The following is a 144,179-nucleotide window of genomic DNA, read 5'->3' on the forward strand; positions in this document are numbered from 1 at the left end:
AGTTTGGTATTATGAAGAGTTAGATATTGCTTCACTTTATGGAGCTGTAAATAGGAATGTTACTCTTGCCAGCCTTTTCTAAATTGAATATGACAGCTTTGATTTTTTCTATGAAATATAATACATCAAGTTGAACAGCTGGATAAGCTAGAGCTTTAACCACTTAAAAGGTTCTGTGAAATATTAAATCAGAAATTTATTTACCATATAAGAAGCAATATGTTTTACAGTTGCAGTCAAAAAACCTCAAAGCTTGAATAGATCTCATTTGTTAAAGTAATTATATACTTGTGCATGTAGGATTCTGTGTTTATGTGTAAACACATTTATAATATATGCAAGGGAGGATTGCATATATACACATGTGCTTGTATATACCATCTCTCACGTACGTGTGCGCAGAAATCACTGCAGATACTTGGGTTTGGTGGGGTTTTATTAAACCTCAGTGGGAATTCAAGATGCCTGTGAACTTCCTGACTCAACAAATCTTCCTAGATTTTATCCTATGTGAAATCAGAATGGAATGGAATGGAAGTTAAAGTCTGTTATGAACAGCATTGTCCAGATACCTTTTTAAGGAGATTTACAGGTACAGGTCATCAACATATTGTGTTGTTAGCACCTTAATTCAGAGGCAATTCTTATAATTTAATCACAACATGAGGCCAGCAGCATGGTTGCCTTTTCCTGGCTGCTTACCAGGCAGGCTGCATGTGCTGGTGCCTGGCTTTGTTCCTCCCCAGGGAAAGGACTTCAGACTTCTCCTTGATGAGTTTTTAGGGGCTCCTGCCTTGGCAGGGTATGACCATGGGTTGACACAGAGAGCAGCACCAAGCCGTGACTCCAGGCAGGGGGAGGGAATTAGTCACTACCATAGCGAGGCTGCACTGGGCAGCACAGGCTGGTAGGGGAGCAGAGAACCAGGATGTGGGGGCAGAGGTTGGCACTGAAGAGCTCATGAGTAGCCTGGGGTGGTGAGCTGTGGGGCACAACCTAGACCTGGAGACCACCCTGCTGGAAATATCTGCCCTGGGATCAGAAATGGACCTAGAGAAGGCCTGCACTAGCCTTCAGGTGGAACAGAAAAATGGTCTGTAACAACCTAGCACCTAGAGAAGGACCCCTTTGCAAACATCCCCACTTACCCATCAAGAAAAGTAAAAAACTGTGATGACAGCAATGCTACGTGCCCTGTTCATAACACTGAGACTTTTCCTGTAGTTTTCATGCATTTATTTCATTTGAGTAGCTTGATCTGGAGGGCTGGGAGCCCTTGAGGGCTGGTGCCTTCCCCATCTGATTGCTCAGTCGTAGTTTGGTCAGCCCCCAAGACACCCTCCAAGGCGACCAATGCAGTGTCAGCCTCTAGCTAGCTAGAGAGGTGTGGGGGCTATTTGTCCTTCTCTGGCCCACAGAAGAGCTTTCTCTGCCCTATCTGGAAGTGGGGGCCTAAGAACAGCCTACCCTACTTCCTTCTGAGTCTCTTTGTGCTCTGCAGGGATGGCAATCACAGCGAAGGGTGTGTTTCTGGTTATCTGCAGTTAATTTAGACCCCCGCTGGCAGTGGAGGAGTTGCTGGGGAGCTCACTAGCACTGGGCTTTGCAGCACTGCTGAAGGAGGTTGGGATGGAAGTGAGACCTCCTTGGAAGGTAGAGGGACAGGGACACATGCAGGCTGCTCCCTTGGCCCAGGTGGCACAGGTGCCCTGCCAGCCCAGCAGACAGCAGCTTCTGGTGCACCACTGCACAGCTATGAGTGGATGTTCCTGCACAAATATCACCATGGCAAAGCTCTTCAGCTCATGATGGACACAGGACTGCAGGATCTAGAGGAGTGTTGGGTGGCTCTGGAAGTTGTTCATCCAGTTCAGGGCCTGGAGGTTGCCCAAAAGATGCCTGGGCACCCTTTCTGAAGCCCACTATTACGGGGCTTCTTTTCCTCTTCTCTCCAATATAAAATTTGTCAGCTTAGAGAAAAATACTCCAAGTGTAACTGTGGTCTTATGCAGCATATAGGGCTTGTGCCCCAAGGACAAGAACATACTGCCTAGGTCTCCAAGCTTGCAAAGCTCCTCTGAAACTTTAAGAAAACTTAATTCCTTTTCATTCCTTCAGGCCTGGCAGGACCTGCTCTCTCAGCTGTGAAGGCATCACATGGTACTTGAGCTATGTGGAGCAGTGGCAGCTATTCATCTTCCTACTGAACAGTGTTCAACACATGGTACCCAACAAGCTCAGCTTGCCATGGGAAACAAACATAGGTCACTTAAAGAGTCTACTTTTGGCTTTTATTTTTATTGGGGGAGGGGAGGACACATTAAGAAAAAAGAAGAAACTAAAGATCTAGACATCTTCTTCTCCGACAAGACATAGTGGCAGAGGTATTGTAGGAGGCAATTATTCTATGGTTCTACCTATAACAGTCATTTAAAAGGTATCTACAGGGAAATTAAAGTCTGTAGTCTTCTAGTTTCATTTTTCCTGAAAAATCTCACTGGTGGTGGAAAATCTTATATACAAATAGAATCTTTCACTGAACATCTGCACTCTCTAGGTGCACATAGGATGAGCTTCATACTCATCTCATAAATATTTACATGACGTATAAAAATATTTCTAGATTCACTCTCAATTCCAGTAGCGTCTTAGAATACTTTCTGCAAAACATCTTAACCCATATAGTGCCCTGTAGCCTAGTGGCTAGAGATGGGAATTCTTGACAACTATTAAAAATAAAGATAAAAGATAATTTCTAGCTTTGCCTCTCATCAGAAGAGCATAAAGAGTTTTATCCAGAATTTTTCTCTGAAGACATTTTGAGAGTCATGAGTCTCACTTAAGGAATGCTCAAACTCCTATATGATACTATAGTTTAATCAGTGGAGAATCTGACCAATTATAATATGGGAATTGTTAGGGTCAGGGTGGGAGGGAAGAACAGAAATGAAATAATACTCCTTTAAGTTGTTAAAAAGTACTGCTAACTGATACAGCTCCTAATGTGCCTGTAGGAAGCTGACCAACTTCCTCGGCTTCAGAGCTGTAGAGTCAGTTTGTGGGCCCTGAAAATATAACACCGTGTTTTTCAGTGCTAGGACGTTCGTAAGTCTTGGTCCTCATAGACAACAGTTTTGTCCCTGGAACTGCTGTCAAGAAACTGGATAAAACAAATTCTATCAAAGCTGTTTATTGCAAATCAAATGCTTGTATTTAAAAAATAAATTATCTTTGTGTTATTACTTTTAAAGTGAATTAACAGCATTAGAGCAGCAACTGGTGAGGGAAAGCCTATGGAAGTTAAGGCTATCTTCAAATCTTCAAAAGACATCAGAATGTGGAATATATAGCTATCAGACACCTTGCTTTGTACAACTGTAGCATTGCTGGACACAATCTGGTTATTGTTTATTCCCTATGTTATTTTTTTTAATTGCTAGAGTTCAAAACAGATAAACTAAAAATTAAAAATGTTTATTTACTTGTATTTTTTCTTTAATTCATAGCAATCACACAAAAAGTAAAATCACGTAAACAAAGGCATTGATTTCAACATCCACAAAGTATCTATTAACACCTCATAAAAAGGGTGAAAAGATTAAGAATAGCCAGTCCTATAATTATTAAACATAGCAATCACACTGTTTTATCTATTTATTAGAAGACATATTCCAGATGGAATATGTCAAAATAAATGAAACACTGGTTAATAAACATACATCAACCCGCCATTCTAATCTAGATTTTTCATAATCCTTCACATAATAATATTGAGATACTGGGGTGCACTTTCATTTTTACAACCTGTCAATTCCATCTTAAGGCTTTTTTGCTTCTGCTGTGAATATCATCCACAACTTCAGTTCAGTACCATCTGCTATACACCTTAGGACTCCCAAACAACAGCCTTTCCCTTCAAAACAGCAATCATTTGGAGTCATAAAATCCCCTACTGTGTTGGTATAATTTGGGAGGCATCACACAATCACAAATTTCATTTAATGTTTCTCCATCAACTATTTTGCTTACTTTTTCTTCATTTTTATTAGCATTTTGAGCATGCTAGATAGAATTGGTCTCTTTTTTCCTGCTGACTTGAAAGTGATAAAACATGCAGGAGAGACAGCATGTTAAATTTTCTGTGCTGTGATACTCTCTTGCTCAGATGTTTATGAAGAATTGTCACCTTTCTGGAAACCTTTGTCATCAGTTCTCCAGTTCTTAAAGACAAGAAAAGAGATAAGGGCAAATTCCAATGCTGAAGTGGCAACTGGTTTGAAGACAACTGAGGGAAGGCAAAGATGGTATTTTTTAAATTTTTTGTAATGTCCTTTGAAACAATATTTCAAGTGTTTCAAATACTCGATCTGTCCGAAAGGAAATTATCCATTTTAGATATTTCCCTTTAGTTTGAAGAAAGCCTTTAACAACCCTGTAGAATCTTCTAAACTGGAAAAATAAAACATAATTGTATTTTCAAAATGCTTCCAGCAGCATATGATGGCTCTGTGCTGAGGCGGTACTGAACCTTGTGGAGCCAGTCTCAGAAGCTGAGATGTGTGTGTTGTATGGGTACATAACTTGGACCTAAAGTGAACTTGCACCAGAAACATCTAGCAGCTCTTGCACAGACCTTCATATGATAAGCAGAGTAAACTAGCCTGTAAAGTTAATCCAGACTGTGAAAGGACTGATTCTAGAATCCAAGCTAGCTTCACTAGTTTTTTCCAGTTTTTCTACAGTCTGCACTGCAATCCATCCATGCACAGACTAAGTGCTTGGGAGCTTTGCTTAGTTTTTATTAGTACTCAAAGCATATCCTGGCTTTGTAACTGTGTGCATACTGAGTTTTTCCTGTTTCACAGTTCAGCATCACAGAGCACAAGTACTCACCACACTAGACAGCACTGCTGCATAATTAGGAGTGTTGCCATCACAGGACACTTCAAATATCCCTCATACCCATAACATCTAATTTTCTTTAGTTTGCTTATTTATGCAGGAAATTATTAAAGCAAAAATTAAATGAAAATTGACTCCAGCTATGCTAAAAATATTTGTTTATCAAACGTTTAGTCAGTTCCTGACTGAAAATACACATTACTTTCTGTGTATTGCAAAAACAAAAGGGCATAACAAGATTATGAATTACGGCATTGTTTGAGGAGATATGAACAGCTAAGCTGATCTTGTCTACTTGAAAATAGCCAGAACTGTGTTTATGGTCCAGGAAACTTACTTAACAAAAATCCAAGAGTAATCAAGAATGTTTGACTACAACATACATAAAATTATGATAGCACAATGTACATCAGGCTGAGATTTTTTGTTAGCTATCACAGAGGAATGCAGTTTGACTGAAAAAAATATTAAGTGAAATTCCAGGAATCACTGAACTCTTACTGAAACTTACAATAAGGTCCAACAGCTACTATGAAATGAGAAATAAAATTATCTCTGTTTGAAATGACTGCTCTAGATTTCCACAGCTGTCATGGTGCAGAAACAACAAGGATATTCTTCTTTATTTATTCTTCTCTATTTGTCTCTATTAATATCCTTTTTTTTTTCTGGTTGGCTGGTTGGTTGGTTGGTAGTTTCATTGATGTGTTGACTGGTTGATTTGTTGTTACACAAGTTTGCTATAACACAGAATTAAGAGTTTTGTATTTAATCATGAACTATGCCATTTCACATACAGGTTCACATACATAGGCCTGTACAAGGATTCTACACTTACAGGATCACAGAATAGTCTGAGTTGGAAAGAACTTTAAAGATAATTTCATTCTAACTTCCCTGCCATGGGCAGGGACATCTTCCACTAGACCGAGTTGCTCAAAGCTCCATCCAGCCTGGCCTTGAACACTTCCAGGAATGGGGTAGCCACAACTTTGACAGAAGTGCTGAAAAACTAAACAAGTGTTTAGATACCATGATTTTTCAAAGCCAGTTTCCCTTCAGCTTCAGGACTCAACAGTTCACCATTTAATCTGAGGATTTTTGAGAAAGCAAGTTACTACCACATGCTTTTGAAATTAGTTGCAGCCTGGTCCTCTTGGGCAATTTCAGAGTCATCTGTGGCCCTTAACACAACTTGCTCTTTATCTTTCACTTCTGGTTACAAGGCATTAATGTATCCTATGCTGCTTCTTTTCATGTTCTTTCTTTTCATGTCAGGAGTTAATTTTTTTTTTCTGAGACTAAATACTTCTTGTGTAACCTTCTGATATTCCTATTAAATGAACACACAGCAGGAGATAGTAGAGAAATAAAAAACTATATGTTAGAATCAACAGCAAAAAAAATTCTCCTTGATAACTGCAGTCAAAAGCATTCAGAATACAAGCTGGGAAGGCAGTTATACAGAAGATATTTTGCTCTTCTTTGTGAAAAAAATTAACTTTGTTAAGTCTCTGTGTTACACTATCTTATATTGAATTATTTCATAACCCATTCAGATTTCTCTGATTCAGCAGAAACCTTATAAAAATGCATCTTACTTTCAGCCACAGTGCCAGAAACATCAGATACTTCAGCTCCATGACTTTGTAACTATATTTACATCATAATTTTTTTGTACATGTATTAGACCTCCTAAGTAGGGCATAAACAGGGACTATATGACGTGTCACTTTAAAGAAATAGACAAATGTATTACCTATATATCTTCCCTGGAAGATAAAAGTTTCTCATACTCAGCATCTGAAGGCTGGTGTTTAAAGGAAACATATTAAAGTCAATTTTTATTTACCTGACTTTGAATATGAGTTAATCTTTTAATCACTATAAATTGAAACACTGTGTTTTAGGTGGTGGCTCTCTCTGGCATCAGAATTCACAAGCACACTTGCATGAATGAAAAACAAGTACAAAGAGAATCCTGTGCACAATAAGACGAGTCATCATACTAAAATAAATATATGATAAAGTCCCAGTGTCATCATCACATTGATGGGGCACATAGGAGCTGGTGACAAGCAATAAAGAAAATTGTATAGAGGAGTTTGAAGAGCAGGTAGAAAACAACAAAAAAACACCAACCCAAACCAAAACAGAACAATATAGCTTAACTTGTGATTATATTAATGCTCAAAAACACAAATTTCCTTTTGAAATTGCTTTTTTACCAATTTATAAATATGGAAATCTTTGCTAAAAAGAGGGCCTACAGAGTAAGTAATTCATATTATGGATGAATTCCACTGAAAAAGTGATAATTAAAGCAGGAAACATTTCTTTTGTGTCAGCTTCAGAATAAATGTAAATGTTCTCTTGCATGTCTTTGGTTAGCCTTTTGAAGGCAGAAAAAGTAGGGGGAAAAAATCATCTTACTAATTGCAAACAAGTCTCTCTCTTTTTGCTCAATTAAAATTTAAACTAAGTGGAATAATTGTACATATGGCATGCATAACAACAGCAATAACATCCTCTCCAATTCACTGCAATGGAAGTCTCCTCATGTTAATGGTATATAATGTCACCAAATTAAAAAAATTGAATTAAATATAAAAAAGCCTTATACAATGAAAAAAATTAGTATCTGACAGGACCCCAGGAAATACATTTACAACTGTAAGATGGCCAAAGGTTTAGCAAAGGATGGCATTCATCACATAGACCTGTTTCCTGGTGCCAGCAATAGACTTCTCCCAACAGAAGGGGTGCAAGATGTTATTGCAACACCAGATTTTTAAGCTTCATAAACCCAAGACCCAAATACAGTAGGAAAGAACTACAAATTTTGGGTCACATCAGATTGAATTGAATGTCATGATCTCTGTGATTAAAAGACAAATTATTCAAAAGGTCTGTTAATGAGACCCTGACTTTTTTGTGATTGTTGCTGACTGGCTAGCAAAAATTCTGTAATTCTGTCACAGATTAATATAATATTTTTGATTATTTAGAATATGAGTATCAAAAATTTCAGTCTATTTTGCACACATAGGCAGTCCACTTCTCAACAAAAAGACCTCAGTTTCTTGTCAATTAGAATGCTGTGATACTACAAAATTTATGAACATCATGATTGGCTATCTTATTCCTAAGTCTCTTTAGCTGAATACTGTGTCATATGTCATTAGGCCTGAATATTACAATATTTTCTTTCTTGATGCCCATTCTCATTAATTTCTTTAAGCTGTAGGTAATACAGTTTCTAGAAACAGCAGATAATCTTTATCTTTTAAACAAGGTTTTTACAGATTTAGAACTTACCCAATTGCATTTTTTAACAGAAAAAACTAAGACACTGCCCACTCTAAAAGAAAAAATTGCATTAAATTATCATAAATTGTTTTTAATTGGTATTAGAAGGGCAACAAAACTTTAAGCAAATTTAAGCATACTTTGATGGATTGGGGAAAAGAATAAACCATTCATATGACCCATTTAAGTCATATTTTTCCAGGAGTTTTAACATTATGAAACACATTTCTTATCACATCAAAACTGAAGATTTCACCTTCCATAAAAAGATTTCATTACAACTCATAGACAGCTAACATCCAGCCTACAGATTGTTGGTTTCACAGACTTCTTTTTCTTATTGATAATTTAAGTCTAATTCTATATATATAAAAACTGTTGCCCTAACATGACTTGAAACTGATTTCCTTTTATTCTAATTACTTTCATTTTTTTGGTTTGGTTTAAGATTTTTTATTTGAGACTTTTGATATACAAACCAGCTGCATTTGTCAAATGCACATCATGAGCCTCTAGATCGGAGGGCTGAAGGAGGGAGAAGGGAAAGCAAGGGCTTATAGAGAAGGACACACTAATTCAATACCCAATCAGTCTTCATTGATTAGGTTACTGTCAAGTTTTTATTTCTTCTACCTCTTCCAAAATAGTGATTTCTTCTTGAAGATAAGTTGCATTTAATTTTCTGAGGCAAAGCAAGACATAATAGGCATGGAAACAAAAACTTATGTCCATTAGAGGAATGACAGTCCAATGTCTACAGCAAGTTAACATAAAAATATCTGATAGACACTTCATGGTTATTCAGAAATAGAAATCTAATAATTATGCAAATCAAACCTTTCTGAGTCAGAGTGCGGGGATTTACATAATTGAGAAATAAACTTACAATTATGGGTCAGTGATGGCACAGCATCAAGGTACTCGAGAGGAAATATCTCAATGTCACTGTATTTAAACCAAAAATATAGAGTAGTTGAAGGGCAATAGATGTAGCATATTAAGCCTGAGTCTACAGAAATATGAACCTATGAAAAATCTCATTCTATGCACCAGAGTAAAGTACAAATTCTCAGCTGCTAAAAGCCTACACAGCTTCACTGACTGAAATGGAACTACATCAATTTCAATAGCTACAAAGGGAGCACTGGTAGAATATGTCAGTATGCTATGCAATCAAGATAAAGACATGGAACCAAGATAAAAGTTCTTAGAGAACTACAGCCTTTCCAACCCCCATCTCCCCCCTCCCATTTCCTCACCAGAATGAATGTTGTTTGGAATCAGGATTATCCCTAATGTTATGAAGACCTGATCAATTCCCTACCAGTACTGAAGGTGCAAGTGGAGCAGCAGTCTCACAAGCTCTCTGCTTACACTACACACCAGCACCCACAGACTTAGGGTCATATGCTTGGGCAAAACCTTTTTGCCCAAAGATGAGATTAAATAATTTTTTTCTGATTAAATATTCCTCCAGTTACAACAGGTAAGTGCCTGGTCAATTTAGTTTGATTTTAAATTTCACAAACACATGAAAAGAAAGTTCGAAAGTTAAATACTATTTTTACCTTTTTTAAATTTCATTAAGAGGAAGTAGAAAAATTTTAAAAAATGCCTGCAAGAGGAAAAATAAAGACCCTTGTCCCAACATTATTAAAAAAACTAAAGACTTTGAGAGGCCTCACAACAGAGTATGCGCTAATTTCAAGATAACTACTAAAATATTATATCATTTTCTATGTATCTCTTCAGACCCTGAGAGTTTGGACCTCTATTCCTGTTTGTGATTTTCAGATTTTTCTTTTCTTCAAGCAAAAACTTCACTACGATTTTTCAGCTCAGTTATCCTACTTTCTTAATTATTTAGCTTCCTGCCAAACATTGTTTCCACCTCTCTTTTTTTGCTCATGCTGAAATCAATGGCATCAATCCCTGGAGTGTCAGTCAAGAGAAGGGAATTAATGAAGTCACATAAACTTCTCAGATGTTACAGACATTTCTTAAACCATGTAGCAAAAAGAGAGAAAAGTGTGCTAGTCTTAAGATAGAAACCAGATTACAAACATACACATATAGTCTGTATCTGTTCTCTGTGACAGGGAGCTGGAACAGGAAAAGATTTCCCTGAGTGAAAGATGACTATTAACCCTTGGTGACACCTCATACATTATATCACAGAAGGTGTAAGGATTCCCAGTTTGAGGAAAATAGCTTTGCCCTTACCTTTAGCATTTGTTACTTTTCTATTGAAATTTCTTCCATATTGTCGTGGTTTTAAACCAATAACTAAGAAAATTACTTTTTTCTTGCTGTGAGATATGGATTAGAACAAGAGCAAAACAGGCATAAAACTTAAAAGGGAAAAAGAAAGAAAGTTTATTGACAAACTACAATAAGAACACCAGAATAAACTTCCAGAAAAACCTTTTCATCCCCTGTCTACCCACTATTCCCTTGTTCACATGACAAAAGAGACAAAACCTTTGGAACTTCGATGGTTAAAACAGTCCCAATTCTTGCTACAGTCTTTTCACCAGTCTTTATAGAGAAACAGAAGTTTCTTCCTGTTAATTTATGGAGTTTCTCACAAGAAAAACTATTTTTCTTATAGTTTTCCATTGCTCTAATGTTAGCTGCCCAGAGCTGCTGTTATTAGAGCCCACTCCTCCCATTTTCACATCACTCTCAAGTGTGTATGGGCCATGAGTCTAGGGATGGGATTTTTAAGGATAAGTTATTCAAAGGCAAAAAGTCTTCTTCATCTGTTTCCGTGAGCTTCACCAGAAAACAGTTTTCTCATTGCCTCTCAAGGCTTCAAATCTTCCAGCACTTCACTGTACCATAATTACTCTACTTTTTACTCAAAATTTACACTTTGAACACTCTATTCCTCCCTATATACTGTCATGAATTAAAGGAGCGTTTTCAAGACCTTATTGTCCATTTCCATAGTTTTAACAGAAAGATATTTCAGCTTAATTAAAGCATCTTCTTAATTCTCTACCTTTTCTGAAGCTCCTTTTCTTTCCAGTCACTGGTAGTTTATAAAGTCTCTTTTCATGTTGATCACTCTCTTTTCTCTGTCTGGATAAAAAGATTAATCCGCAAGTCTCATCTGGGAAATGAAAGAGTTAAAATCTTGCCCAGGCTGTTGTAGGTAGTTCTGTGGCCTCGGCCGGTGCAGGAGCTGGAGCCGTCTGCGATGGAAAGTTCCTCGTGGCTGCTCTGGAGAGTGCAGTCGCCGCGCCCAGCCCGCTGCAGGCCCAGAGCCCCTCTCCTTCTTCACTCAGCAGTCTCCAGTGAATCCAGCCACAGCAAAAGACCTGCAGCCGAGCCAGAGATCGGCTCGGCCCGGCCCGGCCGGAGCCCGGAGAAAACCCCCTCCACAGGGCCCGCATCCCCCGGCCGGGAGACGCTGGGCCCAGCCCAGTCCCCACCCGGCCACATGGCCTGGGCAGGGAACGGGAGGCCTGGGGCTCTGCCGCCCTTCCCAGCCAGGAAACAAAGAGAACCAAGAGAGCTCTGGTTTTACACTTTAAGGTAGGGTTCACAAGTTGATCCCACTTTTCAATGGCCTAAACTGCTGTCAATTCTCAGCAATGACCGATAATTGGTCAGGAGAAAAGACGCCAGGCAGATCCCAGCAACTTAAACTTTCTTAAAGGTAAAGTAACTCCATGACACATATGCTTAGCCAAAAGAGGCTTGTCCTTTAATTCATCTGCTTGCTTGATTGTTTCTTTGTTTTGCAAAAATCTAAATAAACCCACAGGATGATTTCTGTTTAGGTAGCTGAAATATATCTAAAGGCAACTGAAATAAAATTATCGCATTGTGAGAAATGAACTTGTAAAAATTCGTAGAAATCTAAATAAATGTATATAACAATAATGATATAAAATATAAAGTACAGTATGACACACAAGCCCTTCCCAGATCTAGCCACGAATTCCCACTCAAAGGATAACGATCCTAGCCGGCGCCCATCAACGAAAAAGAATAGACAGGACACGGCTCATCAAGCTGACAGGACAAAAACTCATCAAGCTGACAGGGACAGGCTCGGTGCCCATCAACGGGAAAGAATAGACAGGACACGAAACATCAAGCCAACAAGGAGAAGCTCCGACGAGATACTCATCACCGGACCTGAACACCCCGCCTTGCAGGCTACCGTTGGGGGAAGCCATCAGGTAAACAAAAGGAAAAATCCAGCCGAGATATCCATCGGCTCCAACCCGGATCCAACCATCCCATCCAGATGGCCTGAACCACAATGAAATCAAGAACCACCCAGAACTTCTTTACATATGAGGAGACTCTGTCCGGACGTCCATTTGACTCTATTCTCCAACGCCAGGAAATCAATTCATACGACAATCAAGGACTGTTGATGAATGGTGCCTGCCTGGAATTTGGCCTGAAGGCTAAAAATCCCTATAAAAACCCCGGACAGTCTACCCTCCTTCGTGGATTTGGGAACACCTATACCTTTGGGTATAGACCCCTGTCCACCCAGCGCTGCGCTGTTTGTTTTATTGTGGTTTTTCCTCATTGTTTATTTTTTATAGAAATTGTTTTATAATAAATTGTTTTTATTTAACCCAAATCTGCCTTTGCATTTATAACAACATCAATAATGAATGTACTGTCAGGTTCATGTTGGGTGTTTTGCTGTGTGCAGTCTGTTTCCTACCTGTTGGGTTACAAGAAATTTTCTCAAAAATCTGTGTTTTCCTCTGTCCAGTTTCACTTTCAATTGCTATTTTATAAGCAGTTAGAAAAACACAACACAAAAGCATCACAGAAACAACACTTGTTTAAAAAATTCATCTGTTTAAAAAAAGTGCGTGTTCTTGTTTGTCAACATGAAACATATACATCATAATTATAAATTACTGGTTATAATAAAATTCTGTTATATCAAAATACTTCTGTAAGGCAGACTCAGAAAATATAACAAATATTAAATAAAGGAATGACTCAAAATGCCACATTAAGACAGAGAATGTGTACTATACAATGTATGAGTCAGACTTTATATCAGCACTGATTTTGAAAGGAAAGTATTTTATCTTTTTAAATTGAAACAGTTTGGGTTGTTCTTTTTTAAATAAACAGAAGTATTTAAATAGAAGAAAGGTATTTTAATGCCTGTGGTATCCAGTGACTTCCCACTGGCCTTATACAAGTGTTTTCTACCTCATATTTATACTACACAATCTTACTAAGTTAAATGTTTCTGCAGTAAATTTAGCAGAAGCTACTATTTATTTTAGCAGAAGCTATAAATCAAATCAATTTCCACCCTTATCTGAAAGCTCATATAAACATGGACACTTGTTTTCCTTTCATTCAAGATGGTTTGACAACAAAATATAATCTGAACCAAGTCAAAAAAATCCTTCTTCTCCTTAGCTGCACAATTTATATGCAGTGACCCTGCAAACCTGCAATTCATATATTCATAAAATCATGGATTTGTTAAGGTTAAGGTTGGAAATGGTCTCTTAGATCATTAAGTTCAACTGTTTACCTAACCCCTTTGTGGTCATCACTAAACCATGTCCCCATCTACTAGACCCACATGCCTTTTGAACACTTCCAAGGACAGTGATTCCACCAGTACCCTGGACATTCTGTTCCAATGTTTGAACACCATTTCAGTGAAGAAAGTTTTCCTAATAGACTTCCTAAACTTCTTCTGGTGCAATTTGGAGCTGCTGCTTCTTCTCATTGTGTCACTTACTACTTGGGAGAAGAGGTGAACCCGCACCTAGTTAAAACCTCTTTTCAGGTAGCTGTAGAAAGCAGTAAGGTCTTCCTTGACCCTTCTTTTTTCCAGGCTCAATAATCACAGCTTCTTCAACTGCTCCTCATGATGCCAGGTGAAGAATTGCTTGCCCCAAGTGGGCTAACACAATGATAACTTTACAAAATCATTAGGCTATGGAACTACACAATCAGAAATTACAATAAACATTAACCAAGGAGAGGAGTAAGAAACTATACTTCATTGATCTAAGGAGTCAAAAAATAATGAGCTAGACCAGATATGTTAACTTCTCTCCTAATTAGGAAAAATAACATCAGTTCATCACATGGTCAAACACAACTGTAAAGTGACTGACCACCAGAGATCACCAACAACACCCTCAAGAAAGAGGAACCTGTGTGCTGATGGAAGGGAATATATATTAATGGCTTTTGGGAAATTATTGTCACATATGTTTCTTCTGGGAAAACCTATGAATATGTATGTAAAATATAGTATGCAAAAAGGAGCTTTTTCCATACTCAGCATGTAAAACAGGTGGAGCTATCCCCCGTGTATCTGGTGACACAATGAAGAACGTCCTGCTCCCAAATACAAAAATTATAATCTTAAGGAGTTTGCTTTTTTGCTGGTTTTTGGCAACACACACAGACTTTGTGATCCCTATCCCTCTCCAGCTTCAATGACCTTCTCCAAACTTGTGCCAGCACTTCAAAATCTTTCTTGTAGTGAGAGGTCAAAAACTGAATACAGGATTCAAGGTACACCAGTGCTGAGTACAGGGAGAGGATTCCTTCCTAATCGTGCTTGACACGCTATTTCTGATATTCACACTAACAGTGACAAACGTAAAAACCTGGCTTAGCTTCTACACTAATTAAGAGCTGTAAATATTTTTCTTATCTTGCTTTTCATATTGCTGTAGATTTTTTACACCTCCTTAATAAGTACATGGCATCAGCTGCAGTACCAGGCTTCTGGGCAAAAGGGAAAACCTCTACAGCTCCAGCAGTAGTAACAATCAAGACCTTGACAGTAACATATGGCAAAGACAGTGAAAGTACTGGAAATTAATACGGTAAATACAATAAAAGGGATTTTAAATTACATCTTGTACATTTTTTAATTAAAAGGGCAAGGTAATTTTTTACTTCCTGTCTAAATTTTTAAAGACAAACAAGATGTGTGGTTGAGGTTTACTGTGCTTAAACAAACATTAATCAAACAGGTGGCGTTATAAGGTGAATTAGAAGCCCACATTTCAGTAACAAATTTCCATTTCGTTTTTGGTGACAACTCCCAGCAAAATAATGATACTGATCTTAACAAAGCAGTTGATTCTCTTGTTCCAAAATGCATTTCCATAACAAACTTATTAATTTCTAAGAAGTGGAAAGGTTTACCATATGTGCTTTTTTTTTTCTGTTCAAAAGGAAAAAAAAATCTAATATTCAACTGACTAATCAAATTCACTCTGAAATGTAAAGATTTCATAAAATTAATGTTTCTGAGTGATATTTGTATTTATCATTGTACTGGATTTGGCCAGGATGAAATTTACTTTCTACACAGCATTCTTTGCATGCTATGCTCTGCATTCATGGCTAGAACAATGCTGGTAGCACACTTGTGTTTTGTTCATGGCTGATCATGTCATGCTTGCAAAAGCATTTCTCTCTTCACTGTTCTTTGAGCAGACTGAGAGTGGAGGGCACATAGCCGAAAGAGCTGACCAGATCTGGCCAATGCATTATCTCTTACATATGACATTTTGCTGAGCAATGAAAGTTCAGGGAGAGGAGGAGGGAGGGATCTTTGTGGTTCTGGTATTTGTCTTCCCAAACAACCTTTATGCTTTTTCCCTTCTTCCCAGGGAGCAACATCTTCTGGGAATGGCAAACACTTTTCATTTTCCTTTCCATGCAGCTTTAACTTTTCTTATTAAAATCCCATTACCTCTATCTATGAGTATTCACACCTTCTTTCTATTTTGCCCTCAGAGCTAGGTGGATGTTTTTGGGGCAAACCTCTACGCTCACTCCATGACTTTACAAGATTTTTTTGCACTCTCCATTCACTTTAATATTTCCTCTCTCCTGTTTACCTTCTCTTATTAATGTGGAAATCTTGACTTTTTTTCCTTCCTTCCCCTTTGTATTTCACTGTGGAAAGGAGTGTTTGAACATTTTAAAAATACAAGGATAATTCAATGAGACAAATGAAACAACTATACATGTCTCTGATGACACACAAAATTAAGATTCCTCAACAGAATTATAAGACACTTCATTTTCATAGAACCATAGAACATGCTGAGTTGCAAGGGACCCATCAGAATCATTGAATACAAGCCCTGGCCCTGCACAGGATACCACAAGAGTCACACCATGTGTCTAAGAGCATTATACAAATGCTTCTTGAGCTCTGTCAGGCTTAGTGCTGTGACCACTTCTCTGGGGGAGCTTGTCCCAGTGCTCAAATACCTTGTGGGTGATAAAAACATTTAAGAATATCCATATAGATATCCCTTCACAATCTTATAAACAAGCACAAGGACATAACTTTGAACCTAATTCCAAATTTCCAAAAATATAATCTGATTTTAAGGTGGAATAATTCATGATGGCAACGTAGTAAACATGAAGAATATTTTAAGAGACATTGCAGAAGAATCCCATGGGCTTTTACATAAAAATTTTCTTGATGCAAGAAGACCTCCTTCACAATGAAGCACATTTGCTTTTCTTCATTGCAAGTCAAAGAAGTACTTGTGGAAAACAAAAATCAGAATATGAAGACCCTTGAAAGCTCTGTGAAGTAAGAAATTGGTTAAAATATGAACCATGTGACTTCCTCTTGATAATTTCTAATATGATGAGAAGAATCAAGATTTTTCAGTAAGCAACATGATGAAAAATCACCAGTGTGGGCATACACAGAAAACCAGCACATTTTTTTGTACATGCTTGAGTATCTGACAAAACTCTAGTGTTTCTCCACACAGCAGTGCTGAAACACATACATAGTTCAGCATGTTTCATGCCACTCTATTCACCAACACAAAACAAAAAAAAAAAAGCAAGAACAAAATAAAAATTTTTAAAAAGGGGTTGGTGTCTGTTACTCAAAACCCTAAGACAGAGTAGACATCCTAGAATCAAAGCAAATACCGTGGATGGATCTTACAGAGTAGATGAGAATTGCTTAAGAATGAACAATGTTGCTTACAGTATGCATTAGAGAATTATGTATAAGGACAGGGAAAGAAAATCTATTTAAGGGCAACCTTGGCACAGAATAAAACAAATAATGACAAAACAAAAATGAAAAGGGAGAAGGCAATTTCTAATTGTCAGAATACAAGGCTTGCCAACAACACTCAAGAGCACTGATAATGTGAAATTGGGAAAAGGGAAAGGAAGTTATGACATTTCCCATCCTGCTTGACAAGGAAAACATGCATTTATACATTTTAAAAAAGTTATATATATCAGAAGGCAGGTTGATGGAGCAATTTTTGAGATAAGACTTAGGAGTCTTCCCACATGAACAACAAATATAATTTCAAAAATTATGCTTAGAGGTTAGCATAGGACAATTTTGTAATATAAAACTATAAACCTGGACAATTTTAAAATTATAATGGGTGGCCAACCTATTCAACATTCAGTTAAGAGCAGGCAATCAAGTCAAGAAATGCAGTGAAGAATGTGGTGAATCATTTACTTCATCAGCACATTCTCTAAATAACTTGTAAGTCTGATATGACATCCTAGAGGACTTTTTGTTAAGTAAAAAAATCACTTGGTATGTGGAATTAACACCTATGCTGGTTTATAAAAACAATGAAAATAAAAATACTTCCAATAGCCAGTGAAAGAAGAAAACAGCACCTGCTGACTTCAGATAAATTGAGTGCTTGTCCTGCTACTGTCTATCCATCTATATCAATCTAAATTCTATGGTTGCTTTCTTTTTATATCTTCAGAACTTTTCACCAAATATATTAGTAATATCAAATTATAAGTTCTTTTATGAAAAAGAACTACATTTTCAACAAAGAAATGACAAGAAAATAGTAGTTTTCTAAAACAGCTAAAAATGCATAAAATAGATATGGTCTAAAATGCATGGTTGAAACAAAGAAAATATTAATGTAACTTTTTTATTTGTTTAGAAAAACAATAAAATAACCTTGTGAAATTTATGCATCCATTACATAAGTCAGGCTCTATCTTATATGACATTAAAGCTGTGGTAAAAATCACACAGTACCCCTCTCTCTTTTTCCTACCAATTCTGCAGATCTCTCCATGTAATTGGTGTGGAAGGGAGAGAGTAGGGTATTGCTCACATTTCTGAAAACAAATCTCAGCTTTCAAGTTGAATCAGCAAGCTTCAGAAACCTCACAGAAGAAAAGTTACTATGAATGATGCTTCCAGTATTCAAATGAAAGTTGGATTCAGTGAGACAGAGTGAGACACTCTACAGAAGAAAACACAGAGGATGCCCATTTGTGGGACAGCGGGGTCTGTAATATAATATGGCTAGAAATCAGCCATAGAGTACTTACATTATTAGTTACAGCCACTACAACCCTGAGCAGTACCACAAGATATTTACAGTTTATGAATGTGAAGACATTACCCCACAGGAATGGAGGAGACAGCTGCAGGAAATGTGCAAGCTGGACACAAAGTGAAACATTTGTGGAGCTCCAGAACTAGTCAAAAAGTTTCAAAGATATTCTGGAAGTAGAGGAAAGACCTATAGTGCACCTGACAGTCTTTTCCACAGTGCTGGAAGTTTCATCTGAATACCTTAAACTTATTTATTATGCCAAATAATCCCTTTCAATGAGTTTCATTGCTACAGTGTACTCACTGCTGTAGTCTTCTCCCTTCAACAGTTCTACTCAAACACCTGATTAAAAAGAAAAATTACATGAAGATATAATTCATTCTATTTCCTTTAACTAAACTGATCTGGACAGACACTAAAATGCAGGCAAGTGTCTAGCCTAAGGCTTGGTACTGCAAAAGAAATTAATGTATATGAGTGTATGTAATTTCTGAAAATTTCCGCTATGGCATCAAAAGTCAAAGCAGATCATGGGAAGACTTTTCCTTTGGCAAAATGCCACTGCTTTCTAAGGCATGATTTATATGGAATCAATCACTCCTATGCCAGATAGCTTCGCTTCTAATAAACCTTTCTATATCTAATGTATGGCTTTATATTAAAGTGTTAGATATTACAGAAATCTTCAGTAGCACTAAAACTGGGGAGCAAAATCTTTGTATTCTATAGTATACTTATGAAACATGATTCCTAATAATTTGATCAAAGTCTCTCTAAAGTGGTTGCGAAATGGGAATAACAGAAATGTGTAATGCATATTTTTGTGCCTCTAGGCCATAACACCAATCCCAAGGATAAGGCAAACTGCGATACATGTAGCATTTGTGCTGGACAGCCGCTTTCAGCAGCTGTATGACAATCCTGGGCATACATCTTTACTCCAGCCAGGCAAGGAAAGGACATGAAATGCCAATGAACCAAGGTGCTCTCCCCAGCTTGCCCTACTATCAGTGCATTTTGCAGAGCCACAATAAACAGGGTTAAATTAGAGAAATTAAGATTACTGGATGGGTGGGAGCTGTGCTTTGTGAATGTGGGAATTGTGTGGGCAGAGTTAGCCAGATTCCACCAGGTTTAGGATAAGATCAAAGTATAGAGTAAGAGTGGGGAGAAGTGGCTAGAAGCTGCTACATGTCTCCCATATTCGACAGTATCTGTCAGCTCCACCTACTCAAACCTCTCCTTTGTTCATACCACTTGTGGTGCCAAAAATATGTCACATTAAGAATCTCAACCAGACCAGAAAGCAAATCTCCCCTGCACTTAGCTGCCATTTCCTCAGCACTCTGCTGTCAGACAGAAGACATATGAGTAGGTAGCTTGCTTGTCATCACAAAAATCACCCAGATACACCACTTGTGTCACTATCTGCCCTTACAGACTGCCTCTGTGGTCCCCGCAATGTCCCCTACAAACTAGGAGCAGTTTGCATCTGGCTGAGGTGGAAATGGTCTTGCATTTACTTTTAGACTCCTTACTCTGCATCTATATGTGTGGCATGGCTACAACAGTAAATTTCCTACTCACATTACAAAAGACAGAACAATACTAAGACACGGCAATTTCTACCAACAGGTGTAATTGCTATGCTTTCTATGTACAAGTACAGCCTCTCTAAAATGAAAATTTCTTTCCCAAAAACAGAGGACCATAGAGATTCAGAAAAAATTACCTTCCTGCTTCCCACAGCATGGTACTTCTTAATATATAGATTTTTTTGAAAGAGAGCTGGCTAATTTCTATCTTGACACAAATGAGGAACAGCTAAATCTTCTGGGCTAAAAATCTTTCTGAAACTTCAGAAAGCCAAGCTTATACAAGTTTGGTGGCATACTTTTTTTAGAGACCACTGGTAAATTATAAGTTAATAAAAGTCTTTCAGGCTGAACATTGAGCTATGAGCACTAGAGCAGCATATGGTCTTTTTTACATGAAAGAGACAGTCTCTGACTGTGAAATGCTACACTTTGTTTATCATCCCTCTCAAAACCAACAAAAGTCCTACAGCCTCTACTGTCCCTGCATTACAGAATTTCTGCTAGCTAGCCAGTCCTTGTTTTTTGCTAACAGATGCTGGTATTTTACCTGCAGCAATAGAAAGATAAAGCAAAATTCTAATTAGCTGTCTGTACATTGCTTTTTGCCACAGTTGTTGCTGTATCTGGACACAGGCTTTCAGAATGCTCCTTTTGGTCAGAATGAAGATGAAAATAGGTTCTTAAATACAAATGTATTTTAAAGCTGTGTAATACATAAGTAACAAAATATTAAGGGTGAAATGTAGGATGAGATATGATGAAAAGATAAAACAAGGAAAAATCATACCTGATAAAGGTGTTTGATAAGAAGTAACCTTGACTGTAATAGTGAACACAATTTCAAAATATGCAGTACTAATCTAGCCTTCATTAATCTGTTGATTTTGTTCTGTTATTGTTTGGTTTCATTTCCATTAAAACTACCTCTTTTGCAGTTCAGATAAAAATTGTGCTCACATTTCAAAAGACCTACATAAGAGATGAATCTGGAGAGAATCAGTTTCTAAATAACAATTTGACATGATAGCCAGCGCAATTGTAGGAAGGAAGAAGTGCATAATCCACACACAAATTCCAGTACCTTTGAAATTAAAAAGCTTCTTGAGGTGTTTTAGTACAGTATGAAAACCCTCCAGAACTGGAAGAACAGACCTGGGTATATATTGCAACATTAGCAGAGAGTGAATAGAAGTCACAATACATTTTGAAATTCCTGGCTGAAGATGTACATTTCTGGTACTTTCTAAAACTTCTCTCTCATATACCAGGCAACTATTCTCTCTCTAATATTTACAGCCACTGAAAACAACAGACCAAAACACAAGTGAAAACTTTGAAGCTTCAGATCCATGCAGCAATATTAATTAACGGCTTTCCAAAACTCTCAAGTCTACAATCATGCCTCTTAGACAATAGAAGACTACTCATTTAGTTCAGAAACACCTAGAGAAATCAGTTTTTAATGTTTTTGTTCTTTGCCTTTCCTAAAGCCTCAAGAATTTCTTTCCATTCACATAATTTATCCTGAAAATACCTTATATGCCTCCCAGAAATTTATAAAATTAAATAGGAGAAAAATGCCAAAAAAACTGTAAGGCCTTAAAAAATCTGAATCTTGCACTTTGGATTGCATTCAACCATATTTCAAAGTGCATATACATCAGTGTTTCCTTCCAATCAGCTGACCTTTGATGCTGTACAAAAAAATTAAAGCCTTAAATTTATTTTTTAAAAATGTTGAGAATACAATAATATTCACCAGTTTTCCCTTTAAATAATTTATGTGGCTTGGTTAAATTAAAAATTCCAATGGAAAAGTTGTCCAGAAAAGTTTATCATCCTTCAAAATAAGTATTGGAATGATCAGTGAATTCTCAGTCAGTGGTTAGTGTGCCTTGGGTTTTCTTTGTTTCCCATATTTTTATATCTATATAGTTTTCAAATAAAAGATAGAAATAGATCATAAAGAATTCATTGGGAGCTTTTGAGGAAGGAAATTGAAACCATCAGCCAGATATAAAAGCTCTTGAAATTAGTAACCACCCAGAGCACGAGGAACAGACTACAATTCCCAGAAGATAGCATGTAAAATGTAATACTTAAGTATCACGAACGTGGCTGACATTTTGTTTTGCAGAGTTCATTCCTATTCCAGTATTACAGAGGTGCCACTTACAAATGTTATTCTGATAGTTCACAGTGGCACTTCCCATGTGTATCTGCTACATTGATTTTAAATAAATCAGAAAATATCAGGAGCCAGCAACTGGATAACTACAGTGGATAACCTACAACTTCTTCACAAGCTGGTTGCTAATGAGGCAAGGCTGTACTTTGGTGAACATGTATTCCAGAGGAAATGCTTTACTAAACTCTTTTGTGATAGTAGAAACAGTCAAACAGAGAATATATCAGAATTAAAACACACAAAAAACTTAATCCACAAGAGTTCCCTGAGGGGGCTGAAAGCAACATGAAAAACTAATTAGGTTAACATAACACTACAAAAAGAAATTACTGACCAACTCTGACCAAGATACCTTACTGATGACTTCAGCAATTTCATCTGAAACTCTTCTCATCTCCACTTGGTATTGTAAATGCAAAACTATTTTACTTATTGACCTGAGCATCTCAGAGCTATTCATATTTCTGATTTGATTTTAAACACAGAAAATAAGCTGGTTTTCCTTCACTTTTACTTTTTTCAGCATAAAAGCAAAAACACCTCTAACAAAACTGTAGCATCAATCCAATTGTTTACTTAGTGAAAAAGTGTCTACCTTTACTGTAAAGCCTTGTAGTACTAAAGACAAAAATTGGAATACTATAAAACACAGGACATTTGCTGTGCCATTTCCACAAATCTAGGTTAATAGCAAATGAGATGTAGTCCCAAGATCATACTTTTAACAGGAAATCCTACTAACAGGCTGTACAGATCTTAAGGACAATTCTTCCTGTACCTGGGGAGGAACAACCTAAAGTGTCAGCACAGACCGGGGTTGCAGACAGACAGAGCAGCTCTGCAGAGAAGGGGCTCTTGGTGGATCACAAGTTGTCCATAAGCCATCAGTGCCCTTGTGCCCAAGAAGGTCAAGGGTATCCTGGGTTACATTAGGAAAAGCATGGCCAGAAGGTTGAGGGTAGTGATGCTGTCCCTCTTCTTGGCCCTGGTGAGGCTGTGTCTGGCGTGCTGTGTCCGGTTCTGGGCTCATTGGTAAAAGAGAGACAAGGAGCTACTGGAGACGGTCCAGAAGAAGGTCACAAAGATGATTTGGGATCTGTAGCACCTCTCTTATGAGGAGAGATTGCAGGAGCTGGGCCTGTTTAGTCTGGAGAAAAGAAAACTTAGAGGGGATCTTATTAACACATATAAATATCTCAAAGGTGGGTGTCAGTAGAAGGGTGTCAGACTCTTTTCAGTGGTGCCCAGCAAAAGGATGAGGATCCATGGCCATAAATTAAATACACAAGTTCCACATCAACATGAGGAAGAACTTCTTTACATTGAGAGTGGCAGAGCACAGGAAGAGGCTGCACAGGGAGGTGATGGAGTCTCCCTCTCAGAAGATATTTTAAATCCACCTGGATGTGTTCCTGTGTCACCTGCTCTAGGTGACCATTGGTTTGGAAGTGGGATTGGACTGGGTGAACCCCACAAGTCCCTTCCAACCCGAATAATTCTGTGATTCTCTCCCTATAGCAGGCAGGGATATGCAACAGAGAAAATTTTCCACAAGTGTGCAAAACAGCATTATTGCAGACATCTGCAGAATTTCTTTACAATATTCACTTCTATTAATACAAACATCCGAAGCACAGTACAGCGATACTCATTCCATGAGTCAGTGAAGCAGTTCTAGAGCTGTACAGAACAAATTCCTCTGTTTACTGAAGTTGCTTGCAATATCCACAAATGTTGATGAATGTCAGGCAGTGTTCACCCATGACTTAAGATATTATTTCATTTTTCTCTCTTCTGAACATTATTGCATTATAGAAATATTCAGTCAGGTTTTATATTACTGATCTCAAAGTTGACAACACAGCAGATAGCACTCTTCAATAAATCTGCTGTAATCAACCTGCACATCAGGCCATGCATTTCTATAGTGCTGCAACATTACAGTTGGAATTGGCCACATGAAGTAAAACTGTTTTCAGGACACCCATCCTATCCCTGGATCACAGAGCAGTGGAAGATGCATGGGATCTCTAGTCGTCACCTTGTCTAACACCCCATGCTCAGGAGTGGTCATCTAGAACAGATAGTCCTGGACTATATCCAGAAAGTTTTTTTGGCTTTGGTTTTCATTCTTTGGTTTGGGTTGGGTTTTTTTATTCTCGAAGAATGAAGACAACCACCTCCCTGGAAACCTGTGCCAGTGCTCAATAACAGTCAGGGTAAAAATGTGTTTCCTGATTTTCATTAAATACCTTCTGTGTTTCCATTGATGCCCAGCCTGCCTTGTCCTGTCACTGGACCCCGTTGAGGACCACCTAATTCCATATTCTTTGCACCCTCCCTTCAGGTACTTATATTCATTGATAAGGTCCCTCTGAGATTTCTCTTCCAGGTGGAACAGTCTCAACTCTCTCAGCCTCTCCTTGCAGGAGAGACAGTCCAGTCCCTTAATCATTTTCATGGCACTTCACTGGACTTTTTCCAGCATGTCAATACATCACCTGTGGTGGGAAGCCCAGACTGGACACAGATGTGACCTTACCAATGCTGAGGAGATGTGAGTGATCACTTCCATCAGCCTGTTGGCAGGACTCATCTTTACGTAGCCCAGCATACAATTAGCCCTTGCCTTCTTGCAGCACATTGGTGACTCATGTACAACCTGGTGTCTTCCAGGACCCACAGAGCAGTTTTTGCAAAGTTATTTTCCAGCCCCCAGCATGCATTGATGCCTGGTGTTATTCATCCTCAAGTTCAGAGTTTTACACTTCTCACTGAACTTCTTAAGCTTCCTGTCAGCCGATTTCTAGAGGTTTCTCCAGGATAAGAGCACAACCCCTGAGTGGCAGCACAGCCTTCTAATAAATCAATTACTCCTGCCAGTTTTATGTCATCAGCACACTTGCTGAAGGCCCACTGTGCCCCATCATCATGATGATAATTAGTTATTAATTAATTACTAATGAAGATATTAAACAGGCTCAGACTCGGTATTGTCCTCGGGGATCACCAATTGATATTAGACTTTGAGCAATTGACCACCTCACTCTGGACCTGGCCACCCTTCCACTAGGCCAGGCATTTCAATGTGGAAGCTGGTCAGGCATAAACTCCCCCTGATGAAGCCATACAAACAGCTTCCATGATGTTTTTGTCAGGGTGCCTAGAAATAGTTTCCAGGGAGTAATATGGGCCTCTTTAAAATGTAAAAATTAAAGCCATATTTAATTTTTTTTTTAATAAAGGCTTAATCTCCTTGAGTTGCCTGGCTGTATCAGGTGTTGCCAGTAGTGGCTCCTGAAGTTGCCTGTGACAACTGAACTCACCTTCCCTGAATACCCTCAGCGTAAACAGGTGACCTGCCCTATTTCTCTGGGGCCAGGGCAGCACTGCAAGCTCAGAATCAACTTATTTTCAAATATTTATCTTGACAGAAAGTTGTACCACAGGTGACAGATCTTTACAGTTTTGAAATCAGCAAACACAGAATAAGAATGAAACACTGAGTAACATTTTATCAACTTAGCGCCCTACAGTATAACAAATTGGTTTTTGAAAATGTATTATTTTATGTCATTACATAATACACAGGCTTAAAGGCTGACTGTGCTTCAAATTGACTGAACCTATGTAACAAATTAAAAAGAAAATGCAATGTTGTATATGTAAATTTGAACTCAAATTTTGCTCTTTTATAGACTAAAACTGATTTTCAGTTCTCTAAGCTGATATTCTTCTTTACAGATCTATTCACCAGGATTTGACAGCAAATTTAATTACTTTATAAATGTCACTGTTGATTTTAGGAAAAGGCTGGAAGCATTAATGAATAATATAAACTCTGAACGTGGCCAAGGCAATATGCTTAAGATGCAATTGCATTCTAGATATAAAAAGCATCTTTACTGAGATTTTGCTGAACCTTGAGTAGTTATGTTGCAGCTGGCAACAAGAAAACAGAAAGTTCCAGGGAGCAGTAAGAGACAGTAATGATCCTTTCATATTAATGACAGTCAGCAGATAATGAAAACACGATGCAAATCGCCTATTTACACTCAGCAATACCATAGATGTTAATGGACCAGTGAAGTGAAGAAGAGAGCAAGCTGTAGTAGAGAATGTAGTCACAGCTGGAGTCAGCCCAAGTAGCAGATTCAGCTATTGAAAAGAGAGGAGACTCTTCTTGAACTGCATTTGAAGAGTATAGTAGTTACTCTAGAAGTACAGAACCAGAGTTATGCTGAGTTACAGTTCTATTTATTAGGACCAGTTCAAATGAGGTCTCAAAATCAGGGCAAAAACCCTTATTTTCCAACCTACCCCCATCCATTATGAAGCAGGAGCTAATCTGTGCAGAAAGAGTGACGCCATAAAAGCATGAACATTGTTAGTAATTGCTGACTTCTCAATGAGAGTTGCTGAAGTACCCATTTGCCATCTGGACCTCTCTAGAGAGGTTTTCTGCCTACTGGGTCTCACATTCACAAAGTCACAAAGAGGCTGCCACACCTGGTAAAACCAGAGGACTATCATGCACTCCTACTCTTACACACAGGGTTGAATTAGGCTGCAACAAGAAGTTTTCCAAGTATCAAAAGCGGCTTCACATCCTTCAGAAAGATGTTGAAGGGATCAGAACCATGGGTAGTGTCCTTCTCTATACCCCTAGCTGGAGACTGGGGACCCAGAGAGAAGATAAATGGATCAAGAGAATGGTTGGCTGCACAGCTGGTGCCTTGCTCAGTGTTTTGGCTTCTATGATCTAGGATGCACACCTGAGGAAGAGCTGACAGTCAATGGGGCTCACCTGACGGTGTGAGGTGAGCATGTTCTAGGAAGGAAACAGGCTGGACTTCTTGGCAGAGCTTTAAACCATACTCAGCAAGGAAAAGGGATATATTTCCAAGTGTCAAAGAGGAACAAGGAAACAACAGCACTTCCAGGATACAGTAAAGACATACCTGTAAATTCTCACTAAGGAATTAGGGAAGGATCCTCCCAGAAAGGGAAGAGATCTCCAGCCAAGAAGGGGCTATTTGTATGTAGGTCAGAATATAAATTCCAAGGAGAGTGTATTCCCGTCTCTGGTAGATGAGAAGGGATATCTGGTATCAACAAATATGGTATCAATGGGAGAAGGAGGGAATACTCAAAAAGCTCTTTGAAATACCCAAAAAGCTCTTCAATCACCCACCACCAGACATCCCATGTCTCTCAAGTCCCTGAACATCTAGGTGGGATGGAGGAGTGAGTTCCCTCCCACTGTCAATGAAAAGCAGGCTTGAGATCACTTGATGAAACTGAATAACCACAAGTTTACAGGACCTGTTGACATGCATCCAGGGTCCTGAGTGCTGATGCTGTTGGCAAGCACTTCTCCGTCCTATTTGAAGAGTCATAGTGATCAGGTGAAGTCTCTAATACTTGGAAGAAACGAACTATCACTCGTATTTTTAAGGGGAGAAGACACAGAGAACTGCAGACTCTCCTCTGTGCCTGGGAAGATTATGCAGTGGATCCCCGGAGAAAATATTTTAAGGCACATGAAGATCAAGGAAGTGATCCAAGGCAGCCAGCACAGGGACTGCCCTTATCAGAGAGGGGTTGAATGAGCTGAGCTGACCCTGCAAACTCCACACCCTCTCCCTCAAACCCAGCTAAAGATGATAACTCTTCTGCTCTGGCCCCAGCTGAACCAAGGCCCCACAGTAATGTGGGTGGTATGGAATTAAACAGCCCTAGAAACTACACCCTTGTTTTTCTATAACTACAACATTAAGGGCAAATTTTGCCTGCCCAAACTGGTGGCCTTGTGTGATGGAGTGACTGCAGTGGTCAACAAGCAAAGACTAATGTCATCTATCTTGACTTCTGTATGGCCTCTGACACTGTTCTACACAACATCCTTGTCTCCAAAATTAAGACCAGCTGTCTTTGAATTGAACATGGATTTGAAGGGTAAGGAATTGGCTGGACAGACATACCCAGTGAACTGAAGTCAATGTCCAGGTGGAGCTGATGACAAGTCATGTTCCTCAGGGCTCTGTGTTGGGACAAGTGCTCCTCAGTATCTATCTCAATCACACAGACAATGAGGTCAAGTTCTCCCTCAGCAAGTTTGCAGATGAAATAAAGCTGATCAACAAAGCTGTTGACACACCTGAAGAATGAGTTACCATTCAGGCGAACCTGGACAATCTTGACAAGTGTGCCCAGGAGAACCTCATGAGATTCAACTGGACCAAGTGCAAGGTGATGCACTTGGGTCAGAGCAATCTCAGACATGAGCACAGATGGAGAAGTCATTGAGAGCAATCCTGATGAGGGCTCGGGAGTTGCTGAGAATGAAATGCTGGACATGACTAAATAGCATGAACTCACGGCCTAGAAAAATGAACCGTGTCCTGAGCTGAATCAAAAGCAACATGTCCAACAGCTTGAAGGGGGTGATTTTCTCACTCTGTCCTGTCCTTGTGAGACCCCACATGGAGTGCTGCATCCAGCTCTGGGGTCTTCAGTGCAACAAAGATGTGGACCTGCTGGGAGGGCCGTTAACAACAGGACTTAAAAAAGGAGAGGTATTTTTTAAGTAATCTGACAGTTTTAGGTCAAATGGGGAACAATTTTAAAATTTATATTAGAATTAAATTAAACATTAGAAGAAATTATTTACTTAGAGTGTGATGAGTCACTGGAACCTAGAAATTGTGAATGCACATCCCCAAAAGTGTTTGGTGCCAGGTTGGATAGGGCTTTGAGCAACCAGGTCAAATGGAAGCTGTCCCTACCCATGGCAGGGGGAGGTGAAGCTAGGTGATTTACAAGGTCTTTTCCAACCCAAGAATTCTATGAGTCTATGAAATCTTCCACAAACCAGGAACTGGAGCCTACATCATCAGGAAAAGGCCATTCCATTTTTCATTTTGCTTGGTGCTTCCTTTGCAGAAAGTAACTACAGTAAATCAGTTCTGATGTTTCAGAAATGCTCAAGGCAGGGGGAAGAATATATTGTACAGTGTTAACTGTAAGTTAAACCAATATCTGATACTAGACTATGTTATTCCTAGACATCCATTAATTAAATATGAGGTTCTTTGCTATCCTTACAAGTTTGTCTTCTTGGCTTATAATATGCTATCCTAGAAACAAGGCCACAATACAGAACAAGGAAAAGGAACAAAATTAAATGTGGTTTTCTGATTTACTTTTGCACATTGAGTCCATGAGTATTCCAGAAAACATATTTCAATTCCTCCCAGTCTTGCTGCTTTGAAATAGCAGCCAGCTGTAAAGCAGAACAAAGTATTGAGTTTTAGGAGGTGTAGTATTTGACAGCCATAGAAAATGCAGCGTGGAAGAAAAAACACATTATTTTCCTTAAGGTATCTAAGTACCTGACATCAGAAGCCTGTAAATAACATAAATTTCCATTGTACACAAAATTGCTATCATTCATAAAATTAGTCAGTTTCAGAAATTGAAATAGTATTAAACATGCTAATATCAAAATTCTCTTTGGTAGTGTTGTTTTCCAGTAAAAGATAATTTAAATTATAATTGCTAGTAAAACAGATGAAGTAGAAAAGCAATACAATTAGATCTAATTCAAAATTGTGATATGTATGGGTTTTTTTCTACAGTATTAGAGGACTCTAATAAAGTTATATTTAACATCATATGATAGATATGTAAAGGACATAGGAGTATAACTTCTTGTAAAGGACATAGAAGTATGACTCAAATGGAATTATGCTGAAGTTAGGTATTTCAGTACCAGCTGGCAGCTGGCATTACACACTGCATGTCTTAGGTGTAATGGAGACCACTGTACACCGTCTTCCCCTTAAACAAAGGTACTTAACAAGTTCTGTTAACAGCAGTGACAAATTCTTATCTATGGATAACATATGAGGAAGTAATATTCTACAAGAGCTAGGAATAAAATTCTCAGCCCTGTGGAGGACTTGGGGATACTAATGAACGTAAAATAGACCGTAGTTATGAGGCCTTGCAGCCCAGGAAACCAGCCCTATTCTGCAACAAAAGGAGCAAGGCCAGCAGGTCGAGGGAACCTCTACTCTCCTGTGACTCTGCCTGAAGTACTGCATCATTCTTAGCACAAGAAAGATAAAGCCCTGTTAGAATAGATCTAGGGGAGGGCCACAAAAAATCACTGAAACACCTCTTCTTTGAGGATAGAGCTGAAGCTCTTCTCCTTTGAGGAAAGGGTGAGAGACATGAAGTTGTTCAGACTGGAAAAAAGAAGTCTTATTGCAGCTATTCGATACAAATAGGCTTATGAGAATGTTGGAGAAATAAATTTTTAACAGGATTTTTAGTGACAGGACAAAGGGAAAGTTTCAGTAAGAAGCTGAAATATGGTAGATTTAGTTTTAGATTGGATCTAAGGAAGAAATTCTTTACAAGATTGGTGAGTCACTGGGTGTTGTGGGTGCCCCATCATGGGAAATATTCACAGTCAGCTTGGACTGAGCTTTGAAAAACCTGATGTAATGAAAGATGCCCCTGTCTTATGAGAGAGGGGTCAGGACTGATTATCTTCAAATGTCCCTTACAATTGAAATCAATCCATGACTCCATGAAAATTGGATTGACAGATGTCTGAAGTCAAATTAGAGGACACTATTTGGACGCCTGTGTACTAGAAACCTTGCATTTTCCATGAGTCAAATTTTACAGATTTTTTTTAGGAAAGTGTTAACCTGAACTAAAAGATTGCTGGTGATTGAGAATTTGTGTTTTGTAAGTCATCCCCTGGTTACTTTTACAGGAAAACAGACCTTTTATTTCTAATTCAGATATGAAAATTCAAGTTTTAGTCTTCTGCCTTATGTTTGCTTGCTGCATTAAAAAATTCTGCTTCTAGACAGTGATCTCAATTTATAAATATTGACAAGCAAATGGACTTGTGAACAATGCTGTTCAATGAACTTAAAAATGTATGGGCTTTATTTATGCAAAATTTTTGTTTCTGTCCCACTCTTATCTGTGAACAGCAAAAAACTTTTGAGTAAGATTAGCAGCAATCCTAAGGATTTATACAACTTCTCTATTCACTTACTTTCTGTTTATATGTACAATACTGATGATAGTAGAATTTGCACTGTCACTTTTGCTAATTGTGTTTGTATCTCTAGAATTTTGTAGTTACAACACCTTTCTATAAACTCAATCTTTGTGATTTCCATTCCTATAACTTTCACTGGATAATAATAAACTATGACAGAATTCTAGAAACAGAATTTCAAGCAATATCAGAACAGATGTCTTATAGAAGTTTATTACATCAATATCAATACTTAATCAACTAAATTTATAATTTCAATAAAAGAAAGTTTGGTAGGATGGTGTCACATAGCCTACTTTTCTAAGCCCACTTTGACACCATTTGATCCTGTTTCAATTTCTTCATAACAATAAAAAAATTGTCTTCTATTTTTCTGCTTCAGACCAATGTCAAGTTTTCTTGTTTTTTAAACTTCCCCCTGGATCAGAACTTGCTTAAAATCTGCATTAACACCTAGAGACCAACTTGAGTGAGTTTTATTTTGATAGTACTATAACTGCAGAAGACTGTAAGTGGAATAAATAACACACCTACTCTCTATTTTTTTTATTTTTTTTATTTTAAAAGATTGAGAGGGAAAGGGAAAGGGAAAGGGAAAGGGAAAGGGAAAGGGAAAGGGAAAGGGAAAGGGAAAGGGAAAGGGAAAGGGAAAGGGAAAGGGAAAGGGAAAGGGAAAGGGAAAGGGAAAGGGAAAGGGAAAGGGAAAGGGAAAGGGAAAGGGAAAGGGAAAGGGAAAGGGAAAGGGAAAGGGAAAGGGAAAGGGAAAGGGAAAGGGAAAGGGAAAGGGAAAGGGAAAGGGAAAGGGAAAGGGAAAGGGAAAGGGAAAGGGAAAGGGAAAGGGAAAGGGAAAGGGAAAGGGAAAGGGAAAGGGAAAGATCTTAAGTTCTTTTTCCATACGGAAGCCTGAGAAACATACCCTTCATTGCTTTGCTTTTTTAATATGACTACTTAAGTGACATTCATGCACAAAAATGAAAATAGCTCACCCATAACAAAAACCAAAGGTGCAAATATTGTCTCACCTAACTGCACCCATAAGTTTAGGACCATTTAAATTCTATAATCTGAGTCTCAATTCTCAAAGTCTCAAGTCTTTTTAGATTAAAAATATTGCTTTATTAGACAAAAAAGTACATGTGAAACTAGATTTCTGCGACTCTACTCTATATACACCTAAATAACGACATATAAACAGATTATTAAATAGCAATCAAAATAATGTTTTACCAGCAAACTCATTCTTACACAGCTTGGAAAATTCCAACAAATTTCCACAAAATCCTGTGATCTAAAACCATTAATATAAGACCTGTGTCATCATTTTGCCAATAGTATTAGCTGACGCCAGTTAGTGCTTTAAAATCTTACTTAGTACACTACTATACTATAGGACTGCTTAGCACAGAAATTTCAATCACATTGGTTCTTGAATTTACAAACAGGTAAAGGCTTGAAATATGCTTGAAAATAAAAAGGAGAAGTGCTACAGTTTCTATATGTAAAGTTGTTGAAACTTATCTAAACTGAAATTTCCAAGAACAATATTCTTGCAGAACAGAATGCAAATGTGAACTATGGGTGTGTTCTCATTTGAATATTGTAAATACCTATGTGTGTATTTGGTCTTAAGAAAACAACAAATTACATTCATTTTTTTAAATAAATCTATCCCCTTTTATAAAATCAAATATCTTCTTAAGATCATGGTTTCTGTTTCACTTCAACTACAATGTTTTCATTCTTCAGCTATGCCTGTGTACACTTAATTGCAGTGAATATTTACTTTCAGCACATCTACATGCAAATTAGTGGCTGCTGCTGTGAACTTGAAAATAAGCATGTTGACCTAAAATGTGAAACAGCATCTTATGAAGGTTCTACTGCTCCTTTTTTTATCTGTATTTACTTGAAAAGACTACAGAAACAAATAAATAATTCTATATGATTTTGATGTCATTCTGGCCATCTATATTTTCATGTGTTTGCTATTCATGTAGATAAAAACAGTTATTCAGCTATTCAGTAGAAACCTAGGGATTTTTAATCTTCAGAGCTGGAGACTGAGCATTACTTTTGTAGTGTAGGAAGGAGTAGACTCTGAAAAAGAGAAAAAAGAAATAAATCTCAGACTTTAGCTATTTAATCCAGCACAAATAAATGGAACCCTTAGCTAGAAACAGCTGGGTTTGGTCTTGTTTCAAAGCTAGTCTACAAATGATCTCTGTGCTATCTTTCAGAAATTCTGCTGCTTTATATTTTATAGAAGATATTCCTTCTACAGTCTGTTTTTCAAAAGAAGGTATTGGCATTATCTATAGCACAAAAGTTCAGAAGCAGGAATACAAAAGTTATTCATGATCCAAACTCTTCATAAAAAGCAGGGAAGTTCTGTTTAGGGATGAATAAAACTATCCCTGAGCTGCCTTTGCCCTCAAAGAGCATAAAGCTGGCCTATTCTCAAGAGGGTCAAATGCAGGTTTCAGGCAGCCTGACAGACTTCCACATTTTCTAAGACTGTAGATACAACTCCATCACTACATATTTTATTATTGCCTCTAAAGACGGATCATGACCTTAGTTTTTCCTCCATTGCTTTCTTATCTCCATTTTAACCACTGTTGTTACCATTACCAGAATCCAGCACTTTTATAGTAGACTTCAGTTTGGAAATAGACAGAATGAATATTCATATGCACAGATTTTAGTTGTTAACAAACAGAAGTCCAGCATGAGAACAAGAAAAGTATTATGAAGCCACGCCCTGTGGTCTTTCTTTCTATTTCTCTTTTAACAGGTTTCTAGGACCACTGTATAGACCACTTAAATGCAAGGAATGAAAATCTACTGCAAGATTCATTCCACAGAAAATCTTTTCTACACACAAACAATTAAAGGAAGTTAAAATGAGCTTATGGTGTATTCTCTCTCACAGGAAACTTTCCCTTTTTCCTAAAATAAATTTATTAAAGAACACTCAAGAGAACAAGGATTTCTCAATAATGGTGAATATAAAACAGAATAGCAATTTGAAGTAATATGTATAGTTTCAGGTGCTATGTAATAAAGATAAAAGCAGGTATTTTTCTATAATTGTACAGTGGTTAAATAGTTAGTATCTTGAAGTAGATAATATTGTCAAAGAATATTCTACCAATACAATGAGGCTTTCATATATACACTGTGATTCTTTCTGAGGAGGAGAAGCACCTCTTCAGGAATTCAAAATCACCAATACTAATCCCTAGAGAAGTAAGTAAATATAGAGATTGAGAATATTTTTATGTTTACCATCAATTAAGGTTAAGGCATATACAAACACAATTTTGTATACATATGTTCAATATCAAAGGTCTTAATTAGGGTCCAAACTTTTAACAAAGCAGATTTGGCCTTTTATTATTAGTCTTATTAAAAGACATAAAAGACAACTAGAGGTTAAGAGTATACTGCTTGTTCTCCTAACAATGAATGTTCCCAATGTATGTCTGCATTTACAGCCAAGACAGCAGGGAGCTTACTACAAATTTACACATACCCCTTTCCCTTAGGTCTTCAATGTATGTTTTCATAAACTCTTTCTCAACTTGCTCACGTTCACGTTCATTTTCTATTATTTCTTCAGTGTCTTCACATACAATCGTTTCTACCGGACTGTCCTTGAGACTTACAAATCTAGAGAGAGGTTAACACAGATATATATGTACAGGCAGCTGAACATCACTGGCCTTTGTAAATGACATTTTAGAAATTTCATTTCTAAATTGAATTAGAATTCAATTTGGTAGCATATTGCTACCAAAACCAGAAGAAATGTGAAGAACATTAGCTTAATTTAGCATTATGGAATAGTTAGGATACATCTATTATTAATACAGATTTCAAATGGAACTTTCTCTATAATCCACTTTCCATATGAAAATTATCTGGTTTTTTCTTTTTTCCATCTATCTACATAAATAGTTCTTTACAATAACAGGTACAGTTCTTTATTACAGAACTTCTGACCAACTGCACTGTAATTTCCCCATCTGTTAATGGGCAATATGAACTTCATTCTAACAACATTGCCTAGCAATCTGGAATTTTGCCAGAATCATTTAACTGAAAATATGTACCTCCATTTTTTGGTTATTACATTACTTGTCTTTTACGATACATGGCAGGGCATGCATTACTTTGTAATTGCAAACTGTGTAAAGCTATACTTTACAGGTGAAAAACTAGGTGGTTGCATAAACAGCTTAAATAACTGGCAAACAAGGGTATAGCATTCTGAAAATCTCAGATTTTCACTCCAAGAAGGAAAAAAAAAAATTAAAAGTTGTTAGTGTCAAAACAACAAATGTTCAAACTAATCATAAGGAGTTCTAAAAATCTGATGAACTGCTGTGAGTTTGTGATCAGCTGCCTTGTTTGGCCCAGGTACCAACCACGCACCTCTCTCTGCCCCTCTCCTCAATTAGACAAGGGAGAATAGCAGATGAAAAAATTGTAGATAAGCTTAATGAGAAAAGTAATACCTATGTGTAGAAGAAAAGCAAAGCAAAAAAATTGCTCTCTACTTCTCAACAGGTAATATCTAGCCACTTCCTGGGGAACAGAGACTCAGTATATGTAGTTGGTTTCTTTGGAAGACAAAAACTCCAATAACACATGATCCACCACCCCTCGCCTTTCTTTTAGCTTTATATGCTGAGTATGACACCCTAGGGTATTAAATATCCCTCTGGTCAATTGGGGTCAGCTGCTCTGGCTGTGTCCCCTCCCAACCCCTAGCTCACCCTCAGCACCTACTCAGGTGCTTTCTTAGGAGAGGGTTGGAGAGACAGCCTTGATGCTGTGCCACCACTGCCCAGCAATTGCTAAAAACACTTTCTAGCTACTAGTGCAAGGAATAGCTCTAAGAGAGGAAAGGTAATTCCAGCCACAGCTAACTCCACTCCAAGCCAGACTCGGTACAGAGCCTGAAATGGTTCCATAATCAAGAACATGAACATTGCCTGCAGAAATGCAGTATCTCTGTAATTGCAGACTAAAATGTCTTTTAGTCTTATTCTGCATGCAGCAGTAAGGTGATATTTCACAGCAAAGAGCTACTAAACCCTTGTGACCTTACTTAATGTTTCACTAGCCATATCTTCCTCTTCCACCAAGATGCTTTTGTCAGCACTGAGCTTATCAGCAGCTAGATCCCAGGCTACTGGTCCCACTGTGAAGCATGGCTTTGCAACTCTAGAGTTAGAGCTACTATGACCCAGTCTAGCCAGAATAGCAGTTTAGACATACATATGCTCAATGGGGGTAACTGGTAGATGAAAATCACGGATCTGCAGATCCTCTGTAATTTCCAATTTAGTGCCTCCTTTACCATTCTGATATAAATTGGGTCAGAATTTGTAGAAACTGGTGCTGGTGAAAGCATTTCTCCTAGGTGTATCTTACCTTATCTTTTTAAGAATATTTTCCTTTCTCTTTCACTTTTACTTACTTTAAACCTGTGGTTGACTCACATATGGCCGTGGGTATCTCAACCAGGTCATCACCACTGACAACTAACAAACTGAGCTTTGGCATATTGACAAGAGCTCGTGGAAGATAAGTCAACTTGTTTTTCTGTAGGAGAAGTGTCTGCAATTCATCTAACCTGTAAAGATGTCAAAGATAGAGATGATGTAAAATATTTATTTCAAACAGGAACATCTATCCAAGATAGTAACACTGACTTAATCTTGTGTATAATGGGAGCAATATAATGCAACATCTTTGTTCTCTTAAAAAGTCACTCAAACCCTACTTTCACAAAATTTTATCAACTTTAATGGAAATCTCCAGTACTCGTTCAGCATTATTAATAGCATGCCTCTGACAAGCAATCAGAAGCATGCCCAAGATAAAAGGTTACAAAATTTACTGTGCTTTCATATAGAAAATGTTGACAGAACATGATATAAAGCCTCACCATGTGCGTCCTGCAACTAAATAAAAATACTGGCCACCAGCTCACACCTTTTACCCATATCCTGGTTTCTATGAATTAGGTGTATCTGTGGTAGGCAGTACATCTCCATCTATTGTTTTTCACTAGTAATTAATACTGTGGGGAGCAGGAGAAAGACCAGCTCCTTGTCAAAAGGCTCTTGCAAGCTGTCCCAATGAAATCAATTTAATGGCAGTGGTTTGTGGAGGAACTTTTGTGTTATTTCCCCTGGCTTTTCCTAATGCAATAGAAATTTGTGTCTGTGCCTTTATTCTTTGTATTAGGCAGAAGACAAAAAGCATAGCAAATTGACGAAACAAATTTGTCTTATTTGACTGGAAGGGCCCATTCCTAAAGCACTGTTGGCAGGCTATGCTTATCAGGCCCATGTGGTTTGTTTGAATTCAGGTAAAAATACTAAGTAAGGCTTCAGTTTACTGTCAACTCATCTTTATTAATCACAGACTATTGTAATGGTATTACAGACAAGGATTATTCACTGAGCTTCTTTGACACCATGGGCATTGAAGTCACATGTCTGAATGAGAGTATCAGTTTACTGATGTGGGGGTTATCCTGACATATTTTAGTCTTCGGAATGCACATGAGCCCAAAGTCAAACAAAGAAAACCTTATTTTTTGGAGTCCGAATATGATATTCTAGCATCAAATCTGGCAACTCAGTAAAAAATGGAGAAGATGAATTGTAGAAAGGGAATAATTTGACACTAAGGGAATTTAGGTTCCAGGGTAAAAAAGGTTGTTTAAGTAGAGAGGGTATCCTTGCCTAAAAGGAAAATATCCTCTTAGAAACTCTTTGAAGTTAGCTGAATCTCTGGTCATATCCCTTGGGAAAAAATGGCAAATTTATTTTGTTTGTTGTGAATTATTAACACACGTTAAGACCAGTGCTGCTGTCAGAATAATCTGTGATTACACATTTCAGAAAAGTCTTTTTGCCCAACAAAAAAGGCCTAACTTGTAAAAGTTAGGAGTGAATGAGTTTTCTGTGAAGTTTTCTCTGACGCAAGGATTTCTATTCCCAGATAAATAAATAATCCTGAATATTTTTTTAATAAACTTTAGTTAATATGTTTGAATTTTTTTCAGTAAAGGCTAGCTAAAGTTTCATAAACCAAGTCACCACACTGCTCTAGAGTGAATAAATAAGCTCAGGGATAAAAAAAGTGCTTTCTCAGGCTAAAAAATCCCATTAAAAGAATCAGCATTATTTTTTTAAAAACTGGTTCAAAGTGGTTATCTAAATTGGGAGAGTGAGTATGTGTGCACACATTCAGAGTTGAAGAGGAGGACTGTCATTGGGGTTTTTGAATCTTACCAATATTCTTCTTCTTTACTAACAAAGTTTATCAAGCTTTTTGAGTAACTAAAATATGCTTTAGTTCACCTTCTTCTTCTCCCCATCTACCCTCCAGAGAGTTACTGCTGCCAATTTCTTGTGGTGAGTCCCCTTTGCTGGAACTGGGGCAGAGTATATCTGGTGAACTTCCCAAAAAAACAACGTCTAGATATAATCACAAATTATTATGAAAGCAGCAGAAAATATATTTTGTTAACTGACTGCCATCAATGAGCTAGTAAAAGTAGTTTTTGTTCTCAGATCCAGTCCATTAATAATAACAGAAATGTTTGCATGCAAAAATACCTGATACATTTGCAAATGTGGCTTTCCATCAACAGTGTCCCTTGGAAGCTTGTTACTTTCTAAATTCACTTAAGAGTTCCTATACATCTCATTGAATTAAAGCATAAACTACCTGTCTATGTCTTCTGGGAGATCTTTCAGGCTGTTGCTGCTAATATCCAACCACTGCAAATTAGACATCCGGAGTACACAAATTGGAATAGAATGGAACTTGTTCGCTGACACATCCAAAAACGTGAGTTGTTTCAGGTTACTTAGCTAGAAAGAAGTGGTGCTTTATTTCAGTTACTTTTTGCAAATAAAAGAAGACATTTCATTCATCAACAATTTTTATTCCTCTAAAAGCACTTAGAAAGATAAGAATTCTTTTTTTTTACTCAACTATCTTGCCAACCTTGTCTCTTAGTCATCATTTTATAAAAAATGTAATTCAGAAGTACCTACCTCCCAAATTGTTCATCACTCTTCTAACATGATCAGGGGATTGAATGAAATTTTTGTTCTTTAAAACCCTACAGATTTAGATGACAAGTCTGGAACCAGAAAATTACTTGGTCCTGAGGTAACAAAAGACAATTTTTATAACTAATAGATACCAGGTTACCATTCTCAAAATCAGAGATTAGATAACCCCTATCAAAATTACAAAGATTCCCTTCACTATAACCTTGCTCTGCACTGAGAGTGTAATACTAGGACATGATTAGAAAATGAAGCTATCAATTTAAGCCAACAGATAATTTGGTCCAATAATTTTCAAATATCTTTAAAAACACATCTTCCATACTGCAAACTTAATATATAATAAGGAACATTAGAAATTTGTATTGGAATAATTTTCAAAGGAATTCTATTTTAAAGCAATAAATACTAAATGCAATGAAAATTAAATACATATGTAAAATACACCTGTTAAAGAAATTAATGAGTTGAATAGGGCTCTCTGTGTAGTGAATCAGTTATGCATTCTACCAGTGTTCATAAACGCATGCGTCTAGCTAAAGTGAACGTCAAAGGAGTATAAATGTTAACCAAAAAAATATTTTAGAATTGAAATTGTATTTCTGAGATTCTAATCATCAGTCACCATCACAATCAAACTCTACAGATCATGATACAGAAAAAAGTAGCAAAAAATTTCCTTGGCCTTTGCCTGAAGGTACCTCAGAATACAGAAAAAAACCTCAAACTAAACACATTTTCCACTTCCAAGGAAAGCAGAACACATGTGAAGGATAGAATATGAAAAAAATATAAAATAATAAAAAACATTCTAAAAATTATCCTTGAGAATTATTTTTAATTATTAAGAATTATGACCTGGTTTTTTTATTTTTTTATATTATATTTTTTATTATTTTTATATTATTTATATTTTTATATTATCTAACCAAGCTCCTTGTAATTGCAAGGCTTTCATCTTAACTTGACCCTTGCTATTTAAAATTCTCACATTCACAGCATGATGCTGTGACAGAGCTAGTTTCTTTAGAGGCCTTTTGACAGTGGTTTTTGGTAGGGTTTTGTTTTGTTTTGTTTTGTGGGATTTTTGTTGTTGTTGTTGTACTTCTTTTTTGGGCTGTAGGTTTCTTGTTTGATTTGAGGTTTTGTGGATTTTATTTGCTTGCTGTTTCTTTTTTTCTAGTTATAGCCTCATAAGCTTCAAAATCTTATCCTCTTGAGAAATATTTTCAGGGAGATTCACTGGAGCTATCCTATTACAAACGACTACACAATGAAGTTTCTCTTTCAAAAACATGATAGAGGTTCAGAGTTCTTGAAGTCAGAGGTATAATTTCAAAATCTCCCCCCACACTATCTTAAAACAGTCCTGGTGAGTCATCACCATGGATATGTCTCACTACACATTCAGAGCAGGCAAACACATTTTATTGTGATACATTTTACTTTCCAACCATTTTGTCATTTTGGGGACTGACTACAAGCAATGAACACTCAGTCATATTCTGTAAATTCAGATACTGAATCTTTTTTCCAGAAAAACAGAATCCCTCTTTGAACAAGGAAAGCACAGAGACTCTTCCAGATTGTAGCACCAAGACAGTATAGAAAATAATTGGCAGCATCTTTATACTGCAATAACTTTGTCGTTTCAAATTATCATCACAATTTCAAATCCCAGACAAATATTTAAAGTTTGTCTAAACTCAGAATAACTTGCTAAAACTGCTGATACATGTATTTCAACAAACTATCCTCCCAAAAATTTTGCAAGTGCAGAATTAAAATAATATCCCACAGGCTTCAATTCCACCCAAAATGCTCTCAAACCATCCCCAAAGAAAAGCCACAACCTCTAAATACAGAGTAACAGATATATGTTAAAATATACTCTCTTTACTGTTCACTCAGGTTCCTAAACACTTTGCTTTTGCACACAGTCACGCTGAAAAACTTGGTAACATTAAGGTTAGATGGCAAATTTATACTTTTTCAACTTTTCTTCCCTGAAAGTCCTTTATTGAATTAAACATTGCAAACAATCTTAATATTGTAGTATTACCTCTTTAAGAAATTTAGCTGTTTCTTCCATTTTTCATATATGTTTCTCCCATTTTTCACAAAGTTAACAAGTATAATGGTATATAGATTTTTTTTAATACTTTAAAACTTGGTTAGATTAAAATAAACATTTTCAAGAGGTTTTATTCACATAAAAATTTGCAAACAAAACATAAGGCCATCTACACTATCAATACAAATTTTGGTTCAGCATGCCGCAGAATATTTGGAGCCATGGTTATATTGCATATGCTGCAAGCCCTCAGTACTTTAACAAAGCTGCCCATTTTCTAGAGTATGTTGAAATCTAATGGAATTTTTAATTCAATATCTTCATGATAAATTACCAACAAATGCCTATGACAGATGATGCATTGGAAATTATGGCAGCTGTGTATTATATTTTCTAAAGAAAACACTCTGTATTTTATTTCTTCTTAAAGGACTGATGGATTTTTGCACCTTTTACAACATTTCATTTTCAAACAAGCATGACTCCCATATAATTTTTAAGTTATTCATTTTTGCTTGATGTTGTTTTTTACTATTTTCCTCTATGATGCAACTTTGAATCAGTCACTATATAGGCTTTATATAAATTCCATTAAAAAAAAATAACCATATCTAGTAGTCTAGCTACCTGGACAGACTTACTGTGGTACTTATGTTTAATCATTCTTGTCATTTTTCTTCAAAAAACTGCACCATTTAATTTATATTCATAATTTTGTTCATAGAATTAATCTAGATAAGATAATATTGTAGAGGTCCACGGCCTCTTTTTCTCTCTGACAGTTAAACTTTCAGTTGAAAGAAAAGAGCAACATGTCCAGGGCTAAACTATTATTTGATTAACGAATGTAGTTTTATTTTTCTTCTTCTCTTTTGTTGTGAAAATGATTTGCCCATGAGGTTGCTTGCTTATTTACCATGAGTTGCCTACTACTTACATCAAAACATTAAAAGGTGCAACATTGTTTTAAAACACCATATTTTTCAGTGACATGTAAGTAATAGAAACTGCAAGCCATCAAACTCAATACATGGTAAAACATGTGAAGGATTAACCGAAAAATGTCTATCCATGCATTACAAATGCACCTTTGCCCAGAAATTTCAGAATTGAAGTCAAAGAAAATTTGTACCACTTCAATGGTATAGGCTATCATATATATTGTTTCCTGTAGATTGACACTCATTATTAACCTGCTGAACACAGTAGTATATATATGAAAAAGAAACACCCTAGGAACAAACTGCATAATTGTCCACTTAAATATCATGACTTCAACTGCCTATAATTTCTTTCACTGAGCTGTAAGTGTAACCTTTTCTATAATCTCATTGACATTCATGGATAAAAGCACCAACTGCAGAAACTTAGTAGGAGAATCATTAGAGGCAGATGATACCTTTCATGAAGATATGGTTGGGTATTTATAGCCCAGCCCACCATCAGACTGCTAAACTGGACTTGATAAAGCAAATATATTCAACAGTCAATACAATGGTTTAAAAACAGAGTACTTATTTAATGTGTTTTGTGACAAAACCCTCAGAAGCCCAAAATACATGAAATCAAACAGCACTTAATTTGGTTGTATCTTGTACAATCCCTTAAAGAGCACAGTTATCTGTCTCAAACACTTTTAAGACTGCTGTTAAGGGGAAGGACTTTACCATGAGATGAGATGAGATAAGGACAGAACAGGATGTGCACTAACTCCAGGCCTGGTGGAGGTGAGACCTGGGTAGTACATCCTGGACAATGCATCCAGAAAAAAATTCACACTGTTGTAAACTGTGTAAAGAAGCAGCTGCTCATATGCTTATCACCAGTCGAACAAAGCTCACCCCAAGCTATGATATGGATAGCATCCATAATCACTGAAGCCCCTCTGAAGAGGTCTCTGTGGATACCTGGAGCTTGGACAGTAAATTAAGCCACCACATCTGGAGATAAGATAAAGGTGGTGCTATTGTCTGAGTGTTATCCCATGGGGAAAGTTAACAAAGCTTTGGGAGAAGAATCTATCACTGATAATGACCACAAAGAATGAAGAATTTATGGTCCTCAAGGGAAGACAACTCAGCATCCGTGCTGAAAGCATCTCCATCTTGGTGAAAAGCAATTCCTGCAGGGGAAAATCATGAGCACCAACTCACAGCCTACCCACCTAAGAAACCTACCAACTCAAAAGAGAAAAACTATGGATGTGGGCTTACTATAATTAGAAGTGAGGTAATCACATGAGCAATAGATTAAAAGAACAATGTAGCCCATGAGCATGAATTCCTGAGTTTGCTAGAATGTATAATTAGTGAGGAGTTTTGAAAGACCTTAGGAACTCCACCACCAATAAACCCAGGGACATTAAGGACCAACAGGTTTCTGCTGGATTCATGGGTGGCAAATATCTTCCACTTCATATCTCTCTTTCTCCCCTCTGCCTTTTCTATTTCTTAATTTCTACTTCATATTGATTGTTAAATAAAATCTGAGTTGTTGACTTGAGCATATGGTGTTGTTTGCACCTAAATTAGGGCAGAGGCATTTCTCACTGATTGGATCGTGGTAAGCTATACCCAAGAAAAGTAAGTGCCACTCACTGTGATGGCACCATTCTGATTTTGCAATGCTAAAATCCTAATGTTTTGTAGAGTTAATCCACCAACAGACGCTGTTATCCTTATGCCAAACTATTTACTTGGAAGTTTAATATTGTCCCCTTTCACAGTTCATTATTTCATCATCCAAACAACTAAGTTTAGTGTTTAACAGAGTAAATATAGTCATGATGATCTATGATCATGATGCATTAGAAGTTCATAGAAAGGGACTTTATTTATTATTAAAGCAGGTTTTTTGTGTGCACAAATCTTTAATTATCTCTACAAAAAAATGAGGAAATCAGTTTTATTCAATATTCAAAAAATACATGCAATACATGCAACACATGCAATGTTCACAAAAGTATCAGGTATTGATCAATCAATCAGATGATTGAAGAATCACATAGCAATAAGGGCAGGACTTTTGTCATACAGTTAAAATCCCTGAGAATGGAGATTGTGTGTTTAAATCTAAACATAGGAGTTGTTCCAAACCAATAGAAGAGTCACATGTATGAAATTAAGTACCCAATTAATGATTTCATGGGCTAAAGCCAAAACAAGTCTTCTTTGTCAAAAAATAAATTTATGTTGATTACTTACATTAAATTTTCACAAGCTTTGATGCTGCAGCTACACACAGTCTGCATATATTATTGAGCTTCGCCATCATGAAATCATCTCATATTCAAATTTCCAAAACTCATAAATTAAGGGCACAAATTAGAAGGGAAAACTAGGCTCTACCAAAAGTCAATTAAAGATTTTTCATTAACTTAAATAGGTCCAGTAGCTCACTTTGGGAGTGTATTCTTCATATGTTTCAATTAAAATCATTAGAAGAGGAAGAACAGCAATATCAGTAGCATATGGACATTAACTGACCTATCCAGCATGTTTGGAGACAAAGTGTTTTTAAACCTTTCAAAAGACTCTTTAAAGTTATATTCTGTTCCTTCACCAAGAGATGATCAATACTGCTTACTCTCATAGCAAAATAGAGACAAACCCAAAAATATTTTTTCATTTCTGCTTCAAGGTGCATAGCAATTGAAGAAATACTGTTCAGATGGTGCCATCTTAATTATGATTTAATCACGCACAACGATTCTGGTTTGCCATGACAACACAATGCACCCTGTGCAGTTACCCTCCTGATTCAAAAAACCGAGTATGCTCATTTGAGCTCATTCTGAAACCCAGAATAAATCAGTATTTTTCAAAATGGGGTGGAAAATGGAAAAAAGATCCAAAAGATGTGGAAATTTTATTCTGTAGCAACTTTAAAAATACATTATCAACAAAGATGACAGTTCAAATAAACAATTGCAATACATTGGCTATTTTGCTTTGCATTGATAAAATAGGCAAAGGAAAAAAGTTATCAAGGATGTTTGAAGAGGTAGTATCAGCAGAAGAGAACCAAGTAATACTGCAATATTGACAGATGCAAAATACTTAAATAGGAGAATTGTGGGAGAATATCACAGAAATAAAACTAAGAATGTGGTTCTGTAGTTCTAATTTGTTACAATCACCCCATTTTGATGACTGATGCTGAAATTATTTCACCTTATATATACTGGGGCCGGGCAACAGAAACAATCTGCATTCTACACCAGGTTGAGCAGAGATAGCCTGATAAGCTTGAATAAAGGCTCTCACAAAATGTCAGCCAGAAATCACCTTGCTAATATATTAAGTGGAAGACAAAATGTTATGGCAAAAAAGACACTTCTGCCTCAGCAGCAGAGATCAGATTTGCAATTTGTGAGCCACCACTATGATACCAAGAATAAGCATCTCTATGGTTTTTCTGGTTTGCAAACATAAATGGTGGAAATTCCTTTTGTCGTGGCACAGAATAACTTCACCAAAATGCACAAGATTCTTGCCATTTGTGGCGCTGAGAACTACAAGCAGTTGTTAATAATTGTCTGCTAGCAGGAGAACCCTGCAACTTGGATCTGGATTTGTCTTTTCATGAAGCAGAGGTTTCATAAAGAATATCCCCAGATTTGTGAAATTCACAATGCAGATAAGACTACTTTGCACACTGTGACATATCTGGTCTGGAATTAGACCATATGTAGTCCAGCATACTTTTGTAAAATATCCATTATAAAAATTATTTTTCTTTTAACTCCACAGACTATATATGTATGACACTGATAGTACACAAACCTACAACTGAAGACACTGTCAAAAGTTTAAAACAACAGGTCACTGCTTTGTGGCTTGACAGGACTACAGAAAATTTTCTCTCTTCTTTCTTCCTTTCTTATAGTGTTGCTAGACACACATGGGGTTTTTATATACTTTCTTTCAGGTAGTGACAAACCTAACAGGAAATATTTTGATTATATATCTTCCCAAAGGATTCTGTTCTCCCTGTTTTATAACAATATTTCAAGGAAGTTTTATGTCTTGCTTTGACACAAACATGCAAAAATAAATTGAAAATAAAGGTAATATTAGTAAAATAATCAGATATGCAAGAGGTCGTTTCCTGACTTGGTCAAGAAAAGTAAGGAATGGCACATATGTTGTACAGTGTACAGTTGTTGTACAGTGTTGTGCAGTGAGCAGTTTTTGGTACAAATAGATATCTAAAACTTGTTATCTAGAATAGATACCAAGAACTTGTTGGTGATATTAAGAGCATGAGGCTCTTGTGAATTCTTACAGTTCTTAGTACTTCATTTTGCTCTACTCCATCCAGTCATCCAGTGACCAAATAACCTTAGGGCATCTATTGAATTATGTTGTTCTTATTTGGTGTCTGATAAATATAAAAATTAATGCTTAATCATATACACACTTTAGAAGGCTTGCAATGGAGCTGGACTTTCAAGATGAATTTTAGAGGTAGAATTCCTCTAATGTAAAATATACTGAGATGTGACACAGGTTCTGGAGAGCAGCCCTCTAGTAGTACCACACAGTCATATATCTTTGGTAGGGATGATAACATAGCAAGCCTACAAACATCATCTGATTTTTACTGGAAAGTCTGGAAATTATCTTTTTCTTGGATTTTTGGTTTGGTTGTTTGATTGATTGATTTTTTTTCCCATTATACTCTAATGAAACATTTGCTAAAATGGTCTTTGAAAAAAAAAAAACAACACCTGCCTGCATAGAATATATCTGGCCAGGTCTTCAGGGTAGCCAAGAGGCTCTTGTATTTCTGGGAAGCTGCTAGGTCTAAATTATATCAAGACCTCTTCCATTGGCTCAGAGTACCTCAGGAAGATATAGGCATCTGCATGCAGCTGAAGGCTTGTTCCATAAGCTCCTTGGATTGCTAAATATTGTCCTGTGTCTCTTAAACAAAAAGGAAAAAGTGGCTAACAAAATCAGTCATCTTGCCTGTCCCAGCATAGCTGTTTGGAAGATAAATTGTGTAGAATCAGGTTTCATGGTATTGAAACAGTATAATCTCAAATACATTTTACACTTTTATTGCTATGCCTTATATCAATATAAGTAGCTTACAAACAAATGTTTTACTACTCAATTCCCTTCAGATTGCATCCACGATACTTGTCTTTGTTTAGTTACATATTGCTGCTAGAAGCATATATAGCCCCGGTAATTTTTTAATAATAAAACAAAAAATCTTTGATGTATTTGTGCATATCATATGCAATATCAGATGTTTTCTGTGACCTAATTAAATAATAAATATTAATATTAGTATTTATATTTAAATATATTTAGTATTTAAATATAAATACTATATTAATGTTATTAAAATGTTAAATACCTATATAATATTAAAAGCATATAAAAACATGAATATAGCAAAAGAAAGTATGACTGCTGAACAAATAAATAGGAGTAACATTTATTATTAACAGCATACATCTGAAGCTGTCATGATTTTCACAACTGCAAATAAAACCTAATACTGAGAAGTAGAAGCTAATGCAAGAGCATTTCTTAAACTGACTGAAACCTGGGAAAGGATGGAAAAATGAAAAAAGTAACTGTGAAAGTCTTGTGCTCACTATGCATTAGTGTTCAAAAAAGCAAATAAATAGTTGGATATATATATATAAATATATAATGTGATATACAATAATTAATCCCAAATTACTTCCCACTAAGTAAAACACTACATACAAAACACCATAATTTCCAATTTTTCTCTAGGCAAATTGTAGTAATAGATGGGATTTGGATATTAACAATAGATAACAGAATGGAAATACCTTATTTAATTTAAATTTTTGGTTTGCAGCAGTTTTGAAAGACCTAAATCAAGATTAGGAAAAACTGTAAAGGTTAGAACAATTGAGCAAGAAATTGATAATTCATTACATATTTTTCCTTCACAAGAACAACATAACCAAAAAGCATTGCACTTCTCCATAAAATGAAACCTCTACACAATTAGATTCTTGAATTTGTAAAAACAATTTTTTTGGTAACTTTGCAGAATTCTGAGGAAGCTGACATTTACATAAATAATGACAACCCCTATTTCTATGTCACAGTCCAAAGAAGCAGTTCAAGTTTTTTCAGCCTCAGAATATAGCACAAACATCTCACCAGTGTTCTTGTAGAATAATGCTGCTTATTAATTTCTAATTATTGCTGAGATTTCAAATGTCAAAACATCTAAAAGTTTAAATTTTTAAGCAGATCTGCAATTTAGGGTTTATTACTTTACTGATATCACCATTACCAGAGCACAAGAAACTGCAAAATCTCTGTGATGCAATGCTCTAAAAAACACATGGTAAGAGTTCTCTATTGTGCTGTTTCAATACCTTTAATAGTCACTAAAAGCAAATGGGAAAAAGTGAACAGAAACACAGTGGCAGGAAGTCACTTACCAAGGTGAAAAAGTACATCAGAGGAAGTATAAACAGGTTTCCTGATTTCTAGTCTTGACATGCTGAGAACCACTCCAGGTATGAAATATAACAAGTATATCAAGACCTTAATTATGGCAATGAAATTGATTGATATTTAAGATGATCAATATTTTTAGAACCTCCTAATTTCTTCCCTTTTTTCAAAAAATGTAGTCCAACATTATACAGTTCTGAAGCATCACATTAGGTCCTCTAATCTCAGTAACTTTTTTGTTGCCTCTAAACACTATTTCAAAGACCATTTTATTTCTGAGAATGAAAAATATTTCAGCTATATTAAGGACAGTTTAAAGTAGCCTGGCCTCTCCTTAAACCACCTCTGAAAGGACTATATTCAAAGAGAAACCGTAAGTGCAGAAAAGAACTGTAAATCATGAAATGGTGAAGCCCATGTGTGATTAAAACACTTGTAGCCCCTCTGCTACCACTGTGACACCCTTCAGACATCACTTCCAACTGATCAAATCTGTGTTTCAAGATGAAATGAAATACCAGTCCCAAGACTACATGGCAGCCAGCATATGACATGACTGAAGCTAGGAGTCAGCAACAATCTGTGGTGCATACACTCGCCAGTCATGCAGCCATGTAATTGTGCATTGTGTAACCATACACAGTCAGGGGAAGTTCTGTCACATAATCATACACATTCTTCACACCAGCTCTACACACAGGCAAGCACTGGTCACATATACCCAACATCCACACTGCATGTGTAAAAATGGTATCTCAAAATTTGGGTCACAGAATTCTGCAGAGATTATCAGCATCACCTCGGATTAGTCCAGAAAGAAACAGTTTGATGTGGCTACAGTAATGCAGGTGATGGGGAATCTAATAAAAAACATGTCAATTAAAAATAGACCAGAAGGAAAAAAAAAAAAAAAAAAAAAGTTCATTTTGCAAAGTAAAAGATAGGAGAAGTCTGGAAATATTATTCTTACAAAGCTGTGGTTTAACCTTTACATGATCTCTATAACATGTGCTTTTATTATCCATAGAATTACACATCTCCTTCTAAATTCCATCAGTAGAAAATGGCTCTATGACAAGTCAAAATAGTGAATTAGATGCACAGTCTAAACAGCAAGTGAAGACATGCCTCCATTTTTTGTATTTGTTCTGAGCTTTTTAGCCATTCATTTCTCAACCTAAACTCATCCTGCTTTGTACTGCAGTTTAGAATAACAGAAGTCCAGGCCTGTGAGTTTGAGTCTCATCAAAAAGTAAAGCTGGATCCACTGGGACACAGCCTTCTTTGAATTTCCTCACAAATTTGACATCTCTTCCACTTCACACTGGGTACAATTCTATGCTCTTTTGTCCAGGACTAGTAAGGCAGAGATCTTACCTGAGTTCTACATGAGATGAAAAAATCCTGGGATGGTGTCTACTTTCAACTGATCAGGCTAATCTCTGTCTTTATATCTTTCCCACCAATCAATGATGATGAATGAAAATGTCAGCCTTACCAAGTGTTTTTTACAGCTGTGAAGAGTTGATCAATCATGTAAACACTATAATTAGTTAACAACTGAGATAGAAATATAGTCAGTAATAAATTAAACACATTAATTTCAATTATACTCTCTAACTTTATTCTTCTTAAGGAATAAATAATACCACTCATTATCTGCACTTTATGAAAAAATAAATAGGATGCTTTTCTATCCCTTCAGCTAAAACTCTGTTTTGATTGTCATCAATCCCTGTGTGTTGGCACCAGAGACATTTTTTTGCAAGACAAAACATGCAAGCCTGATAGTGCTATGTATTTGTTCTGCTCTCTGCTTCTATTCAGTAGCTATATAAAATCTGCCTCAGATTATCTCACAGATGAATGGAGGTTATATTATTAGAATTTTGAAAGCCTATTTTGCTTTCAAAGAGATCTGGAACTGTTTTGAGAGAAAGCAGAGTTGGAACAGTACCAAATACTCTTTCCTGGTGCTGAATTCTTTTACAGTTATATTCATGGTTTTTGTAATAATATAGCCATGCTTTAATGTTCACATTATGCCCCTTTGGTCATTGTTAAGTCTTCCCTTATGCTGTAAAATTACTTGTCTGTCATTCCCTATTACAAAAACATTTTAGATTGTGAAAGGTGATATTACTTTTACTGAACTAATGTGAAAGGTAAAGGAAAGGTCATTGGCACCACAGCATGGAAGTAAGCATGGGTCAGATCTCCAGTGAAGTGGACTGTTATTATTAGCTGCTGACTTACTCTGATAGTGAAGTGGTTTTAAAATGGTGCTATATTAATTAGAAGGCCTTGGAAGCACAGTGTCAAGAGTGGGATCAACTGACACGTTTTCCCATGCCTAGCTGCATAATCCTATTTCCTAACATAGATCCATGTCCTTCTTTAGCCCCTCAACTATTAAAAAACTTATGAGAACTCCTGCAGTAGTAAGGCCTCTGAGAATCTCTTCTGACACCTAACACCTTTGCACCTGCTTTTTTGGGTTTCACACTCCTCCTGCTAATGTTTGATATTGCATCTTATACCAGTTCCATGACACAGCTGTTGTTTTACGTGGATTGACACTTCGACCAACTGCATTGAAAAGCAGCTGTTATGAGCTTTAAGCAAATTCAAAGAGAATATAAGCCCTGAGCAAAGAAGAACAAGATGAAATCCTGTCTAATGGAGATGCAACCCAAGACAAGCAACTGGAAAACCACTTCTGAGACTGAAAAATGTATGTACAGAAATATTGGCCCAATTACAGTCAATTGGACTCTCCCTAGTGATTTAAAATGAAAAATTTACCAGAAGTTGGCTTCCAATACCAATACCAAGTTGCAGCACCCCTATCTCTTTGTGGTCCTGAAAAACCGTCACAAATAAAATTCCATTTTTAACAAATACGATACATGGCTCCTTTGCAACCTACAAAAAATCTTACAGAAGTAAAGATTTAATGGATTCTTTTTAGTCCTATTTAAAAAGACAGAAAGGACCTACAGGTGAGTTCTTCCAGTGCCTTACTGGACAGTGGAACCCCTGGGAAGATAGTGTCCTGTACATTTGATTGAATTTTTAATTTATAACTGTCACACATATTAAAAAAAAAAAAACCAAAAAAAAAAAAAAAAAAACCAAAAAAACAAATAGCAATGAAATAAGACAGGTTTGGAAGCATACAGATTTGAAGAATAATGTGCAAGTAAAACAAGCTATTATTTTACATTTCTATAGAGATGTCTGGTCTCCCACCTATCAGGTAACGGCTTTGAGATGTGTCTGATCACAAAGACAAGAAGTTACATGAAAATGCCCAGTAGGGACTTACTTGAAGCCTACACACACACACACACACACACACACACACATATATATATGCCTAGAGTTTGTGCCTCTTTTCCTCCTGCTAAATGTGTGGCTTTCATGAAGAGGACTGGACAGACAAAGAAAAAGAGGATGAAAGAGACTGGAAATTTTCCAGTTGTTGAACTTAAGTTTTAAAATATTAATTGAAATCATATTAATGTATAAAAAATTACTTTTGTCTATTCTGGATACTGTTGTGTTTGAAAACCATAGATGACTAATTTTAATGCCTAATAAATCCCAGATCATGTCAGGGGGTTTTTTTAGGGTCACACCTGTTAGTGTTATTAAACTATTTAAGAGACAACTATTCATATTTTCAGGTAAGCAAAGCAGAGAAATAGGACCAGTTATAACTCCTGTGGCCATAGAAAGCCTTTCCAGGGGGGATGTATTCCTGGAGCTGTAGGTCATCAGTGCAAGTAAGCTAATTCGTGACATAAAGGTTAGAAGATGTTTGGGCTGCAGTTATTCCTTCTTATAGTTTATTTATCTTGAGTTTATATTCCTTGTCAGGGATTCATAGTCCTGAGGGATATGAGTCAGTCAAAGAATAAAGTCAGGACCCTGAGCTTTAGGAAAGCAAATTTCCAGCTCTTCAAGGGTTTAGTCAATAGCAATCCCTTGGGAAACTTATGTCAGGGACAAGGGTGAAAAACAGAGCTGGCAGATATTTAAGGATGCCTTCCATAATGCATAAGATCTTTCTATCCTCAGGTGTGAATGACCAGACATGGATGAGGATGGACTGGAATGGCTAAGCAGGGAACCCTGGTCAAACTAAAGAGAAAGAAGGAAAAACATAGCGGAAGTATGGACAGGTAACCTGAGAAGACTATAGGAACACTGTTTGTACAGGGATGGGGTGAGCAAGGCCAAGGTGAAGATACAAGTATATCTCTGAGTCCTTGTAGACCTCCATGGGCTGCAGGGGCATAACTGCTTCCCTGTGTTCTGCATCAGAGGCTGCAAGCAGAACCTCAGCTCTGGTGCTTGGATCACATCCTCCCCTTCCTTCTGCACTGACCTTGGTACCCACAGAACTGTTCCTCTTACGTGTTCTCACCCCACTCTTCTCTGGTTGAAACTACATCTGCACAATTACTTTTATTTCATTCTAAAGTATAATAGAAGCATTGCCATGATTTCTAAGTGGCCCAGCCTTGGCACTGTCTCTCCCAGACTTGGAGAAAGCTTCTAGCAGCTTCTGATAGCAGCCACTCCTGTAGCACCCATACTACCAATACCTGGCCACACAACCCCAATACAGTATGCTAAGGCATACAGAAGATTGGGAGGTGATTCGGGACAGCCAGCAGATCTTCACCAAGGAAATGTTCTGCCTGCTCAGCCTAGTGGCCTTCCACAGTGGAATGACTCCATTAACAGATAAGAGTTACACAAGTCATCTGTATGGATTTCTGTAAAGCCTTTGACATGGTTCCCCACAACATACTTCTCACTGAGGTGGAGAGACAGGGATTTGATGGCTGGAGTGTTCAGTGAATGAGGAATTGGCTGGGTGGTATCATCCCCAGCATACTGGTCAATGTCTCAGTATCTGGATGGAAGTTTGTGAGAAGTGGTGTGCCCTAGGGGTCTGTATCGGAACACTGCTATTCAATTTCTTCATCAATGGTGTAAGCAGTGGGATCAAATGGACCCTCAACAAATTTAGATGACATGGAGTGGTGCAGTTGACCTGTTTGAGTGATGTGTATGATGTGATGTGGCGATGTGATCGTGATGTGATGTGACGTGATGTCATCCAGAGGGATGCAATGTCATCTAGAGCGATCTGGACTAACTTGGGTAATGGGTACATGAGCATCATGAGATTTAATGAGACAAAGTGCAAGATACTGCACCTGTGTCAGAGCAAACCCCCGTATTAGCACAGGCTGGGGATAAACAGATGGAGAACAGCCCTGTGAGAAGGCCCTGGGGGTGCTGGTGGGTGAGAGGCTGGACATGACCCAGCCATGGGCACTCCCAGCCCAGAGAGCCAAACATGTCCTGGGCTGCATCCAGAGCAGTGTGGGCAGCAGGGGAGGGAGGGGATTCTGCCCCTCTGCTCTGTTCTGGTGAGAGCCCACCTGGAACCCTGCATCCAGCTCTGGGGTCCCAGCACAGGAAGGACATGGAACTGTGGGAGGGAGTCCAAAATAAAACAACATAAATTATCAGAGTAATGGGAAGCCTGCTCTGTGAGGACAGGCTGAGAGAACTGAGGTTGTTTAACCTGGAAAAGAGAAAGTTTCGGGGGAGACCTCACTGTGCCCTTTCAGTTCTTAAAGTGGGCTTCCAATAAAGATGGAGGCAGTTTTTAGCAGGGACTATTGTGATAGAACAAGGGGCAATGTTTTTAAGCTGGAACACTGTACAGGTTCCCCAGAGAGGTGGTAGGTATCCTGGAAACATTCTAAGTCAGATTGGATGGGGCCTTGAGAAATATGTTCCAGTTAAAGATGTTTCTGCCCATGGCAGGGGGTTGCACTAGATGATCTTTGCGAATCCTTTCCAACCCAAACTATTCTACAGTTCTATGATTTTGAAAGGTCTTCATGTCTGTGCTTGCTTATATTAGGACTTAGCTGAAACTGTGCATCAGAAATACAAAACAAGATTTAATTTGATCTTTTGATGACACAGTGTATTAAAGCAGCCATGAAGCATAGCCTTTTAATTTCTCTGAATTTCAAAGTTCAGTTTATACAGGATTGACATAAAAATGTAGGCATTCATAGATATGCACTCTGCTTGACAAATTATTCATATGCTTTAACAGTCTCTAATTCCTTCACTTTGCGCTACCCAGATGATACAGAAAACATTCTGATCACTTACTGGGACTACTCAGATGTAGCATTGAACACTGTTAGAGGCAGAATAACTTTGAAAAAAAATTTTTAATTTGTTTTCTGTATCAGAACATCTACTGCAAGCATTTCTGTCTTGTTCCTGGTACTGTGGAATGATTTGCCTGTCCTGTGGCTGACAGCATGTGCCGTACCAGATGGTACAGATGGAGGAAATTAGAACTTCTTCATACTCCCTCTCTTCTCATTGAAGTTCCTTTGGGTCACATAGATACTGTTGGCTACCGCAACATTATTGGCCAAAAAAAAGGAAATCCACAACAAAGCTGTCTCTTTGAAATATCATGCACAAGAAACTCTAATTGCTAATCTAATCTAATTGATCCAGTAAATAACTGTAGAAACTAATACTTTCTGAAGAAAGCATACCTGAAAATCAGGCCAGAGCAGTTTTTCTACAAACTTTTATCAGAAAATATAGTATTTATAGTACAGGTTTTTTTCCAGGAAGAAGAAATTTATTGCATAACCTGTATGATGATGACAGTGAGAGGAACTCTATCCAACAGTTAAAATACAAATACCAACATCATACTAATTCTTAAATTCATATGCAAAATTTACAAGAAATTTGGAAATAAATCCATCCATCTCCTTCTCCTTGTAGCTATTAATATATAGCATCCAGTATAATCACACTAAGGTAAGAGAGGGACTGGATAAGGTACAGGACATGCCTCTCCTGATCATCTTGACTAGAAGAACAAAGTCCTCTCCACCTAAGAATCTTATGAGATATGTGTTGTATCAGGGAGGATTACAAGCCTACTTACTAAGCTTCATAGTGTACCTTCCTCTGCTAAACTTGGCTACTGAGGTCTAGAAGTATCTGTTACAGGCTGACTACATAAACCTAATGTCATTAGGTTGACTTTTCTTATATGTACATTTATATATTATTTTAATTTATATTTTCACTCACGTCCAGAGGAAGACATTATTAATTTGCAAGTGTGGCTAATATAGATTTGAACTCCACTGCAGATCCATAAATTTTCTCTGCCAAATTTTAGTTCCAATTGATACTAATGAAATATTGATCTTAACTGTAACTTTTTAATATCTGAAAATGTGAGACATCCAACAATATAGCAAATTTTAAAAAACTGAAAACTAGACATTGAAACAGATTGCTCTTCTTTGGACACAATATGGAATGGTATGAACTCCTAAACCTTGAGAAAGTAAAAGATGAGAGCACAAATCATCTATTTTTTTTCATGTAGCATCAGATTGCCTCATTTTAAGATTTAGTGAGATGACTTACAGAGTGCAGAAAGGGGCCTTTACAAACAGAGAAAGAGCTTTCTCCTAAAAATTAACATTGCAAAAATTAACATAGCAATGTGCTCTCCTCCTGATGCTATGGCACAAGGCACATCCCTCAAGGAATGGTTCCAAAGCACACCCAAACAGAAATACTTAAAAAGTCCAGGCACTTGGACATACATGAATAGGTGATACAGCTACTTTCATGAGGTGTATTTAGACAGGAATAATGATATGGTTTTGGATGGGGTGTCTCTCTGGCCATTACTCTATGTAAAAAAAAAAACCAAGGCAAAATTAGACTTTAATAATTTTTACTGGGCTTCAGTTGGCCTCTATTACTTTTGACTAAGTTTTACACTGAAGAATACTAATTCTGTTCTTGCACACTCCTTTAATCTTCCCAGAAGAAACTTTTAAGGATTTCAAAGTCAAATAAAAATTTAACTTCATAACAGAGGATAAACAGGAAACATTTTTACCAACACTCTACATTACTTTTTCTATTGTCAAGTTTCCTCTTTCTTCCTAATGTGGTAAAGGGATGCCATTCTCCTACCAAAACAGAGCTTGCATATATTTGCTTGCTTCTAATCTCCAGTTCCCAGTACTGGTTCCACATGAGAGACACAACCCATCCTTATGACAATTTCACTGGATTAATGGATGTTAGCAGCAATTGTATTAGACAGTAAACATTATCATCTAACTTATGGTCATAAATACTTGTATTATTTGTCCATGACAAGGTGCTGGGAGTGTGGGGAGTTCAGGGGAAGACACACTGCAGGAAAACACCAGAGGCTGCCCCAAATGGATACCAAAAATTCCAGATGGCTGCAATGGACTGAGAACAGGAAGCAGCAAAGCTCCTCAGCAATGTGTGGGGTGCCATTCTAAAAACTGATTTAAGAAAGAGGAAAATAATCCATCAGAGAAAGGGGGAAAATAAAAAGAGTGAAAAAGAACAGAGGGAATATAAAATGAAAGCAGAAGGAGGCAGAGGTGCTGCATGGTGGAGTAGATCTCCACACAACAGCTCATGGAAGACTCATGCTGCTGCAGATGGATATACCTGAAAAAAGTTCAGCCCATGGGTACCCCACATGAGGAGAGAACAAAAATGTGAGGATGAAGGAGAAGCAGCTATATACTCCTGTGTACTGGCTGTAACTTCCCTTGACACCCCACATTACTCAGGGATAGAAGAGGTATCTGAAACTAAGTTGACCTTGGGAGAGAGGGGAGGATTTTGTTTTAGTGTTTTGTTTCTTATTAATGAAATATATATTGACAAATATTATCTGCCCAAAGTACAATCTGTTTTGCCTACAAAAGTAAATAAGAAACAATCTCCCTGTCTTTTATCTTGAACCATGAGATTTCTCAAACTGTTTTCTCCCAATGTCATGCTGAGGAGGAGGGGCAAAATGATCAGACAGGTAGGCATTTGGCTATTATCCAAAGCTAGCCCAGCACTGTCTTTCTGCTTTCCCTTTTTAGATTATTTAGACTAATTCAATATTTTAATTCATTAAATAGCTACCTGCTAATCTCCATAACTACTTGTCTGACAGTCAACATTAGACACCTATTATGTTAGCAAGGATACTGATGCAATTGTTCTGAATAACGAGGCCTAGCGAGTTTGACAAAGGCCAAACACTTTGCAGCATTTCACATCATTCAACAAAAGTGTTCTTTAAATTATATGTTCCGCTTCCAAAGTTGCCCTTGAAATGTTGATTCTGAGAAACTGAGTTTATAACCTAAATCAGAAGAGCTTGTGTAGCTTACTTCAGATCACTACAAATATAAATTGAGTTTCAGCCTCCAGAAAAACTCAATAGATAATGCCAATATTTTTTCTTCTTGACCTTTTGTACCATACTAACATGATGTTGCTTGCAGTTTTTACTGTTATTTGCACAACTCCAATTTTTTTCCATAGGTTTTAAGTGAACCATTAGGCCATAACCTATACTCAGTTTTGTGGCTTTCAATCTCATTGAATAGGAGACTTTTGGAAGAAAACAGTATTTTTGAGCTCTCCAAAAGAAACACCAGTCTCTCAGGCTCAGCCCTGGAAAGACTTCCATGCACGGGCATGTTTATATGCAAACACTTCCCATAACGCATAAACATGGGTAAATCTTTGCACTACAAGACCTCGCAAGCAACTGGGAAAATACTCAGTAATTTTAAAATAGCAGTGACTGGGGGTAAATTTACCATCCAGAGGTTTGAAGATACTCATTATTCTAAAATAATTTTATTTAATTCCCTTGCCTATTCAAGACATATGATTTTCTGATTCCATTATGATTCCTTTATACTGGTTAAGTTCTGTCTGTTTCATTCCCTAGTTTTGCTATCCAAAGAAGAAGAGGCAGAAGAAAGGAGACCTGCAATGCTTATTTTGTTGCCATTTCTGTTGCCATTTCTTTTTCGTGTCTGTTTATAGTGGAAAGGTTCACTCTTTGTTTCTGTTTCATTCACACAATTTTTTTAGCAATTCTTTTCAGATAAACTACTTTACTATGAAAAGTCAGCATGGAAAATTAATTACTATTTTACTTTCCTCAGACGAGAACATAAGCAGGGCTAAATCAGATCTCACATAAGTTTAATCCACTCCAACACTGCCTGTGAATTACCAGTAACAGATGTTTAGAGAAAAAGTAGAAATCAGTAAAGAAAAGTCTGACACTTTTCCCTAAAGGTCCGTCTACTTATGTCCCAGAAATCAGGATATTAAGAACCTGAGAAATACAGATGACAACTAAAATTGTGGTTAGGCACCAGCCAATGATTTTATTTCTCCTTGACAATAAGTCTCAGAGCAGCTGTGGCAGAGAGCAGTTATGCAGCCAACAGAAAAAAAAACATAATGCTGGTGCATGCCTGGGAGTCCTTTTCTCAGTCTATTATATATTCATGCCATTCCTCACATGTAATATCCTTTTCAGAAAGATATTTGTGCTCATAGCAAAGTGCAGTGCTGTTTATAGAACTCTCTATACAGTTTTTAAAGGAAAGCAGACACTGGGAACAAAGTGTGTATGTGAATGTGACTATCAAGATGCACTTCATTTTTACTTAAAACAGCTACTTGCAGCCTTCTGCTTATTATCACAGCCAAATCCCCTTTAGAATCCTGTCCTCCATGTATCAGCATATATATAAGCAAAATTTAGTCAATTTTAAAATTTGAAAACCAAAACAAAGTACCTTGGCCCTATTTAAATGCTTCTAAGACATTTTCAGTGATACTACTACTAAAACATTATTGTTAAAAACTGCAAGGAATGTGATTTAATCTGTCAAGAAAAGATTTGAACACTGTGATAAAATACCTTTTAAGCCAAATAAAAAAGATGGAAACAAACATAGATTGTTATCTTACTTCAAATGGGAGTTCTGTTATTTCCATATTTCCAGACAAATCCAGTTTTTCTAGATTTTCACAATCACCCAGTTCTGGAGGAACTGACTTCAAATTATTGAAACTCACATTGAGCACTTTGAGGTTTTTTAAGTGGCCTGTGAGGGTAAGATAATTGAAATCAGTGTACTTTAAAAAAAAAAAAAAGAAAAAGAAAAAAATAAAAAAAGAGAGAGAAAGCAAAAATAAAAGGATAAAAGGTATACTCAGTTAAGCAAAGAAAAAGCTCCTTATTGTGATGATGAGTAAGATTAGTAAATATTTTCTGCAATTATCACTAACATTTTGAGGGGCAATAATATCCCTTAAGCAGCAATGTTTTTGGAGAGAGTTTGAAAGGAGACAGCAAAGACTTCCAAATATTTTGTTTCTTCCAGTGGTGAGACACCTCTTGATCTCAGCTGAAACTAAAGTAATTGGCTTTTGGCTTGTCCACTGCAGAACATTTGCCTGCCAACTGAAACACATCTTAGAAACTTTTATACAACCTTCATTGGGAACCATCATTCATACTGAACTCAGGACATCACGAATTCTGTCTTTAGTATCCTTCATTGCACACTTTTGGTTGTAAAATGGATATGTGCATATGTTTCATTATTTTCTTTATTGTGATTTATCATATCCACTGGCTTAATTTAAACGCCCTTATAATATTCTATGCTACATTTAGTAACAAAGATTTTTGTGTCTTCAGATTATAACATTACATAATTGTCAGCAAAAGGAGGGTTAGGAACATAATTTAAATACAAGATGCTGAAAAAAAATGCAAGTTATTCTGTGATATAATCAAACTGGAAGAAATTTGAAATATGAAATAGCTGATGTGTTAGCAAAGGAATCATTAAATACATAAGATGAGAACATTATATGGAAAGCCCGGTTGTTGTATTACATAAATGGTCACAGAATTGTAGAATAACAAATGGTTTCATTTGGAAGGAACCTTTGAAAATCATCTAGTTCAAAGCCCTGTCCAACCTGACTGAATACTTCCCATGATGAGTCATGCACAGTTTCTCCAGGCATACTCTTCCAATGTCACATCACCTGCATCATAAAAAATTTCTTACATATAATCTACACCTATTCTTGGTCCATTTAAAGCCATTGTCCCTTGTCCTGTCAGTACAGGTACTGGTAAAAAGTCTCACCCTACCTTTCTCATAAGTCAGTTTTATATGTTGAAAGGTGACAATAAGGTGCCAACAGAACCTTCTCTTCTCCAGTCCAAACACTCCCAGCTGTCTCAGCTTTCCTTCATGGAAGTGTTCCAGACCTCTGACAATCTTCACAGCCCTTCACTGATGCCATTCCAGCAGGCTATGTCTTTCTCGTACTGAAAGTCCGGGACAGGATGAAGTACTCCAGGTGGAGTCTCACAGTGACACCCTCACTTCAATATATTTGTCACACTTCTTTTGCTGCAACTCAAGATACTATTGGCTTTCTGGGCTTCAAATGCACACTGCCAGCTCATACCCAGTTCTCATTCACCAGTACTCTCAAGTACTTCTCTGTGGGGTTATTCTCAATCCATTCACCCCCAGTCTACACTGATATTAGAAATTGACCCAGCACGTGTTCAAGATCTTGTACTTTCCCTTGTTGACTTCCATGGAGTTCAAATGAACCCACCTCTCAAGCCTGCCAAGGTGTTCCTGGATGGCATCACTTCCTGTAAGAACATCAACTGTTGTGATAGATTGGCATTTAATATATATATATATATATATTATATATACTCAGCTTGTTATCATCTCCAATATTCCCCTCCACTCATTTCTTTTCCTGTAGTATTCCCTTCTACCCAGTGAAAAAATACAGCATTCAGAAGGAAATGCAGAGGTAAGAAACACAAATGCAATTCAGCATCTGGAAACTGGGAGAGAACAGTATCATCAACCACAAGCACCCAAAGTGGACTAGGTATTTCTAAAGTAAGACAAGACATAGAGCAACCAAAAACTTATATTAATCAGAGTCCCAGGTCTGGACAGGAGAGGGCTAATTTTTCCAGTAGCTGATAACGGGCATGGCCAGGACACAGAGATTATTCTATACCACCTCACATCATTGTCAGGAGTGAGAGAAAGATACTTTCTTCCAGGAAGAAGGAGTTCTGGTTTGGTCAAGTAACTATCATGGAGGGAACCATCTGATTTATTAATTTTCTACTACCAGGGTCTTTTTCTGTGTGAATCGCATCTTTTCTTGTAGCTTTTGTCATTAGCATTGTGGTTGTTACTGTACATTTTATTAACTCATTGCTGTTCCTGTTAAGTTTTTCTTCTGTCAGTGTGTCATCTTTGCCTTCTGTTCCTCCTATTCTCCTCTCCAGAGTGCTGCAGGGAGAGGAGAAGGGGAATGTCAGGGAGAAAGATGGAGTAGTGCATGGTTTGAAGAGTCTCAGGGGGCACTGAATTTGGGGGGTACCATTCTTAAATCACAATAGTCTCCTATTTATAATCAAATTTTTTTCTAAGAATCTGGTGTTTCATTAGATTTGGTTGACATTGCAGAGTACAAAGTGTCCTCAAGTCAGTGTCATAATAGTGATCTTATCATTAAGACATTAACACTTAGTTAAACTTCTTCCAAAGCAAATGTTGGCTTAGAGTTGCTCACCTTTTGCAATCTGGGGAAATCCTCACCAGAAGTTTTTTGGTGCCTCCACAGAAAAGGACAGAGAAGGAAGCATAGGAGGTAGAAAGTCCTACATTTTTTCCCTGAGAAATTGCTGTTGTCAGAGCCAGTGGCATGTAGTTTGATGGTCAACATTACCAGTCACCAGATCACACAGCATTTTACATAAACCCCATAGTCTCCCTTGGACACAACACTGTCTTCAAATTATGACTGGACCACCCAAATCAACTCACATTTGGCAGACAAGGCATATATTCTGAGATATTAATCTCTACAGGTTACAACAAAGAAAAACATAAGGTCTTCTACCCAGCTTCCTTCCAGTTTTAGGTCTGCCAGGAACTGAGGTATATTTCAAAATTCAGCTATACTTTTAGGATTGTGACTTTGTTTTCCTGTACTGTAAGTTGCTGGTTTAGTTAAAATAGAAGAAAATATTCCTGTAGGACTACAACAGGCATTGTTTTGCCAGTACACTACTATCTGACAAGGGTTGTTGGAGTGATAAAACTAATTTAATTGTGTCAACATCTAAACTACCTTATTTCCATATTTTTAAGCACCTAAAAATAATAGAAGTTTAGTCTCCTGATCAGGAAGCCTTGTCAAGGTTAGTATCATAAGCTAGATAAAGATACAATCTATTTATATTTAATATAAATTATATAATATATATATATTATATATATATTATATGTATATTTATATATAATATATCTAGTATATATTTATATTTAATATATCTATTTATATTTAATATATCATGTGCTAAGTGTCATCACCATGAACTTACCACTTCATTGCAACAAAATAATCACTGGAACAGAAATGCCTTAAAACTAGAGAATCAGAAAATCACAAATTACTTCCTCAACTTTACTTTCTCAACTAATCCCTTGTTAAAGGAGAGCAAATACCTTTGGAATAAAGAAAGAAAAATTTGTTCAATAGCCCTGGAATGTCTGTTCTTTCAGCAATGGTATATTGTACTGGTTCTATCTGGAATGGACTTAGTGCTTCTAATAGCAACTCATATGGTGTTATGCTTTGGATTTATGACCAAACAATGCAATAACTGAGCAGTAGTAACACAGCAAAAAATTTTGTTTCTCCCTCTGCTGCCCCAGTGAGTCAGCTAGGGGTGGGCAAGAGGCTGAGAGGGGACAGGGCTGAGACACTGAATCCAAACTGAGGAAAGAAATATGCTACAGCATATAATGTCACATTGAGCACAAAAGCTGGAGACAAAGGCAGAATGGGAGTGAGTTCTCCAAGGTCCTTATAGCTTAGGGACTGCATGTGGATCTATTTGTGGTGAGTGAGTGCTTTTTCATCACTGGTTTGTTTACATCTTCTTTTTAAACTGTCTTTATCCTGATGCATGAGTTTTCTCCCTTTTGCCTTTCCCTTTCTCTCCCCATAGTGCTGTGGGAGACTGGACTATGGGGGACTGAGCAAGCTGTATGAGGCTTAGCTGCCTACAAGTCTTAACCCACAACAGATGTAGTTGCTAATTTTTCAGTCACTGAAATTTCTACCTCTCGGTTCCATTATTAATTAAGAGAACTATTAATGGCATCTGGTGTTACCAACATGCTAGTCACTGTCTTGTCTAACTCTGTTCAGATGGTCATCTCTGATGCATTAGAGACATGTAGCAGCCTTTCTGGGTAGTGTGATGGACTCAAGCACAGATTCTCTGTCTGATTTTCACAGCACCTGACATGTGTGTCACTGCTCCCAGTATGGTTTGCAGGTATGAGAAAAAAGAGAAGTAAAAGATGAATCACACTTTTTCTTGTGATATATAATATATCTCTAAAATGACAGAAGGGCGCTACAGATTCTACAGTCAATATACAGTAATTGCTGTGATTAAGTTTATGAAAATTAGTGGGAAAAGGCATGATTCATGCAACTGAATTTTATTTCCATAACAAACTCAGGACAACATAGATGAGTGGAATGAAGCTTGCCAAGATCTGCCTGCAGGGAGCAATCTCTTGGAATTCTATAGGGGCTATTTTTCACCTCTGGGCTCTTCAGTGGATTAAGTTATACCACCTCACAAGTGAGCAGTAGTCAAGCATTAGCATACCCTTCAGGGCGATGAGACATATATAAGACTAACCAGGATCTCCTGGATAAAATCCTTGCATGACCACTTCAGATAATCACATTTTTTATTTCTCACTTTCCATTGGAAAAGTATTTTTTACATCTGCTGTTGTTGTGCTGTTATAAAAAGTTACCAAGTTTCATAATTTTCTTTATTTCAAATAATCTTCAGATTGCTAGCCTACATTTATTTGTAGAAGTTTTATAACCATTCATTCTTTTGTCTAGTTCATCTTTAAATAGGTGGGGTTTTTTTCTCTCTGGTGTTTACTTCTGATGTTTTCATAGGCAGCAGACATCTCAGAATTTATTTTACTAGCCTGAATAAGCCATTATTTCTAGTCTCTGCTGACAAAATAAAAATTCCCCTCCTTAAATGATCCTAATAGACTTACTTTGCATCTGTTCTCATCTAAAATTACTGGATAGTTCTCTTGTGACTGTTAGGAATTTGGAATTTAATTTCTTCTGTTTTTTGCATTTAATGATCTTTGATATGCTTCATGAAAACTGAATACATGACCTTGAGCTCTGCAACTGTGAATTTAATCTCTGTATTTTTTCAGAAGCCTATCTGCTCATCAGCCTTACTATATTTCCACCTGTTTTGCAGTGACAACACACAGACAAACTGTGTCAGAAAATTTCAGTAACCCAGTTGCTGAAAATTACTAAGTGATAAAGTCAAGACTGATCCTTGAGAAAATCCACAAATTACCTTCTTCATGACCAATGCCTTCCCTTTCCAAATAAACACATTTTTATCTCTGGTTTAACAAATTTTTTTGCTCATTTTCACAATTGTGGCATCAAAGTCCATTCTGTTAGAGTCAAACATTCATTTTCCATAGATCTCTGTATCAAATACATCATGGAATACCAGGTAGACAAGATCTACTGCCAGAACGTCAGTCACTGAATTGGTAATTAAATTCTCTAATTTTTTATAAGCAATGTAGAATTCTAATAATGGTAGTACAAATTCACCTTTTACACAAGCCTAATTAGTAGTCCTGACAAGGTATCAGAGACAAAATACAGATGAGGTTACAGAATGCCTTTATTATCTAAAGTTCCCATTCAATGTAAATGTAGATCCACTTGTGCAAACTGGAGTAAAAAACTAGACAACTTTTTACATTAATCTGCAAGCATACAATCATTGAATTATGGAATGGCTTGGGTTGAAAGGGACCTTAAAAATCATCTAGTTCCAGCTCCACTGCCATGGGCAAGGTCACCTTTCAGTACACCTGGGTTCTCAAAGCCCCATCCAATCTAGTCTTGAACACTTCCAGGGATGGGTCATCCACAGCTTATCTGGGCAACCTCTTTAATTGCCTCATCAACCTCAGAGGAAAGAACATCTAATATCTAAACTAAACTTACCCTCTTCGAGTTTATGATCATTTTCCATTGTCTTGTTACCACAAGCCCTTGTAAACAGTTCCTACACAGCTTTTTCATGGGCCTCCTTCAGATGTTGAAAGGCCACAGTAAGGTCACGCCAGAGCTTGCTTTCCTACAGGCTGAACAGGCCCATTTTCCCAGCCTGTCTTCATAGGAGAGGCCCTCTATACCTCTAATCACCCTTGTGTCTCTCCTCTAATATCCACAACCTTCCTGTGCTGGGACCCCAGAGCTGGATGCAGGGTTCCAGGTGGGCTCTCACCAGAACAGAGCAGAAGGACAGAATCCCCTCCCTCCCCTGCTGCCCACACTGCTCTGGATGCAGCCCAGGACACGTTTGGCTCTCTGGGCTGGGAGTGCCCATGGCTGGGTCATGTCCAGCCTCTCACCCACCAGCACCCCCAGGGCCTTCTCACAGGGCTGCTCTCCATCTGTTCATCCCCAACCTGTGCTGGTATCAGCATGTGCCTCACCCAAGCACAGCACCTTGTACTTGTGTCACTCTATTGGGAACGGCGAGAAGAATGACACAGACTCTCTTGTGAGTTGAACAGAAGAGCTTAAGGTTTATTACCTCAGATCTTCTTTTATAGACTGATATGCGAAAGAACAGAAAGGTAAAACTCTTATTGGTTAGTAAACTAACACATCACCATCATTGGTCAGTGGGGTACACCACCCCTCGACCTCCTCTTGTAAGAAAACAAAAAACTTACAAACAGCACCTGCAAGGCTGTTTTCTGCCTCTGAGGATTGTTTAAATTCTTCCTTATGATTTCCCAGGCCACTTTCTCAGGCGAGACTGAGAAAATTATGAGGCCTGCTTTTCCACAGGCACTGTGCTTCCTGCTTTTGCTCATATTTAGCATCCATATACTTGGTCTTGTTAAACCTCATGAGATTCACATGACCCCAGTTCCCAAGCTTGTCCAGGTCCTTCTGTATGACAGACAAGTTGACCTAACCTTCAAACAGGTCCACTGAGCCTCTCATCTGGGCGTTGTCTGCAAATTTGCTAAGGGTGCACTCAAACTCACTGCCTAAATCATTGATAAAGATGCTGAATAGCCCTGTTTCCCATACAGTCTCCTGAGGCCCACCACTTCTCACAAATGTCCATCCAGACACTGAGTTCTTGACCAGTACACTCTGGATGAGAGCATCTAGCAATTCCTCATCCACTGAACAGTGCATGCAGTATCACATCCATGCCTTTGCAATTTAGAGAGAAGGATGTGGTGGTAGACCACGTCAAAGGCCTTACCAAAATCCAGACAAATAAGAACCCTTCTCTTGTCCATGGATAAAGTCACTCCATTGTAGAAGGCCAACAAGTAGATCAGAAAGGACTTTTCCTTAGTGAAGTTAGAGTGCTGGTTTTCTCAAGCCACCCCCTGGTCTCTGTGTGCCTTAGCATATCTTTCAGGAGGATCTCTTCCATGATTTTCCCAGGGACAGAGATGATGCTGACAGGTCAGCAGACCCCAAGGTCCTCATTTTTACCTTCTAAAATGGGCACAACATTTCCCATCTTTCGGTTCAGCTGGGGCTTTACCTGTCTGCCATGACTTCCCAAATGTGCCCTCAAGCCTCTGGGATGCATCTCAGCAGCTCCTGTAGCCGCACCTATATTCAGGTTCCTCAAGTGGTCATAAAACTGATCTTTGCTCCAGTGCAAATGACTTCACTCCCCAGTCCCTGCTCTTAGGAAGTGTGAGAAGAGGGGGTGCCATTGAAAACTGAGTAAAAAATATCCTCATAAAAACAGTCAACTTGCAACACCAGTGTTTAATACTGCCTCTTCAAAGCGGGGATATAAACAAAAATTTCCTCTGTTTCACACGAGACTGAAGTGCTGGACAAATAACACTGAATACTGAATAAATGGCAAAGATAGTAGATGAGTTTGCAGTTCCTCAGAATAGTCATTTAAGATGAGAATATGTATTTTCTTCTTGAAAACTCAAAAAAACACATTGGGAATCTTATAAATAGAAAAACTATTTTAGGCATCAAGAAGTCACTTAAAATTCTATTAGTAATAGTTTTCCCCTCTGAATTCTAGAAAATTGGATTAATGATATGCACAAAGGAAATTCTATACCGTGTAGTGGAAAAGAGACAAAAATTCTCTGTGATTTCTTAATAAAGTAAGTCTCAAAAGCACTTATTTTTAATCCTAAATATTTAGAAAATCAAAAATGGGAGAGGACACAGTACAAATATTTAGTTAACAGCTCTTTGAGAAGTATGATGGATAATTTGTAGGACAAAAAAATCCCAATATAACCTTACAGTTCATGCCAGCACAAAGGCTTCAGGAACATTAAACACTTCAGTTCACTACTTCCTATGTGAATATGAGAATATATGTAAATAGTTTCAGTTATAGCAATTACTAATGTACTAGCACTACTTCATATACAGCAACTGCACTGCAGCCACATAGTCAAAGCCAGAGCTGTAATCTCACTCAGAAGACAAAGAAAATCCCCTGGCTGCACCCCATTCATGATTTTTTCTCTTTTATTCATAGACAAACCATTTTAAGACAGACAACTCTGTTCTGCAGTTCTCTTTTCTTTTTTTTTTACAATTCCCATTCAAATATTTGCTATTACACAAAAGCTATCAAATCAGAAATATTCTCAACTGCCCTCTGTTAAAAATTTTTTCTTGTTCATCTACATATGTGACTATAAAATGTGATTTGAAATATCTGATAATGGATTCAATTCTTTCTTCTCTCTGATTCAGAGTGGAACATTATTTTATAAATCTGGTAAAACAGGAATATGAACTTCAATATTCCAGAAGTCCAGAGACTTCTACTGCAACAATATTTTTTTCGATTGAAAATATTCTTACTGCCTCATGTGCTCTCATACCTTTACCTCTTGTGAGAATCAAAAGTTGCCATAATATGGCTCACCAGGTTATCCTCTGCCAGATGATTTGTTGATCTAAACTTGACTTCAATTCTGTCTGAAGATTAAAGACTCAACAAGATGCATGTCACTGCCAACATCAACTGTCATTGCTCTCAAGTACATTTTAGCTGTGATATTTACCTACTTATTGCTGTTGTGTAAGCAGAAGACAAAATGATGAATACCTTAGCACTTAACCTTTCCAAACCTCACCTTCTGATTTAACACTCAGTCCTCACTCTTTGCTTAGATAGAGCTCCCAAATCAAACCTACATCAATAATTTTCCTTGTGAAAATTTAGTAGATAAGTTGACATATATGTAAGCATACTTTAAGTAGGAAAGGTTTCACTTAGAAGCAGTATTCAAAAACTTAACAATATCCAAGACCTTCCATAATACTGTCTTATGAAAATAATTAACATTTCCAATACACATCAATATCCATCTTTTTATGCATATATAGTACCTGAAATAAAAGCACAGCTATTTTCAAGCACGTCCCCTTACACGTGAGCAAAGAGAGCATTGCACAAATTGAGACAAAACTCCTCTGTAATTTATGTCATAACAGAAAGGTCAGTTCCACTGCCTTACTAATAGGTGGCCTATCAAGGCACAACATTCAGTAAGACTGAAAAACATAGGGAAGTTCTGGCAAAAAAAAAAAGTGCTAAACATTTCAGGTACACAGTCTTGGAGTGGCTTTTTGTTTATTCTTATTATTTCTTTTACACTACATCAGTGATTATGCATCATTTTCTGGATAGAAATTCTGGGTAGAATTACTACTGCAATATAGAATTATATATAAATTTTATATATATATATATATATATATATATAAGTAGTACCTATGGCTTGACAAATTTGTTAATTTGGTTATGCAGTCTAATGTTCAAATTTATGTTTCAAGGAGTGCTTAGATTTTATGAATCTTGAAAAATAAAATTTCTGAACAAAAGTTCCCAGGTAAGAAGAGGATGGTGAGTGCAGTAACACTGTTTCTGAGGGAAGCCCTACAACAAAGCTTTTTCTAACATTCTCTTGTCCTTCCAGGCAAACATTTGCATAAAAAAACAGCAACAAAAACATTGAAAGAAAAATCATGGGTATAAGTTAGTGGGATAAACATATTGGTGGGAAAGTGAATAAATGGGAATAACATAAAAGCTACTGATGAGCAGAAATCCCATCATTTTAATGCAATTGAAAGAATGGTGATTGCTACTAGAAATAATGAAACTTTTTTCCTTGTTTCTCTAAAAAAGGTCTGATACAGGCTCTACATTACCCTCTACTAGAAAAATCTACTTGTCCCCTGGTCAGCAGCAGTGTTCCCCAGGGCTCAGTGCTGGGGCCAGCCCTCTTTAGAGTCTTTATTGTTGATCTGGATCGGGACATCAAGTTTCTCCTAAGTCATTATGCAAACAAAACTAATTTGGGTGGCAGGATTGATCTACTGGAGGGTAGGAAAGATGTTAAGAGTCATCTAGACCAGCTGGATCAATGGGCCAAGGGCAATTGTATGAGGTTCAATAACATAAAGAGCCAGGTCCTGTCCTTGGATCACAATAGCCCATACAGCACTACAGGCTTGGGGAAAAGGAGCAGGAAAGCTGCCTGGCAGAAAAGGACCTGTGGCTGCTGGCTGGAAGACATGGAAACATGGCCCAGCAGTGTGCCCAGGTGGCCAAGAAGGCCAAAGACATCCTGACCAGCATCAAAAATTGTGTGGCCAGTGGGACTAGGGAAGTTATTGTCCTGGTGTACTCAGCATTGGTGAGACCACACCTCAGATCCTGTGTCCAGTTCTGAGCCCCTGTCCTGGTTTTGTCCAGAAGGGGGCATTGCTAATACCCAGAGGTTATCCTATACCATCTCACAGCATTTTTCAGGGGTCCCTTCTGGTCAATTAAGTGTGGTTGGGTATCACTGCTTTGCTCTGTAATTGATGTTCTAGATGTTTCCAGTAAATTGTTCTTATCTTGACCCACGATCCTTACCTTTTGTGCCTCACATTTTCCTCTCCACTCTGCTGAAAGGGGAGAGGAGACAGACAGGGAATGAATGAGTGCCACATGGTTTGGAACTCTTCAATGGGAACATTAAATTGAGGAATACCATTTCTAATTCACAACAGCCCCAGACATGAGGTGATACAGACTGTCCAGAGAGGGCCAACAGAGCTGGGGAAGGGTGTGGAGCACATATTTTATGAGGGAGCTGGTGTTGTTGATCCTGGAGAAAAGGAAGGTGACCTTATCACTCTCTACAACTGCCTGTAAAGGAGGTTGTAGGAAGATGAGAGTCAGTCTCTTCTTCCGTGTGAAAAGTGGGAGAAGTGAAAAAATGAGAGGAAATTACCTCAAATTGCAGAAGGGGAGGCCTAGATTAGATACTAGAGAAAAAATTATTCGCTGGAAGGTTGTCCAGGCATTGGAACTGGCCACCCAAATAACAGGTAAAATCACCATCCTCGAAAATGTTAAAAAAAATGTGTCCATGAGTCTCTTAAAGACGTGGTTTAATGATGAACACAGAGGGGATAGGTTTATGGTTGGCCTCAATGATCTTAGAGGCCATTTCCAATCTTAACAATTCTGTGATTCTGCGATCTGTGTTCATGCCTTCATTGTGGAAACAGATTTTAATGGCATTTGTGATATTTTCTTTGTAGGGATCACTTTCATTAACAGTGTATAATATTATGAAAATAAAGAAAAACTTTTTCTGTCTCTACCTGCCTCAATTGATAAGCAACAACCCCTTAAAAGCCTCTGTTTAATGGCTTAAGGTAGCCTCTGGCAGGAAACTAGTAACCTTTCCCATTTCTTCAATGCTATTCCCCCTTTCTTCCAAACTATATCTTATAAGGTGTTTGTCCATTAAACTCACTGACCTACCTGAGATCTGCAGTCAAAGTGCTGATAAAACAGTTAGTGCTCATTTTATGTCTATTTTCTCCTGCTTGTGTCCTGTTTATGATGTGTTAGTGTGTTTAGATGCCAGGCTGAAACTATAAAATCTTGATCTTGATGTCTATGTAAAATTTTCTTTCCAAAATATAGTACTAGTAAATAAATCAAAAGCATGAGTGTTACTTGACTAATAAAATACTAAAATAGTAGAAAGTTCTAGGTCAGATTTCTGTGTTTCAGGATTCTCTCCCTCTTCCTTATTTAAACTTAAGATATCAAGAGAGGTGGAGGTTTTAGTTTTTAAGCTGTTATCTCTTAGTGTACATAAGGAATGGCACTCATTGGGAAAGCTTAGGACTACTATATTTAAAATCAAAGGCTGAGACAGCTAAGTGCATGAGCTCAATAGTCGCAAGCCCACAATGGGCCCAGTTCCTTCAGCTCTCAAAGATTCCACCTGTTACAGGTATATTTTTCCTCATAAGAGCAGTAAATCCCTCTCAATACCAATACAATCTGTCAAACAAGATTTTCTATTGTAAGATCCAAAAAATAGGAGAGGCAAGCATGAAAATTATTTTTATGTAACTTAAAATGTCAAGGGCTGAAGCATTTAAGCACTAAGAATTTTTTTTCTCTAAAACATATAACATCAGGTTGAGTAGGTTTAGATTAGATATTACAAAGAAATTCTTCACCATAAGGGTGTTGAGGCACTGGCACATGTTGCCAAGAAAAGCAGTGGAAGCACCATCCCTGGAAACATCCAAGGCTGGGCTGGAAGGGGCTCTGACCAACCTGGTCTAATGAAAGGTGTCCCTGCCCATAGCAGTGGCGTTGGAACTAAATGACTTTTAAGGTCCCTTCCAATCCAGATTTTTTCTATTAATCAATTACTCTATGATATAGCTCTTTAATAAATTAAGATCATTACTGAACTCTTAAAAAAATGTATATTTTTGCAGGATTCTATTTTTGTTTCCTTTTCCCACAATCTTTTGTTTCCATTCATCTTGTTTGAGGCTTAAAATCCTGCAATATTTCTGTTTTTCTTAATCTGTAAGGAATATAAAACATCACCTGTTCCCAGAAACAACCCTCCATCTACTTGAATATAAGCAATAACTGCCTTATAATCAGATAACAAAAATGTGCTAACTTTTTCCCATACTATATTAATGGTTTTCAATACAATTTGGCAAGTATAATCAAAGCCAGAGAGATATAAAAATGCAGCGAAAACTGTTCAGTGTAAGCAAGGAGACAATTATCAGTAAATTAACAAGAATATCCATGGATGCTCATTTCCCTGCAATGGCGTTAAATGGTATGTGTATAAATATCTGAATATCTTGGATCAACTCACCAATCTCTGCTGGAAGATGGTTGATTTGATTTTTTGGCAATTCCAATACTCTCAGATCTTGAAATAGTGCAATGTAGGCTGGAATGATTTGTATCAGTGTATTGTACACATGCCATTCTTTTAGATAGATCTGTTCTTTCAGAGAATCTGGGAGTTCCTGAAAATGAAACAAAAACAGGTAAACAGAAAGCATGAAGTTAGAATTTTGTTACCGTTTCCAAACAGGGAGAAAAATGTACTTTGCCTTAATTATCTTGGTGTAGAATAGTAATTTGCCAAAGCCTTACAGAAGCTGTCTGCTTTTGAAGAGCATTACAACTGTCCTCATCACATATTCATTTTTGTTTTAACTCCTAATGCAATTATTTGCTCTAAAACAGAAACCTATCTGAAGAACTCAATCTGTTTGGTGTCTCACACATTATTTCCTTTTTCCAGATGGAGGATTTCTTTAAAACACATTTCAATGCTTTAATTCACACATCAAGATGTAGTAAAATGCAGCACAGAACAGAAGAGTGCATAGAGAATATTTAAATAGGGTTTTCTAAAAAAAAAGAAAAAAGGTGTGATTTTGTTCCAAATATCTGCCAATGTTTCAAGACTTGTTTTCCAAGAGGGAACAGAAACTATTTCAGGTATTGTACACACATATCACCTGGCTTAGCCTCCTAAGATGTTGCAGCAATGCTAAAAAAAATTTTAGAGGATTTCCTAAGAAAGAATAAAATTTATTTTAAAATTAAAAAACAAAATTTATTTTTAAATCATTCCACATTTGAAAGTAATTATTGATTTAGTCATGAAGAATTCTTTGCCAAAATTCCAGTAATTTTGAAATTTCCTGTAATCCCTGAGTAATTCTCAGATTATTCTATTTAACAAGTCTTCAATACATGAATGAAACTTAAATTTATAAGCACTTTGATTCTTACAAATTGCTTTAATTAATTGGTATTCACTTCAGATGTACATGTCTTTGTTTGAATTATGCCACCAAATTATTTGAACTTAAAACAGACAAAAACCCACTCCAAAGTTTGAAAGGCAGATCATTTAAACTCCACTTTCCTAAGCATCGCATAATTTACCAGTCTGTGCTAGCTTTTATAACACTGTGTACTGGTAACATGTGGAATAAATAATCTGGAAGAGTTTGTACCACTACCTTTGCTCTGTAAAAACAGATGTGAGAGTTTCAGCCTGATTCTTTTATAAATTTCAGGTTTGTTTCCTCTGCATGAAGAATATGACACAGTAGGAATTACTGGTTTTTATAAAAAGGGCATTACCTTCGTCTTTTTTTTACTAGATTTCGTAGATCTCGTAAGACATTTGTAAGAATGATACATTCAAATTTATTTTATTAATGCTGAACTTCTGGATTAGCAACAGTGCTATTTAACTCTTACTTAAATTAAAATTTTGTAATTATTTGTAATTGTAATTATAGATAAACTGGGCTGTTGATCAGAAGCCATTTTTTTGGTCGTTACTGCCTCTCATTTCAGCTCTTTTCAAATTTACACATGCAGACGCAAAACCTATGTTTTGTTGTTATGCCTTGCTACCTTCCCTTCCATATTTAATTTCAGATAATTTCATTTCTTATTTCATTTTCCAAAAAGATGTGCATGTGTATTGCATTGTGATCCATCTTCTCTATTTGTCAGTTTATGACAATTAAAAAATAAAATGTCTCAAATGCCTCAGGGCTGGTAGTGAGAAATCTCTCCAACTTTGTGGAATCAGTTACTATTTCTCATCTTCAGTGCTGCACATTTTTCTGCAGCAAAATAAAATATTAGAGGACAACAGCAAATTCAATTAGTATTGTTTTCCCTACCTGTAAAGAACAGAAAATTCAGCACACAGGGGACAGTATTTAGCTGGAGTGTCATAGATATCTCTGTAGGGAAGAACCATGATTCAGAGACAGAGATGAATAATCACATTGCAGGGGAAAAAAATGTTTATGTCAACAAACACTATTTTCCACTCTATTTCTCCACAGTGCATGTCAGTCTTTTCCTTTCTATTGACCTAATGGTTTTTCGCACTTTATTGTGACAACACACCACCTCCATCTCTTCAGTAGCAAATACAGTTCTTTCTCCTCTGAAGCCAACAACCATGCTGTTCTCCCACACTGAAAGGGGTACTCCACAAAATTTTCATTGATACATTGAAAACTGTGCAGGACACAAGGTTTTCTACCAGATCAAAATCAAATTCATCCACCATTTCAGAAAAATTAAGCCAAAATACAAAAAAAATTGTTTATTATTAATGTATAAAGATATTTTTTTAAATCTTTATGTCTGCATTATGACTTGTTTAGAGCACCAAGTTGTTCCTGTGCAGCAACAGAAATACATTTAGACATGACTTCAGAAGAATGGGAGAAAATTCCATTCTTCTACCGTCAACTTGCTTTTCTTTCTTGCAAATATTTCTTTATATCATATGATCATATTTACAATTTGCAAATGCAAGCATGCAGATTCTTTGCTACTATGCGCTTTTTCAATATTTTCCATTTTAAAACACATTTATATTTGTGTTACAGAAACACAAATTGATGTGATATTTTGCTTCCTTACAAACGAGATAGGGATGGGAACTGAAACTTCCACAAGTTTTACATTTGCTTTACTCTCTGATTCTCTTGTGTTCTTTTGTAATCTTCTGCTGCCATGCTAAAGCTGGCAGCCTGCTGATAAATTGCTGCATGAAGACTGACACTTGGAGGATAGCCAGCCTTTTGCCTTTAACAGCAAAACAATACCTCAAACTTGTTTGATTTTTGGAAGAGAAAAAAGTTTTAGAAGGAAATAAATAACAAACATGCAACCACTGCTGATTATAATATTTCTAATTAGGAGAGAATTCACCTGCTAGACCTGAGCCTGAGCTAAAATTGTGATCAAAGCTCTAAGAATCTAAATTTGGTTTCTTTTCCAGCTCCATACTTTTATCTGTCATGGGCCAAAATAAAATTTTGGATCCAAATCTCCCACTCTTTTAAAAAAAAATTGAAGCTAGTTCCAGGCACTCCCTGCTGCAGGTCCCCAGCACAACACTGGCACTGTCCCCATGTCCCCCCTGTTCTCTGGAAATATCTGTGTGTTGTCTTTCACCCAGTGTGCAAAAAGGCCAATCCACACAGAAGTGCTTATTTACAGTTGTGCACAGAAAGCGTTGCTGTGTGGCAAGCCCTAAACCTTAACAAGGCAATTCTATCAACAAGGAGTTTATCTTTCTGGCATTTGGGCATCACTCCCCATCCAGTGGCTGCCCAGGGTGGTGGCACCCCAAGTGGCTAAAGGCAGACAGGGCTGAGCTCAGCAGGACCACAAGCACTGAGGCTATGTGGGAAGGGGATGGATTAGGTCAGCTGGAGCCTCTGTGTGGAGAAAGCAGGGTCTGCCTTATGCCAGGCATGGCTGCTTCCAGATGGCTCCACCCAGTCCCAGCCAGCTCTGTGCATCCCACCCTGCTGTTATAAGGGTGCTAGTGTGTGGCCCATTGTCACAGCAGCACGTTCCAGGGCCCTTTGTGATGCACGGGTCTCTTGGTGCCTAGAGACTACTGTCTCAGGCCATATCCTGACCCCAAGGTTACTTAAGGAGCACTAAGACCTGGAGTGCCCATTCCCAGGAGAACATTTCCCTCAGGAAGTAACACATCCCCTGGATGCTTCAGTGGCAGAGGTTGCCAGAGGCACAGGGTGAAGGGCTGGTGGGACAGGACCCCCAACTCCTCTTCCTCCTACTCCTCCTCTTCATCTTTCTCCTCCTGCCCATAGGTGGGCCACAGGCAGCCATAAGCAGCACTGCAGGCAGAGGAGCGCTGTGTGTCTCTCACCACTGAAGCTTAAGAGATGGCCAAGGCAGGAGCTTCTGACTTCATGAAGCAAGTGAGAGTAGCAGAGGCAGAGAGCCAGGGAGGGGTTGTACACAGCCCCTGCTGCCCACCCCCAGCTCTTCACCAAGCCCTCTGGAAGCCCACAACCTCAGCAGGCAATGGGCAAGGGCAGCAGCAGCAGGGGCAGTCCTGGTAGTACCAGAGCCCAAGGAGAAGGTCTTGGTAGAGGAAAGGGAATACTTGAAACTCCATGACCCCCAAGAGCTGCCTCAACTGGAACACAATGAAAACCAAAGCTGGAGTGCTAGAAAAGAGAAGCCTCCCTTGTCCCTCACAGGTCAGGCATGGTCACAGTGCTGGGACTTTAACAATGGAGTATCCCACTTCAGTAGCCTACCTCTAGGCAGTAGAGAAATGGGCTCAACTTTGACCCTGTTTTATGAGCCCGACTGGATGGCTGAAATGATGGCTATGAGGACAACAACACAATCCAGAGCAGCAGAGAGAGCCAGGAAACTCCAACTCACAGGCCTTGCTGGTCACCCCCCAGCTCTTCCACATCAAGCCAGATGGAAGCCCATGTCCTCAGGAGCAGGAAATAGGACTGGCAGCAGCAGCACTCCTGTCAGCATCAGCAACCAAGGCAGAGGCCATGGATAAGAGGGAGAAATACTGGGAAGATAACAGAGACCAAGAGCTGTCCCAAAAGAGTACAGCACAGACAAAAAAAGTACTGAGGAACAGAGTCTTCCCATGGGAAGAGCACTGAGGCAGCCAACTGCACACACCTGCAACCACCAAATTGAATCTGCTGAGATGGGTCCATAACAGGCCTCCTTATGACCTGGATTTGCTGTTCTGCTTGGATGAAGACATGGATTGGGAGGAAGAATGTTTTTTCAGCCTTGAAGGTGATGTCATGTGGGAAATGAGGGAAAGAACAGCTTCCCAAAAGACCACTTTCTGGGAGGACAGGTTGGTGGCATGGAATAGGAAGTAATTTGAGCTTATTCTACGCAGGTCTGCACCTACAGCAGTCCCCATGCAACAGGCCTCCCCCTTCAGGAGGGTACTTGGTGGTCTGTGCAGGGTGTTCCGGTTCCCTTGCATCACGGGACAGCCAGAGCTGTAGCATCCTGTTGCCAGCATCAGGTGGATCTCTGGAGATGGAGGCTGGCCCTAAGCCTGTGCAGAATCTCTGAAAAATCCCAGAAGATAAGGGGCTAATGTGTATATCTCAAACAACAATATACAGATGGATGGCTGTGGATCCAGCCAAGTATTTTGCTAATAAGAAACAAGAATTGTTGACAATAACCAAGGATTTTTGGTAATAACATGCCATGGGAAAGAACAGGATGTGGCTGGAAAAGGCAGCCACACAGTAGGTTGTGCTGGCCCAAGCAGAGCAGTGCTTTTCCAGGACAAACATGCTTGTTGTAGTTTCCAAAGATAAACACAACACAGTACCACCTAAGCACAGGAATAAGGCCAAGATGCAGCCTTGGACTGTAGGGGGATATCAAGGGCACCCAAAACCCCCAAAGGCTTCCAACCCATTTCCAGAAATGTCTGAAAGAACGGACTGTGCATGATGACAAATTTGCACAGCAAGTAAGAAACCTGCTTTCAGGGCAGGTAAACCTCTCTATAAACAGTACCTTCGCTCAAGTCCAGGTGGAATTTCCCATGTGATATTAGACTTGCCAAAAAAGGAGATAATTTTTTCCACTCACTCTCCTTGTAACTATTCTGTCTGGCCAGTAAAAAAGCCAAACAGAAAATGGCGACTCACCATGGATTATAGGAAATTCTAATACTAGACCTTTAACAGCAGCAGTGCCTAACATTGCTGAGTTAATTGCTATAATAGAGGAAGCTCATCCAAGTTTAGCTACCACCAGTGTGAAAGAGATGTATTTTATGGCTCCATTTCAGGAAAGCCATTGGAATTGTTTTGCTTTCACATGGAAGGAGATATAATGCACTTTCACCAAATACTGAAGGGATACTTGGACTCCTCCACACATTTTATCCTAGCCCAAAAAATTATCTACAATGCAGGAGATAAGGGGATAAGGGCCTAGCAATATATTAATGATGTATTGATTGGGGGTCCAGGCACAGATAAAGTGGGAAATATTCAAAACTATATTATTGAGCACCTTGAAGGTGTAGGGTTAAAGATCCCAAAGGATAAAATTCCATGTCCTCCTTCAGAGAAAAAATCTTGTGAAGGGAGGTGCTGTTTGTGCCCCTGTCGAGACGTTAACCTCACTGTAGCAAGTAACTGTGCCACAAATAAAAAAGGAGCAAGGCTACCTGAAAAACTCTGTCCATAGCCTGTCGTCTCTGCATTTCTATCCCAGTACGGTACCCTTTGACAAAGTACTGAGGGATGTTACCACACCCAAAGACCTACCCCAGAGGCCTAGCTTGGGACTTTTTCACCCCATGGCTTGACATTGGACCCAGTTCCTGAAAATTAAGATGCACTGGACCCATATCCAACAGGCAGTATTTTTGGATACCCACACCTCATACCCATACTTCACACCCACTACATGTAGAGGTCTATTTTGTTCCCATCGTCTCCCTAAATATATTTGATGGACTATAATGACACCTGAATTTGCAAGATGATGAACTGTCTTGTACCATTTGGATTAGCTTTGAGATTTAAGTTGCACCTTGTATAGTTATCAGACCACATCAATGGGAAATAGAAAACATCACATGGCAAATGCATGCACCAAGGAATTGAAAAAAATATGCCTCTGGAGAACTAAAACTTCAAGTCCAACAAGTATCAAAAAAAGGCCTTACAAAATCAGTTACTTCAAGAACAAGATGTAGAATGTTAAAGAACAACATGTGGAATGTAAAATTTAACCAACACAGAATGTTGTATTACCATTTATTATGCCTCTACTTCCATTAAGGAAGCATGAGCTAAGATTAAAGAAATAAATGGCTAAACTGCTGAATTGTTTTAATCCATGAAGCCAAATGACATGTTTAATGGTTGGAGCCCCAACTCCTGGCTGATGTCTACACTCTGATCATTAGAACTCATAGGGTGGGGCTCATGAATACTAAAATTTGGAATGATGTTATTAACTGGATTTATTTTCTAGATTATTGGAATGGCAGTTGTTTCATACATGATTTATTGCATTATCTCTCCTTCTTCATCCTTATTTTCTCCCTCTGTTTGGTATGTTCACATCACCACCATAGACAAAGACTATGACCCTTGATCAAAATTTAAGTAACATGGTGGTGTAAGGAAAGGCTTAGTAACATTTGCAGCATATACTTTAAACAAGCACTCACTGGTAGCTATCTTCTGCTTGTACTATCTCTTCTCTATCTCTTTATCTCTCTCTTTCTCCCTCCTCACCTGTCCTGGTTTAGGGCAAATTTGGGAGGAAACTTCTCTAGAAAGCAGATTCAAGCAGCCCCTCCCACTACTGGTTTGGGGAAAGATTTCCTTGGAGAAAAGTGGAAAAAAACTTGTTTATTTAGCAAGCAAAGTATTCTCAAGCATAAAAAATGAATAATACTAAACCATAAAACCTCTCATCATTCTGAAGAGATGGCAAATTCAGAAAGTCCTTGTCATGGGGTGTAGCTGGGCTCTCTCAATGTCTTATCAGTCCCTCAGGTGCTGAAGAGTGCTGAGGCCCAGGCCCCCGTGGGCCACAGGCCTGAGCTCCCAGGGGTTTGGCAGGGTTTTCAGTCCAGAGCAGGGCTGATTAGTTCCAAGAAAAAGAAAAACCACAGTCTGGGGAACTACGCTGCCTCGGCTAGCTTAAAAAAACTAACTAAAAGCAAAGGAGAGTTCTCTCCCACTGTCCATCCTGCATACAACTCAGTCAATGAGAGAAAATACGGGGGAGTAAGTGCAGTTTCTGAAAACAAACTGTGCGCTTATTTTCCCTACCTTCACCCTCAGAACCAGTCTTAAAGGTGCAGAACCTAATATCCAGCATAAACAGAACAGATAACTGGGGATGCGAGCATTATAAAGTCACCCTAGGACACCACCTCAATTTTTTCTTAATAAAGTTGGTACACAAAGTAAAATTTGTGTTCTTGTACCAGCATTTGGTCTCATTTGCACCTTTGTTTAGGCAGAAGAATTTAATATCAAATTGTAACAGTAATTTACTGATAAAACCTGGTGAGTTTTTTTGAACCCTGTGTCTTTTGTCATTCCTTTCAACCACGAGCATTTACAAATCTGTGGTGGGACATCACAGTCCCAAAGGAGCAGAGTGAGCGGCTTTGTTGTGGACATACCAATAAAACAGGATGATTTGCCAGCCATGCTCACTTGTGCCTGTTGCTTCTGCAGAGAAAAAAGAGTGCAGGCAAGGCCCATGCCAACAGGCAGTGCAGGAGAGCCCCCTTCCTCCTCTTCTATGGGCTAAGCAGAGACCCTGCCCTTAGCCTCTTCCATGCTTCCTGAACTCCAGCTCCTGACTGGCTGGAGCCCAGAAGCAAAGAGGGGTTGCATCCCGACACTGCCACCAGGCTAAACATTCCTCAGGCATTTAGGGTCACGGGTTAGTGGTGGACCTGGCAGCATCAGGTTGATGGCTGGACTCAACAATTTTAGATGTCTTTGATACTATGTTGTGGGACTACCTTTAATAATAAAAGTGGTCATGACTCTTCTTATTAAATAAAAGAGTCAGGAAGTTCTTTTTTTTTTTTGGGGGGGGGGGTGGGCAGGGTGTGAATCTCTGGAATTTACATAACCACAAGAGAGATTTTCCCTGTCCGTTCAATGTAGCAATGCTTCCTGACCCTTTGTAGAAAATAAATACATCACTGTGAGAAACAGTTGGGAATAGCAAATGAAAATATTCTGTTCTCAGTGAAAATACATATTATGTTAGGCAATAAACTGTGAGAATAAATACAAATATAGTAATTTGATGCCTTGTTCTGCTAGGAAATTAAATGCAAAAAAAAAATTATTTCTGAGTAAAGAATTTTACTACCACTCACTTACTTGCACATCTGACATTAAAGTTTTTTAAAGTAGGTTTGCATCTAAATCCTCTACTTAGGTAAGGCAGCATAACCAAGAACAGTCCTACTCTGCATTAGAGGAGCATCATCAGCTTTCCTCTGCCAATATTGATATCACAACATTAAAGAATTTGTTTACCCTGAATATTTTGTGAAAAACATTTAAAATTCACTGATTCGCCAGAGAATAAACATTCATTAATTAACAGCAGAAAGTAAACACTCAGAGGGGAAAAACAGAGTTAAAGTGATTTAATTTAAAAATTCATATGAATATTCATGGCATTATTTTGCCTCAGTTTCTAGTTCTAATGGTGCTGTTTCTCTGAAGAACTAATTTAATTGAGTAGATACATGTTTATGTGTACAGAGGTTCTCAAGTGCTGCACCAATTCTAGTTTTTTTTTTTCCCTAGGCATCCAATTCAAACACATTATTCAAAGGTCCATAATCCATATATATATATATATTTTTTTGCCTGTAAAACTCTCAAATAAATTATTTTCTTTTTCTGAAACATACCTTGGGAACCTGAAATTACTTGTGGCACAACACACCGTTCTCATGCTTTCAAAATCCCAAGTGCTTTGTAGACACAGGAAGATTTGGGAGACACACTGCTTAGGCAATACAACTGGATTCTGCCCCTTTTATATTAAAAGAGAAAATCAAGAGAAAACCTGTCTGATCTCATCCACAATATCAAATTGTGATTCTATGATTATGATACTGGTCCTTCTTTTTTTATTGTATGCTCTTTTCTTTCCTAACTGCAAATTCTAATTCATTACTATCCTCAGCTGGCAGAAATGCACACCCATGGGAGGTAGACACTTGAGTCACAGAACCACAGAATTAACTTGCTTGAAAAAGACCTTTGAGATCACAGAGTCTAACCAGTGACCTAACACCACCTTGTCAAACCAAAGCACTAAGTGCCATCCACTCTTTTCTTAAGCACCTCAAGGGACAGTGCTTCCACCAACTCCCTGGGCAACCCATTCCAATGCTCAGTCACTCTTTCTATGGAGAATTTTTCCCTAATGTCCAGCCTAAAATATTTGTCCGGTATGTACAAAGGAGACAAGGATTCCTGAACCTTAAGGATGTTGTCAAACTGCCCCAGCCAGATGGAGCTTTGACAGACAAAGGTAAGACTATGTCATAAATGTAGTTATCAACCACTGCCCACAGGCTGAAGCTGATTACATTGACAGGCATGGCTAAACCAGAACCCAGGTTACAAAACGTGTTTCAGATTCAGAGGGACTTGCTGAGTACTTGTTCTTCAAGCAGAAAGACTAATACTACATCCAGTGCTGTTGATCTACAAGGAAATATGGATCTGCATAAAGAGAATACATTTTTTTCAGAATTAATATACATAAATTATATTTATAAATTCATATATAAAATTAAGTTCTAGTCTCTTTAGCTACTACTTTGTGCCTACTTGTCTAACCTAGCAGTTTTCATGTGAGCTTTTTCATAATGGTAGAGACTTTCATACAGAACACTGTAGTGTTTCATTCACTGTTGCAATCTAACATTTCCTCCTTCTGTTTTCCTGGCATCAAAATAGTTTTCATTTCTGTACTTATCCCTTGCAAGGCATGCCCAGTGCTAGCTGTATTGTGTTTAAGACTGTTATTCTTGCTTCTAAGAAAGCCTGACTTGTATTTGATTCTTCTTATTTCCAGTCTCTTTTCACTGATCTCACTGTCACTCTAGCTTTGTTAAAAGTATAAACTCCACTGCTCCCTTGTCTACTTTAACACTGTGTTATAAGTCCTTGGCTTTAAATCCATAAATCACTCACTCTATTAATCTTCTTCACAGGAATACATGCCTTTAAGGAAGGCCCATAGTCATGAAAAGTAAAAATATACCAAAAAGTGTTAAAGGCTAATTTTTCCAAATTATTACCCCTTTTTCCCTCACTGTTTTGTTGCCTTCAAAGAGCTTTATATTTTCTCAGATGTGTTAAAATTACTTTATAAGTACAAAGAACTGTAGGTCACTATCTAATAAAAATACATTATAACAATGATATTTGAGAGGTGGGAAAAAAGGTGGCATGAGGTCTCAAAGGAATGAGTTCCTATTAGGAATTCAAAATATGTGATCTGGTCTGATTTTCACCTTTACTAAGGTTCTCAGAAGGTCTGATGTTATTTTCAAAAAAAGCGTGATCCAGATTATTTTCAAAATATTTACCCAAACTATGCCAAACTCTTGTGGCTGGTGTCCTGGGTTGATTATGATGTTAAATTGTATCCCCATTCGTCCACCTAACCCAGACACAGGTTTTGTATTCTTAAAATTCCATCTGAGAGTAAAAGTGAGTGGAAAAGAAGCACCGAGTCTGTTATCAGAGACTGTACTTGCTCCCCCCGCATCGGGAGTTTTGACTTCAGCACAGACAGACAACAAGATACAGATTGCCTTGGCTTTCCAACTAGCTGGAGCAGAGAGGTCTTCCTGGACTGTTTTCTTTCCCTTTTCTGAAATGAATCGAACCTGCTCTGGACTGGGGACTCGGGGGAGCACTGGGAGCTTGCACCCGTGGACTACCGGGAGCCCAGCCTGGGCAGCGGCATTTTCCAGCGCCAGAGGGACTGATAACAGAGCGAACACCCACAGGAAAGAGACCCTCTGAAGTTTGTCATCTCTTCTGAAGGGCGAGAGGTTTTGTAATGTGATATCATTCATTTTTGTGCTGGGTAGTGCTGTACCTGTGAAATAAACAGGTTTTTTCCACTTCTCTCAGAGAAATCTCTTCCCGAACCGGTTGGGGGGTGGGAAAAAAAGGGCCATGTGGGTTTGCTTCCCGGGGGGAGCCCCACTGGAGGTTTTCTCCCAAATTTTGCCCTAAACCAGGACACTGGGTGAACACTGTTACCTATCCACAAGTACTGTGGCTATGAAGGGTATCCTTAGAGATAAGGAGAGACCATGTTCCCTAGCTGCCAGATAGCCTCATGGTGCTTCTGCTGAAGCATGACCAAAGGCATTGACTACATCCCTCAACTGCTAGGTTAATGTTCTATCTCAATGAACTTAAGGGTCTACTCCAGCCTAAACAATTCTATGATTCCATCACGGAGTGTTTTACAAAACCAGTTTTTAACGTCCTACTCAACAATGCAGAATCAACAAGCCAGTTGCTACATGAATATGGAGCACAGAGCAGCAGGTTCCTTCCAACAAGGCTACATTTTCACCATCTAGACAGCCTGGGCACTCTGACATTGATACCTATGGAAAGGACGTGTTAAAGCCACATCCCTGTGCTGGGGATTACTCCTCTGTGAGACTTAGCTTCCCAGCATCCATAAAAAGAAATGGTATAGCTCAGAAGCAAGCCTTGTTCTCAAAATTAAACCTCTAAGTCACACCAACAACCTGCTCAGATTTAGCTATCAACTGTCTAGAGGATATATTACTGCTTCATTGATGAGAGAAAAGGGGAAACATAATAGAAATACTTATCAGCTAAAGGGAAGATAGAAAATTCAGCAGCTCATCCCCAAATGGATACTTTACAGGACTGTGCTGTTTGCTGTTGCCAGTGGTAAGGGGCCAGTCAACAGCAAATCCAGGTGGTTATGTGCCCATAAATCTGCACAGGTAATCCCAACTCTGACTTCTCCAAGTCCCTGAGTGCTTAATCACCGAAACTTTCAACTCATAGATGTATTTGTGGACAAAGCACATAAAAAAATACTAAACCACAATTGACACCACAGCTCCCAGCTACATAACATACAGCCTTCTCTGAGAAAATTGTCACACATCCACAGATTTTATTCATGTGTAGATTGCCAGACCGTGCAGCACTGGTTTTATAGTCTGAAAATTCATTTTGCTTAAATGTGAATACTTTCTTTTTGTGAGAAAGTAATAGGGGAAAAGACTATAGTATCTGATTCTGTCTTTGGTTCAGAATCATCAGTTCAGATTTTAGAAAACAAAATAAGTTGTATGATTTGTACAACAGATAAAAGCTACAAAATTTCTACAGTAAGTGGATATATACCTCTTTCAGAACTTTGTCAAGTGAGTTTTGACAATTTTGAAATAATTGTCAGCTGTTAGAAAGTGACACTTCAATTTTGAAGAAGTATTGATCTCTAAATAAATCAGCTGTGATTGCATCTTTGTCTGCAGATACCTGAACTATATTACAGTTTATTGTTGAAACAGGAAACACACTTTAGCTAGGTTAGAGCTGGACAATGAGATTGGATGGCTGTTTGATATGGACACACTGAGCATCTGATAAGATATCAAAACCCATGGTGGCTAGGAATGTACTGGTCAAGATGGCATAATGTAGGTAATAGTACACCAATTTCTCTTAAATGGGATTTTTCAGATCAAATTAGAATTAAATATTCTGGAAAACAGAACAAAACATGTGTGTTTGATTTTGCCTCCTGATGTAAAGCCTAGCTAATGATGACAAAGCAAAATTTTAATGGTTTGGCAAGAGAGAGTAAGCAAGAGAAAAGTTTAATTATGCAACTCCCTGCACTCTGATGCATTAAAGATATTTGCAGTTGTTATTACATCAGTGTCTAAGGAGCTGTAGTCTCTCTTTTCTTTTTTTTTCTCTAAGTTCTTCTGAACTAAGGTTTACAATACCCAAAAGAATGCAGTATTTAACTACACGTCTTAAACATCACTTCCAAAATCCCAAGTTCTTGAATGAAGATATGTGATAGCCCCCCAGAAACCAGTCCTATCAGATCAATGATTGGTATCAATTGAAGAAAGACTATCCTTAGTAGATACTTAATAGAGCTGAATGGCAACAAGGGTTTTCTCTAGTCCAGAAATTTGAAATATTGTATGTTTATTCAGAAGGAAATTAAAGCAAGAAAAAGAAAATGCTGAAAAAAGAAAACACCATCAGATTCAACATCAAATCTAGGATAAAGTTACACTTCAGGTCAATAAAAAAATAATTCTAGCTTTTTTTTAACAATGTTTTGATTTATATTTTTTGAATGAAAATACTACATGAAATTCAAAATTTTAATTTCACATTATCATTAATAAAATAGCATATCTCCAAATACATTTCAATTAAAGCTCTTACAACTCCAGAAAGCTTCAGAAAAGGTCCAACCCACCACTTGCTCAATTTCCAGCTACCACTAATTCACATCTTACCTGCAAACTGCTACTTCACATCAAACATATCTGCAAGTCAAATGTGCTTTTTTTTTGAGACCCTTGTGGATTGACACTAATATTAGTTTTAAATTGAGCAGAGCTTGAAAAAGTGTTATCACACCATTAGAGCAATAATACAGATCTCTGATTAGTAAAAGACAGCAATAAGCCAACAAATATTATTTTCACCTCTCTTCACCCATTGGAGAATTCTAGAGAAGGAGACCTTATTGCAGTGTTATTGCCCATACCAAAATTTTTGAGAGGGATAAATTACATGTATCAGCAGAGAATTTAAAGTACACAGACCTGAAAACTGGCACTAGCAAATAGTTTGATTGCTTCTCATACTGTGAAAAAGCATCAATTTCATACGCATTTGCCATAAAAAAGGAGGGATTAAAGGATGCAGTCTAAGACACTAAAGCTCTTCACCAATAGAAACATATTTTCCATTATATTTACCGTCCACTGCTCTCCAGAAAGCTGAAAAATAAACTTGTTTTGTTCCTTATTTACTCCATCTGACAAGGCATGACTCTTTTTGAGCTGAGGAGTCTTTCCATGAGTGTCCAGGTTCTTCTCATTGATGTCTACAAAGCCATTCTTGAGGTATTTTGATTGAGGAATGCCTTTCTTACGACACTCCAGTATCAAATTCCACTCCTGTTTTATCCTGAAATAGTGCCAAAAAATGCTTATGTGAATCAGCTGAAAAAATATGGCAGGTAAGTTCTAAAGCTTAATCTGTGTTTGCAGAAGTACTTAACAAAGTACAGTTGTTCATCTAAGGTACTGGCTAATTTCATACATATATATCTATATTGAGAAAATATGCATTTCCTGGAGTTACGCTGAGATTTTCTAGACACATGTATAGATTTCAAGTGATCAGGATTTCATCCACTGACACTAAAACAGTGACAGGCAAAGAATAAAAGAAAGTGGAGACTGAGCAAACTGTTACAGAAAAAAGCAAAAATTATGCCCTTTAATTTGATAGGATAGGAAATGTATTCTGACAGGACAAGTTCTATGCATAAACAAAATTAAATATCTGGAGATATATGAAAACATTTTCTTTGGGAAAAAAAAAAAGGTAATAATTGCCTTTTTTCCATGCCCTTTCTTGCTCAAGTATAATGATTTATTTTAATTTTTACACCAGTATCTTCTTAGGAGGTGAAGGTCAAAGTTATCACATGCCAACTGATTTCAGATTCAATTTCAGTGTAACTTCTGCATCACCTCCAAGGCAAGCTTTTTCTCATATAACTTCAGGTGCAAATTCAATTTGACATAATTAAGCACTGTCAAAACTCACGTTTTTAGTTAGGAAAGATTTATTTCAGCTTAGTCAATTAAAGAACTGGTTGATTAACATAATCAAGCCTTCCTTACACCAAAATAAGACTCTGCCAAGCCCCTTGTATCATGAATCTGACCTCACACTTTGACTTCTATATCTTGTGGTACATAAGATTCATTTATGTCATCTCCATCCTCTGATAGAAACCTTTATCTAAAGGATTGAAGAAAAACGAGAGCTTAAGAAGGACATAAAGTTCAGGATGAAGTCCCCCTAAAGAAAGTAAATATGTCATGTCCTAGAAAGAGAAATACATGAAAGTTTATAAAGTTCAATCAGGAAGATCTTTACACATATTACCCCTTAATCATGGGATCCTTCTCTATAATGCTAAGATATAAAAAATAATGTCACATGAAACAGAATCATAAAATCATAGAATTATTTGGGTTGGATGGGACACTGAAGATCATCTAGTTCCAACCCCACTGCCACAGGCAGGGGCACCTTTCACTAGACCAGGTTGCTTGAGTTCTCCCCTCAGCCGTGAACAAATGAACAAACGATCTTTGAACACTTCCAGGGATGGGGCTTCCACAGCTTCTCTGAGTAACTGGTTTCTGGGTCTCATCACCCTCACAGTAAAGAATTTCTTCCTAATATCTAATCTAAACCAACTTTCTCTCAATTTGAAGCCATTCTCCCTTGTCTTTTCACTACAGGCCCTGACAGAGAGACTCTCTCTGGCTTCCTTGTCACCCCTCTCCAGATAATGGAAGGTTGCTATGAGATCTCTAAGAAACTTTCTCTTTTCCAGGCTGAACCACCCAAACTTTCTCAGCCTGTCTTCATAAGTGAGATGTTCTGGCCTTCTTATCAACCTCATGGCCTTCTCAGGACTTGCTCAAACAATTCCATGTTGTTTTTATTTTGAGAGCACCAGAGCTGGAAATGGAGTCTCAAATGAGAAGAGGAATGGAATCACCTCCCTTGACCTGTTTTTGATGCAGCCCAGGACGCAGCTGCTTTCTGAGCTGTGAACATATTACTGGCTCTGTAGATATGTCTGGGATCACCTCGACCCAGGTGTAGGACCTTGCATTTCACTTTGTTGAATTTCATGAGTTTCGCACAAACCCACCTCTCAAGCATGTCTCTCTGCGTGTCATCCCTTCCCTCCAGCGTGACCACACCACACAGCTTGGTGTTGTCAGTGAGCTTGCTGAGGGTGTCCCCAGTCCCACTGTCCATGTCACCAAAGCAAAGATTCTGAGTGGCATCAGCCCCAACACTGACTCCTGAGGGACACCACTCATCACTGGTCTCTACTCAGTCATTGATCTACTGGCCACTACGCTTTGCATGTGGCCATCCAGCCTAGTCTTTATCCACCAGACAGTCCATCCATCAAATACATGACCCCCTGTATAGAATCAAAAGTCATGAGAGACAGCACTGAAAGCTTTGTGTAAGTCCAGGTTGATTATGTCAGTTGCTTTGCCCCTATCCACCAATGCCATGGGTCCATCATAAAAGGCTCCCAGATTTGTCAGGATTAAAACCAGAATGTCTGGTTCTAAGTCACATACAAGAAACAAATTACAAAGTTAGGTACAAGAAGCATGCCCCAAAGTCTTGTTGAAATAAATAATTTTTGGACACCCATAACAAGGTATGAAACTGCAGTGCAGAGCACTCTTATGAAAATACAATAGCAGATTGAAAATACAATACAGGTGAAAAGTCATAATTGACTTAATACTATCAAAGTCTTTAGACAGCAAAACTGCATGCCTAGATAGAAAAATATTGAGACAGTTGTGGCACTTACAGAAATCTCAGGGGATTTTGGAAAGACTTGGAAGCAGAGAGCACAGCAATGGCAGAGACACAGAGCACACGGACACACTGCAGGCACTTTCCACACTTTTGGTAAATACATACAATCATTTATCAGAGGAGGGAGCCTGAGGGGCCACCAGAGGAGAGTTTCAAGGAGCAGCACACTACACATGGAACACAGGAGAACTGCAAAAAGCCCCTTTAGTAAAAATGACAACAATGTATTCCTAGGTGACATCTTTATAAAGGGAAAGTACAGAAAAGCACCTTCTACAAATATTTCAGGAGGTGAATTAAGAGTGAGGTTGGTTAAAAAGCAGCTCACTAGATAAAGTGTTGACAGAGTATATGAAGACTGCACAAATTCAGACGAAGTGCATTCTAATGAAAAGACAGTAAGGATCTCTTTACCCCTTATTTCAAAAATTACAGAAATATCTTTTAAAAAAGAAAATTGTATATATCTTCAAATGAAAAAAATTAGAAGGAAAACCGAACTCTGATAAACATCAAAAGAGCAAATGAAGTTACTGCAGGTATACAAATGAGTAGGAAAAGGATTTGTAGCATATCAGATGAAGGAAGCTTCACAGAGATGAGGGGAACAATAACTTCTCAAAACATGAAAGGAGAAATAAAGGAATAGTTATTGATAGCTGCAGAAATGTTATTCATTTTTGGCTTCAGTTTTCATTGGAGAGATCAGAGTACATGTCACAAGTCAACATCTAGAAGAATTCCTGGTATTAAAAGTATCAATAGAGGAGGTGTTAGAATACTAAATACATTTGAAATACATCTCCCAGTTTCTCTCAGTGTCTACTGCATTGTGGAATATTCCATACTTCATACATTCAAGCTGTGATATGTAAGTTAAGAAAAAATAGACTGGACAGACAGAAAAACATTCAGCCCAGCGCATCCCTAGTGTGGACTAAAGGTGTTAGCACAATCAAGGAAGAGTCTACCAACTATGAACAGTATCTCCACAAATCTTGCATAAATTTACTTGATATGACAAAGACAAGAAAATAGGTTAAAGTAGATACAGCTCCTTAGCCCACACTGTGATATGTCAGCAAGCTACAGCTAATATTTCCAAATTTTCTGTTACAGAGGGAGAGATATCCAAACACCAGATTTCACTAAGCAGCCCTACTAAGGATATCCCCACCAGCTGCACTCTAGAAGTGCTCAGATGACATTTTCCCATACTTTAACTACTTGTAGACATGGTAGTAAAAAAACCTTTCAGATGCTTTGACACAAGAGCCAATGCAATTTTTAGTATTGATCTTAACTATTCAATCTGCCATTTGTACCCCAGAAATTGCCAAGACAACAGAGTGTGGATATTGTAATAGCAAGAAATTGCTTGAAAAAGCTACAAAACAATATTTTCATGTTTTATAAGAAAAAATAAATAGTCCCAAACCACCTACTCATACTTCGTTCCAAAACTTGTGTACCAGTGAGTGAGTGTAGCTATACAGCTATAAAAGCTCTCTACAGCTAGGAAGTGAAGTGGTATGGTATTAACTGAATTTCAAGGAAGAGAACAAAGTTATCTGAGCAATTAAAAGGCAGGAGTGATACGGACCATAGAATAAAACATCTAGAATTCTTTTTAAATATTCCAAATTTTATTTAACACTGCTGTTCTGCTTTTTCTCACACTCTCCAGTCCTCCACATAGAACTTTCCTTCTGTGAAGCTTAACTCTGCATTACTACCCTCTCATTTCTATGGAATTCCTCCATTTTCTGTTAAAGGAATAAATATTTCACTCAGTGCATAATTTAGTGCACTGAAAAAACTTGCCCACAAAATGGGGAAGTTTTTGTATTCATTGCTCTTCTTTCAAGCCCAAAAAATTGCTCATTCCTCACTGTATAAATTATAAGAATGTTAGAAACCTAAACAACAGAAAGAAGAGGTCAAAAAGTCTAATTCAATAAAAAGTCAGCTGCATTACTACACATCAGCACTGTCTCTGTCAGGTAGACCCCAGGAACACTAGAGTAGAGGGCTCAAGTCTAAAATTTTACTCTGTCAAAACAAGAAATATAAAAAATGGTAAAAAGGGAGCTACATTAAAGCTGAAAAAACAAACTGCCCTCTGACAGTCTGCTGATAACATGCACAAAGCACAAAACTCAGGAGGCCATTGCTAGCCAAGTGAAATAAAATGCATACAACAAAAATCGCTGCTGAGCAAATCAGTCAGTGAAATATTTACCTCAGAATAAAGACAAGGGTTAAAATTAAACCTGCTAGGGAATTCAGCATGCATATTGCATACTGATATGGAAATCCTATGTCAAATTTCCTTTTTACTCATACATTAAGTTATGGTAAAGTGCTCTGTTAGGCTTCTAAAGAATGCAAGTGTTGTGTACAAGCACATTTTGAACAGATGGAAGGTGAATTAATAATGGAGCAACAAAAGTGCATAATTTTGTACAGTACATCTCAGAATGAAAACATTATATTACCCATGGGTAAAGGGTCTAATAATTTACAACACCTGGCTGTACCCTGGAGCTACACACTACCCAAAATAATCATTACAAACCTTACTGGCTTGGAGTAGCAACTTATATCAAGCCAGTGTGTATCATGAAGAAAAGATGACAAAGATGTAAATTTGCAGGTTCAGCTGAGACCAAGCCAAAGAGATCTACTTGGCTACATGGTTGTCATTCTGCTCTGAGTTGATGGTACTTTTTAAGTGATCATTGTGAAAATGAAGACCTTTTCCAGTCTTCATTTGGTGATAATCCTCAAATTAGAATTTCCACCATGGTTGTCATATCTGGAGGCTATTACATGGATCTTCAAGAAAGGTATCTAAAAGTAAAGGCCTCTAAACCAGTGAGGTAAAAAGGGAAAAAAAAGTCCACACTAACAATAAATCTTTTGAATACTAATATACTTTTAGTGAAATTAAATTTCTGGTCCTGACACTTTAAAGACACCTGATATTCCAGAAATACATTTCCACATAGGACAAATAAGTTACAAAAACACAGCTCTCCTGAAGCTTATGTCTTTTTAATACTATTTAACAATAAAATATTTTCATCTTCCTCTAGGCCTTGATCAAACTGTTGAAATCGTATTAAAGAAACAACAATTATTTTCAGTAGTAAGAAATTTGAAGGTAGTAAAGTCAAGCCAAATTTAGGTGAGAATATGAACACAAAAAATATTTTTCTTGGACAAAGGGCCCAGATGAGCTCTAAGGTTTCAACTCAGCTAAGTGTTACAGTATTTCCTCTTCAATCATACAAATAGTCCCACTAATTTTTAAAAAGACTGGTTGCATGCTATTTATGTTTGTCAAAAAAAAAAAAAAGAAAAGTTAAGTTTCATACCTATATATCTGTAACAAAAAAGCACACCTGGCAGACATATGTGGTATAGATAAATTTTACTCTGGCAAGTTATTTTCCAATATATTGCCTTTTTACAGTAAGCTTTCAGGACAATACTCTACAGTTATGAAATAAGATCAGCAGGGAAATAGCAGATTCAAGTATTTTCATTTTGGTTAGTGTCTTTTTCCTCTTCAGGTAATCATTTCCCAAGGGCTACTTCACTATTGGACTATACCTTCAGAAAAAAAATTATTCATGGCATATATTTTTTATTATTATTTTTATACATATTTCTTTTCAAAGACATGGGAGTTCCCTGCTTGAAATTTTATTTTCTCCAGCAAAATTATGAATCTAATAAACCTGATGCAAAGAGTTACTCTACAAGAAACTCAGTTATTGGACCTTTCAAAGGAGCAACCAGCTTGGAAAAGAAGTGTGCATTGGTAAGGATTTCATAGCCATCAAAACTAGTGGGAGTAACTGGGTCTATTTCAATTGTTCTTCTTTCAACAGGTACCCTCTGGCCAACGTCTGATTAGAAGTTCTTGGGACAAAGTGGAGATTCCTAGGTAAGGAAAGGAAGTTTCGTTAGATGGCACTATTTCCTCTAAACCAGGACACAAGAATTGACTGGGACACTACATGGTGACACCAGTTTAGAGCTCCTGAGCACTGTTTAAATCAGAATCACTATCTGCGCAGGATCATTAAATAATCCTACGGAATTTTTAGAAGAGATCACAGTAAAATTGGAGCTCAGCCCAGAATAATATTCCTGATGGATGAGTAACATTTGCTTCAAATTCAATTGGATTGATCCAATTTCCATATCAGTGCCAGACTCTTGAAAGCATTTTAAAAGATTGTGGCTGAACAGCAGCTTTCATCTTACAATGCATGTCTGTGCATTACTTTAGATGCATGGTCTCTATGCAAAAGTGCCTACAAACAAAGGCAAATAACTTAGTATACTTATTTGTCCTGGAGATCGAAAACAAAATTGTTGACTATAAATTTGTGTTTGGAGCCAAGGGACTTCCAGCTTCAGTATCAGACCAGCATCGAAAATGTTCTGCATTGGGTATTGAGTAGGACAATAAAGATAAACATAACAAATAAAATCTTAGTTCAGGTACAAGTAGAATTATAACACTGAAGTTTGGCAGAGAAATAGAGACAAATCCCTTCTATTAAACCAATATGTAACCTTTCAGGGAAGAAAAGTCAGTCTGCCTGCAAAGTGTGGTTTTCTTGTTGCTTTTTACTTTTAATATTTGGGAAGTATATAACTCAAAAAATAATACATGCACATTTAATTTGCCAAACTTTGGGAAGAAATTTCTGGAGTAGAGACACTGGAAGAGGTATCTGAACAAACTTTTATTTTTGCTGCATGCTTGTTGGTGAGCAGAGGAGGCTGTGCCATTTCACAGCAAAGATTTAGATAGCTAATCTGGGCAAACAGCTCTGGCATTTCCTCACTTGAATGCTTAACTTGTTAGCTTTCAGATTTATTTTACCTGCTTTTCACACAAATAACAATCGTTGCAATCCCTCAAAAAAAAAATCTAAGCTTTCACTCTTATTCCCTTAAAAAATAAAAGATAATGTTTTAAAAAAAAAAAATTAAAAAGAGAGAGAGACAAGAAGACAAGTAATAAAGAAATATCAATACAGAAAATCATCATACCACATCAGGATCATCTGACAACATTCAGGATTTTGGGGAACAATAAAAGATTTTTCACCACTACCAGAACCTAGAAGATTAGATATAAAACAGTGCTGTAAACACAAACTTCTTTCCATAATAAGCATTTTCACCAACATATAGGAGCTCTCAAGATACTGTACACTTTTTGTATGAGTTTGTGGTCCATATCCTATGGAAGGTTTCAAATGGGGTTTGCTGACAGGATCAAAAGCATGACATAAAATGAAAATAAGTCTACCCACAACTCTGTTCTATTTATTTTTCTTTTATATTCAGTTGCTGGTTTACATGTGTTCTTTAAACTGCAATAATTTCAAAGTCCCACAAAACCAAAGAGGAAACAGAGGACTGAATTAATCCACAAAAAAGTTTATCAGATACCAGTACCTCAGAAGGCCAATATTCTCAGTAGCTGGTTGTCTAGAATTAGCTTTCACTGGCCAGTTGCTTAAACATCTGCTTTATAAACAAATATTTTTACAAGTTCTCACCTTTAATGCACAGTTGAAGCTTTTCATTCATTTGTGAGATTTTCCTCTTAAGAAAATCTTCAGTCAAAAATTATCTTACAAGTTACTGTTTAATGAGGCTGCACGAACTAAATTGCCTTGCCCTAAGGCAAACAAAGCTCCCTAGAGGTTAACTGGGAATTTGTTCTGGAATAATACACACTGCGTTTCACTGCATATTATCAGGTCATTTTACATAGCAACACAGCATATAAAAGAACTGCACAATCTCAAAGCCATTAGCAAATTATAACCTCTTTGAGAAAAATTGGGTTTTGCTTAAAAAAAGAAAAAACCAAAACATCCCCAAAGGCCAGATTCCAAACTCTGTTCCATAAGTGTATTTGCAGAGAAACGATTACTTTTAACCCTTCTTAGGAATTCACTCTGACTTCTGTCAAAAGTAAATATCTAGAATCTTAAACACTAGAATGCTGTCTTCATTTCAGGAAAGTGCCCTCTCTAAATGTCCTTTGGGGAATTTTCATTTTGGATCAAAGTATTCTTAAAATCTTTCTTACTGTGGCACAGTATGAACTTGCATTGATTTCACTGGACCTACCTGACAATACTAAAATTTTAACCCCTGAGTATGATACCTGAATTTAGTCAATGCAGAGGTCCATAAAATAATGAAATGGAAACATTATTTCTATTATTTAATTAGAAATACAACTTTATCTATATTTTCAAGCTAAAAATTAGCAAAGTCTTCTCATATATTTTTGGTCTAACATTTGAGACCACTGAAAAGCACTAAAGAAATAACTTGTGAGCTGACATTTAGGACCTAAATGCCAGTGGTCACTGCACACCTCATAAAACAAAGAAGATTTTCTTTTAGCTGAATTTGGCATTTTATTACTAATATTCTTATTACTTAAACCATTATTCTATCAGCTTTGACCATTCTACAAGGCTGCACCATGAGAATGAACATGAACTTTGCCATTTGTTTCAGAGGGTGTAATACTGATCAATCATTTTCAGGAGACAAAGTCTAATGTATTTCCTTCTTTTTTTTTTTCCAGGAGCTCTAAAAGTAGAACTAACTGGAAAACAATCTGAGTGCATGACAACACGCAGCCATACAAAGTACAATACACAAATTGCATTTTAAAAGAAGAAAACAAAAATTCTTTGTGCATGTGGCAAATGCACCTGGGAACTTTTATTTCTGTGCACTAGATCTCAGATTTCCTATCTTTGAGTGGTACAGGAAGATAAGAGCATCAATTTAGATGTCATTAGTGGGAAAAAATGCAGAAAAAGCAGTGAAGCCCCACTTTTTCAGATGGAAGTGTGTCTACAGCAATTAACAACAGGCAGAAAAAATAGGGAGAATGCATTTTCATGCTTTCATGGAAAAGACAAGTCACAGTAAGAACTTATTCTTAACATATTCTACTGACAAAAGCCATGGGAGCTCATATTAGTTACCTCAGAGGACATAAGGTTACCCTCTTTCCCTCTTAAGAGGGAAAACTTATCATGCATTAATTGCTTTTGTACTAATGAACTCAGAAGTTATCATCTGCACCACAGGAAACCAAAAAAAAAAGAAAAAAGTGGAAGGGGTATGTTGACATGTTCTCCACATTAGGACAGAAATAAGGTTTGATCAAGTTTGATCCCAAATCCTTTCACTTGTGTTTTCAACCATAAGGGAAACAGCAAACATCCATCTCTCAGCTGTCATGGTTTAACCCCAGATGGCAACCAGTACCACACAGACATTTTCTACCCAAACCTGTAGTGGGATGGGCAGGAGAATCAGGAAAAAAGGTAACAGTTCTGCATAGAGTTAAGAATAGTTCAATAACAGAAACAAAGTAAAATATAACAATACTAATAATATTAATAATAATGGCAATAATAATAACGAAAAAAGAGAAAGAAAACCCAAGATAAATTATGTTGAATACAACTGCTCACAGCCTGTTGACCCACTCCTAGCTGATTCCTGAGAAACAATCACTCACTTCTGGCCAATTCCACCAATTTATATAGCAAGAAAAAAGTTCTATGGCATGGAATATCACATTCAGGTCAGCTGTCCCGGCTGTGTTCCTTGCCAGCTCTTTGTTCAGCCCCTCACTAGAAAAGAATGAGATGCTGGAAAATCCTTGACTTAGCCTAAGCACTACTTAGCAACAATCCAAACAACAGTGTGTTATCAACATTATTCTCATACTAAATCCAAAACACAGCACTGTACCAGTTACTAAGAAGAAAAATAACTCATTCCTAGCTGAAACCATGACACAGCTCACACCAAAAAGAAAGATTATCCTTGCTAGAGAATTCAATCTGAACTTACTTTTTCTTTTTTTTTTTTTTTTTCTTTTTTAGTTAGGTTTAAAGCTTTTAATGTAAGCTTTGGTGGAGATAGGGAAACCAAGGCTGCTGCTATGTCTGTTTTGAAGAGAAAGGTCCCATGGAAAGGACAGTCAGACTTTGTATTACCCTGGTCTCCTCTTAGACCATCGGCTCTGTTGTCAGTGTAGCTGCACTGGTGGTGAGAATACTAGTGAGGATATCCTGAGAGTTCTGAAACACCACACAAAGGTTCAATGCAATTATGTTCTTAAACAAGGGCACTGTTTAACCCTGTGCATTTTATTTTTAAAACAGAAAGTGATTTCTATTTTTTTCTCTTCTCAGAGGGAGAAAATTGCTAAGTCATATGTTTCCAAACTTGGCAACACAGTTTAATATTTAACAGTCTCTTATGGGAAGCAAAATATTGCTTAAAGAAAAAATAAATTCAATATCATAAAAACAATAAAATTATATTTGTGTGTAAGCATTATAATCAAGGCTTTTTTTAATACCTCAACAAGAAAAAATAACCTAACAATTCCTGTTCTCTTTGCTATTACCTATTCAGAAGCAATCTAATGTGTCCACTAATTTAACTCCTTTTCTTTCTCCTGTCAATGTAACAAAAGACTTAAAGTATTTCTTAGTACTGAAACTTATGAGCGTGTGTTCACAAATTCTATAATCAATAATCCATACTTTTTTGTTGCATATGAGAAATAGAAAGGTACAAATTCATGGTTTTTTTCTCTTCAATTTATGTCTATGGTAAACAATAAAATTTAGCATTAATATATTACAATCTACATAAGAAAGAGCAGAAACTAATGAAACATAAGTATTTTTTGTGCTGCCTTTCTCTTACTATCATGTGAGGAAAGTAAACAAGATGTCATTGAAATCAAACCCAAACGCCAAAATTTTAATAATCAACTGTTATTATTTAGTGTATTAATAATATTTATTATATATATTTCCATTTATTATATTTAGCATATGGCAATGTTAATGGATAATAAGAACAGATTTGGTTAAAATTAACAACACAAAAGTTGTCTTACTTCTCCAATGCACTTTGTTCTAATCTTTCTTTCTCCTTCCTCTGACGTTCTTTGTTCTTCTTAACTCGAGTTTCCCACAGTCCTCTTATGACAGAAAAGTCAAATATTACCACCTGATGCCCCATATTGTTGGCATTAAGCTTCTCCTGCAAGAACAAGCCAACTTTTCAGAAAAGGAATAATGAGAAAAATAAAGATCTAAACCATCATATTTCGTTAAAATTGTCTGGGGAAAAAAGCTGAGGTCAAAAGAAATATTAGCATAGTATGTTTTCCATCTTACCCAATTTATCTAGGGTTTTGTGCTGGCAGTAATCAATGTGGCACACAATTGACTTCTACATAAAATCCATGGCAACAGCTACAGATTGAATTTTTGTATTCCTTACATTTTTTTCCTTTCCAAGATAAAGACAGAGTTGCAAAAAAATACTGGTTTGATTAAGTAACACTGATGAAAATAGCTTTAAAGGCTTTGCATTTTTAATAATTTCTGTGACTAATATTAAAATGAATGCTCATAAAGAATTTATTCATTTTAAATCATGCAAAAGCACTTCATCTGTAGTTGTTGTGTATTGATCTTTATGACCTCAAGCTGTCCTACTTCAATGGAATTTGTGAAATTCCAGTGTTTCCATAAGTATGTGCTTATCTGTGAAAGGCATTGAAAGACCAGCCCCATAACACACAAAAAAAAACTTACCTAAGGCAGAGACATGGGGAAGGTTCTGTGGACGTGTCATGGTCTCCACGTACTAAGATGTCCTTATTCTGGCCAGTCAATAGGGTTGCCTTTACAGCAGCCAGTAGGACCATGGCCAGAGCCCTGAGGTTATTCACCTCAGCACATGGTGAGGTAGTCACACCTGTCTTTTTCAGTTTACTGGAGTGCAGAGTCAGATAACTCCAAGTCATAATGAGCGATCACATGTGAATCATTCACCTGTCCTGTACACTATTATAAGTATTGTTGTCAGTGTTAATTTTTTTTTTTTCATTGCTGTTTCCACTAAATCATTCTTATCTCAACCCATTATCTTTACCTTTTGCTTCCCATTCTATTCTTGATCCTGCTACAGGGGAAGGCAGGCAGTGAGAGAGCCTTTGTCTGGTATATATTGTCTGGTATATTTTGAGTGGGAGCACTAAATTGGGGAACACCATTCCTAAACCACATCACAATATAGAAACACATTCCAACAGGCAAAGGCTTGGTCCCAGTTTACGAGGTTCCAGGCAGTTAAGAACTGATGTCAGCCAGAAAAGGAGGTCAAAGGGTATGTATCACCTCTAGTATAAAATGCTGGAAAACTGGTAGCAATGGACAAGGAGAAAGCTTAGTTACTAATTCTTTAATGGCAAACTCTTTTCCCACGTTTCTTGACTGCAGAGAAAATTCCCTCCCAAAAGATCAGGTTCATGACTCTCTGAGGAACCTGAACATACACAAGTCTTTGGGGCCTGATGAGATATATATCAGAGTTCTAAGGAACTTGGCTGATATAGTTGACACAGCAATCTCCTGATACCTGGAGAATCATGGAAGTCAAGGGAAGTCCCTGGTGAGTGGAAAAAGGGAAACCCTGCACTCATCTTTAAAATGTTAGATAGGAAGACCTTGGAAGTTACCAAACTGTCAGCCTCACCTCTGTGCCTGGGAAAGTCCTGGAACAGATTCTCCTACAAGCTATGTTAAGGCACAAAGAAAACAGGAAGATGATTTGGGATAGCCAGCAGGGCTTCACCAAGGGTAAGTCCCACCTGACCAACCCAGTGGCTTTCTGTGATAGAGTGACTACACCAGAGGACAAGGGAAGGGCTACAGATGTCATTTATCTGGACTTCTGTAAAGCCTTTGACACAGTCCCCCACAGTGTCTTTCTCTCTAGTTTGGTGAAACATGGATTCAACAGGTGGACTGTTGGATGGATAAGGAGTTGGCTGGACAGTCACATCCAAAGAGTAGCGGCTAATAGCTCAGAGTCCTGATGGACATTAGTGACAAGTAGTGTCCCTCAGGAGTCTGTACTGGCACCAGTACTGGTAAATATCTTCATTTATGACATTTACAGAAGGATTGAGTGCACCCTCAGCAAATTTGTAGACAACACTAAGCTGAGTGGTGCTGTTGACACACCTGAAAGTTGGGATGTCATCCAGAGGGACCTGGAAAAGCTTGAGAAGTGGACCTATAGGAATTTCCCACTTATTTCCCACTTTCCCACTTGGCACAAGAGAAACTTGCTGCACTAAGTGCAAGTGCAAGAAGACCAAGGGCAAGGAGTTGTACCTGGGTAGGGCCAACCCCTTAAAACACAGGCTGGGGCATGAACAGATGGAGAGCAGCCCTTTCCCTCTGCCAAGAAGAACTTGGGGGATGCTGCTGGATGAGAGGCTGGACATGACCCAGCCATAGGCACTCACAGCCCAGAAAGCCAAACATGGCCTGGAGTGCATCAAAAGAAATGGTCAGCACTTTCAGTGAGGAGATTCCTCCCTTCCACTCCACTCTTATGAAGACCCAGCCTGGAGTGCTGCATTCTCCTCTATCTTCCTCAGTGCAGGAAAGGCATTGACCTGTTGGAGCTAGTCAAGAGAAGGACCACTAGGATGATTAGAGGGATGGAAAACCTCTCCTTTGAGAAAAGACTGGGAGAATTGGGATTGTTCAGCCTGGAGGAGAGGAGGCTTTGGGGTAATTCCAACTGTGCAGTACCTAAAGAGAGCTTACAAGAAAGATGGAGAGAGCATGTAATGACAAGACAAGGGGGAATGCATTCAAACTGAAAGAGATGGTTTAGATTGGATATTCTGAAGATACTCTTTACTATGAGGGTGGTGAAGTACTGGAACATGTTGACCAGAGAAGCTGTGGATTACCTGTCCATGCTCAAGAGCAGGCTGGATGGGGGTCTGAGCAATGCAGCCCAGTGAAAGGTATCCCTGCCCTGGAACTGGATGATCTTTAAGGTCCTGTCCAACCCAAGCCATTCTATGATTCTCTGCGTGAAACACAGTATGACTCACAAGATGGTGTGCCCTACAGTGGCTCAGTACCAGTACAGGAAAATAATCACCTACTAAACCTCTAATGCAAGTGCACAAACAAATCTTGATTAAAGAAGTGAAGCTATACTTTCTTGCCCAGAGTCACTGGTGGGGGTACAATCATCGCAATGTACTGGCTCTCATGAAATGTAGCTAGATTATCAACAGAGGAAAGTCAGTTATTTAAACTTTGTGTGAGGTTTTATTAGAGAACACATTTATTATACCACTTAACAGCTTAGGAAAAAAAAACAAAACAGTAGAACAAGACCCTGTTTGACCATCTACTTATCAGTTAAAGAGCCATCCTCCCCTTCTTTTCTTGTTTGTTTTCAAGCTCATGCCTATAATTTTTTCCACAGATGCTACCAAGCATTGCATCCTTCAGCTGGAGCTATTTATTATCTGTCCTTCTGTTATAATATTGAGGACAAAGGGGAAATTATTCTCCCCTCTGTACTTTTTCCCTTGTAACTTTGCAACCGTCCCTTTTCTCTTTCACCCCCTTCCACCTACACATCCCTCTGTGGTACATAACACATAAAGGAATAATTTATTCTGAACCAGGAAAACACCCTCATGTCCTCTGGAAAATGCACTGTATGGACTAAAAAGAATTATGCATAGGTACCTCCAGAGCAAAGGTACCTACCTGCTCGCCTTATTAGTCAACTCAGTAAGAAAGGCCCTTTCAAATACCAACAAGTAGTGGCTCAGAAACTGGTCAGAGACCAGTATCATTCTATTTACATAGCCTTTTGTATCTTAGGATGTTTATATAAAATGTAATCTCTGCTGTTCATAAAGCTGCACCTATTTGTTGTTTATCTTTGCTAGCACTAAAAATGAGGCAAAAATAGTTCCTAATCTGTCTGGAACTAACAGCTGACAACAGCTGAGTCAAAACCCCATTAAAACAGTGTAATTAAAACAGTGACCTTATTCTCTGTGGAAAGGTTTGTCCTTCTAAAACATATTCACTACTAATTTACAGGAACTATTTATCTCATAAAATAAAATGTTCACCTCTGCTTATAGGAGAAAGAAACCCAGTGACAAGGACTTCACCCTTCACAGTAACTGCAGACCAGCAGTCACTCTGCAGGGTCTAATTCATTTTAATAGAGCAATTCATAGAAGTGTTTTGGTAGAAAGGCTGTTGCAGAAGCTGAATTTTTGCGAGACAGTGAAGTTGCAGCTGGACACTTGACCTCTGTTGGAACTAGATGGCCTTAATCAACACAGACTCTGAATAGACCCTGAAAGCTCTCCTTTTCCTTGACTTGTTTCTCACCTTCCTGTCTCACAGGTTAAGTCAACCCTTCTTTATTGAGACACTGATTTATTAAACACTGAATTGGAGAAGTTCATTTTTTCCACATATTGCTTTTATCCACATATAGCTTTTATCCACTTTTTGTACTAAGCTGCAAGGCATTGTGGGGTTTTCTTCTTTGGTAAAGCCAAGCAGAGGAGGAACTTGGGTGAGAGGTGAGAGCTGTCGATCATAACGCCTCAGAATTAATCTCTTCAGAAGGAGCAAAGCCACAAATCCTGATCAGATTACAGGGTGACTAAGGCTTTAGGAATATGCATCAGGACAAATGTGAAATGCTTTTTGACATCTACAACTCTGAAAAGGTCACCTAGCAATCTTCACAAGGCTGTTGCTTTATCTTATATCCTTGTCTAAAAAATGGGCATGAAGTATTAAGCATGATGGCAGGATATCTATTCGCTGAAATTCAGACACCACCATTTTCCTGATGATGAGATGTTGCCCAGAAAGGAAAACTGGCTAAAGTTAGGCTTAACTGATACTAAGTGTAGGTTCTTCAGCATACCTACTCATGCATGGCAAGAACTTATGACAGAAGAAGCAACTACTAATAATGATTTTGATTTCTAGAGATACATGTTCAAATTCATGTGCAGTAGGTTTTTTTTCAAACATCAGATAAGGCCTGTGGTGGAAAACTCAAAGCTGTCATCTATTATCCACAGGTGGTAAGCTACATTTGGATAGAACTTTCATTTGAGAATTTGAGAGAACTCTCAGTCATACACTTCTTTCTAACTTCTTCCCTTCAACTAGGAACACAGCTATATTTCCTCTGTATTCCTAGGTTATTCACAGACAGTTTCCATTGTCAGAAAGCACACTGAAGTTAGAAAGGGTCTCTAGAGGACACCTCATCTGGCTGCTCTGTTCAAAGTAGTCATACAGTCATTGACAGAAGTCTGTACATCCTGTAGCACCCCTCCTCTTCCAATTTTCCCATCATTTTGTAATTCAGCATTGCTTCTTTCTCATCCCATACTTACACATGATCATTAAGGGCCGGTTTCTGTCATGCTTGTGAGGATTACCTGACCCACCCATACAGCAATAAGTGAAAAACTATTTCTTACCCAAGAAACAGACAACTTTGCTTTCATTAAGGACAAGTCCTGACCACAAAAGCAGTCATGACCTGCATTTGCAAGACCCTACTTCACAACTACTCTGAGTTTGCTGCTTAAGGTCATCTTGCCTTGAATAACATTTAAATGTATCAAATATCTTGAGTAATATCTAAATGTATAATTTAGATGTATCTATATCTAAATTATGCTGTAGATCATCAGCACACCTTTCTTAGATGATGCGTAGTTATAATTTTTATCAGTCTTTTGAGTTATTAGTGAGATAGACCACAAAGCAAGGCTATCATATAATAATTCATGTACAGCACCTTCCAGGGGAAAAGGGATTCAGGAACACAAAAAGAAGGGAGTGTCATTTACAGAAGAATCACATATGGAGAAATTAGTTCTCTGTGTGTATCTACGGAAGCAAATAATCTTATCCCTAGCCATTTACACCTCACAAGAAGTTATCTGCAAGACCTCAGTCAATATCCTTTAAAGGCAACATACTGGGAAGTCAAGCTGATCTTGTCTTCTTTGTGATGATTAGCTCAGAAACAAAGCTGGCCATTAAGGATAGCTGGTAATTTTTTTTAAGTATTCTAAGATTTCCCCTTCAGAAACAGCCACACATTATATTTAAGGAATTATTTTTAGGTAATTAAATTAATTAATTAAATAAATAAATAAATAATCTTAACATTTTAAAGATAGCCCTTTTTTATTTTTTTTAATAAACATTGCATTACTTGGCAAGGTGACATAAGAGAGACTTGTATTAGTGGCGGAGGAAAGAAATTTTCTTTGGCGTCACTCCTTCCTGCTCTTAATGTTTTTTTTTTAGGAAGAGGGGGAATAAAAATTCCCTTTGAACACCATGGCCTTTGCAAATCTCTTCCTCAACCAGCAGGCTATGTCAACCTTGTCTCTCTTTTCATCAATAAAGAAATCACAAGAATCTGTATGAATAGAATTTTCCTCCTACCTTATAAACCACAGATTCTTTCTCTCCCCATGGATGTACTTTCAGTTCAAGATACAATAGCCTGAAAAATATTCTCGATTTCATCATTCCAAGGTCCTGTGCCTTCACTAGAACACGTTACCAAGCTCCTCTCCTACTAAGCAACTTCCTCTGACTCTTCCTATTGTAGGGCCCATCTCAACACTGAGACCCACCTTTTTAGCAAGTGAATTTAATAATCTGCCACATCTCTGAGCCAGCTAAGGCGAGAAGAAGCGCTTGCTCTGTAAGACCACTCTTTTGCTGCCAACACTTTGGTTTGGGTGCTCTATTACTGTGAGCTATCCCTGCATGCATAAAGCAGAAAAACTACCTTTACAGACACTGGTGTGCAATTTCTGGTCTTAGAAAGAAGAAAACACCTTTCCTTAACCTTCCAGAAATTTTATTCATTTAAATGTGTCTATAAATAGGCCTATTAAATTCAAACACTTTCCTCATGTGTATAATGATATTGATACTCTTAGGCATTTGGAGAATTGACTGGCAAAACCCCGTAATCTTAGGGTTGATACTAATCATATGTTTTTATTTAAATGATATAATATTAATGCCAAATACTATTGCTAGTAAAAGCATCTGCCTAAGTATCTGCATGGATTATTTTTATTTTAGCATTTATATTCTCATTTATTTTATTTTATTGCATAAATTCACCTAAAAGTAGGCAAACTGGTCTCTAGCATCTATTTCAGACTTTTTTTTTTTTAAATAGTAGGAGTACTCAGAAGCTGTAAAACAGGGTCTCTTCAGCAAGGTGTTGAAAATATATAGGATGGAAAAGAAGATAACAACCATGTGATGTCTACAATCTTTATTATTTTTTATTTATTGTTATTCATGTTGTTGTTACAAATATATGCATACCTCAGATGCCAACTCTTCAGTAAAACTGGAGAGGTTTGGTGTGTTGTGCCTTAAATGTCCTTGCTCCCTTCAGCTACTGATATCTCCAACCCTTGTTTACAGGTCTGCCACAGACGCATCCACAGCTATCTTTGATAGCAGCCAGTGATCTCTCATGACCACTTGTATTTCTTTCCATTTGACCTCTGAACCCTGAGCAGGTATTTGATGATATTTTTTTTTTCCTTTTTCTTTCTTTTTTTTTTTTTTCTCCCTTAGCTTAATATAAAGGGGGAAAAATGATGACTTTCCATACCTCTGGAAGTGTCACCTACCTAACTGTGCAGGACTACTGGAGGCAACTAGGTTTCAAAATTAGGATGCTTTTTGGCAGCTCCTGGTGTTTAATGCTGAAGGAGTTTCATTTCAGTCACCTGCACTTGCACCATGAGGTGCCATGGACTACCCGATGTTCAAAAAACAGTTTAAGGATGCATGAGATAAGGGCAACACTGAATTCTGGATGGAAGGCCTTCCACAGAGGAAAAGTGTTTTTCAAATCAGCAGCTTCATTGAAAGAACAGTTTTCATCCTTTCTGCACTTATCTCAACATCTGAGATATATTAATCAATGTGTAGATACCCTGAGAACCATACTAAAAAACAAAAACAAGAAGAAAAAAACAGGGCAAGGTCTTCTTTGAAAAGAAAAGGAGTGGAGCACAAGAGAAGTATTCTTAGATATGATGACTCTGTGGTCTGCCAAGATTAACTGTACCAAACTCTTCTACAGCTCCTCCCTGTTTACCAACATGATCTGTCTTCTCTGCAGTGGGTAGAATACAGCCAGTGATAAATCAAAATTATATTGGCTTTATTATAGTAGAGTTAAAAGCCTTCTGAACATAGCTGTCTTCAGTGTTAATGTAGGCCAGCATAGTATTCTGTAGAACAAGTCCTGTGTCTTTTCTTGAGTCTGAAAGAGTCCAACATAGTTTTGATACTACAGATACAGCCAGTATTAGTCTCTGTTAACAAGCCTCCTGATTTCACATGGCACCTGGTTGCCCTAAAAAGACAGCACTGTGTATACATTCCTCTGCTGTTTTACATGAGTTATTAAATTATTAATGTTTTGGTTTCTTCAATTTGTTTAACAACCTGGCTCACTTGGGCCCTTTTTCTCTCAGATAATCACTGTGGGAGATCTGCTGCACTCTAATGAATATTACTGGCAGGATTACACGGTGAAGAATGTGAGTTAAATATTTCCTACCAATCCTGCAAATAATTTCTTAGGAAATAAGCTCACTCACACTGTGCTTCAGAATTATCAAGTCATTTATCTCTCAAGTCTTTAAATAATTCAGAGGAAACCTGACATTTGGATAGCAACTGAACACATTTTTTATGTTATCAGGAAAAGATTAAATTAGAGAAACATGCTGTGATTGAAAGAGCAATAGAAATTGTCAATGTTCACCATACACAGCTATATTTTGCTAACTGAGCACAGCTTGCAAGTGGGGTAGTGCTTCTCTGTGACACTTGAGGAGTGGGAGAGAACTGCAAAATGGGAAGTTGCCCTTCCCTACCTTGTTTTGCTTCTAGTAACAATCTCTTATTGTTCTACACCAGCAGAGAATTTTCCTTTCTGCTAATCTGGTCTGTTTATCTGCCACTAGTCTCACCAAAAGTGCAGATTTGACAGTGAGAGTTTGTGCAGACAGGGAGAGTTTGAGGTCTCAGATCCAGGACAGATTGTGTTTCAGAACACATATGCATGCATCCATGTGATTGCTGGGTCCTGGGGAATATGTGGGCAGGGCAATGCAATGGATCACAGTGGGTGTTCCCCTGAAGGCCTGGGTCCCCAGAGATCCAATAAATGTAGCTGCAGAACAGAATAAATACAGGAGGAAAGAGACAAGCTGCTCCACGGCTGGAGAAGGCAGTCCTGACACCTGGACATGAGCCCAGATGTTTTGGGAGTTTGAAATGTTCCTTCCTGCTCTCTCAAGAGTACAGTCTCAGCCAGCTGGCTCCTACATAAACAAACACAGACAGACAGTGACACTTTCAAGCTATTAATTAGTCCAGCTCTCAGTGAAGTTAATTTCAGAAATTAGTGTCTTTCTGTATCACGGAGCTTAATCATGAACGCTTTGATGAATTAAGTTCTCTTTATAGTTTTCTTCTTTAGCCATTTAATGAAAGAGACATTTATGAATAGAATCTGACGTTAGCCTCTTTCATATACAAATAAGTAATTTTTGCATTGTTGACACGCCACAACTAAGAGAAAATTTATTTTATAAACCTACTCATCATATTTCAGGTAAAAATAGCTATGAACACTATAAAATTAAAAACAGATATGCAAGGGCTGAACTTGGTTTCCACATGTTTTTATGTGCATATTTCTCTTTGTCCAGTGCTGTAGCATAATGCATTACTGACAGTTTTCATTAATCAGTTCCTATTCTAGATGTAAATTAACCAGTCTCACAAACAAGAGTCCTCTTTATCACTGCAGTCTTCACATCTTGATTTTTAGACAATTTTTCACGGGGTTATTCATTAATTAGGTCTTTAATTATGGATTAATTAGCAGCTGAATTACAATATTCCTTATACTTTCTCAACTCTTGTAACACTAATATGTTTGCCATCAACCATGATAGATGTTACATATGCAAGGGGATTTATTACAGTTGTATTCCCCTAGCACTTCAGTGAGCTGACTAATTATTCTTCCACTGACAATGAAGCTAATGAAACACTGGACTGATGTCTCTGACAATTTTTTTTTTTTTTCCCCACTAAGTATTGCTGAAGAGAGGCCTAATTCTCTTAAGACTGAGAGAGGAATGATGTATTTGAAATGGGCATGTATTTTCAGGTTGTTTCTTATGAAAGGAAAAACAGCTCAAAAGTGTATTACATATTGGTAGAGGTGTTCAATCTATGAATGTAGCTGTAGTCAGCAGGTGTAAACAATTGTCTTAGGCAGCATACACAGAGTCCTGGGAAACCAAAAGCATGTTCTAAGAACTGATTAGAGAGATCCCCCTTAACTTCTTATACATAGACCTGTGGCAAATAAACTTGTATTCATTGTCACTGAGCAAAACACAGAGGCTTTCATATACAATTAGATGATCTTAATTTAGCATAGCATTACACTCTCAGATTTCTCAAACCTGTTTCAGGTCCATTGTGTTTTTTAACACAATGTTTCATTGACTTCTTGCTTGTCTTAAGGTTCCTGAACAATTCCCAAGAATTGAGGCTACTATTACTTGCCTTTCATGTACCCTTAGAGGGTATAGCCTCAGAAATTATCTCTGTGAATGACCACATCACAAATGTTATTTTAGACTCTCTGTCCTAACTGACAGTAATTAAAGACCTTCCAAATGTATAATTTTCTTTTGCTCCCTGGGGGCCATTTTAAATGTATTCATCTAAGAATTCAATCTTGCCACCTGCCCCTACTGCAGAAGAACAAAAACCTACATCTGACCTATAGCAGTCCTATTTCCAGCATAACAAAATCATTAGTAGTATAATGAGTAAAATCATGGTCATAGGCAACTGCAAAGATGTTAAATTCTGTGATTTAAGATACCAGACAATTTAGATAAGCATTTTTAGATAAGCAAGAGATGATGCTGCTTTCAACTACTCCAGCAGTCAGGTTCTTTTAGCTCTAATGGCCCAAACCCCACCATACAGTCATGAGGTGGCATCTGTATTTTATCTGTTCTCTCATCACAGCTGTGTCTTTAGTCTTTCCCACAAAACTTTCACCACATTTGTGGATAGGAGTCACAGGTGACATTGACATCTGGACACCTTCCTTTGGAATAATTCTTTTACCTTCTGTCTGAGAAGAGCAAATTGAATGAAAATCTTTGGTATGATCTACCTCTTAATAAGAATTGTCATCCATCCCTGATCCTTGAAACTGTGCTCAGTTAACTGTTGTTGAGAGGAAGAGAGCTGGTCAGTACCTTTTAACCTACAGAAAGTAACATGTCAATGATAGCCCATAAATACTTGTGGTAACAACAGCAACAATAATGACAGTATTTGACTTTAAATGATTGGCTGTGTTCACAAAAGATGTAGCAGGCTGTATTTCCTATGCCAGTTAGATTAACTGTAAGTACCCTTCAGAAGCTGAAGTTACATAACTCTTTTTAAATTCCACTCTAAATTTTGACAGACAACAAAGATAAATGACTGACCTCTCAAACCATTTTTTTTTATTGAAAATCGTTCTCACACCAGCATACGCCCTTGAGATGTAATAGCAATGGTTTATTATATCTGAGTCGCAGAGTGGAACTTGAAAGGTTTCCTAAATTATAAAGTTTAGATTTGTCACAAGTGTAAATCTACTTAGAGGAACTATGCACCGGACAAATCTCACTCTCTTTAAGGATATCCACCTAACATACTAAATGGGCTAAATGCTCTCTGTTTCAGCTACATTTCCCATATGCTTTGGTTTTTAAGGATCCACAGAAAAATAGCAGCAACCTGATAGCTACTTCTAACTTTCCCTGCCATTTTCTACCTTGACCCCACACATCTGACGAAACACAACAATCAGCAAAACTGTCACTTACCTACTACTAAAGAAACACAGGTGTCCAGAACTCCTGAGTGTGCTCTGCAGTTATTCAATGTGGGACACTGAGGTTGTTTATAGCATAGCTCATGGCCAGCCAGATCTGTTTGGACCCCACAGCGTGACTAGCCTTCCAGATGTACTAATGTGCTATATTTGTAAAATGATAACATGATCTGTGGTCTTACAGCAGAGACATGGGCAGGATAAAATGTCTGCAGTGCATGAGTCAACACAGGATGGAAACAACAGTGCTAGGACAGCATCTCATTTGCTTCAAGGAAAGTGTGACAGAGAAAATGTTACTCATGCTTATGTATATTTGTTGGAAAAGGGCAAGGAGAATAAAACAAAAACGCATAGAGAGTCTGAATTCCTCTAGTACAGGCAACCTCTTCCTTCCCACGTCCATCCAAATTTTAAATTAATACACACGTGTACACAGACAATTACCATGCAGTTTGCATGACTGAGTGACTTACAGCAAATTCTGCTTTTTCTTACTGAGGTGGCTCATCTTTTTATGACAATGCTTGTCACTGATTGTGGTATTCCTAATTATTTTTAATGGACCAGAAGAGCAGGGCTGCGGGCAGCCAGAGCCCATCTTGCTGCAGAATCAGCATTGCCAGGGCAGGGACTGACAAGCTCAAGGGGCTGATGTGGGGTCCTGAGCCATGGGAAAAGGAAAGGGTCCTGGGGGTGTAGGAGGGAAGATGGACATGGACACTGAAAAAGGGTGGGAGGGAGGGAGGGAGGGACGGAGGGAGGGAGGGAGGGAGGCCGGGAGGGGGGGAGGGGCGGAGGGAGGGAGGGAGGGGAGGGAGGGAGGGAGGGAGGGAGGGAGGGAGGGAGGGAGGGAGGGAAGGAGGGAGGGAGGGTGACCTCCATCTCACTTTTTCAGGATCCATCCTTTGGTGCACAGGTGTTGATTTTGGCAAAGGACGGTAAGAGGTCTTGTATTCTTTAAGTGTTGAAATACTGAAATGTGTTTCAGTAACAGAAAGCTGAGCTTGCAGTTAATTCCCTGGCCTTAACCAAGGATTCATAGATCAGCTAACCTTCCAACTACAATCATAGCTTACCCATGACAAGGAGAGGCTTGGGATGTTTGCTGCAAATGAGAAAAAGGATCAGCTGATAAAGTAGGCATCACCTACATAACAAAAAAAACCAAATAAAAAACCAAACAAAAAAACCACCGGGCTATCCTATTAAAGACAATGCACTAAGGATGGAAAAACAACTGAGGAAGGGCATGAAAGAATTAGAGGAACATTAAAAGGGACTGGCTGGGAAGAGAGAAAGACAGAGAGAGAGAGAGACAGACAGAATATACAATATTGTTTAGTTGTGAAACTCAGTATACTTGACAAAAAAATACTAAGGAAAAGGAAACCTGTAAGTCAGTACTTAAGTGCTGGCACAGTACGAAAATACCACAAGTAAGGGAGCAGTAGACAGCAGACTACTCAGGCCAGTGAACAGACAGAAGGCTTGCTTGCTAACAACAAAACCTATTGGCAGGCTTGAATCTATTTAAGGCATGCCAGAGTGACAGAAGCTAGTTTGTTCAAAGGTGTTTGCCTACTGCATCCTGCATCCTAGCTCATCATCAGCAATATTCATCAGTCAGAGCCAGCTGACCTTGGTTCAAACACAGCCTTGCATGCCTGCCACAGCATTCCCACAGGAATTGCTCCTCATCCAGGTGATCCAGTAGACTGACCAGCATCTATGTACTCATTTGACACTGCAGTCTACTGAATCATCCTCCTGGATGAGGACCACTGCCTGGTAAGTGGTACAAAAACAGTCATTTCATAAAGAGGCATGGTCCATTTTGGCTGCTGGAGTTCATCAGTCTCATAAACTGGAGCTATTGTGAAATATAGAAGGAGCCAGCACTGGACTCCCTGACATCCAAGTCTTCAAAATAGCTTGCAAATCTGCCCAAGCTGTTGTAGTTTGAAGCCAGCTGCTCCAGAGGCAGCAGCTGTATAGCTTCTAGTGATAAATTCACTCGAAATCAGAACAGCCCTGGTTATGAATCAATGTACTATCCTGGGATAGCAGATCCTCTGCCGGGGAAACTGATAAATCCACCACTCAGATAATCCAACTGACGTAAATGAGAATTGACTACAAACAAACCAAGGGATACTATCTTTTTCCACTTGTGCATTAGCACAACTAAACCATTACAGCTGTTGCAAAACTTCCCTACTTAATCTCTTCTTTATAGAAAACTCACACAGTAAAGGCAACAAAGGTACTAGTAACATAATCTGCTGTATAAAAAACTGCCATATAAGCATATCTATACCTTTTTTCTGGTCTGTCTTCATTGTTCATTCTAAGGGTGATTACATGCAATTAAATTAAGGTGAGTAGAAAACTCTAAAGGTTAAGGTCAATGTCTGAGTAACACAGGCTGCAGCCAAGACCTAGCATGGGGTAGAAGTGGGAGCAGCACTTTGTGTAGACAAGGCACCTTCACACCAGACCTTCAGACCTAAAAGACTGACAACAGAGTGATTCTAGCATAGCTGAAACCAAAACATCTACCAGAAGGAAACACTTGACAAGTAAGAGCTTTTAAGGGACATATTTCCATAATTATACAACAAAGTAAAATGCAGGCAAAGACTTACACAGAACAAAGACTTACATAGAACTTGCTACAGTAATTTATCATGTACTGAACCAAACTGTTCAGCAAAAATAAAACATTTTGCTTATTGCTTTGCTTTCATATTATCCATATGGCTTTCAGTCTTGAGCTGTCAGAGCTGCTGAGTAAATGTAATACTGCAGAATCCGTAAGTCACATTAGAAATCACTTCAGCAGGTCAGATTCTTATATCTGTGACCTTCCAGTATTAAGGGGTCAGTCCTTCCTGATGCAATCTCAGTATGCACCAAAGAAAGATCCAATTTATAACTCCAGACAAAGCTACAGCCCAGAGATGACTGTTCTGAAATGTGCCTGGAGCATTAGTATGATGAGTTGAGTCTCAGGCAATGTTCATGATTCTGGGCTCTGACTCACACTATTTTGCTGTCCTACCTGTGCTGTGAGACGTTTTGTGCAGATTTACCTCTCTGTCACACAGGTGCTTCCTCAGGCTTGGCTTGTGGTTCATCTTGGTTTTTTTGGGGTTTTTTGGTGAGATTGCACAAAACAACCTCTTCCTCTGCTTCTCTTTAGAGATTTCTTTGGAGACTACATCGACTTAATACAGAAGCCCTCAAAATTGCAGCTCCCAAAAGATCTGGGAATGAGCAACTCTCAAAGAACTATAAGACATCTGTATATCTGTCCCCAAAATTTCATAAATGCCTTAAAAATAATTTTAACTCATTTAGACTGTTTGTGCAGAGGTAAGTCAGCCTCCAGTAAATGTGCAAGGACATTCAAATCATGACAGGAAGAATGTCTAAAAGTTCACAAAGGATTGCACAGACACTGTGAGGAAGAAATGTAGAGCTTAAAATGTGGAGTTGTACAGAGCACCATAGACTTTGAGCAGACAACAAGGCTGTGACTGATTGAGGTCCTCCCAGGAGGTTGTTAACAAGGTTATAAAGATTCCCAAGATGAAAACATGTCAGAACTTACATCAGAATTAAGATATGATGACCATCCCTCTGTGTGAATGACGTACACATTTGTAAGTGGAAGTAGAGTTTCACTCAGCCACGGATTCCTTTTAGAGCTACTTACACTTGTACCTGATTTGAACTGAATCACCTCATTTAAGAAACATTTTCTGAACTAAATAATGACATGTCATCTATTGATCTCGCTCATTACATTTAATTGTGCAACAAATTAAAGACACGAGAGCCCACCAGGAGCCCACTTGTGTGAATGAACAGAAATTAGATGTGTGTTACGTTTGATTGACCAGTAATTGTTGAGAGCAGGAGGCTTTTTGGTAGGAGCCAGGCTTAGGAGACAGCCTCATTAAAGGGAGCCAACCATAGCTATCCCTCCACCCTGACCAAGTCAGTGATGTAGTACAGGCTCTTTTTGGAGGTAAGCATGTCTTCATCAAGGTGTAACAGGGCACTATCAAGGGACAAAACTCATAGCATTCCAGGGACAATTAGATCTGGAAGAAGGAGGGGAAATATAGGAAAACTCAGTTCCATTTATAGTCACCTTTGCCTGACAGAAGCTCAGGAGAAAATAGACCACTACCAAATTCAACACCCTGCCTAGGCAGCTGTAGTGGGTTAATCCTGGCTAGATTCCAGGCACACATCAAAGCTTCTCTATCACTCCCCTTTGCAAATGGACAGGGGAGGGAAAACATAATATATTCTCCTGGGTTGAGATAAGGACAGGAGGAGATCACTCACCAATACCATAATGGGCAAAACAGGTATTAACTGGGGATATTAATTGAATTTATTACTAACAAATTCAGAGCAGGATAATGAGAAGTAAAATAAATCTAAAAAGCACCTTTCCCTTACCCCTCCTCCTTTCCAGCTCTACCTCCTCCACCCTGGCAGCACAAGGGAACAGGAAACAGTTGTTTTTCCCACTACTCAGGGAGAATAGTCTGTTCCAGTATGGGGACCCTACCACGGAAGAGAGTTCTCCACAAACTTTCCCAATTTGAGTCCATCCAATGGGCAACAGTCCTCCACAAACTGCTCCAACATGGGGCACTCTTCCATGGGTGAAGTCCTTCAGGGAGAGGCTTATCCTGTGTGTGTCCCCCATGGATTTACAAGTCTTACCAGGATTACCAGGAAACCTCCATAAGGAATCTTATGGAAAAACTCCTCTTTCCATAAGTCTGCAGGTCCCTGCAAGGAGCCTGTTCCAGCACAGACCTCTCATGCATCCTCTCAGCCTCCTCTCAGGCATCCACCTGCTCCAGTGTGGGGCTCCTCCACCAGCTACAGGCGGATCTCTGAATCCCTGTGGATCTCCATGGGCTGCAGGGGCACAGCTGCCTCACCACAGTCTGCACCACAGGCTGCAAAGGAATCTCAGATCCAGTGCTTGCAGCACCTCCGGTCGCTCTGTCTCCAGTGACCTTGATATCTGCAGAGTTTTTCTTCTCATATGTTCTCACTCTGCTCTTCTCTGGTCACAGTTACATCAGTGCAATAACCCTTTTTTCTCTTAAGTCTGTTACCCCAGAGGTGTTGCCACCATTTCTAATTGGCCCGGCCTCGGCCAGTGGTACATCCATCTTTGGATTTGCCAGGGATTGGCTCTACCAGACATAGAGGAAGCTTTTAGCAGCTTCTCACAGAAGCCACCCCTGTACCCATACCCCTGCCCCCACCAAAACCTGGCCACACAAATTCAATACAGCAGCCTGTTCCTGTAATGTGTTTGAAAGGACAAAGTGACTCTCTACCCTGTGAAAACCACAGCACACCGTGGATCAATACAGATTTATGGCTCTTGCCCCGCTGCTTTCCGCTGTGGTACAATAAAGAAAACAAAGAAAGGTTCCTATTCCGAGCTGGCTAGGAAGCAGCACACACACTGCTGTCACCCTCCTCCTGCAGACTTGCTGCTTTACAAAACCCCAGCAGAAGATGATGTTTTTAAGAAAGAAACAAAGGGTGCCATCTATTGTCCAAATTGCAGGGACATCCACTTCCTTGCACTTGTAGCATTGAACCCTGAGGTTCTTCTGCCTTCAACTATACTGCTGCTATGCAGAGATGAATACAAATACCTTTATTTTTTTTCCTTTATTCCTGTGTGCCACGTGGGGCCTCAGAGATGGATCTGCTTCAGCAGTCTATTTTATGGAGTACAGTTATGTGCAAGAATATTTTACTAGAACACAGAGTAACCTTCTGGCATGACTGCCTCATCCCTCCAGTCCCAGTGTAGAGCCATTTACATACAATATGCAGTTCAAAGGGCTCCCCAGGTCTATTACTAGGCTACAGACAGTAACTTTCCTGGATGTAGGTTTCCTGGATCTGTAGCTACAGATAGAAAAGACAGAGAGGAGAAGCTGTCTCTCTCTACTGATCCAGAAGTTTTTGTTTTAAATTCATGCTGATGCTAATAAACTAAATTGTTCATCAATAAACAACACAATATTTGCTTTTTTTTTTGGTAGTCCAAATGCTTTGTTGGCATTCCTTAACCATCTCGTACTTGGAAATAATTGTCACAAGCCATTTCAAAAAGAAAATAAGAAAATAGAGCTGACCTTTTCAGAGCCACTGATGTAAGGGAAAAGAGGTACCAAAGAATTAAACAAAAAAACAAGAAACAAAAGATCAGTGAGAACTCACGAGGCTGTCATGAGTCAGGCCAGCAAGTGAGGAAAAACTGTGACATCAGAAAACAAATTTGGCCTGCAGTGCCAGGTGCCTACTCCTGTCTTTACAGGGAAGAAGATGTAATCTGACCTCATAAAACCATTCTGACACATGGCTAATCAGAGGAGGCTGGGCTAAAGGCTTAGAGAGGCTTTGGGATTCTGACTCATGACCAAGGATTGCCTGCCATGATAACAAATGCCCTTACATTGCCCACTGCCTGCTCCCTACCAGCAGGAGGGGAGGTACAAACAGACTATAAAGGGTCTCTGAAGCATGTTTGCCAACAGTATTTTGGACTGGCAGCAGAAATGCCAGGCAGTTTCAATGCTTTCCTGACTCAAAAGATACTTCTTGAAGGGCACATGAACCAGAAAAAAGAGTTAATTACATTAAAGGTGTAACCCAGGTGACTTAAAGAAAAAAAATGCCTTGAGAGGCAGAGAAAGTGTAAATATGAATATGATCTCCTCCAAGAGAAGTAACTTTCAGATAAACACAGCAAAAAAATCTTAAAGTGACAGCTCAGTGCCATGATACTGATTATACACTAAATTTAGATCTCACTGGGATGACCTAATAAGTATTAAAAGAGTTGAAGTGAATTTTTTATGCTTGGAGCCCATATGAGTAAGACAATTTCTAGTTTCAAAGTGACATGTAAGAAGCTAGCTCAAACTAGAGCAATAAAACTCAATCTAGGCTAGTAACAAAAAATTTGTGGTCACTGCAGATCTTGTGCCATTGGAGTTAAGCTAATTTTGTAGTGCTTTTCTCTGTAATTTATTTCATTCTCTATACTATGAAAAGAGGTGAAAGAAATTACACTGAATGAAAGTCCAGCCTCAAAACACACCATTATAACACAGCAGTTGTAAAGACTACAGGAAGAGCCCTGAAAGGAAGAGAAATAACTTAATTGTGCCAGTCTGATGGCTTGTTAATGGTTTTCATTTATACAGAATACAAGGGTTTTACTTAATAGGAGAGAAATACAAAGAACAAGATTAAGAATGGAGTATTGAAAGTGGATAAGGAGAAGTTTTAGTTTTATGAACATTCTTAGCACACATTAATATTGATAAGGTAATTCACCCAGAAACAGTCTGTCATCTCCTCTACACGTGACTCATGGAGCTAGCTATCAGAATCAAATATTTAGCTGGAACAGAGTACAGGCTCTTTGCAAAAGAACCTCTATACCGCAGGGACAAGACATCAATTTTGCTGACCCCACAACTTATAAATCTTCACAGAGCCAAAAGCCACAAGATATATATAGTCATTCCATGGAGAGCCTGAGGGTCTAGGAAGCTGTGTGAATAGTAAACAGGGTAGGTGTGGCACCCTGTTCCACCTGCAGAAGAACCAGGTCCAGGTTTGGCAGGTGCTTTAGTTCAGGGATGCTTACTGAAGCTGGTTCTAGCAGCCCAGACAGATAGGTTAATTATTCCTGTGATCATACAGACCCACCGTCAGATCTCATGTGCTATAATCCTCATATGGAAGGCACACTTGAAGACCTCACCAGCCTTTGTAGATGAAAGTCATCACAGCAGTTCACTACTAGCATCACAATAACAACAGCATTATCTATTACCAGTATAGCTTTGCACAGCTGAGCATTGTATTGTTGACAACAGCAAATATTAAAGGTGCTACAGTCATTAAATATATATTAGCTTTCAGTCTGTCAAGAAAATATTACAAGAGAGGGCAGTGGCAATTACAGAAGGTAATTACAACTGGAGAAAAAGCAGTTTATCACAGCAGAAGATGAATTGTAAGAAAGGATGAAAGACCCTTGTTCTGTCTGGGCAATTCATACAGATTACACAATAACTTTAAAATAATTAACCTAGTAGAATGTAATGATTTTTAAAAAACAGTTTAAATGGTGTTTAATTTGTTTAAATGAACTATCCCATTAAGACCCAAATTCATCATTTTGATTTGGAAGCTTTAATAAACCCAACCTTTAGCACAGCTTTAATAATTGTATTAGAAGTTTATAGATGAATGTCTGAGGTGGAACAGATCCTAGTACAGTGAACTCATCGGTAGGACTGGTAATGATTTCTCAGAATGCTTAAAATCAGAGACACAAAGAATAATTTTGATAGAAATATTTCTTTTATTTTCAACTATTTCCAACAACAGATAAATAAATGTGCATTTATACTAGGACACAGGTTTCTAACACAGATTCAAAAAGTCATGTGAAGCACTTAGGTACTACAATGAATATAATAAAATATCCTGAAAAGAACAGGTATTACTGAAACAGCATTTTCTAGACAGTCACTGTGGTGAAAATATCTTTTAGAAAGGCCATTTTAACTTCAGGAACTTTTCAACTTAGTTTCCTACTACTGCAGCATTTTCCACCAGCTGATCAAACTCCTCCAGTGCTATTGAGAAAGAGGCTCCTGTATCTCATTTGTTTGGAGGCAAGTAGCCCTCTCCTTGTGTTCTGCCAATAATTACTCACAGCCAGTTTGTGCTGGTTGTGCAAAGGCTAGCACAGCCTTGACCTGCAAAAGCACAGGAACTGAATAAAGGATCCCTCAGTCATATTTCTTGCCTCTGCAATAATTACAAAACATGCAGGATGCCAGGACCAAACAAACTAAGTAAAATACACACTGTGAAAAACAGAACAATTAAAACCTCTGTTTCTCAGTACTGGAGAAGAAAAAGAGGATTTAAGCAGCACTTCATTGTGTATCCACAAACAATGGGTGCCAAAAAAAAATAATGGGAGATGATGTTTTCAGACTAGCATTGATTCCCAGGCAGTTTGTGCTTTAAATAGTTTTTCATTCAATCTAGTAAGGTTAACTGGAAGACTGTATTTCAGAGATTTGAGATCCGCATTATAAGCAAGTAATGGAGGAGCACCAAAATCGGATTTTTTTTAAACATGAAAAGACACATTGTGACTGATCCAAGTCTGTTTTTAGTCTCTTGGAGGACTAGATGAGGACCCCGGTAGGAGGCAGAAGAAGCTGGGATAAAATCTGCCAGAAAAAGAAACCTACTAGCCCTTCTTCAGTCATTTTAGCTTTCTCTCTGCCCTGAACACATCCATCTGCCCTTCTCTCCTCTTGGCATTGGTACATGCATTGTTCCAGACACAGCAGGCTTGGGGAGCTAATGCATGAGAGGAAAAACATCCCATCTCTTTCGGCAGAGTTAATTTCTGTCGCCTGAAATCCACACCTGGCAAACCTCAGCAGGTGGGGAGACCTGCAGGGAAGGGAGGAGTCCCACAGAGCCACAGCTTTAAGTAAGCGGGACTGTGGCAAAGCCAAATTAGCTCAGCACTTGGGAAACTCAAGTCTCACTCTCAGACAACCAAGCACAAGGTTTTTGACTGATGACCAGAGAGCTAATGACTGTAGTGCTACTGAGCAGATTCTGGGAGACTTAAGGGTCTTCAGAAAAGCTCCAGGGATCTCAAAGATCTTTCTGTCTTCTACGAAGAGATTGTACATAGGCATTTAAAATCTTTTAAATAGTAAATGTTGACTATAAATTGAGAGGGTTGGCTAGAGTGTGGATGACAGTATCTTGAATAAGTTCCAGTACAGTGAGAAGCACCTACTGCACTGTGCTTGTCCTCTGCTGCAATGATCACCAGCAAAAAGTCAGTCAATAAACACATCAGACTTTTGCATTTCTCTGTATGATTTCTGACCAGTGTCTACAAGACACCTCTTAGGAACTACTATTTCCCTGTTTGTGTCTGGTCCATACTGACAGCAGTTTGCTGGTATAAGATTTTGGGAGTCAAATCCAAAATTTCCCAATGTCTTCAATAACCTGGTCTGGAAGTGAGCAATAGCAGTTTCTGCCTTCAGGAAGGTCTGAGTACCATATAGAGGTGTATATACTTTATATACACTTTACAGATTAGTTCTCTATGACGGCACATAGTCCAAGCCTGAATGTAATGTTTAAGGCATGATTCCATGAGACAGGGTGAACTGAGCTCAATTTCATCAAAAAGAAGGTCTCTTGTTCCATTTTGCCTTGCAGGTTCAGGTCCAAAGCAAGAGAAGAGGAGAGGCAAACTTCAACTTTGAGACTCCTTGGTAGAAAAGCACAACAAGCTGTATGAAAATTCCTTGAAAGTCACAGTTCTCTGCTGCTGAGTGAATACTTCCATCCTTTACCTTGTACCAGCTCTGCCAGTAAGCAGTTCCTCTCTGTGGCTTATAATTAACTCAGAAGAAAGAGTTCCAGCAAAATATATTAGCAGATTTCTGACAAAGCAACTAGTTTATAACAGGATTTCTGGATCTAACACAGCACAAAGCGGGCTGCTCAGATGGGAGTGGAAAGAGAAATTAAGAAGAGAGGCAGAGGGAGATCTCATAGCATAGAGTAGAATTGTAGACTATCCTGAGTTGGAAGCAAGCCACAAAGGTCATCAAAGCTGTACTCCTGTCCCTGTAGAGGACAATCCCAAGAATCACAGCATGTGATTTACCACATCAGTGAAAACAATTTTTTTTACGTTCAGTTAACCAGGATATAAAACCAGTTGAAGATAATGGGGGGGGGAGGGAGGTGGAAGCAGGGGAAGGTGGGGTGGGTTATCAGGACAGGGCAGTGGGAAAGAATGTCATAGTAACATTTGTTTGAAGTCTTAAATGCTTGAGACATTCTTGGAAGACAGGACATTCAGTTTCTCCTCTGGAGTCATGTTGCTTCAGTATCTAACTCAGGATCATTTAACACTCCATGTCCACATCATCCCCTAGGATTCAAATATATTTACAGCTACACTTGGGGAAAACTCAGAGTACATTTACTGATACAAGCTTTTTTGCTTCAATTTATACCTCAGCAATTGCAAATACAAACATGGGTGAGAGAAGAAACAGATTTGCAGGATCTGTAAGTTACTGTTTATGTTTGGTAAATTTATGGCACCATTTTTCCTGAAGAATACAGAAAACATGCAGAAAAAAACATAGTTTAATAAATTCCAGTTTACACAATAGAGAACTTAATGTATGTAGCTCCAACAACCTCAGCACATACCACTCTTATGTTGTCTAAACAGTCTGATGCAAAATGGCAATACATCTTGACAGATACAATCCATAGTGAAAACATGCTGTTGGCCTGCTGGCTAGTCCTTGTACCAGCATATTCACATGGAAGTCTTAACAACTGTGCATTCTCAACACATTGCAAATGAGAGAGGTTGTGGTGTTTCTAACTCAGCTTTTTGATTCAACATTTTGTCTTTACATATTTAGCTAATTCTATTCCCAAGGCTGATTTCAGTGGGATTGGTGAATGGGGTAAACTGCAGCAACAGAAGCCATGGTTCCCACTCCTTCTCCAAATCCCTTTCCCACTTCCCCTGCTTTTGACCAAGAGACACCCAATCTGATATCAAATGGGCCAATTCCAGTCACAGACCAAATAAAGAAAAAAACACTTAGTTTTATTGTTCAATGTGTTTTCTTTCTGAAGGGATGAGAAGGTGATCAGCCAATGACAAAGAACAGCTCACTGGATGGGAGCAGCTCATGTATTTTGCATTAAATGGCATGACTTCCCCTTCCTAATCCAGAAAGCCCTGCATCACATCAATAGTGATGAATACCAAGGGAATTAAAAAAAACTCTGCCTCATTCAGACACCATGAACCTCCTGCATTTTCAGCATTATAGGAATAATGTCATAACCAACTCACTGGCTTTGCTGTTAAAGCATATCTTCTCCCAGTTCTGGCTCAACAGTGAAATGATGCAAACTGCTTGTAAAATTGCATGAGCATGTCCGATCAAAAATTTTCACTGCTACTTGAAATGACGTCTCGCCCTGGGAAAAGGAGTGCATTGAAATGTAAATCTGCCTGAAGGGCTATAACTTGCAACCCTACATAAACTGGTTCATACATATATACAGATATATATATGTATATATACATATACGTGTGTGTGTGTGTATGTGTGTGTGTGTGCGCGCGCGTGTAAAAAAGAAAATTAATCCCTTTCTAATCAAACTTGGAAAGGTTCACACATCTGGAAAACTCAGGACATTTGTGTGGAGAAGCTGATAACTGCTATCACTGGCTCCTCATTGACTCTTCATTGGCAGCTTCACACTTCTTGCTGTTCTGCAAGTATCAATTTAAAATGGCCTGCAACAGTGCCAGCTCAATTTAACGCCAAGATGCTGAAGCTAGTAAAAAAGAAAGTATTGAAAAAACTATGCAAGTGTTGCAAGGGAGTCCATGACTTTAAGATAGTACAACTTGGAAGACATGTTGCTCCTCCATCTCCACAGATTTATCTTTTTGCTTTATATGCATATATTATATAAGTGTGTGTGTATATATATGCGCGTGTGTGTGCATGTGTGTGTGTGTGTATTTATATGCATAAACGTCCAAGGAATATTGGTATCCCAGTGTTAAATTTTAGATATCACATATTCATATGTGGCCTTTAAAGTTCATTTCCCCAAGTTGCCTAGCAAATCATTACACATTTTTGTCACAGCTTTGCACATGAGAAAAAGAAGATGCTTTTTTTCCCAAGGACTGCAGTACAGCCATTCTGTTGTACACTCAATAAACTGCACAAGTCCTGTAAGATCCATCACAAGTAGCTGCAGATGATGGTGTACTCCAAACACAAGCAGTGCTTACCCAAGGGGCCACCACTAATTTCAACAGTAGTGGAACTGACTGCTTATTAGACCCCATTTGAAATTTTCTGTAATGCAGTGGAGGTATGGCTTTTAGTCCTTTATTCTCTCTATTGCCTTGACCTTGTGTTTTGACCTTGTATTGCAAAATGAGTGCATAAATCTATATTGTCAAACTATTTTTCCCAAAGGGCTAGGCCCTTTGACATGGCAATTATGTGTAATTTACAGTGCCCACAAAGCTTCGATTACTTGTGTTAGGCTTAAAGAGCCTTGGCCACCTGCCTGACATTCACCTGATGATTTGTTCAAATTTAAACTTTACAGGTGCAAATTTCCTTGAGGCAGGCATCATCTGCATAAGAGACAAGGTTAGCATACAAGGTATTCTGTTTTGTATTGACTTGGCAGATCCTTAAGCCTACCTAGAGATCCTGTGATTTCATGAAGCTTTGATGGGACTAAAGACTTGTTCCTTGCAGCTTTCAGTTCCATGCCCAAGTAATGGCCAGGGCTCCTGTTTGGAAAGGAAGGAATTGGATTAAAGTTGTCTGCTACTGCATGACTCAATGCTATTAGACATACTAGACTTGATATAATTAGGATTCTTTCGAATATGAGAAATCATTCAACTCATTCCTGCAGTTTTCAGTTTTTAATTAGATATTTCCTCGAATGTGCTGCAGATACCTTTTTTTCTTTCACAAAAAATCTTTCTGCACTACCTGCTGGCTTTCCAAAATGTTCCTGGGGCAGTTATGTCAGTGTAGGTACAAATAAATCTTCATCCCAAGAATATGAGTGAAAACACATCTGCCTCTGACACCTGCTGCAAAATGTGTGCAGTACCGGGGCAGTATGTGCCAGAAACACTGGCAGCCTATATCTGCTGTGACATATGTTCACTCAGGTGAGCTGTAGTGGAAATATCCAAACTGGGAGTGGGAGGTAGACAGGTGATAATTGCCTTTCAATTGCTTATTGACTAACTTGCTAGGCGGGAAAGCAGAGGTAGCAGCACTTAAACGTTACAGGATGCAACTTGGAAAGCTGCTTCAAATTCTCACGGCGAGTTGTTCTTGAAAACAGACGTTGGTAAGCAACAGCTAGAGGGACTTGACAACAGAATGTGCTGTTATTTCTTCCTTGCTTTTGAAAGTATACAGAAGGATGATGAGTAAAGAGCCTCCCTACTAGGCTAGAAAGGTCAAGATCCTCTTTACCGCTCTGATAGTGCTCTTGACTTATTTTTTAGCAACTGAAGGGGATAGATTTCTCTGCTCTTCTAGTGGATTAAATTTTGTTTACATGAACTTTTGCTATATTTTTTATTATATATATAACTTCTAAGGAATTACTCCACCTTTCTTACCTATACTGCAACTTAGACTTGTCCTTCTTGCCTCTGCTGAACCCCTTTTTGTGTCATGGATTCATTTTTGTTCTGCTTCTCTTCCCTGACACAGTGAAGCTGGGACAGGTGTTTGGTAAGGGTTTTCCCACTCAGTGTGCTAGGGAAGATTTGAAAATATTTTCCCCTCTTTTTTTGTTTTTTTTTCTTTATATGTTATTTTTCAGTTTTTAAAATTAAGAGCACAGCAGAAGGCATCCACAGAAATGAACAGTGTCACCAGGACACAAATTTTGGATTCTCCTTAGAGTATTAATGGAACAAATAAATTTTCAAGGGTATAAGCTAGCTACCTCTCCTTGACCTCACAGACAGTAAGTTCCTATGCCACCCTATAATTGAAGAATGTGCACTGGAGCAACTTTATGCCATAGGAATGGTGGCAACTTGCCTGAATAATTCACACTCATCACCTTAGTGACTTTTGCTTCTCCTTTGTCTTTTGCTGTGAACAGATTTCTTTACTCTTCAGCTAGGTTTTGAAAACCTGAGCTCTCTATCTGATTTCTAAACTTTTAGTTGACCTCCATAATACTCTGCATATTTCTAGTCCTTAATTTAGATTATTTGTCTTAAGATAATTACAACAAAAATTCTCAGATTTTCTGGGATCATTCTTGTAGGGAATTATTTTTGCAGATAGCAAGCTTTCTCACTCTAGAAAATTTAAAACAAAGGAAAACTACCAGTTATGAAAAATGTGTAAGCTTGCTGTGTATCCACCAGCCTCTGCTTGAAATTATTAAAGGTTTTGCATGCTGGAAGCCAGCTAGAGCTTTGCTGTTTTCAAAGGACCTATTTTCCAACCACTTGAAGAATCTATTTTTTAAAAGGGAAAAGTCATTTGGGAAATGAAATGTACATGCTGTGCCTGAAGAAGATGATTCTTGTACTAGAAGACGCTTGGTCTTAATAGTCAAAAGCCACTAATGGGTGAGGCAAACAGCCTTTTACAATCATATTTTAAAACTTTGGTGATACCCAAAATTTCTTCACTTAAAATAATTTTTTTAAGATGTACTCTCACTTGAAAAAGACTCTCAAGTTTTCTCTGTATCCTTGCCAAAATGCTGCTGTCAATAAGTTAATACAGCTCCCTGACCACAGCATAGAGGTGAATTTTTTACTAAACATCGTGTTACAGAACCGTTTCCTCCTGTCACCTTGACTTCAATCTGCATTAAGCAATAACATGAGGAAAATACAATACTGAAGGGCAACCCTGTTTCTCAGTTTCTGCTGAAAGAATATCAAGCAATTACAGAGCTACAAAAAATGGGAAGGCAAGACATCAAGAAGTTATCATCCTGCCCTATGGTCCAGGATAGGATAAAAAATATCCAAAAAAAACCTAATCCTTGTACAACAGACATTTCCAATATTTCTCTGTTTCAAAATATTTTTCCTTTATTTTTTTCAATACAGTTGAAGGAAATTCACTATTTGTAGCTTTCAGGTGACCAAACACAAAAACACATATGTGTGAAGGTAGGATTCAGGAGAGGAACACTAGTTTTAACAGAACTTTACAAGCAAGTAGTTAAAGTTGTTGAACTTTGCTGCAAAAATTAAGAACTTGTACCTTGGGGAGTTGGTTTGGTTTGTGTTTTCGGGGAGGGCCTAATGTATTAACACTTCTGTGGCTGGTACTGTGACTGATGGACATAGTCACAGTGAAAACATACAAACATTATGAAAAACATAATGGAAATTTTCAAAAGAAGTCGTTATTCTACTGGTTTACCTATAGGCTCATTTTAAAAATAAACTGTTTTCTCTGTATTTAGCAGAGACTGTGATGCTGTTATCCATTGTAAAAAGGAATTGGTTCCTTTCTGTACAAGTGTGTCTGTAGGACTCTGCATAGCATAGCACGTATTTCAAAATGACTGTGGTAAGTAAATTAGCTTTAGGGGCTGAGATAGCAGATATACAGTGTGCATTTTCCCACTAAGCAGGATCCTAAGCTGTTAGATTGCAGAAGGCAGCTGACATCAGCATTACAACTAGGACATCAAACATGCCAAAAAAGCATCTTGGAGAAACCTCATACTACAGGACATCTTGAGGGGGAAAATGCAAAGTTAAAGGTTTCTGTGTTGCTAAAACAACGAAATAGGGAAAATCTGTGCTTATAAAAAGATTATTTTAGAAAGCTACGTAGAAACATAAAAAACTGAGTTGCCTACTAGGTAAGGAACAAACCGCTGCTCTAGCTTTTCTGGCTTCCACTATCTTCTCTCCTCTGAATGCAACTGTTAACAGCTATTCACAGCTCCTTTCAAATTTCCTGTGCTCCTGAGTGCCCGCCAGAAATGCATTCCAATGGCTCAAAAAGGTTTTTGAATAGAAGTGGAAAATGTGCATGTTCACTGCAGAAAGAATTTGTCCTTTTGATTTCGGCTTCTCAAGAAAAGTAAGGATGAAGAGGAGATTCTCAAAATACTTTCCCAGTATCTTACCAACAGAAAACATTTGTGGTTATTTTCACACTACTGATACTCTGCTTTCCAGAATGGAAGCTGAACAGAAAGTTCTCACTTTTCTTTGGGCTTGAAAGTGTGATTTCAGGGTTGTTTTTTCTTCATTTAGTAGAAAATTTCTGTAGTACCTAACTAGCAATATTGGCTTCTTCCGGATGTTTAAACAGTCCTGAGAAATTTCTTCTAAAGCTGTGTTTTTCTGTACTTGCAGGGATCTGCCTCTACCACCATGGAAGGTGTAACAGAAAAATAAAGCTGATTGTCAGTATACCTCAAGTCACTATCCGGGGATCTTCACACTCTTTTATGAGGGGGAGAAAAAAGGGGAAGGGAGATGGGGAGATTGACAGAGATTTTTACACAGGATGCTATTTTCTACAGTGAGTAGAGAACACAGTTGTTCAGTTAAATATCCACAGTCTTTTTCATGGACATCTGACAAGCCTGTTAATATCTCTCTAATTCCCCAAATTATCTTCCTTGAAAGGAATGTAATTTCCTAAACAATGTTTTTTCTTCACAAGAACTGAAAGATATTCTCTTTAGGAAAGAATCTAGGCTTATAATATATTGGTTTCAATAAGTGATACAAAAGTTAAAATGGCAAATTAAATAATGCAGTACCCACTTACATAGTTCAAACAACTACTTGTTAAACCTTTCTTTTCCTAAGCAACTAGATTATATTTCTTATGATTCTTCATCAGAAAACTGAGGTGACTATTTCTCACACTTTGAAAATTTTGTTTCTCCTGCCTCATCAAGAAGCTTAATTTGAATGCCACGCTTACTTTAGACTTTTATATGTATACATATCTCCTTCTATGGTCAGAAACAGTTCCTGCCATGCATGTGCCGGTTCGATGAAGATTTACAAATCTAATTGTGTAACCTGCTTTTTTAGCTATCTCCAAGTCTGTACTTCAGTCATAGCAAAATAAACTAAGCTCATAATACTGTCCCAGAGCCTCCCTTAAATCACTCACCTCTTATTAGAAGCTTATACTTTTAACAAAAAACTAAAAGCAAAAAAAAAAAAAAGAAACAAAGGTTTCTTTGACTGCTAAGTTTCCCCTGTTACTTCTTGATTTCTTTCCAGTTTTCAAACTTCACATTTGTCCACTGTTGATACCTACTTTGTGGTTTTAGGGTATCTCAGTGCTTTAAGAACATCTCTGCTAAAATATTTTTACAGCCTAACTCTTGCCGGACTTTCTGCTGAGTGGCAGATTTTTTAAAGAAGGTTGATATCGATCTCAGTATGGCCATTCCCTGATTTGTGTAGCCCAAGTGAATCAGAAGAATTTTCCATGTGTGTACACATGCCATCTCCTCTAAGAATGGCTGTAATGGGCAATAGCTTGTGCTCACAACTGCTAATAGGCTGTGGTTTTCCATGAAAAACAAATTGCCTCCTGCTGCAGGGCTGTAGAATGGTTAGCCTTTGTTTTAAGCAAAGCAGTGGCAAAATATAGCTACAATGACCTATTGTGGAAAGCCTCTGATCCCCAGCTTTCAGTACTGTCCCAAACTGATGACCTGAAGGGATTCCCTGAAAATTAGCAACTACAAGTTTTGCAAACCTGATTTACAATAACATCTCATTTGCTTACAAACAACATCTCACAAAGTTGGGTCCAATACAAAGAGAGGGAGAAACAGATCCTACTGTTGTGAAGATGACAACTTTTATTAGGCAATACAGATAAATTAGGAATTAATGAAAATTCACTACTGCTTTAGAGGTGTAAAACCTGGATCCAAAGACAACATAGCTCTGAAACAAAACGAAAGTAGAGCTTGATTGTCTGAAGTCCAGAACAGTGGCTCTGCCAAGGGCAGTGGCTGTCAGATTGGGAGTTTGATGAAAATTTAATTGCTGGAGCAGTTGAAGTTTGTATTTAATGTCCTTAGTGAAAGTTTGGAAAGTACAGATTTGTAATCCAGAAAAACTAGTTTTATTGCAAACAGAGTGCTCCCAAAAGCTGCAGTTTGTCTGTGAGGAGATGCCACTGGGGAGAAATGCATAACGTCTTCTAATAATTCTGCATTATCTTGGCATTAGCCTCTTTCAGAATTATAGATAGTACATGAATGTCTTTAAATGATTACTTCATATCTGAACATAACTGGACACACTCATTTGCAGGACAATTTGACTCTTATTTCTGGTACTTTCATCAAAAAGCACCAAAATTTTTACCTGCTTTTGAGTTTCTTGACTTCCCTCCCTCCCAGTTTCCTTTCTTGTTTCTAATCTCATTACTACCTTAGATACCATCTAAATAGGTTAATAGAGTGCTGCTGTGGAGCACTGAAAATCCATCTAGGCAATCAGTCTTCTGTTTAAAGCAGTCAAGTGAAGCTTTAAAGTAAAGATGGGGCCTGAATCAAAATGTTAGGTCTAAGTACCTTTACCCAGTGGGACAAAGTGAATATAGGGTCATGGTTTGTGGCTCTTCTCTGAGCTGTTCAATTATCTTGCCTCACATGCAACCAGCAATGGGAGTTTCTAATTTTCTTTTCAAGTGTTTCAAACAGAAAAAAACCCAAATATTCAAGTAGAGTTATATTAAACAGAAATAATCACTGCTGATTAATTAATGTCAGATCTAATCTTTTCAGTAGGTGAACCAAAAGGTCTAAACAATCTGTGCATCACATGGGTAACTAGGTCTTGATTCTCCTGGGTGATTTGGCATTGGTCTGCTTTCAGTTCAGCAGAAAAAGTGAAACATGTTCATGCCTTTGGGTGGTCCCACAATTATGTTAAAGAATACACTAGGCCAAAAATTTGAAAACAAAAGGGGTTTTTCTGCCCTGTCTCTAGACAGACCTTTTTTGCTGTGGACATCCCTGAAAAAGGAACATACCGACTGACATCAAGGCATTCATTTATAGCTGTAGATTTAGATTTGTCTTCCAGGTGTCCAGTAGTAGCTGATGGAAAAGGAAAACAGTAACACTGTTATCCAAGCAGCTTACACTGCTGAATATTGAGGTGTGTGAGAGCCTTGAATGAAATTATTCAAAAAATTAACAACACCTGTGATATAAACCAAAGCAAAGAAGCTTCCTCTGACAAGGTAAGCCTTTCTTTGGTGATTTCTTCCAGGTCATGTAGGTTTAGCAGGAGATTCTGACTACAACATACTTCAGAAGTGTCTTCACTACATTGACAAATTAGAGGAAAACCTGGAGGAGCATAAACACTTCACACCAAATCTACCCTTTTGTGAGGTACAAACAAAACAGTATAAAGAGGTTTAAAGCCAAAGTTTGGGCCAGACTGGAACCATTCTCGTTGAGGTTCTCCAAAAAGTATCATAGAGACACATAATATAAACACCTAGAACCAGGAAGAAATACAGCACCACCACCACCACTGTGAGCAGGAATAAGTGACTGCAGAGATCCCCAACGCTAATTCAAGGCTGATCTTAGAGGGATTTCAGTACCACAGGTCTCACTGAAGAAACTCTTTCATACATTTCTCAGTCCGACCTGTGAGTTTTGCTGCCTGACAAAATTACGTTCAGCAGTATCTATCAACTTTTTCACTGCAACTCTCACCATGACATGGATTCTGTATCGCTTTATCTCCCTCTGAGATAGCTGAAAATACAAATATGGATTTTGCTGATTCTCAAGGGGGAAAAAATGTATTTTACACCTATGATAGATTTTTCAACATTTCTACAGAAAAAGGAAGGGAAGGTGCGGGAAGGTGCGGGAAGGGAAGGGAAGGTGCGGGAAGGGAAGGTGCGGGAAGGTGCGGGAAGGTGCGGGAAGGTGCGGGAAGGTGCGGGAAGGTGCGGGAAGGGAAGGGAAGGGAAGGGAAGGGAAGGGAAGGGAAGGGAAGGGAAGGGAAGGGAAGGGAAGGGAAGGGAAGGGAAGGGAAGGGAAGGGAAGGGAAGGGAAGGGAAGGGAAGGGAAGGGAAGGGAAGGGAAGGGAAGGGAAGGGAAGGGAAGGGAAGGGAAGGGAAGGGAAGGGAAGGGAAGGGAAGGGAAGGGAAGGTGCGGGAAGGGAAGGGAAGGGAAGGGAAGGTGCGGGAAGGGAAGGTGCGGGAAGGGAAGGGAAGGTGCGGGAAGGGAAGGTGCGGGAAGGTGCGGGAAGGTGCGGGAAGGTGTGGGAAGGTGCGGGAAGGTGCGGGAAGGGAAGGGAAGGTGCGGGAAGGTGCGGGAAGGGAAGGTGCGGGAAGGTGCGGGAAGGTGCGGGAAGGTGCGGGAAGGTGCGGGAAGGTGCGGGAAGGTGCGGGAAGGTGCGGGAAGGTGCGGGAAGGGAAGGGAAGGGAAGGGAAGGGAAGGGAAGGGAAGGGAAGGGAAGGGAAGGGAAGGGAAGGGAAGGGAAGGGAAGGGAAGGGAAGGGAAGGGAAGGGAAGGGAAGGGAAGGGAAGGGAAGGGAAGGGAAGGGAAGGGAAGGGAAGGACTTTAAAGAACTTTGAATGTTTTGATTGTCCTCAAATTACTTGGATGAATTTTTTTGCTAGCAAAACTCAGGAGTAGCATCTTTAATACTGAATCTATGCCTATCTTGTTGCTTGTAAATGCTTTTTTCAATCCCATTTCAGGATGGATCTATATCCTCTTGACAAAGCCAGAGGTAATATGTTTTCCTCAAGGAGGGATCAGGAGGAATTCTGATCCTCTTTAGTGTCTTGTGAGTATATGCTCTAGTTTGCAGGGGAAATTCCTGCTGTGCACAGCAGGAGCTGGTGCCAGGCTGCAAGCTCACAGGATATTTTGTGACAAAGTCTGCTTTCTTCCCATGTGTTTAAAATTAACCCACTCTGCAAAATCTTGGCAACTGGCTTCATCATTTTGAATTTTTCATTGTAACTGAATAATATGTGGATGTAATAATATGTTATCCTTCTATCCACTGGGCAGTTACTTTTTTATTTGGTTGGGTTTTTTGTCTGATTTACTGGGGTTTTTTGATTTTTTTGGGTCTCAGGGGTTTTGTTGATGAGTGGCACTTTTCCCAAAATCAACCTACCGATAATACATCCATCTCATGAGTTGATTGTCTCTTTGAAAAGACTGAGTGATCATCTTGAGCTGCTGTAAAGACTTAACATAAATTGTTTACTTGACCTTTTTAGAACTGAAAATCTTATTTTTTTCTTTTTAGTTCATAGCAATGAATTTATTTTGTAAGTGGAGAGGAAGCTTTCCCTCCCATTCACCCTTTGCTTCAGAATGAGAAAAAATTATACATGCTGAGATTTTGCAAATTATATCACTCTAAATACCTCTTTATGGATTGGTTCAGGCTTCCCAAAAAATGCATCCTTCTTATGAAAGTCATTAGCATTTATCCACTCGTTTTGAGAGAAGTGCCAAATTACCTACATAGTTAATATTTATGTGTTACTTAATCTGGTAGACTAAGTCTGTACCAGTAATTTAAAGTAGATTAAGTTGCAGCAGTAAAAAAAGTTTTTATAATTATTCCTGAACAATTCCACAGTTTGAATATCTTAACTGCACTATTAGGATTATATAAAAGTGATCACACCCATCATTAAAATGTTTGCAACAAGAAAAAAACTTTAAAGTTTTAGTCAGTTAAATTATCTTGCTGAGATATCTCATATGCTTCTTCTCTGCATCAAGGTTTCCTCAAGGACCTCAGCCTTCTACTGGGTGATTATTTATATAAAGGAATTGGGGTTCACCAGGTATTATCCCATGCAGTGGCAACCCCGCTGTGAAGATGCTACACCCCTCTCACTGAGGCTGGTACAAACTGCATTGTTTTTTTCCCTAAGGTCATTCACACACTTTAGGCTTGGGGGAAGGGGAAGGTGGATGCACCTATTGTCTGCCTCAATAGCAAAACTCGTACAGAATTAAACAGCAACACATTTTATGTTGCTTTGCATGTCAGAATTCAATTCAGAAAGAACATTTCACATTTACAGTAATACCTGATCTGTTCTTAGACTTTTTAAAAAATATTTTATAAAGTCATATTAAAGTCTTATTGAATAATTTTATTTCATTCTGGCCACTAATGCGGTTTAACAGTTTTAATAGGGACAGACTGAGAGCCAAAGTCCCCTCTTTAAAAAATGAAAAATCTACTCTTAAATACCTGCTTCTACTGGTACTGTTATGTCAGTATGTCTCAGCCAGTATCTTCAGGGAGTGAAAAAAACAATTCATCCTATATTTCCATCCATTTTGATCATTGGGATAAAAATATTTGTGTACCACCTAGGGCTCATCAGGTGCATGGGTAACCAAAGAATCCTTTCACGTAGTCCCCTCTACTTGAAACCAAATCACTTCTTCAGAAATGTCAAGCGAGCTGAGACCACAAGAGACTTTAGTTAAAAAGAGCTAGCCTCTCCAGCTGAAGACAGACTTCTCTCTCCAAAGATTTATCTACAATGAAATGATAGATAAATCCATCCTGGGTATTAGATAGTGATTGTGAAAAATTGAACAGGTGTAAAAAAGAGCTATAATTCAAAACACGGGCTACCTGTTCTTGACTTCCTTGTCATTATTCATAGGCAAACATTGCCTAGATCAGTGTAAAAACTGGGTTGTCCCTCTCTTTCTAGTAGATTGGTGTGCATACCTAGCAAAAATACACAATGTTCCTTAGGAAATCAAGTCACCATACCTCTTCAGCTGATTGCATTTAAATAATTTTATGATTCTGAGATCCATCTTTATACAAAGAGCTGCTCATCTAGAAACGGAAAATCTATTTGGTAGCAGAGCAACTCACATTCATCTCTCTCACTCCCAAGCTGAGGGCTGTGATCACCATGCTAGAGGTTATCAGTAGGGGCATCCTTTACTGCAGCTGCTGAAGCTGTGCCACAGGCTCGCTGGAGTGAGAATCTAGGGAGCTAATTTACTCTGGAGCTAAGTGCACTCATTTTCAAAGCAGAGGTCTGGGCTGCCTGCAACCATTTACAGATTTCTTTCTTACTTACATAGAGACAGTTGTGACAAAAATACATACATTTGTGACCACACAAGGACTGCAGACTAAGTCTTCCATTTCTTTATAGCTCACAGGGCTTTTTGATACATAGGAACATAACTTCAAAGGATTGGTTACAAGTATAATCCACTCTGCTATGAATTTAGTTAGGTGTTAAGGTGATTCTCACCAGACCTAGGAGACATGAGTTTAAATTGCCTTGGGCTGGAATGCATGTCTCTAGCCACCTACTGTCCAAAATTCTGGTATAACTCTTATCAATAAAGTATCATGAAAGAGGAGAACAGAAGTCCCACAGATCATGCATGTTGAAGCTGAGAGCTCATGAGACACTAGCAGAGTCAAGCTAGGAAAGCACTCTGAACACTCAAGCTGGTCACTTAAAAGAGCAAATTAAGATGAGGTATATTTGAAGTCCCTCATCACCCTCTGCTGTTTAAAACAGACAGTTATTTGCCCTTTGGTCTCACAGCTGTTCAATGCCTCATCCTGTTCCTACAGAAATAAAAATAACCTAATCATGGCCTAACACTGGCCAGAAAGAAAATTTGAAAAGAGACGTTTTGCTTTTCTGTGGCTTTAAATAGTGTTATTACAGCTACTCCTTCTTCCAGCCCTGGCATACCCCAGACTCAGTGGTTTTCTTTTTCAGTGTAAGCACAGAATTTTATTTACACAGGCATTTAACAGAAATCAATTCAAGTCTTTTATGCACCAAGGGAATCTTAAACATGTCTCTAGCCAGGGCAGTACCTCCAGCTCTGGCAAAAGCTACCTTGGTAGCTCCAACAGGGCTGAGGGGATATTGGCTACAAGAGACATTCAAGCAGAATCTTTGCCTGTGAAGGGATAAACTGATGTCACAGTTGTTGGGGTTTTTTTTACTGAATACTTATTAATTACCTCAGCTGGAGAAGTAGCACTGACAGGATTCCATGAGGTATGGAAATCCTGGATATACACATCCTCCAATCCCTTTTCTTTTATCTGTGTGTGATGCAGGGAATTTCTATTACCTATACTTTCCACTCCTCACACATATTGATCAGTATGTCCCACACATTTTGTGCTCACTGTGGTTACATTTTGGGCAGTAATTTTCCATACCAAGATGTCAGAGTCCTGAAAGCCATGAAATAAGTATTCACATGATAGCTCTTTCAGAGTAATTAAACACATACTTGTTCTGATTATGTAGTGAATATGAACTCCACTGCCCTCCAATAAAAAAAAAAAAAAAAAAATTTTCAATTCCATAAAGTATTATTTTCATGTGACCCTGCTTGTGCCCTACAAAATATATGGATAGTAGGATATCCAAGACAAAAAATGAGCATTTTTATCTATTTAATTTGAACACATTTAGGAAAAGAAGAGACTATTAATCAACTCTGAAGTTTTTGGTGTTCCCACTTTCAGGGAAACCATTGCTTAAAGCAAAATGCTTTATGAGTCATTGCCTGTATTAAGCTGCATGGTGGAAAACCAGACAACCTGCTGAATTCAGGTTTTTAAACTGAGTGTGAAGATTAGTACTATAAAAGATGAAGTCTATGGATAAAGCTTGTCAGGACAAACCAGGCTCAAAATATCCCTGGGCACATCCAAGTAATCTATGCACCATGAAAGTAAAGTTGCATGAATGTACTCATATCCAACCTTTTCAACTTTATAAAAAGATACTTAAATTTTCTATTTGCACCTCTCCTCGTGATATTTGTCATGTTTTGATTTGTTCAAGCACCATATAAAACCAAAAATCTCAGGGAAGCCCTTTTCCTTCTCCCACTCTTTTCCAAATACCTAAATGCAAAAGCGAGCTGAATCTGGATTTCAAAACTTTCTTTTTACTGTCCATAATGACAAAACTAAGACAACATATGTGCAAGAACATCAAACAACACAACTCACAAATCTTTCATGATGGGAGCAAAGAATGGAAAGTAAATTTGCAAAATAAACAAAATAATTAACAAGAGTTAATTTTAAAATTCCATCCTTGGAAAGTAATGTGACATTAATAGAGATTACACTCTAGTCCAGAGGTCCTGCAGAGAGACAAACAGATTAGGCTTCATTTCATTGCCTGTAGACTTTACTTTTAGCATTTTTTTTTCTGAACTCCCAACCAAACCTAATCCCTTGTTTCCTCTGAAAGCTTCTGTTGTTTTTCGTTATTATTTTATCTTATATTTTGTCACACGGTCTCAGAAAAAACATATTTTTGAACCACAAAAGTTCAGAGCCTTTTTTTGGTTTTTACAATTTGTTGTGTCCTGCCTGTACAGTGATTAGAGACCTGACCTGTACTGACTACAGACGAATTGGAGCTGTGGCCTGTGACTGTCCCAGCACAGCTGAGACATCATTCTTGGCTTTCCCCAAAAACAATGCCTAATACAACTCCAAGGCCAGATGCAGAGGGCACAATCCTGGCCATCTTCATGCACACCAAGCACATGATAGAACTGCACCCCCTTTAACAGCTACATTGCCCTACAGTTTGCCTCCCTCCACCTTCCCACACCTGCCCCTGGGAATTAGAAGTACTGGCAGTAGCAACAAAAACTCAGAGCAACAAAAAAGACCCCTTCTGAAGATTTGTCCCTGGATATGACCTGGCCTTCATTTGTTTCATTCATTTGTAATCACAACACACTGCTTGTATCAAAGCCATTCACTTCCACCATGAAAACAAACAGGTTGACTCATCAGTTATTAAAGAGATAATACCTTTTGCCTGCATGAGGTAATTCTACTAGAATAAAATGAGTGAAAAATAATCCTGCTCAAAACCAACAGCTTAGTTGCAGTTAGTTTTTGTGAGGAGAGCTGGCTTTGGCTGTCTCAGCTAAAAAGCTGTGCATTTCTCTCTGTATGACTGCATACACAGGCATAGAAATTTCTTTCTCATGTTGACCATGCAGGAGAAGCAATCTGCCAAGTTGCTTGATGAAGACAACCTATCCTTTACCCATTTAATCATGCACAAAGCATACTTAAACAGATGGGACCCAAGGACTGTGGTGTGCATGCCCTGGATGCCAGACATGCTCTGACATCTGAAATGAAGAAGCTCAGAGATGGCCCAGATGCAGCCAAGAATTTGTATCAGGTGTAAACCCACAGTCAGAGTGAGGGTATCCTATCTCCTTTCCACCCCTGATTTCTGCAGCCATTCAGTAAAACAGTTAATTCTGTTGTAATATTTGAAAAACAAACCCAAACTCACTATGGAAATCATTGCAGTGTCCTCTACTGTTTTTTTTATCCTATATTATGATTTCAAAATGCACATAGAACTTTTTTTGTTTTATGATGTGTCCAGTTCTCACTCTTTAGGCCATGACAGACTTTTTTAGACACCAGTGTGAATCTGAGAGTAGAGTTAGAATACTCTTGCCACTAAGAAAGGGTACAATTACACTGGGGACTGAAGATTACACTGAACAGAAGAGGTTTGGACTTTCACTGAAAAAAACATTCTTTCCTTCTCCATTCACAAAAAAATAAAAACTTTCCTGATGCCACCGGATAACTGTTAATTTTTTACCTGTTTCTTTGCCAGTATTTACACAGTAACAAGCAGACACAGGTCAATAACAGGATCAATAAAAAGAATTAAAGTTAAAGGATATTAAAATTGCCATAATTATATTCCAGACAGAGCTGGGCAGAAAATTGATTCCCTGTCCTGCAAATGTTGAGATGTAAAACATATTCCTGTCTTGCATCAGAACAAAGCCAAGGATTTACCTTCTTTTTTTTTGCTATTATTATGAAAAAATGGAAAAAAGGCCTGAAAAAGAAAACAAAAGAGGAAGACAGAAACAGATGAGCAGAGATGGGTTTTGAAATAGCTGATAGTCTTTTAGATAGGTCATTAAAACTAGATTTTAGGAAAGACTGAGTCCATTCCTTAGGCTAAATCAGAAAAAGTAGGAATTCAAACCTAGGTCTCACAAATCCCAGCTGAGAGCTTCAACTGTCAAGTTATTTTCCTTTTTTCGAAGGTGAGTCCTTCTTCCTGAACAATACTGTGTCAAAACAATACATTTCCACAGCATCTCATTTAGAAAACGGGCCCTCTCCAATTTGTCACATTTCCAAACAGCCATAGCTACAGACTGCATGCTTATTGTCAGACTCATGGAACAACTGCCTGAAGGTACCTCTATGCAAGCCCAGAAATTCTACCTGTCATAAACAAAGAGCATTTAATTTTTTATCTTTCCCTCCAAAGGTGAGTCTTCTTTTTGCTAAATGGACACTTGGGAATGGACATGACTTCTGACAGAATGAAAACTTTACAGAGAATAAGTTATATTGACAGTATTTTTAAAAATACTGCTTTTAAAATACCAAAACCAGCCCTTTATTTAAATTTTTGGCAACAGACTGTTTCCAATTTGGTTGTGATTTTTCTGCCTGTTACTCTCTACTGGAGGTTCATTTTCCCTTTCAGGAGCAAAAACAGATATGAATATTCCCATTTCCTCTCCTCCTTCCTCCAATCTCCACAGCATGCTTCACCTTCCTCTCAGGCTACTCAAGTGTTTGGGAAGATGTGTTGTAAACCAGATGGGAGAAAGTGTTCAGACTGGAAAATAAACTGTTGGAAAATCTTTTGTCAGTCTACCTCCCTCCTTCTGGTAAAAAATTCATAGACAAGTCACTACCTACAAGATGTAAAGTTGAGTAGAAACCAGGAAGTTCTTGTTCATAGCTCCACTGATCTCCAGCCTGACGTTTTTTCTTGCTCAGGATGATCACACACAGGCAGATTAAAACTCACATCCAACCCTTCCTGTTCCATGTTAACATCACACCAAGCAAACCTAGCTTCTCAGAGCTGCATTGAAGTATAGTGGAATCCTGTGGCAAAAGCAAGCCTCCAGCATTAATGCCACACACACTGGCACTGCCTTGTGTGGTCTGAGCATCAAGCATCACTCACCCAAAGCAGGCAAATTAACTATATCCAGGGTAGGTAGTAGCATAGTTTACAGACTACAAGCTTTGTCACATTGGAATATATATTATTTGCCCTTTTCTTTCTATGCATCACTGAAGTAATCCAGTAGCCCCTGTGATTTGTCTTTTTTTTTTCTTTTAAGTGTAATTTCTTCATTAGACAGTGGCTTTTGTCTAATATTGCCAGCCAGTATTAGGAGTTGTAGACTGAGGTCTCCAGAGATGGCAACTTATGCACAGGGAGTCTTTTCACAGCTGGAGGAGAAGTGATATATTCAAAGTCTGTAAAAGGGAACCCAGTAAAACTAAATCTCCAAAATTACTTTTTGAGTATGCTTGGCATTCTGTCTTGTTAGTGTAAATATATAAAAAGTCTTTTGTTAGCAGGAATGTGACAAAGTGGACATAAGGGAACAAAAGTGGCATGGTTCATTGAAAGAGCTGTTTCCTATAAAATGAGATATTCTTCTGGTCATTTGGTCAGCAGAAGGTTATAGATGCTTCCCCAAAGTTTGTAATGCTGCAAAAACTCTTGTCACTAATGAAGAGCTGGACTGACTTTGTAAAGAGTAACTTTGTACAATTCTGAGACCTTCTGCTGATCCCTGCTTGTCTGTGCTCCTCGGCACAGCCTGAAGGTCAGCAAGCGCAGACTCTCACCAACATCTGCACAAGCCGGCGATGGATACACACCGCTACATTAGAATGTTAACACTGGGGCAAGTTCTGAGAGTGAATAGAGAGAGTTCAGTCCAAGAGAAAGAAAAACAACCAGAATGAAGATCAAGAAGTGGGAACAGCAGGTAGATAATTGTTTTGAAAAGTAGGTATTTATTTCTCCTATTCTCCCTTGCTAACTTCAAACCATGAATCTAGGTGCTGTTCTGAGAACCTAGTAATCTGTAAGCTTTATGGAGCAGACATTTTCTCACTTGTCTAGTGTTAGTTGCGTCTATTCCAGCAGGGTCCTAAATAACAACAAGGCCCTGGCTGACAGCAGCCAAACTGAAAAGTGGTGATGTCCACAGAAACATAAAATGCAAACCATATTGACTGGTGAGAGGTCGACCTCGGGACATCCTGATGAACCTTCAGCCACTGTACTAAATACTGACAAATCTGACTAAATAAGACAAATCTGCCAGCATTGTCAGTGTAGGAAGTGGTTAAAGAAATCAAAACAACACACTTTGATCCTTAGTGTGTGCAGGAAGACGCGCACTACCCTCCAATGCCAACACAGAGCAAAAGAAGAGGAATAGCCTATGATAGTGATTCAAACTCAGCCCTGAAAAGCTCCAGCTAAATAGTTAACATAGCAATGTGGCTTCTCCTCAGCAGACATCTATGTACTCAGCTGCAGTATTTCTAGGGAAAACAAAAGCCCAACGAGAGAGCTCTTCAGTGAAGACAAGACACATAAGAATTACCATGATGTAATCACTCGAGGTCAGCCATGCCCATGTGTATATGGGCATTGGATCAGATCATTATGTGGGTGCTAAAACGACCCAGAAAGCAGTGCTAGGCTAAATATTTGCTAATGTAGCTCTTCATCTAGCTTGCTAATTCTCTTGACAGATGTTTTACAGTAGTTTATAGATGGCAGCCATAGTTTTGACAGCAGCATATAAGACACGTGCATGCTAGTGCAGATTTATCACTGTGGGATTGGTGGGCAGGGATGTTTCAGCTCCACCTAATACAACACTTCCATATGTCAGAATGTGTATCATGATGAGATGACTCCTTCACCTACATCGGTGATTGTGTTTCTCTCCCATAAATGTTTGTGGCTTTATTCTTGTGAGCAGAATCTGTTCCATTGAACAGATCTAATCTATTACAAATACACACATAACCAGAGAAAGGACCAAGGAAGAGATTTTATACCACTAGATAAACATCAGCACAATTTACGAAGAAGGCATTTTTGTGCTGTCAATTTTTATGTGTAGGAATGAAGGGCAGTTTTCTAAATGATGAACTACCACAGCCTCCTGGAAATATTCCTATGTCCCTGTAAACACATGAAGATTTAACAGAGAAAATTGTAGATTTTCACTTAAAAAGGAAATTTGAAACTGTTCCCAGAGCAACCATTATGCACTAGTGGAAATGAATTAAGCCAGGCCGTTTCACCATAAATGTTAAACACACACTCAACTCAAACGGTAAAGTCATCCCAAATTTGCAGATATTTTCTTGCTGTCATTGCCTGAGATAAATTTTATTGCTCACTAGAATTCCCCAGCTATTTCTTTTTCATTTTCAGACACACAAAACTACATTATCAAAGTGCACACATGCTGACTTCTCATTTCAGTACTCTGTGTCTCTTGGAGACTCAGGACAATGTGGTAATCTATTAAACTGGCTCCATTTTTTTTTTTTTAATCATAAAGGTGGTTAAGGTAAACACTACTGAAAAATCACCATATTTCCAGTAGTTCTGTTTTCTTCTTCAGTCACTCAGGTGTGCCATATTCAAACAAGCTGAGCACATGGAAGATTTACTTTAAATACAGTCCAGTCAATTCAAATTTTTTGTGATGCTGCCCTCTATGCTTGATCTGTAAAAGGACCAAATTTAAATGAAGTAATTGGAAATTTTAATCTTTGTTGTGAATGATGGCCGTATTGATCAGGCAGCACAGCAGAAGAGACAGGGTTTATGAGAGGAGAAGTAAGTCACAGAGCTCATAAAAATTTTCTGAGAGAAAAAAAATTGCGCTAATATACACATGTATGTCACAGTGAGAAACTGCAGCAGTTGCATCCTTGTCTTGTGCCCATCATAGTCCTCATTATCAAGAACAATTGTGTTCCAGAAAAACCTTCTCTTAATTTACCATTCCTGGGTTAAAGGAGTATCTCCTCAGAATGTTTAATATTACAGCAATCACATCATCTATATAACTGCTCACAATATATTAATCTTAAGTGACTCAGTCTTCAGGAAATCATATTAACAATGTTCATGCCAAAAACACTGGTTTCTGTGGTAGAGTGACTGCCTACCATGCCAAAGTTTCATTCCTATCCTGAAGAGTACCTAGAAAATTGGGTTTTCACAATTCATCTATCCATTCTCAACCAATAAATGCCATCAGGCAGAGATTGTCATAATTAGTTATGTTACTCATAACTGTTTCCTCTCACCATACAGTTTGAAAAACAGAATTTTTACTATTTGCATTTAGTAACAGATTATGGAACTACACCATTAATTTTTCTTTAAATCTGTAATTACTATTCCCAAACCAAAAGGGAAAAGTGATGCCAGAAGGCCAATTCTCAAGTCAACAATATGTTGGTATGTGCTGCTCTGTACTTAAGAGCAGGACTCCATCTGAGCAGATCCCATCTTTGCATCCGTTTTCTCCCACATTGATCCAGCTGCCAGCATAGAGTTCTCCAGCATGCTGGAGTCAACCATTGCTGAAAGAGAGAACTCATTTCCTTCTGGAGCTTCATGTGTAATCTAATTCCTTAAAATAACCCTTGTATTCCAGATTTCACTCATGGTGTTTATAGCTAGTTCTTTATCATGTGATTTTTTTATTCTCAGAAGCAGTTCACAGACTGTGCCTAACATCCACAACCTAGAAATGTTCTGAATGCCTGGATGAAGATATTAAAATATGGTTAAAAAACCATAAGAATGGTTTTTAGAGATGTTGACCTCCACAGCTCCAGTTCAATTCCTGCAGTTC

General features: G+C 38.2%; 1 protein-coding gene across 1 annotated transcript; it reads right to left on the reverse strand.

Moving 5' to 3' along the window:
* Positions 1-32,534: 32,534 nt before the first annotated feature.
* Positions 32,535-111,744, reverse strand: LRRC2 (leucine rich repeat containing 2). The gene is made up of 9 exons (XM_005522613.3): positions 111,637-111,744; positions 99,670-99,815; positions 87,995-88,205; positions 73,439-73,595; positions 60,003-60,139; positions 39,199-39,344; positions 36,932-37,087; positions 34,979-35,115; positions 32,535-33,540 (listed from the first exon to the last, which is right to left on the reverse strand). Exons 2-9 carry the CDS (start codon positions 99,792-99,794, stop codon positions 33,491-33,493), a joined length of 1,119 nt encoding a protein of 372 aa, XP_005522670.1. The 5' UTR covers positions 99,795-99,815; positions 111,637-111,744; the 3' UTR covers positions 32,535-33,490.
* Between the last annotated feature and the right edge of the window lie 32,435 nt (positions 111,745-144,179).

This window comes from Pseudopodoces humilis, chromosome 4 (genome assembly GCF_049639895.1).
Source record: "Pseudopodoces humilis isolate 2021_Gansu_Grassland_sample_001 chromosome 4, ASM4963989v1, whole genome shotgun sequence".
Classification (NCBI taxonomy): Eukaryota; Metazoa; Chordata; class Aves; order Passeriformes; family Paridae; genus Pseudopodoces; species Pseudopodoces humilis.

What these genes read in the sequence shown, in the direction of transcription:
- LRRC2 (XM_005522613.3), bottom strand. Translation starts at nt 99,794, where the DNA reads ATGGGGCATCAGGTGGTAATATTTGACTTTTCTGTCATAAGAGGACTG. An exon ending in GAGTCAACCACAGGTTTAAA is followed by an intron (nt 35,116 to 36,931) that starts GTAAGTAAAAGT and finishes ACCTCTCTCTAG; the next exon opens with ATTTGTAAGTCTCAAGGACA. An exon ending in TGAAGACCTAAGGGAAAGGG is followed by an intron (nt 33,541 to 34,978) that starts GTATGTGTAAAT and finishes TCTCTTTTTCAG; the next exon opens with AGTCTACTCCTTCCTACACT.